We start from the raw sequence: 144179 nt of genomic DNA, 5'->3' as shown, positions 1-144179 counted from the left end.
TTATTTTGTCAGGATCTTTGGAGACACATTCAAGACTAATATTTAGTTAGCATAAATACCAAATGCCCAATAATAAAACACTTTATCCATTTATTTTAGTCACAAGCCTCTTTAATCTAAATGATTATTACATTATGTTTCATACATCTTCTGTAAAGATCAAACTGAGCCAATGTCTCTAAAGAGGAAAATAAAATTTTAGCACTATAAAAAAAATCTTTAAGGTCAGGTTTATATTCCTATTATGAATTTAAAAATATTTCTTTGCTTTAAGCAATGTTGCCTCCTTGAAATCATTATTGTCTTCAAAAAAAGTAAAATAATTTTCTATTTTCTAGTTTGTAGAAGAGAAAAGTTAATATTTTCAGAGAATTGTTTAACAAAAAGATACTAAACTGTACTAATTTAACAAATCATTCTCCATTAGACTGGAACTACACAGGAGATTGCAATTAGAAAATGTCTTCATAGCCATTTGTCCACATTAGCCTTAGCTCAGCCTATGGTCAGATTTTATCCTTCTCGTATGTTAAACTGACGATCAACCATCGTTGAAGGTAAAATGAATAGTAATGGGCACCTTCTGACCACAGGACACCTAGACATGCTGTTTCTTCCACAGGGAATACCTTCCCTTTTTTTTTTTTTTTTTTTTTTTAGCGCAATCTATAGTCCTTAGCTTGCTTTTCACTTCCTCCTGGAAGGCTTCTCTGACCACCCTGACTAGGTCAGTAACTCACTTCCCCATTAGATGCTCTCATAGCATCTATTTTGCATCCTATATCAAAATAAAGTTTAAATTGTAATATTAGTGAAAGCCTGAAGGGAACTATCTATTTACAAAATATGTGATTTTTTATTTTTCCCAATTTAAAGTTCCTCATCTGTAACATGGGCACTTTTTTCTCTACAGCATGCTGAGTGCCATTTTATTTTAGCTGAAGCTGCAGTCAAGTTGGAGGAAAATATGATCGTAAGAGTAGACAGCCCAAAGCTATAGGCCTGGGAAATTATGGGAAGAGAATGAAAAAGGCAGGGAGCCCCAGTTCTCCTCTATAAGCTTTAGCTGGAAGTGTGGTAGATGAATTAAGGGGCAGACGCTCGTCCAAGTCATGTTTGGAGCATGAAAGAGGCAATTATCTCTCCGTTTGCCCCTTACCAACAGGGAGGTTTGCTAATCTATTGTTCTACTGTGTAGCCTCATTAGACAGAGGGAGGGCAGAGATTAACTTTCCCAATTCTCTATTAGTTCCCAGGCGGCAGGACCCCTTGATTCCTGTATAACACAGGGGACCCTGTGAAGGAGGCTGTGTTGAGAACAGGCAGCCCTAGAGGGTGTTGGCATGGGGAGGAAAGAAGCCACCCTGCTTCAGAGGCTGTGCAGTAGACCTCTTAGATCAAGGTTTGGATGAGGCATGTGGCAGAGATTCAGAAGGTCCACAGCACTGGCAAGAGCCCAGGTGAGGCTGCAGCAGAGGCAATGCCAGGCCCTGACACAACTAGAAGATCTGGACCAGTGGATCACAAACTGAGCTCCACTAGCCCCAGGCATCAGCCACTCATGCCAGAAGGGCAGGATGTGGCCAGCACTCAAGAGACACCACTGAGGACACTAGAGGACACTCTGGAGGTCAGTGAAATCACTTCCTGGATTCAGTGATTTCCTCCTTCTGCTAAGGCAGCTGGTCCCACACCCAGACGTAATTTTAGAGGTCACAGGAAAGAAACAAAATGCTCCGGAAGACTAAGCATTTACCTAAAGAAGATGGCATACATGCATGCACGCGCACACACACACAGACTATATAAACAGCTCTGATGGTCTGTCTACTTATACTATTTAAAAGAAACTGAAATATCTTTCTTTTCTTTTTTTTTTTTTTTTTTGAGGTTGAGTCTCACTCTGTCACCCAGGCTGGAGTGCAGTGGTGTGATCTCAGCTCACTGCAGCCTCTACCTCTCGGGTTCAGGCAATTCTTGTGCCTCAGCCTCCCAAGTAGCTGGGACTACAGGCATGTGCCACCATGCCCAGCTAATTTTTGTATTTTTAGTAGAGATGGGGTTTCACCATGTTGGCCAGGCTGATCTTGAACTCCTGGCCTCAAGCGATCCACCCTCCTCGGCCTCCTAAAATGCTGAAATTACAGGCATGAGCCACCATGCCCAGCAACATCTCTCAATTGGCACATCTAAGTTATCCTCATATCCTAGATAAGGTATTTCCCAAGAGAATGAAGGGGTTCATGAGGAAGGCCAGAGCAGAACAGTTTCAGAAAATACAGCAATTCTGCACATTTAAATCCAGTGACAGGCACTAGGTGAGTGCTGGGGATACAATGGTAAGTAAATGTAGAAAAGTCCCAACTCCCATGGGCTTGCCAACTAGAATATGTTAGACTGGCATAAGATCAATAAGCCGAGAAACAATTAATGAGTTGTGATTGTGCTCAAGGCCGTGTGCTCAGGGGAAAGTATCAGGATTAACAGAGAGTGAAACAGGGGAACTCCATTCATTCATTCATGTTATCTATCTAGAGCAGTCTCTACTCAAAAGTCTTCTTGCCTAACTCCTGCTGGTTAAAATTGGGTCCCAATCTTAACATGACTTACTTTTGCCCATCTAGATACTGGAAATTCACTTTTCCTCTCTAAAGATTTGCAACAAGATCTGAAAAATTAAAATTAAAGATTTGCTAAAAGCAAAAATAACAATCCTGATCCTCCACCACTTAAATTATTACAGATTTATGTCCACTAAGAAGCCCCCGTGACTACAGGAATACCAACTGCATCAAGCACAGGTGGGGCCCAGTTTTAGAGGCATTTTCAGACTGTCAGGGTAGTCTCAAGGGCTAGATAGGGGATGTGGTAGAATCGGCAACCCCTTCTTTTTTGAAATCCACTGAACAATCATTGCAGGTCTAGTCTAGCCTTACAGACCCAGGAGCTGAACCAAGCAAGGGAACTCAGGAACCCCTGTATCTGGGCTGAGCAGATCATCACCTCACAGAGTCCCTTAGCCAGGCTCGTCCTGTTGTCAGTTCCTTTGTTTAAGTCAGTGCTACCTTTCACAGAACTGGAAGGAGGCTGCTCAATATGCCACTGTGCTAAGCTCATCGGTCAGTCTCAGCATGTAACATTCTAGCAGGTAAGGTGAGTGGAGATATAGTAGTTATTGGCTAAACTTCTAGCAGCTGGACAAGTCAGTGACTGGCTGCCCTCTTTGTACCATTGCCCAAGAGGTAATAGTAAATTAGATGATCAAAAACTGAAGTATAAGGTAAAAATACATTTCAATCCTTTGTCTTTATAAAATAGTTTCCAAAAATTACTTTGGATTGACCATGTAACAGAAAGTACATGAAGAGTGTTATAATCTTTGCATTTAAAATGGAAAGTTAAAAGGTCACTATTGTGTTTGCATGCATGTGGGTGTGTGTGTATGTTCACATGTGTGTGCCACCTTGACTGCACAAGTCACTTCAGGGAACATCTTTGCCTTGTGATTCTGAAATGTACCAGTCATGAGACATTCCCCTCCTTTACCCTGCCACAAGAGTGGATGCTCCGAGCTAGGCTTATCATAAGCTCTGGAGAATTTGAATCTTGAGTGGGGACATAAGCATTGAAGACTGTTGGACCTGAGTCATCCAATGGGAATACTTAGACATCTGCAGAGTTAAGTGGGGCTTCCCCAATTCTGGTCCTTCCTGAAATCGAGTAGTGCTTTGACTCAGTATTCTTTCAGCAAATACCCTGTTCAGTTTAAATGAGCCAAAGCTGATTTCTATTGCTTGCAGCCAAGGAACTCTGACTAATTCAGCTACTGATATCAAAGAGTTAGTGGGAGGCAATAGTGCCCCTGGGAAACATGGTGTTTTTAAAAGGAGTGATTGTATTAAATGATATTTTTTAAAAAATATCATTCCTTTTCTTCAGGTTAAGAAAGAAATTCCCAGATTTTCAGAGGACAGTCATGTTGGATTGGATCTATAATAAGCATCCCTGCCACTCACCCTCTCACTACTATCACAACAGAGTTCAGAAGCCTCTGCCTTTTCTCTTGCCATGATAATTAGATTGGTGTGATAGGAGCATTGGAATCACTAAAATGTGCCTCACTGGCTGTCCTTAATAACTTGGAAAAGCTGGTGGAAGAAGCTGCAATGAGACAAAAAGCAGTGAAACTTATGTGCAGATTCCAGGATGTGAAGGTGACAACCCATGGCAGGTAGTGATGAGATGGCTCGTCTCTGAGGGTTTGTGTCCCATGCAAATCTCTGGTGTATGTGGGCAGGAGAATTGTTCTTGAAGGTAGTAGCTAATAAAGTAAAAGAAAGACACTCTCAAATCTTAAAATTCTTCCCCAAAAGCAAAGCACAATACTCAGAGCCTTTCCAATGATTGCTAGAGCCTGAGGTTGCTGAAAACCAAACCCAGACATTAATTATTGGGCTACCTTATTACAATGTTGATTGAATTCAAAACTTCACTATATCTCATGGGTAAATTAGGACAGTCATCAAGAAATATTAGGATCCTGACAATTAGAAGAGCAACATTGGGCACACTCAGAGCCCTGAAAATCTTCTGAAATACTCACCACGACTTGCCTTTGCTATGAATGCTCACCTCCCTTGCAGAAGAAAGCTAAGAATCATGCCCTAAGTCTTATTGTGGCTTGGCTAGTAACCAGAATTCAAAACAAAGAAAGTACAGAACAGAGTAGAAAAAAAAATAATAATAAGAGTTCCATTCACAAGGAGTTGCAGGCATTTACTAATCTGTGCCACTAAAAATCTTCAGAATATTAATAAAATTAGATTTTGAAGGTTCTTGGTTTGGAAGGGAATTTTTCAGATAGCTTATGTTTTGATGCAGGTGTTGCCATTCATTGAGCTGGCTCAGGCAATCAACTGTGATTCTAAAAGTGTGCTGGCTGAACCAGCAAATACAAGTCTGCAATGAATGGCTCATTAAGTGACATTACAAGGCAGCAAATTCCTTTTCATGAGGTTGAGGAAGAAATTTGAAGATTTCAGAGAACATCCATGTTGAACTGAATATGATGAGTGTCTCTCCAATTCACCTTCACCACTCTGCAGCCCTGAAGACTCTCCTTTCACTCTTGCCATGATAATGAGATTGGTGAGGAATGCATTCGAATCACTAAAACATGCTTTATTGTCTGTCCTTAGTAAGCTGGAAGGGCTTGAGGGAAAAGCTGAATAAAAATGGGCTCTCTGAACTCAGGGGAATAAAGAGGATCCCCCAGAAGAGTGCCCTAAAGAATGTGGTTCTGCTAATTTGCAAAGGCAGCAGAATGGGTTTGTTAATTAGATCCAAAGAAGGAGATAATATGCAGAGATTTATTGTGGCTAATTAATGGGGTCTACAGGAATAAAACTGATAAGCAACCTACGAAAGTCCTTGATTTATACAATCACAGAACTCCAAGTAAAGTGAAGGCTAACAGAAATCTGCTCTTAACCTCCACGTTAGAAAGTCCCAGTCCATGCAATCCTAGACCTGAGTCAGTTTCCATGCCTAGAATGTTTTGAATAAAAAGATGTCGGATATTCTTGAGAAAGGCCCTTTCCGCGATCATACTGCTAGCCTTCCCCCAAGGGATTTTTCACCCTTTACCTCAAAACCCATGCACTGGAGAAATAATTTTAATTGTGAAGATTATTATTTACTGACTAACACCAATTCTTGGAACCCCAAAGATCAATACGATTCATCAATCAGAGCACAAGTTCACAGTGGCTGTGGTGCCATAGAAAAATATTTGGTCTTTGTCCCTGGTTCCTGATGCAGAGTTCCTAAAACCCTTGGAATTTCCTGAGTGACAGGGGAGATACTGGTATCTTTTGTTCTAGTGAAGTAACTCTTGGTGGGCCCCTACATAGCTTCAAGATTGGCAATGGTCACCAGAAAGATTAAGTCTTAATTAGAAGCTTGGAACTTTCAACCCACCCTCAAATCTCCTGAGAGGGCAGAGAGGCTAGAGTTATCCCCAGTGACCAAAATGTTAATCCCCAGTGACCAAAGATGTAATCCACCACTCCTACATAATGAAAACACCAAATGAGAAAGTTCAGGAAGCTTTCATGTAGGTGAACATCTCAAGGTAGTGGGAGGGCAGTATGCCAGGAGGTTTGTGTGCCCAGAGAGGGATTCCGCTCTGTATCCCCTTCCCTTCTTTGCCCTATGCATCTCTTACATTTGGTTGCTCCTGAGTTTCATCCTTTATAATAAACCAGTAATGGTAAGTAAAGTACCTTTCTTAGTAATATGAGCTATTCTAGTCAAATCTGAGCAGGGAGTTGTGGGAATCTCTGATTTATAGATGGTCAATCTGAAGTACAAGTGGCCCAGAACTTGTGTTGGTGTCTGATGTGGGGGTAGTCTTGTGAGACCGAGCTCTTTAACCTGTGGGAACTGACTATAACTCCGGGTAGATAGCATCAGAATTGAATGGAATTATTGGACACCCAGCTGATGTCAGCGAACTGGAGGAGTAGTGCACCTCTCTAAGTTAGTCTTCACATGGCAGCCAGAATGCTCTTTTGACAATAGGAGTTAGGTTATTGCATGGTTAACACTCTTCCATGGTTCTGCACTGCCCTAGGAAAACGCCCAAATTTTCTACACGTGACCTTTCAGAACTAGTTGTCAAAGTAATTTTGTGATCTATTCACTGATAACATTTTATTCTCATCTCTATTTCTTTTATCCTGATGCTTTTAGCAAGATTTTGCTCAAATATTTCAAAAAAAATTTTTATTTTCAAAATATTTTATAAAATATTTTAAATATATATTTATAAGCTATTTATAAATATATTAATATATTTAATTAATGTTTAATAATAATAGGTTGTTGAATATATTTTTAAATATTTGGCTATAAAATATACATTAAATGTATATTTAATAATTACACATATTAAGATATTTTATGTTATTTATAAAATATTTTAAATATTTTCAGTATTTATTTTTAAAATATTTTATATTTTCAAAGAATAAAGTAGCTGTGCTACTATAAATGTCAGCTGAAAAAGGAACAATCCATTATTAGTTCTTGGGCAGAAATATTAGAATGGGAGCAGCACCCCCTAGTGGCCGGCATGGTGTCGGTGGGGTAGGAGGGAGAGCTGAAAGGGAGCCAATGAACATGAAAGCTCACAGAGTGGTTTCAGGTTCACTGGCCATTTACAAGAGAAACTTCTTCCTCTGTTGCTCCCTACATTTTGGAGAATGGTTTTCTTAAGGAGAGTGGCATGTTTGCAGCTGTCTTCAACTTCCATGTTAGATGTGGATTTAAAGTCTTGCCCCATAATATTATGCTTATAATCTGATCTTTACAATGTTGAAGAATTTCTGCAGGAAGGTGAGCAACATGGTCCAACTACAGAGGTTTCTGAGGAGCTGACAATCTAGTAGACTAGATTCCTGGCTTCCAGAGATTTCGTGTTTTCAGTTTCAGCCATTGATAAGTGGCTTTTGAGGACTAGTGGCTTCTGACAATCTGTTCTTTTCTTGAGACACAAATATGATTTGTGTGACTGGCCAACATCAGGGTTTCCTTGTGGTTTTGCTTTCTATTCAATACACTATCAAGTAGGCAATCACTCTTAGTAAGGCTCTGAAAATGTCACATTAATTTTTAAGTCTCAAATGCATTGCCCACTGTAGAAAATTATATCCTGTAGAAATACTCATAGATTTGGGAATTCACAAAGGTCTGAAAATGTGTCCTTTGTGTATATCTTTGTGACCATCTCTTCAAATGGATTAAGGAACTGTGAAAAATAATGCATTGACATGTCTATTTGGCTTTCTCTTAAATATCAGGGACATCAGACAAGTCTTGCCTATGGAATAATCTGTGGGAGCTGGGCAAAAATATGGGTATCTTCCACTTTCTGAATTTTCATCATCTGAAGATTGCAAACAATTTCTCTGCAAATTCACTCTGAATCAAAGCCTGCTATAATGAATCTGCCATGCATCTGTCAGTCAAAACATGTACATTATTTTTGATATCTAGAGGAGAGGATGCAGACTACACTGCAGACCTAGTTCCAACCTTTTCCCGAGTGGATGAGTCCCTGCTTTCATTATTTAAAAGGGTTGTATGTTATAGATATCATCTTCTCCACATTATTAAATAAAAATATCTTCTTGAAAATCCATTCTGCAATCAGTTGCTAACTAACAATGTTTTGGAGGCAGTGATAATTTCAAAATAAAAAATCACAGAAGTTGCCAAGGTTTATATTGTGTGTGTGTGTGCGTGTCTATAGTTAAGGAAAATGTTGAAATTTGTTCAACTGAATAATCACTGTAAGTCAGCAGAAGAGGAAGAAAAAGAAAAGCAACCCTGAATATTCAATGACTAATGTTTAATAGATATTTTAGAGCATGCACGGGAAAGAATTGATGTCATAAATGGCAATGATTATGACATGAGCAGAAGTACCACACTTTGCTCCAAATATATATTTACAGGTACAATCTTATTATTAGGAACTTTATAACTGCAAGCTAAGGGAATTCTGTCCATCTTGAAGGATTGCATATTCAACAATAGGCAATTGGGGTTTATACTTTCGCTGCAGGCCATGCTTCTTAGTCATTGACTGTTGAGTGCCAAGGTGAGAAGACTGTTTTATCTGCTCCTCAGATTTAGACCTGGACAAACTTCTGGCATGTACTGCATGACTTAACTCGTTCATTTGCTCATTCTTTCTTCACCCATCACCAAACTGCTACCAAGATCACAACCCCCTTTCTCTCTTCCCACTACCAAATCTCACCTGGGCAATTGGAAAGTAACCCTTCCTTTCTTTACTTCTTTCCTTTCCTTCCTTCCCTTTTCTTTCCCTCCTTCCTTCCTTCCTCTTTTCTTTCCTTCCTTCCCTCCTTCCTTCCCTTCCTTCTTTCCTTTTCTTCCTTCCTTCCTTTTTTTTTTTTGAGACAAGGTCTCACTCTGTCCCTCAGGCTTGAGTGCGGTGGTGCAATCTCAGCTCTCTGCTGCAACCCCCATCTCCTAGGCTCAAGTGATCCTCCCCGCTTAGCCTTCTGAGTAGCTGGGGCTACAGGCATGTGCCACCACGTCTGGCTAATTTTTGTGTTTTTTGAAGAGAGGGGCTTTCACCATGTTGCCCAGGCTGGTCCCAAACAAGTATTTCTTAATTGCCTGGTTTTATCAAGTTATTTTGGTATGATGTATCTTTAACATAGTGTGTCCTTGTTTATTTACACTACAGTGCATGTTCTTTGCAGTGTAGAAGGAAAAGATAATTTATATCTGATACTGTAGAGTATCCTTGAGTGCTGCATATGAACATACCGTTAATTAGTTCATTAAGTGTTGAAAAAATTGGGTAATTCATGCTTTAAATGCTTATACTGTCATGCATTGCTTAATGATGGACACATTTTTAAAAACGTGTTTGTAGATTTCAAGTTGTGTGAACATCATATGCTTACACAAACTCAGATGGTATAGCCTACTATGCACCTAGGCTACATGGTATACCCTATTGCTCCTAAACTACCAACTTGTATAGCATGTGACTGCATTGAATACTGCAGGCAGCTGTAACACAATAAAAAGTATTTGTGTATTTAAGCATAGAAAAGGTACAATAAAAATATAGTAGTATTTGTTTATTGTATGAGCAGTCGCTCATACCTGTAATCCTAGCACTTTGGGAAGCCAAGGCAGGTGGATCATGAGGTCAGGAGTTCAAGACCAGCCTGGCCAAAATGATGAAACCCCATCTCTACTAAAAAGACAAAAATTAGCCAGTGTGGTGGCACGTGCCTGTAATCCCAGCTACTCGGGAGACTGAGTCAGAGAATTGCTTGAACCTGGGAGGTGGAGGTTGCAGTGAGCCGAGATCGTGCCACTGCACTCCAGCCTGGGGGACAGAGTGAGACTCCATATATATATAGTATTATAATCATAGAAAACTGCTTGTGATTGTGGATGACTTTGTTCTTTGCTTCTTGTGTTTTCAGTTTCCTATAACACACACATTAACTTTTAAAAAATAAAGGTTATTTTAGAAACCTGAAAAAAATAATCTTAAGGAATGAATCACTGTCATATATTCAGTCTGTTGTTGACTGAAGTGTAGTTATGCAGCACATGACTATATAATGAAGATACACTTGATGAGTTGTTAGATAAATTGAACAGTATTGTTGGTGATATTTAGGACAATTGCTTCAATTTTTTTGATGAATATGGAAGAGATGATTTTTCCTATTTAAACAATAGGAAATAGAATACAGGCTAACTCTTCCCAAAATTGTTATCCAAAATGTTTTCAGGAATAGCTCAGATTCAGATAATTATGAATGTAGGCGCTAGATGTAACAGTGAAGATGCTGACATTTCTAGTCTTCACTCCCTTATGTCAGGAGCTGCCTAAAAGTGGCAAATGCTTTATCTCAGAGTTTCACTTATGTGTATCTGATGCTGACACCAAGGAGGTCACGACCATGTTCCTTTCCTCCACCTAAACCTTGTCCTTTGAAACTTCTCTAATCTTATATTTATGTTAGTTATATTATTTAACCTAACTTAATATTCTAACATACAGAAATAAGAGGAGACTCCGTATCTATAGGAATAAAATGATAGTTTTTGTTTCAATAATGGCCTTTTGTGGAATAATTATATAGAGTCCTGTTGTATTTCAAGCACTGCTGTGTGCTGTACAGACATTTTCTCATTATCTCATTCAATCCTCTCAGCCACCTACAATTATTCCTGTTCTATATATGAAGAATCTGTATTAGAAAGGTTAGGTAATTTGCCCAAGCCTATATATTAGTAGGGAGCGTGAGACTATCATAGTCTCAAAGATTACATTTGGGTCAAAATTCCCATTGCTGTGTTTTCACTGTAAACCAACCAAATTATGAGGTTTTTTTTCTTGTAATACTTTGTGGTCCTTAGTAAAAGTGTGTACCTGACATAAAGATTATATTAGTTTGTGTATTTTATAAAGGTTTCTCACATATATGTTCTTTCCGATCCTTAAAATAATCCGGGGAAGTAAAGGAAAAAAACTAAAAATCTGGACCAAAATTAAATTCATATTCTCTAGATTATGAACCCTCCAAGGGCAAGAATCTTGTTTAGTTCATTTTCTGTCTTTATCTGGGGGAGTGAATTAAGTGCAAAAATGAACAAAATTCTTCCCTGGCCCCACACCCACTTTTGCAAAGTATCCGTGGTAGATTTGTATTGTATTAAATTAGCTAATTTGGAGCTACTGTTTCCTAGAATTCTATTTCTTGCGTAGATAAAGGTCAGTGTATCTGAAGTGAGGAAGCAGCAGCGATATTCTTTTTTATGCCTGAATTCTTCTGACCCCCAGGCCAGGTACGTGTTTAGTTCCATGAAGAAGAAAGACAGCTTTTCCTGCAGTTTACCTGTCATTGAAGGTGGGGGCTCGGAGTCAGTGAGAAACGGCTGTACATGTGGCCCTCCAGTTTCTCTTTATTTTTCCACTTCACCTTCATCTTTCCTTCTTGACTATGGTCATCTCTTCAGACTTCAGGCTCTAGCACCGGACACAGAAGCAACAGCCTCCCATACACTGTTTAATCAGCTAGATAATATATGTATATACAAAGATATCTATGTACTTGTTTATTTATTTATTTAACCTTCCAGTGATTCTGCCTCTCTAGTGAAACCCTGACAAACAAAAGTCTTCCTTATCCCTGGAATCTGGGCTGACCTTGTGACTTTTGGTTAATAGAATGAGGCAGAAGTGACAGGGCCCAGTACTGAGCCTAGGCCTCAAGAGGTCTTTCACATTCTCTCTCCCAATATTCTGGGATCATCATATGAATAATCCCAGGCTAGCCCATTAGAGGATGAGAGATTCCTACATGGAGAAGAGTTCAGTTGTCTCAGCCAATATCATCCTAGACCAGCCTATAGCCAGTTGTCCTGTCAAAATATGAATGAACCCAGTGAAGATCAGCAAAGCTGTTTGTCCAGTCCCCAGTGGACCACCAAGGATAAGTGAGCCCAGGTGAGACTAGACCCACCCAGCTGACCTGGGCTCTAATGTGCAGGAAACTCTAAATGCAGATTGTTTTAAGCTACAAGTGTTGATGTGTTTTTCTCACAATACTAACTACTGATGCATCCAGTACATTAAATTTTCCTTCTTTTGCTATGAAATATAACATAAGCGCTGAAAAGTACATAAACCATTATGTAAGCTTAACAAGTAAATATAAAGTGACCATACACGTAACCACCACCAATGTCAAGAAAAAGAGCATCACCAGCACTGAAGAAGCCCCCGACTTTCCCCACCCTGTGTTGCCTGTCACTTATTACTCCATCCTTCCCTGCTCTCCTATTGAGATCATCAATCGTTCTCTTGCTTTTTTGCATAGCTTCACCACATATAAGGAAAATGGGATTGTTCAGTTTTGCTTGTTGTCAGCCTTTCTGTGCTAAGATTTTTTTTCTGCCTACCTTCTTTTGCATCACGTGTGACATGGCAAAAACCTCATAAAACTGCATACCTCAACCATACCTCGGCTTTCTGTTGAAACTGCTCTCTGTAACCCTGATGTGACAGGCAGGTAGTCCAAACCCACGCCATCTTGGCCCCTGCGACTTGTAATAAGTATCTAAGGTCTGTAATTTCTACCCTACCCAGGCAGTGTGTAAACTAACACTTATCTTGACTTCTGTGAACCACTTAAGTAACAATCGGAATGTCCAAAGTCCCCTGGCCCTTGGAATGTCCAAAGCCCCTCACGCTCACCCCTGCCCAGGAGGTGGTTTACAGAATGTCCAAAGTCCACTGGCCCTCAGAATGCCAAAGCCCCTCACTCCTACCCCTGCCCAGGAGGTGGTTTACGGGCATAAAAGGTCTTGACAGCCTCCTTTCGGGGCTATGGGTTGGAGAGACCCGAGTCCTCCATGGCTGCCAGCATTAAAGACCCTGCAATTTGGCATACTTTTTTCTTGGTGTTGACTTTCTATGCTCGCTCTGGTACAACACATGTTTGTAAGATTCTCCAATGTTGTGCTGTGTAGCTATAATACGTTCATTCTCATTGCAATGCTGTGTTCCATTTTATGAATATACCTACATATACCTACATTTATAGATATCTGGGGTATTTCCAGTTGGGACTGTTACTAGGCTTTGGCTTTTAGTATTCTTGTATATGTGTTCTGGTATACCTGTGCATGAGTTTCTTGAAAGGAGTGATTCTCACACTTTTAGCCTCAGAATCTTTTTTAAAAAAATGTTTTAAAGACAGGATCTGGTTTTGTCACCCATGCTGAAGTGTAGTGGTGTGATCATATCTCACTATAGCCTCAAACTCCTAGGTTCAGGCGATCCTCCTGCCTTAGCCTTGCAAGTAGCTGGGACTACAGGTATGTGCTACCATGGCCAGCTAATTTTTAAAAACTTATTATAGAGACAAGGTATCACTATGTGTCCCAGGCTGGTCTTGAATGCCTGGGCTCAAGGGATCTTCCCATCTCAGCCTCCTAAAATGCTAAGATTATAGGCGTGAGCCACCATGCTCAGCTGGGCCTCAGAATCATAAAAATTGAAGATTAAATAAAAGTTTTAAAGTTAAAAAATTTCCAGTAAAGGTTATTGAGATCTGAGACATTTTAAAATATTTGATAATTCATTTAAAGTAAACAATAATCCTATTACACATTGCATTAGTTTCCTGAGGATCCTGTTACAAATTAGCACAAATGTGATGGCTTGAAACAACAGAAATTTTTTTCTCTTAGAGCTGTAGAGCCCAGAAGTCTGCAAGTAAGGTATTGCCAAGGTTGATTCCTTCTGGAAGCTCTGAAGGAGAAGCTGTTCCAAGCAATTCTCCTAGTTTCCCATAGCTATGGGCAATCTTTGGTGTTCCTTGAAGATGTGAACATATCATTCCAATCTGTGTCTTTGTCTTCAATATGCCATTCCCCTCCCCCCCACCTTGCCCCCTGTATCTCTGTGTCTGTGCATCTCAGATCTGCCCTCCTTTCTCTTATAAGGTGTATTAGTCCATGTTCATATTGCTATGAAGAAATACTCAAGACTGGGTAATATATAAAGAAAAATAAGTTAAATGAGTTCACAGTTCCATGTGTCTGGGGAGGCCTCACAATCATGGTGGAAGGTGAAGTAGGAGCAAAAGCACATCTTACATGGCAGCAGGCAAGAGAGCATGTTCAGGGGAACTGCCCTTTATAAAACCATCAGATCTTCTGTAGCTAACAGGTAGTCTTTCTTATAGTGCATTATATACATTTTCTCATGCATTATAAACACTAATAATGTTTTATGGGAAACACAAATAAATGGGAAAAACCTGCCCCCATGATTCAATGATCTCGCACCTGGTCCCTCTCATGATACATGGGATTATGGGAACTACAATAAAAGCATCAGATCTCATAAGACTTATTTACTACCATGAGAACAGCATGGGAAAAACCTGCCCCAAGGATTCAATTACCTCCCACCAGGTCCTGCCCATGACACATGGGAATAAGAACTACAAGATGAGATTCAGGTGGAGACACAGCCAAATCATACCATAAGGATACCAGTCTTTAGATTTGGGACCCACCCTAAATCCCAGGAAGCCCTCATCTTGAGGTCCTTAACTTAATTATATCTGCAAAAGCTCTATTTCCAAATAAAATCATATTCACAGAGGTGGAGGGATTGAGACTTGGACATATATTTTTTAGGGGGACACAATTCAACTCACTGCACACATTTACATAAATACATCTTTTAATAAAAATATTTTCCAAATAAAAATTTAGCGAGAATTTTTTAAATAAATCTTTCATATCTAGATTTACAGAAGAAGCTGAGTGCTCATTTCCTTTGATACTCAATCTGTTATGTTGTTTGGTTGAAATACACAATGAAAATCCAGCTTCACACAGACCATTACATTCCCTCTGAAAGGGTTTCAAGAGGTCTCTCAGGGTCTTCAGAGCAACAGTTGAGAACCACTGCTCTAAACATATACTCTGTAAGTATATGTAAAGTGGAGTTTGCAGGTTATGGCTATATTCCAGGCTATATATATATATATATATACACACACACACACACACACACACACAGTATACAGTATATACATGTGTGTGTTCTGTGTGTGTACATATATTCTACTTTTATTAGATAATGGCACATTGTTTTCCAACTTGATTGGTCAATTTACACTAGCAGTGTATAAGAGGTTTTGTTGCTCTATAATTTGACCAATATCTGTTATTGTTACTCTTAAAATTTTTGCCTGTCTAGTGGTAAGTAATGTATTGCATTGTAATTTTATTCATTCATTTTTTTGGTTTGTACAGCCATTTTATGTATGAAGAAACTGAGGCTTATTTAAAAGACCAATGTTACTTGTCCCAGGTCACAGAATTAGTAAATAGAACCCGTGTTTCTATTTTCGAATTCAGCCTTCTTTCCACTCACTAACAAAAATAATGCTTCTGTTTCTGACCCAATTCTCAGGAAGGCTCAACCTCCCCCAGATCCCCTCCCAATAACTAAGGAATTTGACTACAAATCTTCTCCCTTTATTTCTCCACTGTGGAGGCTTTGGGCACTACAGGCGGCTGGAGGACTGCACAGCAGCCCTGCATCTCCCTCCCTTCATACCCCACTACTCATCCACCCCACTCTCACCCTCTTCACTCCTCTGCCTGCTTCCTATCTGCCTCTATTTCCTTTTCATAAAACCCTCTACTGACTAAAGCCTCATCCAATCATTTATTGAAAAAAGAATATCTAATTAGTGTTTATAATGCATGAGAAAATGTATAATGCACCAGAAGAATCACCACCTGATTACCTATTAATACGATTATTTCTTAAGCACTTCACTACAAACCAGTGGTGTGATTATAGGCAGTTACTCAATGTTTTTGATCCTCAATTTTCTCATCAGTGAAATAAGCATAACAATATCTACCTTATGAGGTTGTTTGAAGCATGGAATGACATAATATATGTAATGTGCTTAGCACAATGCTTGGTGATAAGGCGTACTCTAAGATGTTTAATTTATTTAACAAAAGTTCATGTAGTGCTTGCTATATACCAACCACTTCTAGGTATTTGCAAATATTGGAACTTTGTAATAATTCTCTGTAGTAGGTGTTATTATTATCTCCATTCTAGAAATACAGACTGCGGCAGAGAGTTTAAGCAAGCGGCCAGAAGTCACACAACCAGTACGTGGCAAAGCAGGGATTAAGCACTCCTGCAGTCTGCTCTTAGAATTCGCGCTCCTTGCCCAGTTGCATCCCCCAAATACTTATTATTACTTATGAGAAAACTCTGCAAATTGGAAAACGCTCTACCACCAAAGATTAGCACCCTAGGGCAAAATGAGCCCTTTACCTCTCCCTCGATGTTCCCCAAGAGCTAAGTTCCCAGTGGACGTTGCCGTGAGCCCAGATCGCGCCACTGCACTCCAGCCTGGGTGGCAGGATGAGACTCTGTCTCAAACAAACAAAAACAAAAAAGTCAGTAAGTGGAGCGTAGTTGGCCCCGCCAACCGCCAGTACCCACCGCGGCCGCCACACCCCCCTCTTCGCGTCGCCTCTCTCCGCCCATGACTCTGACCCCACCCCTCGTCCCAGGAGGCCGCAGAGGCCGAGCCAACGCCTCGCGGGCTTCCACGTACGCACTCCAACGCCTCGCCACGAAGGAGAACACATCCGGGTCACTAGAGCCGGTGTCTCAGGCTCCGCCTCTTCCCCCCCTCACAAGGGCTAATCCCCACTTCCGACGATCTCGGGCCTTTTCCGCTTCTCTTTCCCCTCCTCAGGAGCGCCCCTCTGAGCCCCTCGCAGGAACCCGGCGGCTCGCTCTAATCCCGAATCTCCCCGAGGCGCGGACCTGCTCTGCGGTGTATCTTTGCGGGGTGTCCTGCGCTGAGGCCTGCCGCGCGCGGTGAGTCCGCGCAGACCTGACCTCGCGTCTCGCAGCTCGGTTGAGGCCGCCGCCGCCTTCTCGGGATGCCGCGGCCGGGGTCGCTGCCGCGCTGGGCTACCGCTGCAGGTCGTTGGTGCTGCAGGCTGCTTGCGCTGCTGCTGCTGGTGCCGGGACCCGGCGGCGCTTCTGAGATCACCTTCGAGCTTCCTGACAATGCCAAGCAGTGCTTCTACGAGGACATCGCTCAGGGCACCAAGTGCACCCTGGAGTTCCAGGTATCAGGGGCCTAGCAGTCCCTGGGCCCCAACTCGCGGCTCCAGGGTTGAGGCTGTAACTTGAAGGGATGGCCCTTTCCTGTCCGTGTTTCCCAGTTCTGGGGCTGATTGAAAAATCGCTTCTAGGTAGCTGATGCCCAGAATTTGACTTTCCTCTTTTAAACCTTGAGCGAGAGATGTTAAGTCCAGATGTTAAAATATATGAATTTCAGAAATGCTGCTTCTAGCCTTTCTTTGCATTCTCATTTTTAAGGCCTGTTGAAATTTCTCCCTTAAAAGATTCCCTTAAAGAAAATTATTTCTACTCTACAGTTCCCAGTGTCAATCCCCTACTCTGTAATCCGCACTTGAATTTAATTGGATTTGAAGTGCTGCCAGTGTCTAACTTCATTGCTTTTCAGTTTTACCAATATTAGGACTATCGGGTTAATGCGGTCCCTGTCGTTGGAAGAGCTCCATTACAGGTTGAACGGCCATTTGCCAAGGGTGTTGTAGAAAGAATTTCTGTGATGAGTGAGATGCCCCTTCTGATCTCTGGGATTATATAAAAAAGAAACTTTATTTAACAGAATGTGGTTTCTTCAGTTGGTTAGAACAGTCTTTACTGAGTTCCAATTTTGGTTGGTTGGCACATTTAACATTTGAGTAGCTATTGAATACTAGGTGCTAGTAATACAGAAGTGGTCGAAACAGACAGGGTCACTGCCATCATTCATGATTCCCCCCACATCCTACTCTTTTAACTGGTACCTGCTCATTCATCAGAACTGTGCCTTAAGAGCAGTAGATAGGATCCACGAAGGCTTCCTTTGGAAAATTATTTTAAGTTGAACTTTAAAGGATGGGCTGTAAATACCTTGTTAAGGGAGGAGGGGGAATAGCCTGTGGTAGTAGTGAACACTGATAATTTGAGGGCCATAGAGAAAGGTCCAGTGTGGTTGGGAATAAGGAGCCAGAGCAAGGGGTCAGCAGGGGCAGGCCAGATAGTGTTTTGCTGACCATGTTAAGGATTTGTTTTTCGTGAAAGCATGGGAAGCCATCAGAGGGTTATAAGCAGTTCAGCCATCAGAGGGTTATAAGCAGTTCAGTGATATGACCAGAGTATTCTTGGTAGCTACATTGATAATAACTTGTGCAGGTAGAGAAGTGGTGGTAAGATGTTGCAGAGTGGATGTGGAAGGCTGATTAGGAGGCTATTGTGGTGGTCCAGACAAGAAATGATAGTGGCTTAGAGTAGGGTGATAGCAATGGGGTAAGTGAAAAGTGAAAGGATTGGAGAGAATGTAGTAGGTAGAATCAACAGGACTTGGTGATTATATGGCTGTAGTGTGTCAGGGAGAGGAGGCTAAGGATGACCCTTAGGCGTAGTTACTTTCATGGATTAGCACCAGGGAACAGAAAAGAAGATCGCAGGAATTGTGATAAAAAGTATAAGCCAACGTTTTCTTTGTTTGAAGTTAATAAGCATTTCCTGGATGTTTATGTGTGCAGACTCAGTGATTAGTGATAAGGATGCTACTACAACGGCTAACAAATTAGCATCTGTTATGTGTAGACAGTATGCTAAGCATTTCAGGTGTATTCTCAGGGAAGCTCGATATGAGATTGATAAAGTTCTTACTCCTTTTTTACTGATGAAACTGAGGTTTAGATAGGCTAACCTTGGATAGATCCAAGGGCACAAAACTTAGAAGTAGCTGAATCAGTAATGCAGTCCCAAGTTAAATTCTTAACTTTATTATACTACCTCCCAGAGACTGACTTTGGCCTCAGAGAGCTTACATAAACGTATATAGTCATATAATGTTAAATGCAACAATAAAGGTATACACTAGGTATAGTGCTGGCAGAAGACAGAAGGATCTTCAGGGGAAATTCAGCTGAGGAGCTGATGTTAGAGCTGAGTCTGAAAGATAAATAGGAGTTTCTCTATAAGGCAGCAGTGGAGAGAAGAAAGGGCCCTAGGCAGTCATGTTCATGACAATTCCAGCAGACCTGAAATTAGCCTGAGTTCTATTGCTAACGTTTGTGCATGGCATTGAAATACACTGAATAATAATAGTTTTGTGACTATAGTTATATATATTAATAGTCACAAAACTATTATTACTAGCTTTAATATAAAGCTGTTATAATAGCCTTGTGACTGTGAGTTCAAGGGCTTTGGGGGCAGTTTGTCAACATTATTTATTGATAACAGTGAGATTGATGATTTGCTCCTGGTCTTAGTGAGACTACACTCCCAACCTAGAGTTCTGCTGTTGAGACTGGCCACATAGCAGGAATATGTCTATGTGACCAACAACATATTTAAAAATGCAGTCCAGACTCCATTTTGGGTTCCCTGGTTCCAAGGTGATTTCTTTCCACACCTGGGTTGTTCCAGATCTGAGAGGGTATGTGTCTGGCCACAGACCTAACAGAGGGGAACAAAGGAGCCCATACCTGACCTTTTCAGACTTCTTGCTGTGAGACAGCCTTTGGCTGTGATGTTTTATGTTATTTTCTTGTAATAAACTGTAGATTTGCAAACACTGTCATTTTGAGTCCTGTGATTGTTTAGCAAACTCACTGAATTGCCACTGTCAGTGCAGATGTAAAGCAAAGACTTGTTCAGAGAATTTCTGATAATCTGGTATTTTAGGAACATAGAACGAGTAACAGTGTGAATAAAAGAGGTTCTGAAGCCACCTGGGAGGAAGAACAGGTGAATAGTGTGTCATTGTTAACAGGCTTAGATTTTTCTGCAGGCCACAGGTAATTATCAAAACGTTTTAAGTGATTCCTCAATGGGAAATGAGGAAAGATGAGGAGATTGGCACCCCTCCTTCCCAGGAGACATTTGGCATCATGTTGGGAGAAGGGTAGCTACCTGCATTTAATGGGTAAATACCAGATGTGCTGCTAAAAATGTGCCCCAGTGCACAGGATAGTACAGGCTCCTACAATACAGAATTAGTCTGCTAAAAATGAGAATAATGCTAAGGTTGAGAAACCCTGAGTTAGAGGCAGAAGAGATTGGGTAGTGGGAAGACCTTTTAGGAAGTTGTGGCAGTAGTCCTGTCTGGATTGTGGTTTAGGAATGCAGTGAATTTGAGAGGGGCAAAAAGATTGAGAGATTTGTGTGATCATATGGATAGACAGGAATACTTAGTTTGGGATGATCCTCAGTTTCAATAGTAGGTGACTAGACAGGTTTAATGGGATACTATTAAGTGAGATTACTTGTTTTAATGTTTGATGGAAGAGAAGTAGGGTAATGATAAGTTCTGGTCTCATTCAGTTTGTATATATGTGTTTGATGATTCAGAATACAATGGTCAAGTATGAATAATTGAGTACAGCAAAATGAAGTTATTATTTTCACCTGGATAAAAAGTGAATCCCCATCCTTTTTGGTGAGGATGGGGATTGGTAAATGCCCAATTGATAAGACAGTTATATCAAAACATTTTATCTTTATATTAACATTTACATATTTTTACAGTTTCCTAAGTGCATAATTATTTTCATTTGATTATCAAAATGATCTGCAACATAGTTCAGTTAGTCATCTTCTCTCTGAAGTGGGAAAAGGTCACACAGGTCACAGATCCTTCTTTTAAGTCTCTGTTCTACAGACCTAGAATGTCAGTATGCTAACCAAGAGGGTTCAAGGTTGAAAATAATCTTGTGCTACCCAATCACATGGTGGTTTGGGAACCCTTCAACCCAATGTCTCTTCCTAATCATGTCTTTCACAAGTGGATACTCTCACTATACTCTCACTCTGTTTCTTCACCTCTCTCCACTCCCTCTTTCTTCCTACTCAGTTCTTTCTCATGTAAGGAAGCCTTTCTCTTTAATCCTTTCCCCCTTTTGTCTCTTACAATATTGTCCAGTGACCACAGGAAAAATCTCTCCCTCCTCTGTTTGTACAACCCAAATGGCTGGAATTGTAACTGATTAAACATAAGCCCTTGAACAATAGTTCTACAGTTCTGTTCAGACTCATGTCACCTACCTCCAGCCTTCCTTTCAGTATGTTTCCCCTTAATACAGGCTTTCCAGATAAACAGACTTGTTTGCCTCTATGTTTTTTTGTTTTTGCTTTAATCACAAGTGTTTCAACAATATTTTGTTTAATCAGTTTTGTGTCTCCTGAAAACAAGGTTGTAAATGATTATATACTTTTAGAATAGCCCACTCCATTACTCATCTCATAGTGTAGTTCAAAACAAAATATGTATCAAAGTCCATATATTTGACTATAAAAGAACTTAAGAAACACAACCTATATGTAATTTGGCAGTAAAATGAGCCTAAGTTCTATGATAGAAGTATGCATGGAGTGTAATCCTAAAGATTGACCTACCTTATTACTTCACTGTCTGTGTGTGCTTGGATGATGCTAATAGGAAAGTGAGTGAGAAAATTTTCAGAAGGAAAATATTGCAGGCAGTAAACTTAAAGGTTAAGAATATGACTTTGGAGTTCAAGTTCTGCCTGTGCCTCTTACTAGATAAATAGTCTCGAATAGGTCACTTATTTAACATCAATTTTTCAATCTGTCAAATGGAAGGAAGAAAAGTCTCTTGTAGGGTTGCTGGGAGAATTAAGTGATACAATAGATCTACATTCATTAGCACAGTTGTCTGGCTAGTTCAAAGTGAATAAAAGTTGGAGGAAACTTGTTTGGATTCTGTAAAGTTTAGTTGAAGTAAAATCTCCTCCCAAGTTCCATCCACTGGTGAAAATCAAAAAATGTAAAATTGTCTGTGATAGTAAGTCCTTTGCTCATTACTTTATTGCCATTTTCATAGAAAATCTGATTAAATCTGATTAATTTTTCAGACTTTTTGCAGTGACTTTTTTTTTTTTTAATTTCTTACAGGTGATTACTGGTGGTCACTATGATGTAGACTGTCGATTAGAAGATCCTGATGGTAAAGTGTTATACAAAGAGATGAAGAAACAGTATGATAGTTTTACCTTCACAGCCTCCAAAAATGGGACATACAAATTTTGCTTCAGCAATGAATTTTCTACTTTCACACATAAAACTGTATATTTTGATTTTCAAGTTGGAGAAGACCCACCTTTGTTTCCTAGTGAGAATCGAGTCAGTGCTCTTACCCAGGTAAATAAAAAATCAATATAATGTTGGTATGTTTAAAAGGAGGAAAAAAGCATAATTTAATATCATGCACTAACTGATGAGCACGGAATTTTGAGACAATCTTTAAAATATATCTTATTTGTTACATAGTAGGCATTTCACAGAGAACTATTATAGTGAAAAATAATGTGAAAGCTTTTATGAACTTTTTAAGTATAAAGGGAGAAAGAAGCATTAAAATACGAGGAAGTCACTAAGGTAGAAACATCAATAGTAAAAGAAGTTTGGGAAGGCTGAGCAATGTTCCAGTCTTCTGAAGCATTTTTTTTAATCCCTGAAGGAATGTAGCTATCATCCTCATTAGGCTGGTGTAACTGGAAGCAAAATAATGCCTAAATTAGTAGATAAATAGTACCACATGATAGCCTTTATACCATTACTTAGTGTTACTCAAGCTGCTGTTAACAGTAATTTGTGCTGTAACTTTAGGTAAAATAGTGAAGATTAATGGCAAGTCATTTCACAAAAATAGTTATAAAAGCTAAATTCAGTTTTGTTTTGGAGAAATAGACAAAGATAGTGTAAAAAAAATTAAACCCAATGAACAGCTATTGCTTAGGTGATGAGGACTATTTTATTTCTAGTTCAAATACAGCAAAATCCAAAATGCTTCAAAATGCAAAACTTTTTTTTTTAGGCTCCAACCTGACGCCACAAGTGGAAAATTGTACATCTGACCTCATGACACATTGTTGAGAATATCATATATAGTTGCCTTAAGACTCTATGTATAAGGTGTATATGAAACATAATTGTAGACCTGGGTCCCATCACAAAGATATCTCATTGTGTATATGTAGACATTCCAAAATCAGAAAAAATCTGAAATTCAAAACATTTCTGGTCCCAAACATTTTGGATAAGGGATACTTAACCTGTGTGGGCTTAGATCATATCTAAAAGTTCTCAATTAGGCATGAAAAGGAATTATTTACCACCTATTTGTTAAAACCTTAAACTGGTATTTTAGTGTTCCCAGGTTCTATTTAGTCTCTTGGCCAAAGTCATGGTGAAAGAGGCAGTTTTAAGAATGTGTAAAAGCCTTAATTCATAAACCTGTAAGAATCAGTAAGATGTATTCAAATACTCTTAATTTTAGAAATGTTCTCTTTATTTTAAAGTCCCGTGTGAAAGACATTTTGCTTTGTAAAATGATGTTTCTCTGGGGTCAGTACCTTAACCTGTATCCATTCCTTCATGAATTTTAACTTATATAAGGCGGCTTATTCTAAAAACCTAAGTGGGTAAATATAAGAAATGAATGGTAATAAAGCATTTAGTAACACACTCTTCTTTATCCATACTACGTTTTTTATTTTTTTAGTCTCATTTTTCTACTTTCAAAAAGCTAATGTCTCGTATAATAGGGATATTTATAAAGCAACTTTTCCTACTTTAAAATTGAAAATTACCAGCTAGTAAGTCAGAATAAAATTACTGGCTAGTAATGCGGAATAAATGATAAGAGTTTTACTCTCACCATTTTTTACCCATTGATAAAATGATGGATTTAGAGTAGGCAATGATCACCAGTCACTACTAAAACCATTAAGTAAAAGGCTGGTGGGGAACTTTTTAGTGAGTGGATCAGACTGAATGATCATTCACAAATGGAGAGATAACTAGACATTACATGTCTTGTGATAATATGCAGTAAGAAGTACACAACACTGACTACTAGGCGTTCCCACCCAGAACATTGCACCTGAATTCCATCAAGTCTCTACCTCCAAATGCCAATTTACAAGACATACAAAGGATAAAGGAACAGCACGGGAATGCAGTCAGCAAAATCCAGAAAGTGAGAAATGCCACAGGATAGGGGTCCTCTTTCCCCCAACTTTCTTCAGTAAATAGGTGGCAAGGAAAAAAGAAAAAAACAAGGAAAAAAGCCTAAAGATTAACGAAGACTTAACCAGATGATTGTGTTAACCTTACTTGGATTCTAATTTGAAAATAAATTCTGAGACAATAGGGGAAATTTGAACAGTATTTCCTGACTTTAAGGAACTGTTTTAAATTATTTTATGTGTTATAATACTATTGGGGTTATGTTTTTAAAAAGTGTTATCTTTTAGAAATAAAGTATAAAAGTATTTGTAACTGCAGTAATAAAAAATCTGGGATTTGCTTTAAAAATAATTGGGGAAAATACATGGGGAATGTAGATGATTAGCCATGTGCTAATTGTTATTGACATGGTAGGAGTTCATTGTACTTTCTCATTACTTTTGGATATGTATGGAAGTTTTCACTATAAAAGTTTCTTTAAAAAATCACATCTCAAAAGTTGTATGGATGCATGTAGTTTAATTTCTGTGATTTTCTCTAATCCAGTAGTTCTTAACCCATACCCCACGGACAGGCTTGAAGGAGTTCCTAAACATTCTGCATTTGCATCAACTCCTTGCTTTTATGTTTACTTTGCAGGTGAAGAATCCCTGGGCAACATGTCATTTTGAGAATACAGAGAAAGCAAAGAAATGCTAGAAGCACATCTCTCTGTAGTTCCTTATCACAAATTAGAAATCATTTTAGCACAGTTTTGCAAATTTTTCATTCCTAGGGACCAAACAAAGCAAGGACAACAAAAACATTTGACTCTTCTAATAGGTTAATGCAGTTTGTTTGCCTCCTAATTTCTTACATTTTTAAAAAGCAGTTTTAATAGAGTATTTTAATAATTATTCCTTTCATACTTTGGCAGAACTTTATTAAATGTTATTTTCTAATGTCTGTTTTCCTTAACTAAAATTAAGACAACCTTAGATTTGATGTAAAAATTTAATACATGGTTTGCTGCATAAAATAATAATAAAACATGTATTTTACAAGTAGGATTAAGTTTGCAGCAATAGAAAAATATTAAACATGGTATACAAAAAAATTAGTCACTTAACCTTTCTAAAAACAGATGGTATAATAAATGTATAAAAAGGCAAGCTGTTATTAGCTAAAGGTTCACGAACTGATTACACAGTGAAACTGAAACTTGCATCCTGTTGGGAGCATACATATTGGTTTAGTTGACGGCTTGAGGGAAAAGGCTGATTAAACAAATAGATAAATATTAAAAAAAATTTATTCCTCTTCTGATTATATCCTTTTCAGATTTAAAAGTTACCTAACGATTTTGATGTTGTGGCTGTTTTAAACATAGTTCAAAGAACTTTGACTAATTCAGCCTTTTATTTTTGTACCAAGTTTTGTTTATTTTTATAGGTATTTGGGCTTTGACTTATATTCTCATTATTGGTGAACTTACTGCCATTCTCTTCCTTCTAATTCTTCTTTAAAGAACTTGGGGTGGAAATTCTGTAGTCACCAACCTTAGCTGATAAGTATTTCTGCTATTGTTAGCTTAGTGTTCCATCTGCCACCTTACTGATGCCATGGCTGTGACATCTCAGTTGGGGAAAACAGCTGCTTCATGAGATCTCTAGCCTTAACAGTTGTCCTAGTGAAAATGAGTAGGAGGGTTTCACCGCAAGGACAACTGGCATAAATGTATGAATGAATGCCAGATTAGTAGCATGTTAATCAAAAGAGGAATTGAGATCAAATTGAAAAAAAAGCTGAATATGACAGATGAAGTCTACACAAAGTATCGCACATACTGACTGAAAATATTTCTCTTTAGATGGAATCTGCCTGTGTTTCAATTCACGAAGCTCTGAAGTCTGTCATTGATTATCAGACTCATTTCCGTTTAAGAGAAGCTCAAGGCCGAAGCCGAGCAGAGGATCTAAATACCAGAGTGGCCTATTGGTCAGTAGGAGAAGCCCTCATTCTTCTGGTGGTTAGCATAGGGCAGGTATTTCTTTTGAAAAGCTTTTTCTCAGATAAAAGAACCACCACAACTCGTGTTGGATCATAACTACGTTTTGAGATTTGATGCACCATTGCCACTGTAATTGCTGTCCTCTAATTTAGGTACTGAAGAACTTAATATTGACAACATTTTTAAAACCTTACTCGTACACTTGTTGGGAGGGATGTACAATGCATATCCCCAAACTGTGGAAAGGACACCTTTTTTTATTTGTAAAGGTGGAAAAACTTTGGAACTCATTTTGGGCTATTCATGTTAAATAATCAATACCAATGATCTACTCTGTTCTTGGTTGTTTATATCTACTCTTGGCACACTAAACTTTGGTATTTTGATTCCTTTTAACCATTTAAAACTACTTTTCTTATAGGTAGATGATATTTTAAAAACCTTGGATTTAATGTCTACATGTTATGGAGGAACAAAATTGCCTTTTGTTTATAAGAAAACCAAATGTGATGAACTGTAGCCCAAGCCCTGTTCTGCACTGTTCAATTTTATGGAGGGAAAAAAAAAATCTACCATAGGAATGCTAGTTAATATTGATACATCATGGTATAATTTATTTCTCACTAGCTTAGAAAATGTCAAACTTTTGCTTTTTGGGTTTATTCTATGATTTATAACCAGCTATGCTATTTTTTCATAAAGGCATTTGTAGCACACAGAAAACAGTGTGTTTGAGTATCATAATAGAGTTTATACAGGCCTTAAAAATCAGACTGTTTATAACAGGTAGAAATATTACAGAATAATTTAAGACACTACAATGGGGGCAAATGAAATAGGAAAATTTTTGTTGAGTTACCTGTACTCATTACATTTGCAGTGCTTTCACAAAGAAAAAAGGAGATATGTTTAATTTTAACATTTTAATTGGGTGGCTCTTGCCCTTATATGACTTTAATGTCTGTGAGTCATTCCCAGCTTAAATGAACAATTGTTAATATTGGTATCACATAAGTGCCATACATTCTATCCTCATAGGTGTGATGCACTGAAAAGTTAGTTGCTTTCCTTTTTTTCTTTTTTTTTTTTTGTCTTGCATATTTTATTTCTGTAGTTTCTGGTTAGCTACCCTAAAGTGATTTAAAAATTCAGAATGCTATGTGTTTTCTATTCGGTAATCTTCATTGACTGTTCTTTATTTAATTAGTATTAAATAGTGCATATTCTGTACACTGTAGAGTTTACATTGTGTTTGCATCTTATAACTTGCATAGATTGAGCTGACTGAAATAAGATTTTGTTCTGAGTATTATCTGATAGAATACAAGATGATTCAAAATTGTATAGCTATTTAAAGCTTTTCTGCTGTTTTTTTTTTTAATTGCAACTGCTTTTCTGCCATGCCTCTCTTCTCTACCCAAAGGTGATGAGTTCTGAACAAGACTGTCATATTGTAGAGACTTTGATATGTGATACCATAGAATACAGATTGGATAACCATCCTACTCACTTACCGTTACTGACTAAAGTTTAACTCTTAATTCTAAGTATCTTAAAATGCATATATACACTTCTTGCATGTAAGAGCAAAACAAATTCAAGTTGTCATGCTTGGTAATTTCAGATGCCACAGTATAGCAGAGTGAACATGTTTTCAACCCTTTAATTTTTTAAGATTTTTGAAGACCAAATAACTACTCTTTAAATAATATTTATCAATGGATTAAGAAGTAAAGTTTAAGATTTTTCAGATTTATCAATTTTGGTTATTGTATTGAAGTTGTCCTGCAGCTTTATAAGTGTCCCTGTCTATTTAAATTTGAGAGTTGTAAGCACTAATGTTAATGTGATTGATCAGCATGGGCATATGTAAAATGTCCTTTTCTGGTTGCGCCTCTATGCTATTGTGTTCAGATACTCACACCATAATTAAACAGTAAGGTATAGATCTTGCTGAGTTTGGCATAGATAGTGCACTCATTTAATCTGTACCTCTCAAAATTTCATAATACTAGAATATTACCGCAAATAATTTTTGGTGAAACTATTGAGATATATTAAAATTTTTGAAATCACTACTGTTAACCTGTTATAGAAAATAATGTGGGCTGAGTCTAGTTTCTATGTAACTGGTTAAATTTTGATGGTTGTTTATGCTCAACTGGATATGTATATGTAAATGAGAAAATACATACCTATCCAGACATAAATGCTAAGTAATGTTTTTTTCTTCCTCCAACTACATAATTTGTAACTCATCATTTTTCCTTAATCCTTTCCTAATGTGTTGCAGCAGTTTGAATTTCCCAAATATTTATGTTTGGACATAATGGCTCAGAATACATATTTGAACATCATAGTTGTATATATTTTTAAAGTAGAATAAATAATGGAAAGCAACTTGATATATAAGTTTATACTAAAATTTCAACTGTGTGAAGATACATTTTAAGGTATTACTTTGCTAATAATCTACACTTTTTTTTTTTTCTATTAAACAAATGGTTTGTGGTTCACAACTTTCATCCAAGCTTGGTAATAACTTTGAAAATACAGTGGACTGAAAGCAAATTTATTCTTTTAAATTTCATTTAAATCTCTGTACTATGCATTTTTGTTTTAGTTTGTAAATGTGTAACATTTATAGTTAAATAGGACAAAGCAGGCCCTATGACTATTGTTTTCAAAAATTAAATTAATATATAAATAATTCAGAGGGGTTTTTCATTTACTTTTGAAAACAAGAAATTTCTTTAACAGGATTGCACCTACCAATTTCCTGTAGAATAAAAAAAAAAATTTTCAACAAACTGACTTCACTTGTTTCTGTCAGGATTTAAATCTTTCTAAAGCTCCTTATAAACTTAAATCCTGGAGTACAGTTCTATAATGAGAGTGATTATTTATTTGGTATTTTATTAAAATATCTAAGGGACTGTCCAAAAAAGAAGAAATATCACGTCTATACTGCCTAATTTTTAACCTCCTCTTTGCATTCCTTACCGAAAGTTTGTGTAGTTCAAAAGCATTTAAATCATCATTTGCTCCAAAGAGGTCTTAATTTTTAAGTAAATTTATTTTAGGTTGTATAATACCCAGTTGTATCAGTGTTTTTCTTAATACTGTGGTCAGAGGGGACAGTCTGGTTCCTGGGCACAATTCTCCATAAACAACAGGGAAATAACTGTAAATATAGGTTAACATTTATTGAATGCTTACCTTGTGCTAGATGCTTGCTGAGTATTTCTATTGACATATTTAATATTTGCAATGATTCCATGCAATAAAGATATTACTCCCATTTTATAGATGAGGAAACTGAGGCATAGAGGGGTTAAGAAATCTCATCTCACACAGTAATTAGCAGAGTTTGAATATGAACCATAGCAGTCTGGCTCCAGAGCCCTCTTTCTCAAGCACTATGTAATACCGCCTTACAAAAAAACAATTAAGGATAGATCTCTGAAGGCTTAGCTATCTTGATTTCACTATAGCTCAGCAGTGGTTCAGTGCTTTGGCTTTGGAGTCACAGCCCAATTCAAGTCATGGTTGTGTGACTTTGGATTTTATTAACTATATATTTCTGTTTTCCATCTGCTGCTAAGGTGTTGCCATCTGATGTAAGGAGAATGAAATGTTTATGAAACACTGAGGATCAGTGCCTAGCATATACAAGCACTTAGTAATTCTATTTTTATCATTAGTCTAATTCTGGTCTCTTGATCTTTTTTTAGTTCCTAAAGTCCTTACTATGACTTCTATTCATGTGGCTCCTATATGAATAATACATGACACAACTATGAAAGTGTTTGAATGTCTGTCATGCACATAATGGTCTGCTAGAAGTTTCAAAAATTAATAAGACAGGCTGGGCACGGTGGCTCATGCCTGTAATCCAAGCACTGTGGGAGGCCGAGATAGACAGATCACCTGAGGTCAGGCATTTGAGACTGGCCTGGCCAACATGGTGAAACCCTGTCTCTACTAAAAATACAAAAATTAGCGGGGCATGGTGGCACCTGCCTGTAATTCCAGCTACTCGGGAGGCTGAGGCAGGAGAATCACATGAACCCAGGGGGTGGAGGTTGCAGTGAGCCAAGATTGCACCACTGCAGTCCAGCCTGGGCTACAGAGCAGGACTTGGTCTCAAAAAAAAAATGAGTAAGACAGTCTGACTGCCAGGAACATAACCTAGTTGGTGTACATAGGATAGCTGTATGAGCAACTAATGTTACACAGGTAATGAAGCAGAATGGACTCTAAGGGTCTACCATATTTACAGAGTCCTAAAGGAATAAGAGAATATGAAGGTCAAAAGACTTATTCCTTAGGGAGTTTTACATCATCTCCCCACAGCGGAAGCCCTGGTTATGTGACTATGCCAGTAATTGAGTGGTTTATCTTCAGTTTATGGATATGGGTATTAACCAGTCCCTCTTGCTACAGATTGAAAAACATGTTCTTTAATTTTGTTAACAATAAAAGTGATATTTGATCTCCTGACTAACTTCTCCATCTCAGGAGTTTCCAAATTCTGGAGGAAAATACAAGGATGTTATCCTATTTTTATCATTAGGAAGCAGCTTCCTTGCTGAAATTTAGATACAAAAGTGACACTGGTCTGGCATACTCTGTTTTTAGTGCTGGAGGATTCCTAATGATCACTACTATCTCGAAAAGGCAACAGCGTAAGAATTTGATAAGTAATTGTTCAAATAACAAAGTCTACCCATAATTCCATCATTCTTTTTGGTGTATTTCAGTTTTTATAGATATTTGTGTATTTTTAAAAGAAATTGGTATTGTACTGTCTATAACAAATTTTTACACTTTTACATTGAAATTATATAGAAGAGCACATTCAGGATGTACAATTTAATGAGAAGAAAAGTTATAAAACAGATACTCATATATCCAATGCTCAGGTAAAGAAATATAACATTGTGACTACCTTAGAAAGCTCCTATGTATCCTTTCCTGGTCAGTTTCCTGAATCACCTCGAGAGATAACCAATGTTCTGCTTGTAATGCAAATAATCTTTTCTTCGTATTTTTACCAGTTAAATATACTAGTTCTCACATTTTTTTAAAAAAATTTCTACATCATCGTAAACTGATATTTTTGTAAATATACAATCATGTACTTGAATGTACTGGCACTGTCAGATTACTGTCAGCATTTCTAAAGTTTATGCATGTTTACTCACTTTATGTGCTTCTCTCTCCATCAACCAATGACAGGTGATCAATATGGGATCAGTATGGGACCACATTTAGAGTAGTACTGATGCCTGCATTCCTTAAAAGTAGTCTAAACAATCAGACAGAAGTAAACATTAATAAAATTTAGTAAAGTATTAAATTATATTTAATAAATAGAAATGTCACTTTTTTGTGACTTGCTGAATGTTTAGCATCATCCATGGTGATGCATATGGCAATAGTTTTTGTTACTATGTTTTAACATTAATATACCACCGTTATGTATCTCTTCCGTGAAGGCAGTTGGATCATTCCGCCTTTTTTGCTATTTTGAACAAAGCCACTATGAACATCCCTGTATATATGTCAGGTTGTACATGTGTATGATCTCTTGAGAATACATCTAGCAATGGAATTGGTGAGTCATATGTGTATCTTCAAATTTACTAGGTAATACCTAACTTTTCCAAAGTAATTAATCAGTGCTTTCACCAGCAGCATTAGAAGGTTCCACATTTATAAAACTTTGGAAAATCTGGGCTTGTAATGGTACCTCATTGTTGCTTAATTTGCATTTCCATGAGGTTAATTATTTTTTTGTACAATTTACTATTTGGATTTCCCTTTTTGCTAAGTTGCTATTTAAATTATTTGTCCATTTTTTTAAATTTGACTTTTTTAAGTTAATAAAATTCCTTCATGTACCAAGAATACTTAATCATTTGGTTATAACTGTTATAAATGTCTTCTCACAGTTCTCTATCTTTCTGCTCCTAGTGAAATGTAACCATGTTTTTCTCTATTTCTGGTGTGTTTGTGTCTTGTTTAAAAAATACTTCCCTTAGGTCATGAATATCTTCTATACTGTGTTCTAAAATATGTGTAGTTTTGTTTTCTACTTAAATTGAATTTCGTTTTGTGGGTGAGGTAAGTATCCAGTTTCTTTTTTTCTCCTCTCGTTTCTTGAAAAGTCATCTTTCTCAATTGGTTGGACATGCCATTTCTGTCATCTATGAAATGCTCATATTTACATGAGTCTATTTCTGGGCTCTTTTATTCCATTGATCAGTTTGCCCATATATCAGTAACACACTGTCACAGCTTCTAAAAGTCTTGATATTTGGTAAAATAAGTCTTTTTATACCCTGTTCTTCAAGATTTTGGCTGCAATCAGTTTTTTGCATTTTTATACAAATTTTGGAATTTCAACAAAACAAAATTGTTAGGATTTTGATTTGGATTGTATTTTACCTGTGAACAAATTCTTTATAATAGGGCATTTTTTGGTGAGTTAATGTCTTTCCATTGTATCTGAATAAAATCATAATTGTCTTCATAGAAATACTGTATACATATACTTCCTTAATTTTACTTTCTTGTATCTTTATGTTTTTGATGCTATCATTATAAATGATATCTTTTAAGATTTTAATTTTTTGTTGGTATGTGGAAAAACTTTTTAAATTAATTTTTCTATTCATCAAACCTGCAAAAATCTTTTTTTAAATCTAGTAATTTATACATTCTTTTGTACTTTCTATAAGTAATGATACATTTGTCTGTCTTTCTATTCTCCCTTTCTTTACTTTTTCTTGCCTAATTACATTTGCAGGGACCTCCACTATAATGTTGAATAGGTTATGTGTAGGCATTCTTGTTTTGTTTCTGTTTTCTGGGAATGCTTTCAAAGTATCCTGTAAGCATTTTATGGTATTTTTATTAAATTTAGAAATTTCCCACCTATCTTTAGTTTACTAAGAGTTTTTTATAATCATAGATGATATAAAATTTTGAATTTTATCAAAAAGCTCTATTGAGAAAATCATGATTTTTCTGCCTTTATTCTCTGAATGTGGTCAGTTACATGAACTGGATTCCTGTTGTTAAGCCAGCCTTTTCTTCCTAGGGTAAAAACAACCTGGCATGATGTGGTTTATTTTTAATAGCTGGATTTGTTTTAAGATTTTTGCTTAATATTAAGCCTGGTTTAGCCTTATAAAGTGAGTTGGAAAGTGGCTTTCTTTTCCTGTTTTCTGGGAAAGCTTGTATATAATCTTTACGTTACTTCTTCCTTGACTGTTTATTAGAAATTGTACGTAAAGTGTGTTTGGGGTCTGGTGTCTTCTTTATAGGATGCTGATTCAATTTCTTTTTATTAATAAGATTCAGCTTTTCTGTCTTTTATGTAATATTGGTAAATTGCATATTCCTATGAATCTTTCCATTTCATCTACACTTTCAAATTTATTAGTACTGTGTTTTTCTTGTATACTTAACATATGCCAGATCTGTAAGGATGGTATTTGTATTCCTTATATTGTATCTGGGATTGTTTGTATCTTTTTTCCTTGACTAGTCTTGACAGAGGTTTATCACACTTATTATAAATTTTTTAAAGCCAGTATTTTTGTTTTTCTTCTTTGTTATATTCTTTTCTGTTTTATTGATTTCAGCTTTTTCTTTCCATGTTAATTTGCCATATTGTAGTGGATGGTTAGCTCCTCAAATTTTCGACTTTCTATTCTCATTTACATATTTAAAGCTATAGTTTCCATCCAAGTGCTATTTTATCTCTTGTGTTAGTTTTCTATGCCAGGTAACAAATTACCATCGATTTACTGGTTTATAACAGCATAATTTTATTTTCTTACAATTTCTTGGGGTTAAGAGTCTCGGCATGGCTTGACTGGGTCTTCTGCATAGGGTCTCACAAGACTGCAGTGAAGTCAGCTGAACTGCATTGTCATCTGGAGCTCACAGTTCTCTTCTAACTTAATCAGGTTGTTGATAAAATTTAGTTCCTAGAAGCTGTAGAACTGAGGTCTTCAGCTACTTAGGGCTACTCTTCTATATAAGCAGTGCACAGCATGACTATTTGCCTTTCTAAAGTCAGCAGAACTGACTGGAATCTGTTTCAGAGAAGGCCAGAAAGAGTTCACTTGGTTACGTCAGAATCACCTGGGATAATCTCCCTTTTGATTAAGTCAGAGTCAACTGAATAGTCACTGCCATGGGCCCATTAACCAAGCCCTGGGTTGGCTGGAGAAAAAGACTGACATCCACCAGGCAATTTATCTCGTTCCCCTTATTGCAAATCTCCACCTGATGCATCCTGTTAGGCACTTATGTGGGACATGAATATCTTAACATAATCTCACTACTCCAAGAGGCTTATCTTTAAGTCTCACCAACAGATCTTTTACAAATTTTCCATTTCATTTTTCCAAGAACCTAAAAGCTGGATGATCTATTAGACACTGCCTGTAAGTCAGTATATTTATCAGTTTGTCAGGTCATCCCCTCCTTTCTTGAATGGGAATAACCAGGTTTATAGCTAGACATTGCCCACCAGGAAGATTCCCTGTCCCCATATCAATGCATGGATCAGAAATTGTCTCACTTCTAAATGTAGAAGGATTGATGGAGCTAAAAAATTACCACCTGCCAATCATCACAGTACTAGCTGATTCAGGCAAGAATCACTGATGGATGTAAAACTTAGTGGGTGAAAGTGTGCTGAACAGAATTCTTTTTTTTTTTCCCGAGACGGAGTTTCGCTCTTGTTACCCAGGCTGGAGTGCAATGGCGCGATCTCGGCTCACCGCAACCTCCGCCTCCTGGGTTCAGGCAATTCTCCTGCCTCAGCCTCCTGAGTAGCTGGGATTACAGGCACGTGCCACCATGCCCAGCTAATTTTTTGTATTTTCAGTAGAGACGGGGTTTCACCATGTTGACCAAGATGGTCTCGATCTCTTGACCTCGTGATCCACCCGCCTCGGCCTCCCAAAGTGCTGGGATTACAGGCTTGAGCCACCGCGCCCGGCCGAACAGAATTCTTACATGGTCTCACAGTATCTCCCCATAAATTGCTTATAAATAACACAGAAAAATAGTAACTTTACATTGAAGAAACCTGGCCGCCAACCCCTTGATCAAATGATCAATGTTCACCTCACCAGTAAAAGGACAAATCAATATCATGTACTTCGTGACATGATATGCTGAGAACGAAGCATCCCTTCTATGCTATTCTAATGCATAACCTAAATCTGATCAAGGGAAAACATCAGAGAAACTCAGATTGAGTAACATTCTCCCAAATAAATGTCCCGTACTTTTAAAAAATGCCAAGGTCGTGAGTGGCAAAGAAAGATTAGAAGAACTGCTTCAGACTGAAGAAGGGTAAAGGGACATGAAAATCAACACTACGTGTGTCCCTGAACTGGATAGTAGACTAAAATTTAGAAAAAGTAAAAAAAAAAAAAAAAAAAAAAGAAAGAAAAGAAAAAAAGAAATTATCTCACTTCTTTACGTATCCGTCTCCCAGATGAGACTATAAAATCTCCATGAGAACTAGGACTGTGTCTGCTGTTCACACAATATCCCTAATGCCTAGCACATAGAATGTAATCTAAATATATGTGGCATAAGTGACTGATGCATTTTCTTGAACATTTGGAGAGAAAATGTTAAGCAATTAAACTTGTAACCAATTTAAGATATTTTTTAGTACATGTGACTATATTATGAAGAACAATGCAAAATTTCGAGCAATTTAAAAGATGGAACACTTCAAGTAAATTTGCCCTTGACACTAGTGACTTCAGGTTCTTTTATGCATGTGACCTATGGTGAATAGGGAAGTACATGTTTATGGAATCTGTCATGGGTGGTATTTCAGTGGGAAAGCTTGAAAAGCATTGATTTTGCAGGGTTGCCAGAGAAAGAGGAACAGGCAGAGGAAACTGAAAGAATGTTAACAAGCAGGATGAGCATAAAGGCAAAGTGGGGTTGTCAACATCAAGGAAACAAGAGTGTTGGAAGACAATGGTCAACTTTGTCAATCACCAAAGAGAGACTCCCAGGGAAAATGAGGGCAACAAAAGTATCAATTGGATTTAGGAGGCCACTGTTTACCCAAAGAGTTTAGGTAGAATTGTTGGGAGGTGGAGCAGTTGGAGAATCAACTGTGTGGATAATGAATTGTGTTGACATGGTACATAATACGGCATTTCTGACTACATTGCAGCACACCAAGTAATTATTACCTGAAGTGCCTACCTTCAATAAGCCATCCTGTTGTTGGATGGGGAAAGGGAGGAAATAGTTATTAGCTTTACCTGTACCGTGTTTCTGAGACTCAGGTATGGACCTTCACTCCCAATTTATTATCTATGGTCTCATCTGAGACTCAGTAACTGGGTCTCCTTTGGCAGGGAGTAGAGATTGCCTGAGATTTAAAAGGGGAGGGAGATTTCTGAACTGGGGCTCTTAGATTATGACTAGGATTAGGTGCCTGAGACAGCAATGGTAAGATCAATTTGGGGCTTTATAAGGCTTCTTACGCTTTATTTACCTAATTGCTTTTTTGTTCTCTCTTGATATTCAGTGGAGTTCCAATCTGTTCGGTGGTGGAGAACGAACCTGAAAAAAGGGATCTTTGCCAGGGTAGTTTTTGGGGGCAGGGGCTGATGTGCTGCACACCCTAGTCAGGGGTATGGTTGGCTGCGGTAGTCAAGTGAGAGAGACTGTCTTAGGGAACCAGGAGAGTCTCTGTACCTCCGAAGGGTCTAGGGGTTTGTCTGGTCTGTAAGGGGCAAACACGGTGGAATTCCTTTCCAGACTTTTCTGGCCCTTGACGTCCGGCTTTGGGGTACATGCCAAAGAAAAAAAAAGCAGGGAGAGTCCACTAGCCTTGGTGACAGTTCCCCATTGCGGTTTCCCCTCCTCCACCCTTCTTTGCGAGCTCCTTCCTTCTGCCGAGTGTTCCCGCCACGTTAACCCCTGACTCGCAGCTGTACTGCCCCGGCCCTCAGCGCCACGTCCCGGGTGGGGCCTGCCTTGGCAATGCAGCCGCCCGCCCTCGAGCGACCCCTCGGGAGGGGCGGGGCAGGTGCCGACCGCAGTCAGGCCCGGTGAGCGAAGACCTCCAAGAGCTGAGGCAGCGCGTCTGCAAAGGCGTGGGGCCGCCGACTCACGAGCAAACTGCTCCGCGAGCGTGAAGGAGTGCAGGCTGCGGTGGTAGCGGGGACGGAATTGCTGCCCGCCGCGTAAGAGGCGTCCCCAGCCTCTCAACGCCCGGGGCAAGACGCCCACCGCCTGGTCGGGCTCCGCCGGAAGGGAAGACGGAAGAACCGCGCGCTCACCAGCAGGCAAGTGCCGGGCTCTCCGGTCAGGGCGCAGGGTGGGCTGGGGCCAGGCCGCTCGCACTACCTCCCATCGGAGCCGAAGGCGAGGGTGTAGGCGCTGCTGTCCCCGGGGGACCGGCCCGGCCTTTCCATCACTTGGCTTACTCTGAAGGGAAAATCCACACAGCTGGCTGCTTTTTTGTTTCATTTTGACCAGAAAACCCATTTTTGAAAAGACACCTCAGAACCATAAATAAATAGCCTAGAGTCTTAAATGCTCTAAAGAGTCCGCGTGAGCCCCTGTCAGGCATGCTGAGCCAGTGCTGGAGGCTTCTGCATAGGATTTCCTACTTGGTTTTTTGTCCAAAGCTAATTAAATAAAAATAATTTGGACTGGCACTTGTGAGCTAGTTTTCAGTATATTAGTTAGGACATCTCCAGTTTTCCACAGTAGTAATTTTTTTTTTAAAGAAAGTATTTTAAAATATTCTTACATTTACTATTTTTTTAATTATCCTTTTAATTTTGGGAAGCAAGGGTGAGAAAGGCTACATGATCTGGAGGTAAAAATACACTATTTATATAGATTTGAATTGTCATCCCCTGAACCCATATTGCACGTCTACAAAGTAGGAGAACTTGTCTTTCTCCAAGTGTTTAGTATTCCTTAGATTAGTAAGGAATACTAAAAACAAGCCTGATGGTAAGACACATTTGGGACTTTTGTTTGAAATGCATACCCCCTACCTCTGAAAGTTTTAATTTGGTAAGCTCGATTTCCAGAATCTCTATTTCTTTCATTATTATTATTTGATTTGATTTGATTTGATGTTCTGGGATACATATGCAGGACATGCAGTTTTGTTACGTAGATAAATGTATGCCATGGTGGTTTGCTGCACCTATCAGCCCATCAGTCCTCACATTTTAGTATTTTAAAGTGGTTGGTTACAAATCGAGTTAAGCAACTCCATTTTATATCTCGTTCAAATCAGAAAATAGATAAGCAAGTATAGGATATCGACACACAGTTGAAGCAAAGTGAATGTGACATGTACGTCTTACAGTATGGGACTTGAAGTATAACCATGTTTACACTGTTGAATCATGTCCACCTATCTGTTGAGTCATTTGTTCCTTATGGTATTCTTAAAACATATTCATTTAACAAATATCTGCTGTTAAATCTCGTCTTTAATCCTCCCTAGACCACACATCCGCTTCTCTTTATAACAAACAAAAAATCCTCGTTGAAAGATTTGCCTCTACGTCTCTATTTTCATTTCCTCTGTTTCTTCCTACCTGCTCTCATCTGAGGCTTTTTGTCCCCCTTAACCCCTGCATGGTCCTGACGTTGCCAATGACTGCGAAATCCAATGTCTGTGCACAGTTCTCATTTTTCCTGACCCCTCAGTAGCATTTGATCACTCCCTCCTCCTTAATATTCTTTCTTCTTCACTAATGTTCTTCACTAATATTCTTTCTCCTTCAATTGGCTTCCAGGTTACCACATTCTCCTGCATTTCATTTTGCTTCATTGTGTTGCCAGGCTTCCCCACCACTAAATGTCAGTGTGCCACAGAGTTCAGTTCTTGGCCATACTGCGTCCCAAGGCAATTTCTATCCCAAGCCGTATTCTTTGGCTATAAATAACATCTATAAGTTGATGACTTCCAAAATTTTATTTCTAACTTTACTTCTCTTCTGAGATCCAGATGTGTATATCCATCTGTTTACTGAGCATCTCCACTTGGAAATCTGATAAGCATTTAAATTTAGTATGGACAGACAGAACTCCTGATGCCACACCCATCAAGTCCTCCCTCTGTTTCCCCTCAATATCTCAATAAACTGCCTCAGTTACTGCCATTCAAGTAGGCTGGAATTCTAGGAAATTACTCTTGACTTCTCTTTTTAGGTCAGACCCTGCATCCAAGCATCCAACAAATTCTGTTGACTCTACCTTAAACAGAAGATCCCAAATCTGCCCACCTCTCCCTTCCTCTCTAAGCTAAGCCACAGTCCTCTCCTACCCACATGATTGAGAAGTCTCTGCTTCTACCCTTGCTCCTGTACAGTATTTTCCAAATAGCAGTGATTTTTGTTATACATACTCATTTCATTTCCTTCAAAACCTTCTAGTGACTTCTCATCAGAATCACACACACACACACACACACACACACACACACAAGACTTACAATGGCTTTAAAGCCCTGTGTGATCTAGCCTGTGACTACTTCTCTGAAGTCATCTGACTTCCCTCTCGCCCACTCCACTGTAGTAACACTGATTGTGCTGCTGTTGCCTTTGCCTGCAGCAGGTCTCTGCTAGACCATTGCTCACTGTACTCCCTCTCTATTTAAATGGAAATCATGTTAACATAATTGATATTTAAAAATATAAAGCCTAGAAAATGAATATTTACTAAAAACCTATTTTTTCAGATTTTATGATCATTGTTCAAAAAGGTGAACATGTATGTGTATATATGTGTACATGTGAAGAACATATATGAGTTCTTCACGTATATATGAAAGAATATACATATATACACATTTATATATTTTTATGCATATACCATTCACAGAGTGTCAGTGTTAACTTTTTAGTATTTACTTGGCCCTTGAACAACGCGGGTTTATGTTATGTGGGTCCCCTCATATGTGGACTTTCTCCAACCAAACGTGGATTGAAAATGCAGTATTCCAGGATGCAAAACCACATATGGAGGGGTGACTTTTTGTATAGGCAGGCTCTGCAGGCTGACTGTGGGACTTGAGTGTGCTTGGATTTTGGTATATGCAGGGGTCTTGGAACCTCTGGAATCAGTCTTCCCTATCCCTAAGTATAACGAGAGATGACTGTACTTCTTTCCAATCTATTTTCTCTGGATTTTGTTTAACAAAGCTGAGATCATATTCTATATACTATTTTATAGCCAGTATTTTTAACTTTAATTACATTTCATTTTATTTTTGTGTCATAAGAAGTGTTTTCTCATGTCATTAAAATACAAGATTCATAAACATTTTTAATGGTTTAATAGGATTCAGTCATATAATGTGACATAATATTGTCATTCACCAGTTTTGGGATATTTTGATTTTTACCTCCAATGGAATTTTGACTGGCTTATGATACTACATACAAGATCTCTTATGGTAATAAAATATAGTCATATAACTCATACTTCAAATTTACAAAAAAAAGTCTCCATAGATTGCATGATAAGAGAAAGCTAAGCAGTTTGAGAAACTGACAAAAAGGCCTGTCCACCTAGACAACAGACAGAGAGAGTGGGGCTCTTTAAAAGAAAGTAACATTTATTCAGAAATGGGCATTGAAGTGAAAATATGTGTGCCATAGTAAATTGTGTGTACTCAGGAAAGTAAAGGCAGACAAAGATTTTAAAAGTAAAGATGAGGACGTCTACATAATTGTTTTGAGATAATTATTTTTGGCTACATGGATAAATAACAAGGGTGGCACCAGTCTGAAGTTGGACAGGAAGTTGCTGGTCAGATGTTCTTGCAGAAGTATTTTTTCTATAGGACTATGATGGCATTTGTGCAAGGTTCTGGTTTTTGTGGAGACTTTTTTGATAGTTCTGGTTACTAGGCATTTGTGTATAAGAACCTTTGCTTCATGGCCTTCCCTGGCTCTCTGATTATCCAGTTTTTTAACACTAGTGACTCCATTTTGATTCTGACAACTCTCACAGACCCATGAAGACCCATGTGCAGGGAGCTGGAGGAACAAACTGTAAAAAAGCATAAGATGAGGTTGAAGCTGAAGGAGTCAGGCTATGCAGGGTGTTATTTGCCATATCAAGCAATTTTTATACCAAGCACAGTAGGAAGCCAATGCAGGGTTATAAATGGAAGTAACTCAGACAGATGTTTTGAAAGATCATCCTGGCTGTTGAGAGGAGAATGGGTTAGACTGACTGAAAGTAGGTGACCAATTAGGAGGCAGTGCAGAAGACCAGGGTAGAGACATTGATCTAGAATGAAAATGTGCTAGAGAGGAAATGAAACAATTTGAGATTGTCTTTTAGGGTTAGATACACAGGATTTGGTCATCACTTGGAAGTGCAGGAATAGGAGAGTAAGAGGAAGGTGTCATGGATACCCCAGGTTTTGGGTCGTGACAGGACAAATGATAATGCCATTTACCATGATGGAGAAGTCTGGGAAAATGAGGTGGAAGCTACCTTCCAGGCCAGCAAGTAAGACAAATTAAGAGTGCTGTGCAATACATGTTATAAGAGATGTGAACCAGATATTATGTGTATACAGAGGATGAGTACTTAATTCAACTTGGAGATAAAAGGAAATGCAATCCTTGAGTAGTGTCTTGAATCATAAAAAGGAGCTATTCGTGTAGATGGTTGAGGAAGGGTATATTCTAAGATGGAACATGGAGGCAAGACATGACATTTGGAAAAACTGTAAGTAAGTGGATATTGGAACTCTGAAGAGTAATATAGTAGGAGCAAACGTTATAGATAAAAGGAGAGATTATATCCTAGAGGGCCTAGAATGTTATTCTAATAAGAGAGAGTTTTTCTTGAAGGCATTAGGGTATTATCAAAGGGGTCTTTAAGCAAGAGAAAAACAGGATCAGTTTTCCATTGCAGAAAGATCTTTCTAGAAATGATGTAAAGGGGAAGAGACTGGAGACAATGAAACCAGTTGGATATTATGGGAATTTGTAATCCTCGAAGGAGGAATAATATAGGTCTTGAACTAAAGCGTACACAGGGAATGGAGAGAATGGGAAAAGAGACAGATATATTTAGGAGACAGTGTTATTAGTAGGACTTAAAGTTTAGTGAGTGGAGTTGTGGGGTTTGTTTGAATGGATGGAAGAATATGAGAATGATTTCTAGGTTTCTGTCTTGATAGGTAGAGAGGATATTAGTATCATTGACTGAGGCAGAGAAGATTGAGGAGGAAAGATTGATTGGCTGATTGATTGATCCATCTGTCTGTCCATTTGCCCTACACTTATTTAGTACCTATTACGGCCCAGTTACTGTTAGATTGACCCAGTAAGCAAACTTTGGTCAACAGAGGGAATGACTGTACCAAAGCCCAGTTTGATATCTGTCACTCATATTAGTTCTTGTGGCCCAGCCTCTATTGGAATCATGTCAAAGTAGTGTGCAGAGTCAGGGGTGCTACAAACCTAGAGAAAGGAGTGCTGTTTGGAAACAAGTCACAGACTGAACTGAGTCTGTATCCATCATCTCAGATGGGGATGAGCTTGTCTCTAAAAAAAATCTCCTAAAGTCTTGATATGCCTTTAGCCATCATTTATTTCAGTTCATCCAATTGTTAGTCAGTCCTCCTTTCAGGCTGCAAGGGTATTTATGGTACCTTCTTAATGCCAAAGGATTTTCACCAATTTCTAATTGCCTGCTATTTGTATTCTCTTTTTCTTTGATCATTTCCTGAAGGTACTTTTAGCCAAAACATCCATCATATATTTTTTTCCAACAGATCTAGCCACTATCACTTTTATGTAGTCGTTATGTGTGAAAACTGTTCGCAAGCAAATGACATTTTGGCACACAATATAAGCACCTTGTCAAGCTGCCATTCAGACTAAGGAAAACTTAGTAAGTTGAATAATTTTGTGTTTTCTGGCTGAGAGCCAGTGATAGAACTTAGTCTCCTAAACTGACTGATGTACTAGCAAAAAATATGTAACTCCACTATTTGGTATTTAAACGGACATACTCACATACATTTATTTATTTAAAATTATAAAAAGACATCTAAGACCAAACAGTGCTCCCATGAATTGCTATTGCATAGAAAGGCACACAACCATATGTGTGTTTGGGTGTATGTGAATCGGTATGTATACATACATATACTTTTAAGCAACCATATGCAAAGATGCACAAATTCAGTGTAATTTTAACACAGAATTGGGGTCATACTGTAAGTATTTTAATATATTTTGATTTGAGCATTTTAAAAAATAAGTAGACAATGTTATAAAGGTCATTTCAGTCAGAGGAAACACATTTCAGGCATGTGTGAAGTTACTGAGCTGAAAAGCCTGGGCATCCTGGCAGAAGAGAAAAGACCAAGCACGATACTCACATTTTTGAAAAACGTTTTTATGTAGTAATAACATAAAACACAACAGTGCATAGAGCAACGTATGTAGTTGAATAAATAAAAAACCAATCACCCATGTAACCATTTTCTGGTGCGCAGTCATTTTTCCCAAAGATTGTGTTTTCCCCACTACTCTGCAGTACCTCTTTTGTTGTACATCAGGTGTCCATAAATGTGTGGATCTGTTTCAGAGCACCTTATGCCATTCTATTAGCAATTTGTCTAACATTTTGCCATATCACATTGTCTTCATTGTTGTAACTTTATAGTAAGTGTTGATGCCCAATAAAGCAAGTCCTCCCATCTTATTCTTCCAAGTGTAAGACTGTTCTTACCCTTTATATTTCCATAGAAATACTGGAATTGAACCTGTAAAACCCAACTAACAAAGTCTTGAGATTTTGATTGGTATGGCATTGAATATATAGATCAATTTAGAGAGAATTGACATCTTTACTATATTGAATATTTCAAATAATAAACATGATATATATGTGCATTTATTTAGTATTTTCCTTTCAAATTTTATCTCACTAATATTTTATAGTTTTCTGTGTGGAAATTTTGCCCCCTTTTTTGGTTAGATGTATGCCCAACTATTTGACATGTTTTGATCTATTGAAAAATGACATTTTTTTGTAATTTTATTTTTTATCTTTATTACTGTATTCAAAAAAAACAAATTATTTGTGTTGATCTTACAACATCCAGTGTTCTTGCTAAACTTTCTTATATTTTAGTAGTTTTGGTAATTTATGAATTTTCAGATGATAGAAGTCCCTTTTATTTCCAGTTTGCTAAGAGTTTTTATAATGAATGGATATTGAATTTTATGAAAAGATTTTTATACTTTATTGTCAGTGTGATTACTTAGATTGGTTGATTTTTTTTTTTTTTTTTTTTTTTTTTTGCGACAGAATCTCACTCTGTCACCCAGGCTTGAGTGCAGTGTTGGGATCTCAGCTCACTGCAACCTCCGCCTCCTGGATTCAAGCGATTCTCCTACCTCAGCCACCTGAGTAGCTGGGATTACAAGCATGCACTACCACACCTGGCTAATTTTTGTATTTTTAGTAGAGATGGGGTTTCGCAATGTTGGCCAGCCTGGTCTTGAACTCCTGACCTCAAATTGATCTGCCTACCTTGGCCTCCCAAAGTGCTGGGATTACAGGCATGAGCCATGACACATAGCCACATTGATTGATTTTTATTTGTTAGATCAACCTTATATTTCTAAAATAAACCCAACTTGGTTGTGATGTATTACCCTTTTTATAAAAAGAATCCATTTTGTCATATTTTGTTTGTGATTTTTGAAGTAATAATCATGATGAGTTAGATTGATCTGTAATTTTCCTTTTTGTAATGTTCACATCAGTTCTTGGTGTCATGGTTATGCTGGCTTCATAAACATGGGTTGGGGAGTGTTTCTTCTTTTTTAATCATCTTGTTTTATTATTTTTTTCTTTACATATTTGATAGACTTCCCTCGCTACCATTTAAACCTGGAGTTTTCTTTGTGGGGAAATTTCCAATTATGAATTTATGTCTTTAATAATAATTGAGAGAGAAAATTAGGAAGAATAGCTAATGGATACTGGACTTGATACCTAGGTGATGGGATGATCTGTGCAGCGAAGCATCTTGGCACACATTTACCTTTGTAATAATCCTGCATATTTTGTAAATGTACCTCTGAAGGTAAAAGTTGAAAAAAAATAATTGAATTCAGGTTATTTCTTCTGTTTCTGTTTTGAAAACTTGTCTGTTTCTAGGAATGTGTTTATTTCATCTCAGTTTTCACTTTTTATATATGGTTGCTCATAATCTTTTATTACATTTTAATGTCTGCAAGATCATCACTGAGGTCCCATTTTCATTTCTGACATTGGTTATTTGTGCTTTCTTTCACTGTGTATATGACTGTAGATTAGCAGCTATTTTCTTTCAGCACTTTAAAACTATCATTATTTCTCTTGAGAAACATTCTTATTGTTGCATCTTTGAAGGTAATCTATTTTCACTTGCCTTTTTTAAGATTTTTTTCTTTGTTGTTGGCTCTTAGAAGTTTTACTGTGTTGAAGCTAGATGTGCTTTTCTTTTTATTTATTTTCTTTGAGGCACATAGGACATAAAAAAATGTGTGATTTGATGTCTTTCTTCAATATTGCAAAGTCTTCACATTATCTCTTAAATTACTGCTTTGGTTTAATTATCTCGCTTTTCATTTGGGACTCCAATTTACACACATTTTTTATACCTTCTAATTATATGTTGTCATGTATAGCTTTTACCTGCTTTCTTGTATTTTCCATTCTTTTTTTTCCTCTGCTATATTCTGAAGGGTTTTTTCTAGCTTGTTTTCTAGTTCATGAGTTCCTTCTTCTGCTGATCTAATTTAATGATAAATCCACCCATTAGTTCTTAATTTCAATTATTATGTTTTTCAATTTTAGATTTCTTTTTTTTCTTAAGTTTGCAGTTATTTGACAAAATTCTCCATCTTTCCTTCCCTTGTGCAATCACAGTTATTAATAAAAGTTTGAAATCCACATAGATTTATTTCTATTGTTAGCTGCTTTGCTGGTTTTCTTGTTTTCTTCCAGAGAGTATTTAATTTTTGCTTCTGCCAGGTTCCTAGTAGCAGTAACAGTCTGTGATCACTTTAATCAGATTTCAGCAATGGGGATTATTAAAAAGAAGGGTTACATTCTTGGGGGGATCAATCTGTTTTTAGATCACCCTTACACCTAGGGTATAGCTTTCAGGGTCCCAACCCAAAGCACATGACTGGATCACACCTTTGTCTCACTAACCATGAGGGGCTGTCAAAAAGCACAGCACTAGCTTTCCTCTTCTGGAATTGGAAAACACTCTAGGAGGAGAGTCATCTCTGGGTTTCTGTCTTCTGGATTTGGGTTCCATAATTCTTGACTATGTCATTAGTTCTATGTGCTTCAAGCCTTTTATATATATATTTTTTGTCCAGCTTTTCTAGTTGCCCTTAGCAGTAGCATTGATCCAACTTACCTAGTCCACCAGTACTAGAAGTGGAAGCTGCAAATAGCCACATTTTGATATTTAAAAAACAGGCCAAGAAAGAGCATTTAGTAAAGGAGACTGAGAAGGAGGAGATGAGAGAGAGAGAGACAGAGACATGATGCTGTAGTTAAATGGATCTTGGGAAACGCCTTTAGTGACTTTAAAGCCATAATAGAGAATTAAAGAACTTTTCATAGGGGTTATTTCCTCTTTCCATTGTAGCCTATATCTTTGGAGGAGAAAGAAAGTAAGATGATAGTTCTAAAGGGAAAGATATTAAATAGGTACAACATGCAAGTAAAAGCAGGAGAGCAAAAGTAGAAACAGAAGAGCCTGATAAATCTTAAAGAAAACTGTCAGCAGCTCAGACATCTGTATACATCTGTATGCTAATAGATAGGATATGGATGGGTAATAAAGTAAACTTGAGTTTTTAATGCAATGTATCCCTGAAAGGATTTTCCTTGTTAAAAAAAGAAAAGAAAAACCAAAGCAATATAGAAAATGTACGTTAGTATTGCTTTCTTTCTTTTTTTTTTTTTATTGCATTTTAGGTTTTGGGGTACATGTGAAAAACATGCAAGGTTGTTGCATAGGTGCATACGTGGCAGTGTGATTTGCTGCCTTCCTCCCCTTCACCCATATCTGGCATTTCTCCCCATGCTATCCCTCCCCAACTCCCCACCCCCCCGCTGTCCCCCCCCACTCCCCCACAATAGACCCCCGTGTATAGTGCTCCCCTCACTGTGTCCATGTGTTCTCCTTGTTCAACACCCGCCTATGAGTGAGAACATGTGGTGTTTGATTTTGTGTTCTTGTGTCAGTTTGCTGAGAATGATGGTTTCCAGGTTCATCCATGTCCCTACAAAGGACGCGAACTCCTTGTTTTTAATGGCTGCATAATATTCCATGGTGTATATGTGCCACATTTTTCCTGTCCAGTCTATCATCGATGGGCATTTGGGTTGGTTCCAGGTCTTTGCTATTGTAAACTGTGCTGCAATGAACATTCGTGTGCATGTGTCCTTATAGTAGAACGATTTATAATCCTTTGGATATATGCCCAGTAATGGGATTGCTGGGTCAAATGGAATTTCTATTTCTAGGTCCTTGAGGAATCGCCACACTGTTTTCCATAATGGTTGGACTAATTTACACTCCCACCAACAGTGTAAAAGTGTTCCTATTTCTCCACATCCTCTCCAGCATCTGTTGTCTCCAGATTTTTTAATGATTGCCATTCTAACTGGTGTGAGATGGTATCTCAATGTAGTTTTGATTTGCATTTCTCTAATGGCCAGTGATGATGAGCATTTTTTCATATGCTTGTTGACCTCATGTATGTCTTCTTTTGTAAAGTATCTGTTCATATCCTTCGCCCACTTTTGAATGGGCTTGTTTGTTTTTTTCTTGTAAATCTTTTTTAGCTCATTGTAAATTCTGGATATCAGCCCTTTGTCAGATGGGTAGGCTGCAAAAATTTTTTCCCATTCTGTTGGTTGCCGATTCACTCTAGTGACTGTTTCTTTTGCTGTGCAGAAGCTGTGGAGTTTGATTAGGTCCCATTTGTCTATTTTGGCTTTTGTTGCCAATGCTTTTGGTGTTTTGGTCATGAAGTCCTTGCCTACGCCTATGTCCTGAATGGTTTTGCCTAGGTTTCCTTCTAGTGATTTTATAGTGTTAGGTCTTATGTTTAAGTCTTTAATCCATCTGGAGTCAATTTTAGTGTAAGGTATCAGGAAGGGGTCGAGTTTCTGCTTTCTGCCTATGGCTAGCCAGTTTTCCCAACACCACTTATTGAACAGGGAATCCTTTCCCCATTGCTTGTTTTTATCAGGTTTGTCAAAGATCGGCTGGTTGTAGATATGTTGTGTTGCCTCCGATGCCTCTGTTCTGTTCCATTGGTCTATATCTCTGTTTTGGTACCAGTACCATGCTGTTTTGATTACTGTAGCCTTGTAGTAGAGTTTGATGTCTGGTAGTGTGATGCCTCCCGCTTTGTTCTTTTTGCTTAGAATTGACTTGGCCATGCGGGCTCTCTTCTGGTTCCATATGAAGTTTAAGGTGGTTTTTTCCAGTTCTGTGAAGAAGGTCATTGGTAGCTTGATGGGGATAGCATTGAATCTGTATATTACTTTGGGCAGTATGGCCATTTTCACGATATTGATTCTTCCTAACCATGAACATGGAATGTTTCTCCATCTGTTTGTGTCCTCTCTTATTTCGTTGAGTAGTGGTTTGTAGTTCTCCTTGAAGAGGTCCTTTACATTCCTTGTTAGTTGTATTCCTAGGTATTTTATTCTCTTTGTAGCAATTGTGAATGGCAGTTCGTTCTTGATTTGGCTCTCTTTAAGTCTGTTATTGGTGTATAGGAATGCTTGTGACTTTTGCACGTTGATTTTGTATCCTGAGACTTTGCTGAAGTTGCTTATCAGTTTTAGGAGATTTTGGGCTGAGATGATGGGGTCTTCTAGATATACAATCATGTCGTCTGCAAATAGAGACAATTTGACTTCCTCCTTTCCTAATTGAATACCCTTTATTTCTTTTTCTTGCCTGATTGCTCTGGCTAGAACTTCCAGTACTATATTGAATAGGAGTGGTGAGAGAGGGCATCCTTGTCTAGTGCCAGATTTCAAAGGGAATGCTTCCAGTTTTTGCCCATTCAGTATGATATTGGCTGTCGGTTTGTTGTAAATAGCTTTTATTATTTTGAGATACGTTCCGTCGATACCTAGTTTATTGAGGGTTTTTAGCATAAAGGGCTGTTGAATTTTGTCGAAGGCCTTCTCTGCATCGATTGAGATAATCATGTGGTTTTTGTCTTTGGTTCTGTTTATGTGGTGAATTACATTTATAGACTTGCGTATATTGAGCCAGCCTTGCATCCCCGGGATGAATCCTACTTGATCATGGTGGATAAGCTTTTTGATGTGTTGTTGTAATCGGCTTGCCAGTATTTTATTGAAGATTTTTGCATCTATGTTCATCATGGATATTGGCCTGTAGTTTTCTTTTCTTGTTGAGTCTCTGCCAGGTTTTGGTATTAGGATGATGTTGGTCTCATAAAATGATTTGGGAAGGATTCCCTCTTTTTGGATTATTTGGAATAGTTTCAGTAGGAATGGTATCAGTTCCTCTTTGTATGTCTGGTAGAATTCTGCTGTGAACCCATCTGGACCTGGGCTTTTTTTGGGTGGTAGGCTCTTAATTGCTGCCTCGACTTCAGACCTTGTTATTGGTCTATTCAGGGTTTCGACTTCTTCCTGGTTTAGGCTTGGGAGGAGGCAGCTGTCCAGGAATTTATCCATTTCCTCCAGGTTTTCTAGTTTATGTGCATAGAGTTGTTTGTAATAATCTCTGATGGTGGTTTGAATTTCTGTGGGATCTGTGGTGATATCCCCTTTATCATTTTTTATTGCATCTATTTGGTTATTCTCTCTTTTCTTTTTTATTAGTCTGGCTAGTGGTCTGTCTATTTTGTTGATCTTTTCAAAAAACCAGCTCCTGGATTTATTGATTTTTTGTAGGGTTTTTTGTGTCTCTATCTCCTTCAATTCTGCTTTGATCTTAGTTATTTCTTGTCTTCTGCTAGGTTTTTAGTTTTTTTGATCTTGCTCCTCTAGCTCTTTCAATTTTGACGATAGGGTGTCAATTTTAGATCTCTCCTTTCTTCTCATGTGGGCACTTATTGCTATATATTTTCCTCTAGAGACTGCTTTAAATGTGTCCCAGAGATTCTGGTATGTGGTGTCTTCATTCTTGTTGGTTTCGAAGAACGTCTTTATTTCTGCCTTCATTTCATTGTTTATCCAGTCAACATTCAGGAGAAAGTTGTTCATTTTCCATGAGGCTGTGCGGTTCTGGTTTGGTTTCTGAATTCTGAGTTCTAACTTGATTGCACTGTGGTCTGAGAGACTGTTTGTTATGGTTTCCGTTCTTTTGCATTTGCTGAGGAGTGATTTACTTCCAATTATGTGGTCAATTTTAGAGTAGGTGTGATGTGGTGCTGAGAAGAATGTATATTCTGTGGATTTGGGGTGGAGAGTTCTGTAAATGTCTATTAGGTTTGCTTGTTCCAGGTCTGAGTTCAAGTCCTGGATATCCTTATTAATTTTCTGTCTCGTTGATCTGTCTAATATTGACAATGGTGTGTTGAAGTCTCCCACTATTATTGTGTGGGAGTCTAAGTCTCTTTGTAAGTCTTTAAGAACTTGCCTTATGTATCTGGGTGCTCCTGTATTAGGTGCATATATATTTAGGATCGTTAGCTCTTCTTGCTGCATTGATCCTTTTACCATTATGTAATGTCCTTCTTTGTCTCTTTTGATCTTTGTTGCTTTAAAGTCTATTTTATCAGAGATGAGAATTGCAACTCCTGCTTTTTTTTGCTCTCCATTTGCTTGGTAAATCTTCCTCCATCCCTTTATTTTGAGCCTTTGTGTATCCTTGCATGCGAGATGGGTTTCCTGGAGACAGCACACTGATGGGTTTTTGCTTTTTATCCAATTTGCCAGTCTGTGTCTTTTGATTGGGGCATTTAGTCCGTTTACATTTAGGGTTAATATTGTTATGTGTGAATTCGATCCTGTCATTTTGGTGCTAGGTGGCTGTTTTGCCCTTTGGTTGATGCAGATTCTTCATTGTGTTGATGCTCTTTACCTTTTCGTGTGTTTTTGGAGTGGCTGGTACTGGTTGTTCTTTTCTATGTGTAGTGTCTCCTTCCGGAGCTCTTGTAGAGCTGGTCTGGTGGTGATGAACTCTCTGAGTTCTTGCTTGTTCACAAAGGATTTTATTTTTCCTTCACTTATGAAGCTTAGTTTGGCTGGATACAAAATTCTGGGTTGAAAGTTCTTTTCCTTAAGGATGTTGAATATCGGCCCCCACTCTCTTCTGGCCTGTAGGGTTTCTGCTGAGAGATCTGCAGTGAGTCTGATGGGCTTCCTTTTGTGGGTAACCCGACCTTTCTCTCTGGCTGCCCTTAGTATTTTCTCCTTCATTTCAACCCTGGTGAATCTGATGATTATGTGTCTTGGGGTTGCTCTTCTAGAGGAATATCTTTGTGGTGTTCTCTGTATTTCCTGGACTTGCATCTTGGCCTGCCTTGTTAGGTTGGGGAAGTTTTCCTGGATAATATCCTGAAGAGTATTTTCCAGCTTGGATTCATTCTCTTCGTCACATTCAGGTACACCTATCAAACGTAGATTAGGTCTTTTCACATAGTCCCATATTTCTTGTTGACTTTGTTCATTCCTTTTTACCCTGTTTTCTCTAATCTTGCCTTCTTATTTTATTTCATTGAGTTGATCTTCGACCTCTGATATCCTTTCTTCTGCTTGGTCAATTCGGCTGTTGAAACTTGTGCATGCTTCACGAAGTTCTCGTGTTGTGTTTTTCAGCTCCATCAATTCGCTCATATTCCTCTCTATGTTGTCCATTCTTGTTAGCATTTCGTCAAGTCTTTTTTCAAGGTTCTTAGTTTCTTTGCATTGGGTTAGAACATGTTCTTTTAGCTCACGGAAGTTTCTTATTATCCACTTTCTGAAAGCTGATTCTGTCATTTCATCACACTCATTCTCCATCCAGTCTTGTTCCCTTGCTGGTGAGGAGTTGTGATCCCTTGTAGGAGGAGAAGTGTTCTGGTTTTGGGTGTTTTCATCCTTTTTGCGCTGGTTTCTTCCCATCTTTGTGGATTTATCCACCTGTTGACTTTCTGTTAGTATTGCTTTCTATCAACAAGACAACCAACTTGTACAGAAATTTCTGAATCCAGGTATGGGAAGCACTATGGAAAGGTTTCATGTTTCATTTATTGATAGTTAGAAAATGGTCCTTTTGTCTACTTTGTAATCCTTTCTGTTTTTCATATTACATGTAATGCATATGTCATGTTTATATTCACATAATTTTTTCTTTTTTGAAATAGTGCCTTTCTCTGTTACCTAGACTGGAGTGCAGTGGTGCAGTCATGGCTCACTGAAACCCCAAAATCCTGTACTCAAGTGATCCTCATGCTTTTTAAATTTATTTATTAAATGTTCTTTGTAGTCATCGGGTTTTGCTGTGTTGCCCAGGCTGGTCTCAAACTCCTGGCCATAAGTGATCCTCCCAGCTTAGCCTCTCAAGGTACTGCGATTACAGGCATGAACAACTAAGCCAGGCCCTATATTCACATAATTTTAAAAAATACAGCATAATTGCTCATTTTAAAAATCCAACAAAATATATTTGGATTAATTACCTTCCTTCTATTCTGATAGAGTCAATGATTTATGTAATAGGGATGATAAAAAGCTATCTGTTTGGCTATCTTTCTAAAGCTACAGAATTCTGTCAGTCATATATTTGGCACTGTCTAATTTATCCATTCAAAAGGTATTTCTTGAATGCTAACTATATGCTAGGCTCTGGGGGATACAGCGATGAATAAGACAATTTGATCCTTGTCCTGATCAAGTTTCCAGTCTAGAGGGAAAGATGAGAAACCAAGCAGATAACCATGCACATAATTAATTAATTGTAGTTGTAATTAGTGCCATGAAGGAAAAATACAGAGTGCTAGGCTTTGATAGATCCCATAACTCTAACCTTTCTAATGCAAGCTCTAACAGCTAGAATGAAAAGTATAAATACTGGCTTACTCTAACTGTAAATAAGTGCCAATAGGTAATATTTGATAATCCTTTTATTTAGATTGGGCCTTTGCCATCCTTATTGATTCTCTGCAATCCCCTAAAGAAAGATAACAAATGATAGCTGATTCTCAAGAATGTTATTTCAATCTAAGATCAAGATGGACTTAAATTCTACTCATCTTACTCCTGAAAATACTTATTACCCTTCTTGGGATTTTTAAATATTCCCAGTGTCTAAGATGTCTAAGAATAGTCTACATGTTTCTCATCTGGCTGGCATAGATCTGTTCTGCTGTGTCCTGACAGCTTGGCAGAGCTTGGCACTCCTATGCTGTAGTTGAGGGATCAGCAATCTTTTTCTGTAAAGAGCCAGTGAGTAAATATTGTAGGCTTTATGGGCTACATGGTTTCTGTTGCAACTACTCAATTCTGCCTTTGTAGTATGAAATAAGCCAGAGACAAAAATGTCAGTGAAGGGACATATCTGCCTTCCAATAAAAAATTATTTAGAGCAACAGGTAGTAGAGTGTGTTTTGGATGTTATATCAATCATGGTTTGGTTGTGAACAGAACTTTGTTAAGCCGAAAGGTACATATTAAGAGGTATTACAAGATGGACAGTATCATTGGAAAGCTGAAGAGCTGCACTCTAGGTTGGGTTTCTAGACACACCTCTCAAAGCCACTTAACAGACTTATCTACTGGCCTTGGGCTTTTGGCACACTCAGAAGCCTCCTGGCAAATCAGGAAGCAGCCAGCTCCTTAATTACACCAACTCTACCAGAATTTTAGCCAGCAAAAGAGTTGCCTCATGTTCTACCTCCTTGCATATTAAACTCAGACATGTAAATACATCTGATTGGTTAACTTAAATTACATTTAGGAAACCTGGCATTGAGGGAGTCTGGGAGATAAAAGTTTTTAGTACTTGTAGTATAGGAAGAACAGGAAGATACAGTAAAAAGAGACTGGAATAAGTTTTGGCTGAAGAAATCTTCAGTAGATACTGCAGCAGATCTACAGAACACCCTTTTAGCTAATTAACATCATCACCCTTCTTTTCAAACCTAAACTTCTAGACAACAGCAATAGCTATGATGGTATGCTATCTCCCAATATAATGCAGCTCTCCTTCGTACAAACAGAAGTGCACTCACCTTCTCTCTAAAAGGTACAGCCTGAAGTCCAGTAGGTCACTGTATCATCTGTAATGTTCATCACAGACATTATCCTGTTACCCAGCACACTCAGGAGTTAAGTGGCCTATTCCTATTCACAAAAGAAGCAGTGGTAGAAAGAGCAGTGCCCAAGAGGATAAGAACTTAATTCTAAGAAGCTTCCACACATATATTTCACCCTCTTTCTTTTTACTAACACATTCCCTTCAGTTCATAAGCATTCCAAGTATCTCTTCTCTTAATGAAAGCCTCTCCTGACCCTGCATTTAGTTGTGACTATTGGCCTCTCCTTTCCCTCTCAGCCAAGCTTTTCCTCTGAATGTCAAGATGTTAAATGCAGTGGATGCTGACTTCTTGGCAGCCATGGGTGCTGACCACTGCCGAAGCACTGTCCTCCCTCGGCTTTCAGATCTCATTCTGTGTCTGATTTTCTTGCTGCTTCCAGGCCACTCCTTCTGTTCCATTATGGGTCCCTCACCCTGCATATGCACTTCAGTCATTGGTTCTGTCTTTAGCTCTCTCTCCTCTCTTTTCGCTACCTATTCTCAGTTGCTCACATGATTTAAGCAAGAACCTAATTTGTATCCCCAATCCAAAATGCTCTTTTATGCTCCAGATCTACATGTTCAAGTGTCTATGGGACAACTCTTGGAGGCCATGGGCACCCAAGCTCCATAGGTCCCAGACTGGATTACTTGGTCACCCCCACCCCACCTCATCCTGATTATATTACCTTTCTCAGCGAATGGCACCATCACCCACCAAGTTGCACGAGGCACAAGCTTGGGAGGCATCCCTGACTCTTCTCTCTCTGCCACCCCCATTACCTACTATGTGTCTTTGTCATTACTATCACTTCATTGTTTTGGGGCTCTGCTTTCTCACCTAGAAATATTGTAGCAGCCTCTTAACTAATTGTTTTCCCAGTCTAGGATCTTCCAGTTCTGTAGCCTAGTTTCTTTACAAACCTAAACTTCCAGACAACAGCAATAGCTGTAACAGTATGCTGTCTTCCAATAGAATACACATCTTTTTCACATAAACAAAAGTGCACTCACCTTCTCTCTAAAAGGTACAACCCATAGTCCCTTAGGTCACCATATCATCTGTAATATTCATCACCAACAATTTTAAGACTATTTTAACCTGCATGAAGTCAGATCAGATCACTCCCATTTAATACCTGCCAGGGGCTGTCTGTCTGCCAACATGTTGAAAGCCAAAGTCCTGAGCAAAATGCCTTAGGTTCCTTATACTCATTTAATCTAGTTTACCTTTCCATTGCTCTCACCACTACCTGCTTCCCCTTTTACCTCCTCCTCTGTGGACTTGAGCCATAAATGTATTGTGCAAAATGATCCTAGCATACAGCACCTTGCTCTCTGGTACTTCAGTATTTTTTCAAGTGCCGCCCCCACTGCCTAGAAAATGTCCACCTGTCTTTGTCTTGCTAGTATGAAGTGTCCCCTGCTGCAGACGGCCCTCCTGAGTGTTTTCATGGCACCTGATATTCTGTATGAAGCACCTGTGCAGTGAGTCCTAATTGTCTTGTCTAATTATCCTGGATTCACATCTCTAAAGCCTAGCATATTTTGTTGCACAGTGAGTTTCCAGCAAAATATTTGTTAATAACAGAAACATTTACAAAACTTATTAATTGAACACAGGAATTTTGATTTTACAAATATTTGCCACAAGATGGTGCTGTTCAGATATGAAAGAAAAAGGCTCTCCAAGGCTGAAGGATTCAGTATTATGTGAAATTATTTTAAATATGTTAAGATTTTAGTATTGCTACATTCATCGGTCACCGTACTTGAGCAGTCATAAGCATTTGAAGTCAGTTAAACAGTTTTCCTCTTGAATTGTTTTCTTTCCTTAGCGGCTAGGGTTTTCTCTACTGGTTTTCTATCAACCTTCCTGACTAGTTCTTTCTGCCTCCTTTGCTGGCTCTTTCTGTTCTTTTTTTTTTTCCAAACACTCTACTTTTATTAATATTTTTTATTAATGGTTTATGAATTGCATGTTGTCATTAGCAGTAATAAGTAAAAGTGACTAACAAATTGCCATAAATCTAACCTGAAGACAGATCATCAACTATCAAAAAATCATTTGTAACATAGTATAAATAAATCACTGCAGGAATAGTTAATAATAATGACAACAATAACTCTACCTTCATAATGTTGTAATACCATAGGGCTTAGCCTTTCTTTTTCTATCTATACTCACCTCCTTAATATCCTGCGTAGTCTTTAATGATCTCATATTGTCTTTTTCAAATACAATCTATACGAAGATAAAGGCCAAATATGCGTCTCCCCACTGGATCTTTCCCCTATACTCCAGACTCTATATTCAATGCCTAGTCAACATCATCAGCAAATCTTCTCAGTTCTACTTTCAGAATATGCCCCAAATTTATCCACTTCTCACTACTTTTACTGCTACCATCCTGGTTCAAGCCATCATCATTTTTCCATTGGGTTTCTGCAACAGGCTCCTAACTAGTGTTCCTGCTTCCACCCTTGCCTTCCTGCCTTCTATTCTCAATGCAGCAACCAAAGCGATCCTATGAACACTAGTCAGATCATGTCATCCCTCTGCTCAAAATCCTCCCCTGGCTTCTCCTCTAGGTTATCTCTTTCTAGGCTACCCTTGGCTCCCTCCAGCCCCACTGCACCCCTTTCCTGTTCCTATTTTTTCCTAATAGTGTTTGGATCCTTGATTTGTCTACAGCCTTCCTTTTTATCTGATTCTGTTAATTTATCTCATCTTTGATATTTTTGTTTCACTGATTACATATTCTTTTTAATACCTTCTAGAGCAAGGTTACTCAAAGTGCTTGTTCACGATATTCTAAGAAACATGCCCCAGAATGTAAACCATGCTGCTTCCTGCACCGAGTGTATCTTGCTAACAAAAAAATGTCAGCTGAACTAAACAGCATACTTACTGCTGTAATTGATTTGCATCCTGGCATAATCTGCTTATCTTCTCATTAGTAACAAACAGTTCAGAGACTGGCAACTTGTTCATGGACTACACTTTGAGTAGCACCATCCTAAAATATAAACATTTGTTGTATAAATTTTTAGCTTCTTTGTTATGTATTTCATAACAATAATAGTTGCTAACATTTATTGAGTACTTCCTATGTGCCTGCACTATTCTAAGCCATTTTGATCTTCATAAAACCCCTAAGGATAGGCACTATAATTATTTTACAGATAATGAAATCAAAGCATAAATGTATTGATTAAGTTGTACAAAATTAGTTATTTTATAGCAGGAAGGGGATTTACACTCAGGCAGTCTGATTCCAGAGTGCCTAGTCTTCATGAAATGGAATTTTAAATCTGTTTTTTGTATGCTATGATTCTTGTTTATATTCTTTTATATTTCCTGTAATATTTTGCATATTTGCCATAGCGTATTTGCCATGTTGGTTTTTTTTTATTCCTCTCCTGTTTAATATAGAGAATTCTACTGAGGTCCTCTTTTGCATAAAGTAGATACATTCTGGACATTCCTTCCTGCTTATCTCAGACCTATTGATCTTCCCTTCAGAACTTTAGTTTAAGGACACCATTCGGATTGATTATGTTTCTTCACATTTCTGTTGCCCGAGGGGATGGATATGATTCGCTCTGTCAGACTTTGGTCAATATTAATTGATAGTTTTTGTCTTATGTCTTTTCTGAGGCAAGGGATAGAGTTGGGGTGTCATTCTATCAAGTTATAAGTTTAAAAACAAATGACTCAGCCCTACAGAGATCCATTTAACCAAATGAATCACTGTTACACGTGGAAATCCCATTGGGGGAATTGTTCTATAGATAAACTTGCACACATATGAAATGCTTTTTGTACAGAATTATCCATTACAGCATAGTTTGTCCTAGTAGTAGAATGGAAGCAACTCACATACCTAAGAACAGGGAGTGATTATGGGATAGCCACATGCTGCAAGATTATGTAGTTGTAAATAAGAGGAAGTTATCTATGTGCTGTTACGGAAAGCTCCAAAGATATGAAGGGAAAAAGCAATGTATACTAATGTTTATCCACTGCTGTTTGGCATTTATATGTCTTATGTACATATGAATAATGATACTGTTTTTGAAAAGGAAAGAAAAACAAGAATATTCTTTCAAAATATTCTTATTTTGAATCTTGGGAAATTTTTGAAAAAAGGGAAAGAAAAATAAGAATATATATTCATAGAGAAACGGTGGAAAGATGCAGGAGGAACTGATAAAAGTGGTGACCAGCAGGAGACCCTGGGGATAAGTAACAGGATGGATGGAGACACGTCACCACCTTTTTTTAAAAAAAGTAAATGAAAATGTATGTACATACACATTTTAATTTTTATGAACAGTGGTTTCATGTGCATGTCTCCCAAGTGGCACCCTCACTCTCCTCCCATTTAACTGAGACAAGGAGGTGAAACCTAAATTTTTTAAGCCTGGTGTTCACTGTCCTGGTAGAGGAGGAGGACTTTAAAGGAAGCTTTCCAGGATTCTTTTGGCCAACCTTCCCCAGATTTTCTTCGGCATGCTATGCCTTTCCTTTGTTCTAATAGAGCCCTTTTTATTGATGGAGTTAATTGGCCCACAGTGAAGCACAGTCATGTCCTCTTACTTCCTCCCAGTCCTGAGAACCAAAGTGCACTGATGAATCCTGAATATCTCTCCATGTCTGAGTCACAGTGGTGGTGGGAACAGCACAACTTTCCACATCTTGTTCTCTTGGCAGTCTCCTTACTCCCTCCCTCCAGATTAGAAGGTTATAGTGAAGTTTTATAAACGTTGCCACCGGCTTTTTTCTCTCCGTCTGATTTGGTGGGTAACACTGCTTGGAAGTTGGAGCAACACATCATAGATTTCTGAAGTCTTTTGCTCTTTTTTGCTAATTGGTATTTAAGAAAAATAGGTAGAAGTTGTAATTCTTTGTTTTTATTTTAAAAGATTTTGCGATCTGCCTTGACACACTATCTTACCCTAGAAGTTTTCATATTGTTTATAAAGAGCTGTTATATTCCTTCAAATGCACTTATCTGTACTAGCTAGTGACTAAGATAATGGTGTTGAATTCAATGATAAGTGTAAATCATCTTAATTGACAGAAAATAGATGCCTCTGGATGGTTTAACAATTGTTTTCTTATTCAGGGGAAACTTCTTTCCACAACTTTGCATAGCAAAGCCCTTTTTTTAAATAATGCAGTAACAAAAGTTAGCAGTGAATCCCATTCAATGAAGAGAGTCCAAATTAATTTGGTTTTATTATTTTGGATGTATGCATGTCACATTTTAGAGTTATTAAGCCTTAGAATACCTCTTGGTAATTAGCACAATATACTACAGCGCCAGAACCTAAAGTACAGAGAGTGAATGTCAGCAATTTCCTCACTAGTCAGATGCAGCTGCAAACATTTACTCATATACATTAGAATGAAATTCTCTATGTTGTTTTCCCTTGGTTTTTGTTCCCATGACAGTTTTCACCACTTTTGTTGAACAGTTTCTTCTAAACTTCAATTATTTAGCATATGTAGCCATGTTACTTATGTTGTTATGAATGTTATTATAATTTCTTCTTGAGATCTGGCCTTTGCCCATAAAGAGTAAGTAAAAATGCTCTGGAATATAGCTTGTGGCTCACATTTGACAATATGAAACCTATATTTATATATTCTAAATGTTCTGTCTTTTGATAAAAAGAAAACTGCCATTTGTGGTGGGGGGTTATTAGGAATATCGCCAACAATTTCTGAAGTTATTTAAATTAGATTCACATAGTGTACTTTTCTTTCACAGTTGATCTAGCTCTTCTACTCTGAATTTAGAATTTTTTTTTTTTTTTAAAGAAAGAAAGAAAGAAAATGAAGAAGAGGAAGAAAAAGGAAGAGAGAGAGAGAGAGAATGGGAGTATTGCTTTCTTGCCCAGGCTAGAATGCAGTTTAGTAATGGGTATTGAAAACCTCTTTTATACCAATAATTATACTTGATGTAGACAGGAAGGAATAAGGGAAGAAAATAACAAACAAGCAGCCAACCAATATTTCATTTAAACCTATGAAATGCTATGCGATTACTGAGGAGTGATTTACTTAAAATTATGTAGTCACTTTTGGAATAGGTGTGAGGTGGTAATGTATGTTTTATGTATTTGAAGTGGAGAGTTCTGTAAATGTTTATTAAGTTTACTTGTTCCGGGTCTGAGTTCAAGTCCTGAATGTCCTTGTTAATTTTCTCTCATTGATCTATAAAATCGTTAGCTCTTCTTGTTACATTGATCCTATTGCCATTATATAATGTCTTTCTTTGCCTGTTTTGCTCTTTGTTGCTTTAAAATCTACTTTATCAGAGGCGAGAATTGCACCTCCTGCTTTTTGTTTATTTGTTTATTTTTACTCTCTGATTGGTTGATAAATCTTCCTCCTTCTCTTTGTTTTGAGTCTTTATGTATCATTGCATGTGAGATGGGTCTGGATGCAGCATACCGATGGGTTTTGGCTTTTTATCCAATTAGAATATATATATAGGTTTAATACTGGCATTTGATGCTAGCTGGCTGTTTTGCCCATTAGTTAGTGTAAATTTTTCATTGTGTTAATGCTCTTTGCTTATTGATATATTTTTGGAAAGGCTGATATTGGTTGTTCCTTTATATGTATAGTGCTTCTTTCAAAAGCTCTTGTAAAGCAGGCCTGGTGGTGGTGAAGTCTCTAAGTACTTGTTTGTTCGCAAACGATTTAATTTTTCCTTCGCTCATAAAGCTTAGTTTGGCTGGATAGGAAATTCTGGGTTGAAAGTTCTTTTCTTTAAGGATGTTAAATATTGGTCCCCATTCTTTTCTGGCTTGTAGGGTTTCTGCTGAGAGATCTGCTGTAAGTCTGATAGGTTTCCCTTTATGGGTAACCTGACCTTTCTCTCTGGCTGCCCTTAGTATTTTCTCCTTCATTTCAACCCTAATAAATCTGGCAATTATGTGCCTTGGGGTTGGTCTTCTTGAAGAATATCTTTGTGGTGTTCTCTGTATTACCTGGAGTTGAATATTACCCTGCCTTGCCAGGTTGGGAAAGTTTTCCTGAATGATATCCTGAAGAGTATTTTCCAACTTGGATTCATTCTCTTCGTCACATTCAGGTACACCTATCAAATGTAAATTAGGTCTTTTCACATAGTCCCATATTTCCTGGAGACTTTGCTCATTCCTTTTCATCCTTTTTTCTCCATTCTTGTCTTGTCGTTTCATTTCACTGAGCTGGTCCTCGACTTCTGATATCCTTTCTTCTGCTTGATCAATTCGACTGTTTAAACTTGTGCATGCTTCGCGAAGTTCTCATGTTGTGTTTTTCAGCTCCATCAATTCACTTATATTCTTCTCTAAATTGTCCATTCTCGTTAACATTTCGTCAAACCTTTTTTCAAGGTTCTTAGTTTCTTTGCATTGGGTTAGAACAAGTTCTTTTAATTCATAGAAGTTTCTTATCACCCACATGTTTTGAAACCTGCTTCTGTTATCGGAACACACTCGTAATCTATTAAGCCTTGTTCCGTTACTGATGAGGAATTGCGATCCCCTGTAGAGGGAGAGGCATTCTGATTTTGAGTATTCTCTGCCTTTTTACGCTGGTTTCTTCCCTTCATTATATATTTATCCGTCTGTCGTCTTTGTAATTACCGACTTTCTAACTAGGTCTCTGAGCTGACGTCCAACTTGTTGATTCCCAGCGCCGAAATCTGAGCAATCCACTGCGCTGGCCAAAATAGCGGTTAAGATTGATGGTGCTTTTCTGCCTGGGAATCTCCGGACTCTGCACCAAGAACTGGTGCGCTAAGGCGCCAGCAAAACCGCCACGCCGGCCACAAGAGTCGCCATGGCGACCCGTGGGGCTCCTCTGCTGGGAATCTCTTGGTCCGTGAGCAACAAATATTCGTCTGAAAGTGTGGCGTCCTCTCGTTCTCTGCACTTTCACTGGGAATTACGAGCCCGAGCTGCTAGTGATCAGCCATCTTGGATCTCTCTCTCTATAATTTTTTTAAATAAAAGAATGAGTCTAGGCCAGGCATGGTAGCTCATACCTGTAATCCCATAACTTTGAGAAGGTGAGGCAGGAGGATTGCTTGAGCCCAGGAGTTCAAGACCAGCATGGGTAACATGGTGAAACCCCATCTCAACCAAAAAAAAAAAATTACAAAAATTAGCTGGGTGTGGTGGCATGCACCTGTAGTCCCAGCTGCCCCAGAACCTGAGGTGGGAGTATGGCTTGAGCCTGAGAGGCAGAGGTTGCAGTGAGCTGAGATCATACCACTGTACTCCATCCTGGGCAACAGAGCCAGACCTTCTGAAAAATAATAATAATAATAATAAATAACAACAACAAAATAATAACAAGAATAAATTTAGACTATAATCATTCTTTGTTGATTTCACTGGAGAAAGTCTCAAGTCTTTGTTTCTAGAATTCACTTCCAAACCAAGATGTTAATTTTTCCCTAGGTGAATAAATATATTTTTTTCAGTAGTTCCAGGATTCGTTGGAAAAAGATATTTCTTACTTTTCACACACTCTTATTATAATGGATTCTCCATTAGTTCACCATCAACACAATGCCTGACTCTGGACAAACAAAAAAAAGTCTCTGAACCTTTCAGATCTTCCGTTTATGCTAAGTCAGTAGAGATGCTGCCATCATTGTTAGGATATTTGTGTTCTATTTTGTTTGTGCTTAATACAAAAATATATTTACACTTAATATTTAAATTTTCAGTTTCCTTAGCTTTTTGTTTCTAGTCTACATGGTAATTTGATAATGGAGAAATTAGATTTAAACTGCATAAAAAGTTAGAATGATATGTTACCTATCACGAAAATGCCAATGTAATTTATTTTAATCTGGAGGTTTGTAGTGCTAATATAATACCATTTACATTTTCTGAATGTCTCCTATTATATTAAACTGGACCCTTTAGTTAACATACCCTTCACTGCCTGTGATAGTCCTTGTGAGGCTCACAAAAGACTAGTAGTTTAGCTTCCCAATTATCTGTTTGTCATTTATTTATTTGGATCTGTATATTATACTCTTTTTGAGCTTTTCAGGTTGAATGAAAGTTTCCATTTTTAATTGTTTTGATTAAATTTATAATATTCTTCTGCTTTGTTACTTCCTTTAGATTGAAAAGAAATGCTGAGAAATACATAAAGTTTTCCTCTTCTGCCTTGGATATTTATAATGGGTATCGGGAAGTCTAAAATAGATTCCTGCCCTCTTTCTCTCTCTTGGGGTAAAAGGCACAGTGTGGATACAAGTCCAGGATACCGTGAGTCAGATTCCAAGAAGTCTGAAGATCTGTCCTTGTGTGATGTTGCTGAGCACAGCAATTCAACAGAGGGGCCAACAGGAAAGCAGGAGGGACCTCAGAGCGTGGAAGAGATGCTTGAAGAAGCTGAAGAAGAGGTGTTCCTCAAATTTGTGATATTGCATGCAGAAGATGACACGGATGAAGCCCTCAGAGTCCAGAATCTGCTACAAGATGACTTTGGTATCAAACCTGGAATAATCTTCGCTGAGATGCCATGTGGCAGACAGCATTTACAGAATTTAGATGATGCCGTAAATGGATCTGCATGGACAATCTTATTACTGACTGAAAACTTTTTAAGAGATACCTGGTGTAATTTCCAGTTCTATACGTCCCTAATGAACTCTGTTAACAGGCAGCACAAATACAACTCTGTTATACCCATGCGGCCTCTGAACAACCCCCTCCCCCGAGAAAGGACTCCCTTTGCTCTCCAAACCATCAATGCCTTAGAGGAAGAAAGTCGTGGCTTTCCTACACAAGTAGAAAGAATTTTCCAGGAGTCTGTGTATAAGACACAACAAACTATATGGAAAGAGACAAGAAATATGGTACAAAGACAATTTATTGCCCGAGGTGAAACATAAAACATGTGGCTGGCTCCTGTTTTGTAAACTAAATGATTAATCTTCACTTGAGAAAGCAGTTTCTAGGAAATGTTTAAATAAAAGAGAGTCTTATCCTTACAGAAACCTATAGAGCACAAGAAAGATAAATTTCTGCAGGACAATCTATAAAATTGTGGTACTTTTTGATAATTCAGTAAACATGACATTGTCAGAGTTTCAAGAACTTTTCTTTCACAATTTCCTAGTTCTTGGATATGAAAAAGGAATTCTCAATCCATATTCCTCATATTGAACCTTGAACAAAAACTTGTATGACAGACATTTTAAAACATGGTAACACTTTTATTCTCTGAATTTTGATCTCAAAGGACACAGAAAAAAAATGGCCCCAGGAGATCTGACCATACTTCCTCTTGAGGCACCTCTCATGGATGTTGCAATAAGCATTCGGGTACTATCGCCTAGAAATATGAATTGCCAGAATAGAACATTTAGCATGTTGAGTGTTGATGCATATAAAATCAGAAACAGATGTGAGAATGGTGGAACTTTTTTAAAAAAACCCAGTCAAATGTATTTTCTGCTGAAATCTGCGTATTCGGAGACATTTCCCACCACCAATTCACAGCTCATTTGATAGTGTGGTAGTTAGGGACTTCGTGGAGTGGTGTTCAGATGTCCCCTGGGGCTTGAAGCTCTTCATATTAGTCATCATCTGTAACTAGGGCTTTATTTGCAGAGCTTCTAAAAGGTGTATGACTGTGTGAGTGGCCAGATATTCACTTTTAAAATCAATAACGACTGTTATGGAAGTTTTAAACAAGTTTCCCTCACACAATTCTCCACTCAGGAAGTATTTCTCATTTAGATCTTCAGAGTAGCCTGACTGTGTGCATGTGTGTATGTAATGGGTTATTTGTAAAAACTTGGCATAGAAGGAGATGTATTTTATTACCTCCTGCTCTAGAGCCCCATGCTCCTAACAAGCCAGAGGCCCCAAACAGGCTTGTTTCTTTCCTTCACAGCCCTTCTGCCCATCTGAGATTGAGGGAGCATAGTCCACTTCAGATCAGGAATGGGGTGGAGAACAGGTCATGTCATGTAATGAGAAAAGCACTCTTTGGGTTCATGAGACCTGGTTCTAGTCCAGTCTCTGCCACTGAGGATGAATGTGACTGTGGGCAAACTATTTACCCTTCTTTATCTGTGAAATGAAAGGACTGAATTGATGGATCTCTAAAGGCCTTTGTCCTCTGTGAGGATGTGAAAAACTACAGACCACAAAACGGAACAAGCAAAAAAGTTAGGATTTGATAGTGTGATATATAATAGTTGCAGAAGCCTTTACGTATGCTTATAATGAAAAGATCTTTGAATATTGACAGCATAATTGATTTTTAATGCTGTCATTACACTTTTAAAGTCACAGGAAAAAATATACATGCTTACTCAGGTTTTCTTAAAAATACCTTTTTATAGAGATTCTTGAGTAAAGACATTTTGCTTAATTTTTTTCTTCTTATCCCCACTTCTGTATCCCCTACAGTACTGGGATCTGCACATATCATTTTGCAGTTCACCTCTTCATAGCCATGAACGAAAATGTTCTATGAGGAGCATGCAAGTAAGTCAAAGCTCCTATTCCATTAGTACTTATTAGAGGAGGAGATTGTTTTCATTGCATAGTGACATTTTCTTAGCCTTAACATTCTGATACTTATTACTCCCTTTTTCCGTTTTCATAGTAAGTATTCATTTTTTTGCAATAATGCTTCCTGTAAATCCAATTTTATATACTAATAAAACATGAAGTGTCCAACCTTCTTGCCTGCTAAATTTGGGGCAATTGATGCTAAATGGTGTTTTTAAAATAAATGTTTTTATTCTTTACTGTTGACTAAACTTGTTTATTTTCAATTCCAATGAAGATTGTGGAAAAGTGTTTTGAAATGAAGCATTGATTTATACTTCATAGAGCACCAGATACAATGTCTCACCCAATTTGGAGTTCCATATTTTTTTTATGGTGAAGAAAAATGTTAAGTGCTGAATTCCTGTATACGTTGAAATTATCAATGGTAACAAAATAGCTAAACTGAGGATGAAAACAGGTAAAGGTGTGGGCTTCGTCATGTGTTTGTATGTATGTGTAGATATGTGCATGCGCACACACACATACCCACACATATCTAGGTACATACACATATCAGGAAATCTGGGAAATTCTGCACCATGCTGTGGAGCTTTCATTTTGAGTACTCTGTAGGCCTTATTGCCCACCCTGGAGCTTCACAGGGGAGAACCTGAGTTGAGCCTTATGTATCAGTTAGGAAAACCCCATGCCACATGGCCTAAACCATAAGATAAAATTATTATCTGACTTAATAAGAGGTCTGCCAAGGTATAGGGGCTCAAAGATGTCATTAAAAATCCAGTCATATACTGAAATACTTTTCAGTTCTACAAAGGAATGAAATTTTGATACATGCTACAACATGGGTGAACCTTGAAAACATGATAAGTAAAATCAGCCAGACACAAAAGGACAAATATTATATGATTCCACTTATATGAGGTAAATTCACAGAGACAGAAGAAAGAAGAGAGTTTACCAGGGGCTGCAGGGAGGGAGGAATAGGGAGCTTTTGTTTAATGGGTACAGAGTTTCTGTTTGGGGTGATGAAAACGTTCTGGAAATGGGTAATGGTGATGATGCACAACCTTGTGAATGTACTTAATACCGCTGAATTGTACACTTAAACATGGCTAAAATGATAGATTTTATGTTATATATATTTTACCACAATGCAGGTTGAGTATCCCTTATCCAAAATGCTTGGGACCAGAAGTGTTTTGAATTTTGGATTTTCTAATTAGAGGTGCTCAACTTGTAAAAAGAAAAGGTAAAAAAACAAACCAGGTTCTTTCTATCTTTTGCTCTGCCATTCTCTGTGTTTCAGTTGAGCTCCCTTCCAAGTTGTAGCCTGGTTGCTCCAGTGTCAGACACCATATACAGACATGACAGTGTCCAGCCTAATAAGATAATAGAAGTGATTCACCCAAATGGAAAAAAAAATTCACCACTGCATTATCGAAAATTGTTGATACCCAGTGATAATAAAGAGCCATCTGACTCCCAGCTGGTTCTATTATTTAAAAATTCTCCCTACATCTACCCTGAGTGGACACCTCCTAGCCTCCCTACTTCCCAACATCTTCCAACTCCCAACATCTCATTTCTGAGAGTCAGACTACCTGGATTTGAATTCCACCTCTGTCCTCTATAAATTATATTCTTAAGCAAGACATCTAACTTTTTTGAGTTTTAGTGTCCTCATCTAAAAAGTAAGATCATAAATACCTCCCTGAAAGGTTATTTTCCACCTCTGTCCTCTATAAATTATATTCTTAAGCAAGACATCTAACATTTTTGAGTCTTAGTGTCCTCATCTAAAAATAAAGATCATAAATACCTCCCTGAACGGTTATTTTGAGGATTAAATGAGCTAGTGCCTCACATATAGCTACCATAACTATGCTACTAGAACTATTTTTGTTGCCTACACACATTCAATCTGCAGCATGGGTTGGCGGGGAGGACACATATGCATTTTTACATGCCCACAATCCTATTTTTGGAAACCTCGCAACTTGAATAGATTTTAGACAAAGACAAAGGAAGATTCCAGGCCTTGTTTTCACATGTAGTACAGTGCCTAGTCAGGCACTGAAAAGCAGAAGAGCCCCCTTGATCAGCAAACGATGTGTGAGCTGTTAATGATGAGTATGAGTGTGGAGGAAGCTGGTGGCATGGAGGATGCAAGACCATGGTGCCGTGATTCTAACAAGTTGGGAAAGTTGGGCCATAAACTAGAAAAGCAGGAAAATGGAGTCTCGGAGAGCCAGCTTTGAAGCCAGTTAGGAGGAAGAATAGCTCAGACCTGGATGCCTTCAGCAGAGTTTTGTTGCTTCTTACACTCAAAAATGGTGGATCAACTTTGTATTCATTTGATTTTGGAGGGCAGGGGGTGTAACCCATTTAATTTAGCTCTTTTCTGGAGCTTAGCAACTCCTAAATAATTTTGCCTCATTTGGGAATAGGCTGGATGAGTTTAGTTATACTGTTCCCCTTGGGTTGGGTGGAGAAGGGAGTAAGAGTATCACTAATCTGCTCTTTCTTGTGGAAAAAAAGAAAGACAGTTGCTCTCTCTTCTCCTTTGCCAATGAACCTGCTCTCACAACTGTTAACTCCAACATCTATACTCCTTCACAGCTCCCTTCCTTTCTTGTGTGATCAAGAATTGTTCTGGGGAAATCATTTATTTAGCTAGTATAACACTCCTCTCTTTCTCTTCACATAGAGTGAGTTCTGAGTCATTTTACTCTGAGGTGAATAAATAGGAATGCTATTATTAGCAAATAACAGGTACCTGCATTTAAGCAATTTCAAAGCCTAATTAGAAATGTTCCTTCAAGCTACCTACTCAAACAACGGGTTTAAAACAAGAAAATTCATTTTCTCTATTATTTGTAGGGGAGCTCTACAAATTAGCTCCTCCCAGAATTTTCCCATGTATATATTGGACAGGACACATAATGAGCTTTACAGATTTCTATATATTTTATGTGTATTTATAAATAATGCTATCACATTAAAATGTTCTAACAGATTCTAGTGCTGGTTGCACAACTCTGCACATATACTAAAAACTATTGAGTTGTACACTTGGAATGGTTAATTTTATGATATATAAAATATATCTCAATAAAAACCTAAAAAATACTCTCAAGCAGAGACTACAATAAAATGCTACAGTGATTTGAAAACACAATTTAACAATGACTAGTAATGTTGAAGATGGGCATATCTTATGAATCTAGCAATTCTACCTCCGGATTTGTATCCCAAAGAAACTCTCTCACAGGTACCTAAAGAAGCAAGAGTGAGAAGGATGCCCATGCGGCATTATTTGTAATAGGTGAATAGCAGGAAACAATCTAAATGGCCATCAGTAGCAGAATGCAGGAATACATTATGGTAGGTTCATGCAATCAGTATTGTAGGGCATTGAAAATAACTAAGAAAGCTACATATATGAAGATGGGTAAATTTCTAAAATGTAATGCTGGAGAGAAGCAAATTATAGAATAATATGGAAAGTTTGATAATATTTATATAAAGTTTTAAAACATACAAGACAGCTCCATATTTTTAACGGATACTTGTACTGGTGATAGTATATTATTTTTCCATGCTCTTCTGTATGTTTGAAAAAGTTCATAATCATTTTTTAAATTAGCATATACTTATAGTCATTAAGTACTGTAGAAGTTTCTTACACATGCAATGATTTGGGGAATTAAAAAATGAAGACTGTCAATAGATTGAGAAATATATGCATTAATAATATGTTTCATTTTTTATCATCTACTATGTTTGGCACTTAACTTACATTATATCTAGTGTTCCCAAGATTCCCATGGGGTTAGTCTTACAGTGTCCAATATTAGGCCAAGAAACAGATGCTAGAGATATAATACATCCAACATCACAGGCTGGTAGATGATGGAGTCATTAAAATATCCAGTGGCCTGGCTCCAAAGCCTGGTAGGTCTTAGGCTTCATAATGCTGCTTCTCAATGTACCTGTCTGCTCTTCTCATGGTGGAGAAATTAGGAGAGGTCAGTAGTACAAAGAGAAAACCATAGCAATTTCTAAGTGAGAAAGAAAGAGCATGGCGAGGTTACCATAATTCTAGCCTTCTTTGCCTAGTAAGAACAACTCATAACAGAGAGTCAGGAATTATGTGTCCTAATTCCACTGTGCTGCTGTGGAGCTAACTTTTCTAATCTTCACTTTCCTCCAGAAGACTCAAAGTATTGCAGTAGCTGATTTCTGACGTTTTTCTAGTTGTATGAATTTTTTTCCGAGCTCTAACAACTAAGGTCTCTGCCAATTCTAAAATGCTTTCCCTCTTTTGTTGTACTTTCTTCACTTCAGCTTTTGAACAAGCATCACTCAGCACTTTTCTGTCACAAACTCTCTGACCTTTGGAAATGGAAATGATGCTCTCTTAGTACATCCTATCTATGTCTAGGGTGAGAAGAGGATGGCAGTGTCATTTAGCTCTGAACAAGAAGTCCACTATGTTTGGATGGTAATTTACAGGGTCATCAAGTACTCTTGTTTTGTTTTGCTTTTCGTACTTTATTTGCTCATACTAGATGACGCATATGTGAAATGAAACACTGCTTTGATTTAGAGGGAGGAAGAAACATGGGGGACATTATTTCAGGAAAAATGTGTTGCTTAGCTCCTGGATGCATATAATCATGTGTTTTCCTGTATTTCAGAACAAAGATGGTGTTCAGCAATATAGGAAACATTGACCAAAGGAAACAAATGTAGACACTTATATACACCGTGATTTGTGAGTTTCAGGGTGGGATAAATCTAGCAAAAATTATGTTTCACACTTAGATTTTATGTAAAACTACTACGATATTGAAAGCCATGTGTTTTGATGAGAATGCAGCCTGTGCAGCCCCATTATCTGGGTTAATTTTAGTTGTACCATTTATTTGTTTGGTAACTGGTCAAATTTAGTTAACCTTTCTATGCTTTCAATTTGTAAAGTGGAAATCATAGGAATGACTACCTCACGGTTGTTCTGAAAAGTGAGTTAATAAAGTACTTAGGACAGGGGAAGTAAGGCATTCTTAGAAGTCACTTTCATCCTGCCCTTCCCTATTATTCAAGGCTGACTGCTAAGAGACTAACTAGTTAAGCAACTAGATCCAGATCTTGACAGTTTATTTTTTCCCTTCAAGGTCATATGTGTTACTACCCTCTAATAAGTTTGCCTAAAGCCGAAGAACAAGCCATCTACCACTTAAGAATAAATTTATTGCTTTTAACTTAAAAAAAATAAAAGATCTCTGTAAGGATGTGCTCCGTCTTATGGTGGGCTTCATCTCTACTGCCTCCTCGCTGCAGTGGCTGATGCAGTCAAGCATCCAGTCACTGGTGCACAGCTGAGAGAAAACTCAGGGCTGGTGTTCTAAAGGGAGTGACATAAGGATCTGTAATCACTGACCCAGCGACTCTAATACTGTCTTTGTTTTCCTGAGTTTTATGTTTGCCCAGAACTGGAAGGCTCCCAGCTATTCATTCACCGTCCAGTTCTATGTGTGTGCTGTAGTAGCTTCTCTGTTGCTAGCAACAAGAGGGAGCTGAGGACAGCTCTAGGCCTGATTTTAGCCGCCAAGGAAATTCTGGCACTGGTTAGTACCCTGCTGCATGGTTGGCATGAACAGTAGAGAATCTGGACTATCTAACAATTGAGGACTTAGGGGAACAATAGGTCCTGGTTAGTTTATTAGCCTTTTGCTGAGTTATTTCTTTTAGTCTTCTTTGGACTGCCTCATTAGGACCCAAGCTATTTCTTGTGGTTATAAGGGCCTACTCAATTTAAAACATGTAATTTAGTTCTATTTAATTAAAAAAATAGTGAATATGTTCAAATGCTTTGAATTCAAAGAGTACAATGCAGCAACCTTGTTTCCATTCTCAAAGCCGTTTACTATTACCAGCTCCTTATGAGTTCTGCCAAGATGCCTTATGCATATAGTCAATAACATATGTACATATAGTATATACAAATCTACCCGTGCCCATCTGTTTCAGAGGTCATCCCATACCAATCCATGAAGAGCTTTTTCATTTTATTCTTCTTATTGACTGCCTAGTACTCAGTTGTTTCCATGTATTATAATTCCTTTTAATGAGTCCCCATTGATGGATGGCCCTTTGTTTCCAGTCTTTTGATATTACAGCACCCCTGTAACAAGCAACCTTGTATATGTAAAATTTTGCATATGTATAAATGCAAAATTTCTTTTATCTTATATCAGTAAGATAAAAGCCTAGAAGTGAACTTGCTGGGTTAAGAGCATGTGGATATGAAATTTTTATAGATACTCCACAAAAGTTGCATCAGTTTACATTCCCACCAGCAATAAATCCCACCAGCAATAAATGAGAGTGCCTCTTTTAGAAGAGTGGTCACCAAACTTTGCCAATCTAAAGGTAAAAAATTGTATTTTATCAAAGTTTTAATTGGCATTTTTTTAAGACATGAGGTTGAACATCTTTTTATATGTTCAAGAACCACTGGTATTCCCTTTTCTTTGAAATATCTGAATATACCCTTTGCCCAAGTTTCTACTGGATTATTGGTCTTTGTGTAACTATTATATGAGTAGGAGCTTCTAAGAGTAGGATCTCTTTATATGTTGGATAAATTAACCTTTGTGATTTAAGTTGCAAATATTTTTCTCAGTGCAGGTTTAGATTTTGCTTATGGTAGTTTTTTCCCCATGGAGATATTTTTTATTTGTAAGTAGCAGAATTTATCAGTTTTTCTTTTATCTGAGGTTTTTTTTCTAAGTTTTATGATATGCTTTAATATCTGAGAAAGCTTGTTCACCCTTATTTCTTCATTTTCAAAATTTTCTATTTCTATACTTGCTTATTTACTTTCATATAAATGTGAAATATTAATTTTAGTATATTAATATGCTTACATTGCTATAAAAATTCTTTTATTAGGGCTGCATTCCATTTATAGCTTAGCTTAAAGATATTTAATATCTTTATGATGCTGTGTCTTCCCATCTAGGGACATCTTATGCCAAAGGGCAACACAGATGTGCCATCTCTGGGTGCTTTTACAAAAATGCAAAGCTTTTGTATATGTTATGTGTGCCAAATGTTTAAAGCAAGCCTTGTACTAGTTTATCAATAGATTTTACTTTAGGACTTGAGCAAAACATTTTGACACTGTATTGCAGCTGTGTCTCTGAAGTTAACAGTAAACATTTTTAATTTAAAAATATTAAGAACCTTAAAAATATATATTATAGTAATTCTTTTCCAAAGCAAGAAAATTAGAGATATGAAGAAAGCATTGTATACAAGTGCTTATATTATTTTTAACACAATAACAAAAGTTATAAATGATGTAAATGCCAGTAGGTGAAGATTTGGTTAAATTATAGTAATCCTTATCTTGAAATGCTTTTCAGTGATTCAAAATTTTTTTCCATAAATATTTATTGACATAAAAATTCTAGCTATAATGTTAAGTAAAAGTACAAGAAACCAAAAATATATTTAGTATGGCTTGAATTTGTTTTAAAAAGTTGAATGTGTATATATTATGTATGCTTTGAAAAAAGACAAGAAGGCAGTAAACCAAAATGTTAGTTTTAGCCATCTACAAGGGTTGGATTGTGGACAATTATGTTTTTTTCCTTCTGTTTTGTTGTACTTTCCAACTTTTCTACAAGAAACAGTATTATTTGATATATACATAATGAAATTCTAAAACATTAGCTTACATAACAAGGTTGTGTTTGAATAACAGGCATAAGAGGTGTATTGGTAGTTTAAAAATACAGTATATTCCCAAATTAGAGCAACCTACAAATGCTGGATGTTTTCTTCATTTTATTTATGCCACAGCTGCCCTTCCTAGAGAAACACTTAGTAAAATCATAGATTCATTAATGAACGGCTGATATGTAAAAATATAACTTTAAAAATAGTGGCTTGTAGAATTTTTTTAAAGAATTTTTTTAAATGTGCATAATTGGAAAGAAATTATTAGACAGTTTTATTATTTGCTAGTAGCATAACTATACAGTTCTTGTAAAACAAAATTAACAAAAAAGAGAAATCATCCATTGTAATTTTACTGTCAAAGAAATCTTTAGCCATCTATAAATTAGCAAGAGGTTAATTCTATGATTGTGATATGGATCATGAGCAGATGAGGACATCAATATGTCTGCCCTGTTTTGACTGCCGCTGAAATATCTATTTTACCTAGAGCAGCATCTGCTTCCCACAATGTGTTTATTTGCTCTCAGGGTGAGTGTTATAAACTGGCTGCTATTAATCCTGTGCTGAGGAGTTATGTTTCCTATCCCCAGACACAAGGAAACTCGAGAACTTGAAATCAAATATAAGAAATGCACATTTAAATTTGGTTTTATTTGAAATGTTTCTAGAAGACATTGTCCTCTTATTCCAAGAAGTATTTTATTGCTGAATTTTAAAATGTTATTCCCGAATTTTTAAAGTATTTCGGTTTTTAATACACATGGATTTTTCTGGAGACTTGGGCAATGAAATGCTTGAAGCTGAAAATTTGTTGACATCTTACTATAAATTTTAATGAATGAAAGTACACTAAGTTCGAAATGAAAGAGGTTTATGTAATAGTAGCCCTTCATTTTGGAGTTTGGGGAGAATAAAAAAACTTTTTTTTTGACAATATATAGCTGTTTAAATGCTAAGCCTGTCATTATAGACCTTCCTGTATAATGTATTTGTAATCAAATGTTTTTCTGGAACATGATGATTTCTCTAATATTGAGAATAGAATTTATGGCTCCCAATTGTTGCACTATAGTGCTATTCCTTCCCTTACCTACAGCTTCATGCAAAATATTTTATTGAGCACACACTATGCATCATTCATTGTGCAAGAGGCTGAAGATAGAAAAATAAATAAGACATCATCCCTGCGTTCAAGGTTCTATATAAGTGAAAGACAAAATCCAAGTAAGAGTATGGCCATAGTAACGAAGTGAATTCCATATACCAGGTGTTATAAAAGATGGGAAAAGAACAACTGGACTCTGAACAATGACCTAGAAGTTTCATCCAGTGGGTGACATTCTCAGTGCAGTGGGGTAATAATGTTGCTCCTGCTGATTGATGATGATGACAGCAGTAATAACATATATCTATATATACATCATGAATATATGTCATGAATTTAATCATCACCATACTCCAATGAAATAGATAGTACAATAATTTCTTTTTACAAATAAAAAATTAAGGTCACTAATGAAAAGAGGCAGAGTCGAGATATAAACCTGGGTCCATCTGACTTGGAGTCTAAGCCCTTAAAGAGTTTGGCCATTGGAATTCTACAGGGCTGGATTTGGATTCTAGTACCACATGTTCTAGCTGAGTAATTGTTGGTAAGTTACATAACTCTCTAAGCTTCAGTTTTCTCCTTTGTAAAATGAGGATAATAGTAGCACCTGTGCATGATGCTGTTCGCTTCCTACCTAATAGTTACCCTTCCTGCTCTCTTTACTCCTTGCCAATAAACTCACCTCCAATTACTGTGGCTAAAAATTGTAGATCCTCATGATCCCAGCTGCTAGGGCCTGAATACAACATGACATAGTCCTCGCCAATGGAATCCAAAGGGGGAAATCAGCAGAAGAAACATTTTCTCTCTAATAAAAAGAGATGTTAGAAATCTGCTTTAATTACATATGGTCATGTTAAACCTGATACTACTCTAGCTAACTTTCACATTAAAATGGAAATATCATGAACACACTGGATAAAAATGGTAAGAATAAACTGCATAAAAATGGTAAGTAAAGGAGTCCTTTTTGACATCACTGAGCCAATAACATCATGGAATTATGTAAAACAGTAAATTTTCTTCAGTATTTATACCACTTTTAATGGAACATTCTGTTACTCATAGGTGAACCTATGTAGTGAGTTTTAGATGAGCTAAATTGCATAAAGCACTAAGGATAATACTGGCATATAGTCTAACTGCTTAATAATAGAGGCTATTATAATATTCTTGGTCAAGGTCATCTAAGCATGGTGTTTATTTTGTAGTTTTTGATCATTATTAGTAAGGCATTCTTGCATTGCAATAAGGAAATACCTGAGACTGGGTAATTTATCAAAAAAGAGGTTTAATTGGCTAATAGTTCTTCAGGTTGTACAAGCGTGGCTCCAGCATCTGCTCAACTTCTGGGGAGGCCTCAGGGAGCTTACTCACGGCAGAAGGTAAAGCAGAAGCAGCAGGAAAGATGCCACTTACTTACCCAGATTTCATGACTACTCACTAACTATTGGAAAGATAGCACCAAGCCCAAAGGGATCTGCCCCCATGACCCAAATATCTCCCATTAGGCTCCACTTTCAAGATTAGGGATTACAACTCAACATGAGATTTGACAGGAACATATATTCAAACTGTGTCATTCCACTCCTGGCCCTCAAAATCATGTGTCCTTCTCATATTGCAAAATACAATCATGCCTTCCCAGTACCCCAAAGACTTAACTCATTCTAGCATTAACTCAACAGTCTAAAGTCTCATCTGAGTCAAGGCAAGTTCCTTCTGCCTATAAGCCTGTAAAATCAAAACCAAGTCATTTATTTCCAAGATACAATGAGAGTACAGGCATTGAGTAAGCATTCCCCATTTCAAAAGGGAAAAAGAGGCCAAAAGAAAGGGGCTTCAGGCACCATGCAAATCTGAAACCCAGCAGGGTAGTCATTAAATCTTAAAGCTCCAAAATAATATCCTTTGATTTCATGTCCCACATACAGGGTACACTGGTGTAAGAAATGGGCTCCTAAGGCCTTGGGCAGCCCTGCCCCTGTAGCTTTGCAGGGTTCAGCCCCCAGAGCTGGTCTCACAGGTTGTTGAGTGCCTACTTTTCTAGGTGCAGGGTGCAAACTGTCAGTGGCTCTATCATTCTGGGATCTGGGAGATAGTGGCTCCCTTCCCATGGCTCCAATAGGCAGTGCCCCAGTGAGGACTCTGTGTGGGGGCTCCAACCCCACCTTTTACCTCTGTACTGTCCTGGTAGAGGTTGTCCATGAGGGCTCTGCCCCTACAGCAGGCTTCTGCCTAGACACCCAGGCTTTTCCATACATCCTCTGGAATCTAGGCAGAGGCTGCCAAGCCTTCACTCTTGCATTCTGTGCACCCACAGGCTTAACACCACATGAAAGCTGCCAAGGCTTACATCTTGCACCCTCTGAAGGAGCAGCACAAACTATACCTGGGATGCTTTGAGCCAAGGCTGGAGCCAGAGTGGCAAGTATGTGAGGAGCAGTGTCCTGAGGCTGTGCAAGATAGCGGGGCCCTGGCCCTGACCCTGGTCCAGGAAACTAGTCAGTCTTCCTAGACCTCAGGGCCTGTAAAGGGAGGGGCTGCCTCTGCAATCTATGAAATGCTCTCAAGGCCTTTTCCTCATTATTTCAGATACTAGCACTTGGCTCCTTTTTAATCATGCAAATCTCTCTAACAAGTGGTTGCTCCATAGTGTGCTTGAATTCTCCTGAAAAAGCATTTTTTTTCTCTGCCACATGGCTAGGCTGCAAATTTTCCAAACTTTTATACTCTGCCTCTCCTTTAAATATAACTTTGAACTTTAAGTTATTTCTTTCCTTCTGCATCTGAGCATAGGTTGTTAGAAGCAGCCATGAACATCCTGAATGCTTTCCTGCTTAGTAATGTCTTCTGCCAGATACCCTAGGTTATTGCTCTCAAGTTCAAACTTCCACATATTCCTAGGACATAGACATAATATAGCCAAGTTCTTCGCTAAGCCATAAGAGTAACTTTTGCTCCAGTTCCCAATAAGTTCCTCATTTCCATCTGAGACCTCATAAGCCTGTATTTCACTGTTCATATCACTATTAGCATTTTGGTCACCACCACTTAACCAGTCGCTAACAAGTTCCAAACTTCCATCATCTTCCTGTCTTAGCTTCTAAGTCCTCCAAACTCTTCCAACCTCTGCCTGTTACCCAGTTCCAAAGTCACTTCCACATTTTCAGGTATCCTTATAGTAATGCCCCACTTCTGGTACCAACGTTCTGTGTTATGCCATTCTTGCATTGCTATAAAGAAATACCTAAGACTGAGTAATTTATAAAGGAAAGAGGTTTAATTGGCTTATGGTTCTGCAGGCTATACAAGGATGGTACCAGCATCTGCTTGGCTTCTAGGGAGGCATCAGGGATCTTTTTTTTTTTTTTTTTTTTTTGAGACAGAGCCTCTCTCTGTTGCCCATGCCGGAGTGCAGTAGCATGATCTCAGCTCACTGCAACCTCCACCTCCTGGGTTCAAGTGAGTCTCCTGCCTCAGCCTCCTGAGTAGCTGGGATTACAGACACGCTCTGCCACGCCCTGCTAATTTTTCTATTTTTAGTAGAGACCGGGTTTCACCATGTTAGTCAGGCTGGTCTCAAACTCCTGACCTTGTGATCTGCCCACCTTGGCCTCCCAAAGTGCTGGGATTACAGGTGTGAGCCACTGCACCTGGTCAGGGAGCTTTTACTCATGGCAGAAGATGAAGCAGGAGTAGGCACATCACATGGCGAAAGCAGTAGGTAGGGGCTGGGGAAAGGTGCCACACACTTAACAGCCAGATCTCACAAGTACTCACTCACTGTTGCAAGGATAGCACCAAGCCACAAAGGATTTGCCCCCATGACTCAAACACCTCCAATTAGGTCCCACCTCCAACACTGGGGATTACAATTCAACATGAGATTTTGTGGGGACAAATACTCAAACTATACCAATTACCATTTCTAAATTTACCAAATCTAAGCATATAATATATAAATCAAATAGTTGATGCTGTTTGACTTCTCAGGAGATTAAACATAATGCCAAGTAATAACTAGGTGAGTTAGCACAGAGCACTGAACTACTAGGTGAGCTGCTGGATCAATCATTAATTAGCTTTGCAGATACATTCAAGTTATTCAAGTTTCATAATGTATATTAAAGGACTGTAGGCATCTACATGAAAGAAACTTTCATTAAAAAAAATTAAAATAGCATACAATTGACCACTGAAAGCACACACGTAACTGAACAAGGTGGGTTTATTACCTGTTGCAGAGAGGGAGACTATGGAACACCTCAGTAAATGGGTATGAGAAGAAACCCATTAGAGAGTTGGACTTTGGCAAGGTAATTTGGGGAATTTTCTAAGTTGGTGAGGGTTTGTTCTAGATTAGAGACTGTAAGAAAGCAGGGGTAACTGTATATTGGGTATATCAATAAATCTTATCTATACGCAGAGGAGGTTAGAATGAGCATAAAGTTGCAATTGGTTAATAAGTAGTAGTCAATTATTTTGGCCGAGAGAGGAGACATTTTATATTTTGCGGATTGTATTTTGTATTTCTTTTTCGGTGCATAGACAAAATTATGAAGAGTCCTTATTTTGTCTGGTTTCGTCATGGTCTTAGAGTAATCTTGTCTGTAGTTAGTATAATATGTGATGATTTATGCCTAATAGGAGAATAATATGGCCTAGTGTAGGGTGAGCTTCTGAATGTCAAGGACTGTAATTTTTGTTTTCCTTTCATTGCAAAGTGCAACAATATAAAATGCACATCTGTTTTTCTATAGGTATTGCCATATTTCAAAATTCAGATTTTAAAACAATAAGGTGATGGTATTTTAATATTAAGGAAATAAAATACTGTTATTTTTATTAATGGTCCTCACTGGGGAAGTTCTATAGTTCTCTTTGGATGATTTAAGGAATTTAGACTGAGAATACCACAAAATAGCAGAAACATGTTTCCTCAAAAGGTATAGTCTTAGACTGGCTGTATCCTTCATTGTGGTACAAATAAAAGATAATTTCTACCTTATGTTTTAGTCATTCCACGATTAACTTTTGGCAATCAAATCCCAGTTATATTTACTTTTTTAAAAAGTCTTTTTTTAAAAAATATGATTGTTCATGAGAAAAAAATGTAAATTAAATTTAAAAAATATTTGACCATCCTTGGTTTCTCTTAGTATCTATTCATATTTATATATTTTTAAAAAGATCAAGGCAATAGCATCTAAATGTACAGGTAATAAGTTATAAATGAACTTCAGTTGTGTTTCAGTTCTAGAAATATTTGAATGCCATGTGGCCAGTTGAAAAATAATAATAAACCATGTAGACATAGATGTAGGGTTAATAAGAGCTGCAGTGTTTCTGAATTGCTAGCTGAAATATAAACTACATAGGAAAAAGTCAAGGAGACACAATAAAAGTATTTTTGTAAATGCCATTTCTGAAAAAGAAATTTTAAGATAATACTTAGATGATAAATGGAACTACTGACCCAAGATAGGCACAAAACTCTCTCTGCTTTATGATATACCCATGATGAAAAGCAAGATGAGCAACATTTGGAAACTGTTGCTCTTCTCCAATGTCCTGATAGACAGGCTGTTGTGTGAAAACAGAGGGAGCTGTATCTAGGCTAATGACTTGTTTCTGTGGATCTCAAGATGCTTATCAGTAAAAGGTAAAGGTGAAAACGCTTGCTGCGGTTCTCAAACTTTATTGCATATCAAAATGACCCAGAGGGTGTGCTAAGACACAGCTTGCTGAGCCCCACCCCTAAGAGTTTCTGATTTCTCAAGTCTCAGCTAGGGCTCAAGAATTTGTATTTCCTAGTTTTGAGGTGATGCTGATACCACTGGTATAGGAACCATACTTTAGAAAACATTACTCTATTGGAAAAGGAATTATTTAAAGCACTACCTGTTGAACTCCCTGCAAGGTGGGTTATATGCTCTTCCTTTTAGGACTAATCTTTCAACATGCTGAGATCAATTTGAGATGGCCTGGTGGATAGGGTTTGGCTGTGTCCCCACCCAAATCTCTTAATTGTAGCTCCCATAACTCCCATGTGTTGTCGAAGGGAACTGGTGGGAGATAATGTTATCATGGGGGTGGTTTCCCCCATACTGTTCTCATGGTAATGAATAAGTCTTAAGGGATCTGATGGTTTTATAAAGGGAAATTCCTTTCATTTCATTCCCTTTCTCTCATCTGCCACCATGTAAGATGTGCCTTTTGCCTTCTGCCATGATTGTGAGGCCTCTCTAGCCACATGGAACTGTGAATCCATTAAACTTCTTTTTCTTTATAAATTACCCAGCCTCAGCTGTATCTTTATCAGCAACATGAAAACAGACTAATACGCCTGGCTTCAAGTCCCTTCTTGTTGCTGGTGCCCTAAGTCTGTTTCCTGGACCTCTTATCTAGAGCCTGAGACCTAGATGCTAGTCTTCTTAGGCTGCATCTTCTCTTGGGCTTACCTACAGCCTTACTGCCCTACCCACATGACTTTCAGTGCTTGCCAAGCCCCCTTCTATATGCACCAACCATTCTTGGCCTGTCTTGTTCTATTATCATCTAAGTTCCTCATGAAACTTATTGTCTATAAAGCTCTGATTTGTTTCAGTTGCATTGCTGTGATTAATATAATGAAGTAGAATCTCTGTTGGGGGTTCAAGGAAAATAAAAGTGATTTGATTGAGTTTTAAAGCTGGAATATGTGAATTATTAGTGGTTAAATTGTAATAACTAATAGGACAATGAGCAACTGATGATTTGAATAGTAATTGACTTCCACTTATATGGTACATACATTGAAATAGTCAATAAATATTTAGGAATTATATTTCCTTGCTTTATAATAAATTATTACAAACTTGGTGGCTTCAAATGACAGCCATTTATTAGCTCACATTTCTGCCAACGTCTGGCATAGCAGTGCTGGGATCCCTGCTCAGAGTCTCAGAGGGCTAAAACTGAAGTGTTAGTGGGTTACATTCTGCACTCTTGGCTCAGCTAAGGGACAGTCAATCAGTCTGCTTCCAAGCTCATTCAAGTTGTTGGCAGAATTCAATTTCTTGTAATTATAGGACTGAGGTCCCTGTTTTCTTGCTGTCAGCTGGGGATTACTCTCCATGCCTGGAGGCCATTCCTTCTCATAGACCTTCTCATAACATGACAGTAACAGAAGCCTCTGAGTTCATTAGGAGAATTTCCCTTGAGTGTGAATCCCTCTAATTTTATTTACCCCTCTGCTGCCATGGGCCAGAGAAAACTCTTTGCTTTTAAAGGGCTTATGCAATTAATTTTGGTGAGTCTAGTTGGATAATTCCAATTTTGACCTATAACATAACATACTCATGGGGTTGATATTTCATATTTACAGGTTCCTGCCACATTCAAAAGCAAGACAATTGTACAAGGTTGAGAGTCACTGGGACAGAATTCTGCTTGCTACTGTCCATTCCCTTACCTCCAATGATCTACATCTGTTACACATGCAAAACACATCCCCCTCAAAGTTCCCAAGGGTCTTTTCTCTATATATCATCAGTTCAAAGTCCAAAAATCTTATCTAAACATGATCAGCTCAAACGTTCAAAATATCATCATCTAAACAAGGTGTTGATGAGGCTCTTAGTTCTAATTAATTCTGGGCACAATTCCTCACTATTTATAGACCTGTGAAACTAAGGAGACAAGTTACCAGTCCCACACCATCAACATACAATAGTGGGACAGGCATAAGATGACAGTTATGGGCATTTCATTTCAAAAAAGAAGGTACAAATAACTTATCAGTTCAAAGAAGTTTTGCCATCTAGCTGTACCAACTCCATTGCATTTCAAAGCTTGAGAATAAATGTCCCTGACTCTCTGCTTCATTCTCTAGGCTCTTGGCTTTCCCCACCCAAGCTTTTGGTTCTGCCTTTTGGATGAGGGTCACTGGGGGTCATTCTTAGAATTCTGCCTACCATAGCAATGATTCTATTTTTTGTGTAGCGCACGTATCATATGTCTTAAAGAATTCATGGCAGATACATAGAAACATGATATAGTGACAAGTATGCTATAACTCAAATGTTTATAAAGCTAGTGAAATGACACTGCAATTTTTAAGCATGATGATATTAACTACCATATGCCAGATTATGACTAAGTCTTTTGGTTATTCTCTAGCAGTGATCTCATACTCATAAGTGATGACTTCTAAAACTAAGGCACCTCCATTGGTAATGGTGATCTCATAGATGATTATCTCAATAATTAAGCATGAGGCAATCAAAGAACTGAGAAAAAAGTTGACAATAAATTTCTTAAAGTATATTAGGAATTTTTTAAGCTAAGGTTTCTCTAAGAATAGTTAAGTGTCAACAACAAGAAAAAGCCAACCAGATATCACTTGCATTTGGGTAGTCAATTTCTTAATATAAAATGGATCTTAATACAAAAGGGATCCCTAACACTTAATCTAGGTAAAATGTCCAGTACATGGAAGACTCTTCGGGGGAATTTTGGGAGTGGCATTTAAATCATGCAACCTTGGATACCACTTCAGTGTAAGGCTATTTTGGACAAAGTCATGAGAAGGCTGACATGACCAAAGAGAGAGAAAAGACTGCAGTTAATAGTAATTTATTGCATGTATCAAAATAGCTAGAAGAAAAGAACCATAATGTTCTCAATACAAAAAAGTGATAAATGTTGTGGTGAAGAATATCCCAATTACCCTGATTTAATCATTACACATTTTATAGATATATCTTAACATCGTATGTACCCCCAAATTAGGTACAACTATTTATATATCAACTAAAAGAAAGAGAAAAAATCTTTAATGAATTATAGCAGACAGTGGGCAAAGATAAAGACTACCTAATACTTGAAGCCTAGAATATAGTTATGTGTCTGATTTTGATTCAGAGGGAATCTTTGATTTCTGAATAGAGGGATTAATATTGCTGAAACAGCCAGCCAGAGATAAGGTTGGCAATAGAATAAAAAATGGACTAGTGAATAGAAGTGAGAAGATGGTAGAAGAAGTTACAGTGATAATGTGGACATTTTGTTCTTTGTATATTAAAACAATGGCCCTGGCATGCTGTCAGCACAGAATGTTCTCGAAAGCATTTTACAAGTAGTACTCATGAATTCGTGCTAACACAGTCATCATTTCTTCTCCAGTCTCTCCTTTGAACAAGGGCAAGGATGATAATGCGTTGTTGTTACAATTACTACAGTGCACAGGGTTATGTGAAAATTCAGTTTGTGGTGAGAGAATCACACAAATTTAGCCAGCACAAATAGAATACGAACTCCAGATTCTGACCTGATTAGATAATCTAATGGATACCATTTATCAAGTGTCTCCTGTGTGTAAAACACTGTGTTGTTTGTTTTACAAATGTTATCTCATTCAGTTTGCAAAAAAAATCCTTTGGTGGTACGAACTTCTGGCCCTATTTGAAAGCTGAGGAAACTGGGGCTCTGAGAGAGGTAATTATTTGCCCAAGGACACACAATTAGGAAGTGGTGGTTGCTCTGTAGCATTCTGCATACTTTTCTTACAGTTTACCCGGTAAATTGAAATTGCTTGTTTATGTGTCAACAGACTATGAGGTCCACACCAGACTATGAGGTCATGAGGGGAGGGACGCTGTCTTATTCTGATCCTGCTGCAGGCAACACATGTGTGTTGAACTGAATAATCTACTTATAAAGCCTGTGATCTTATCATCTGGCACGATGTGCATGATGTGCTGACTACCTAAACTCAGTAGCCTTAAGAACATGACAAAAACATGGCAGGGACACAATTAGGTCCTGGAGGCAAGGAAAACACAGCTTTTTAACATTGAAAGGTCCAGAAATGACCTATGTCCTTCTCTTCAGAAGAATTCATTCTCAAAATTATTTGTTCATGCAAATACTTCCTGATGATAAAAGAAACTGGTCTCCACGAACAGTACATACAAACTGTTGTAAATCTTTCTTCCTTTAACTTCTTCTCACTGCTTCCCCACCCACCCCACAGAGCATACAAAATAACAAAAGAAATGTGACAGATATTGCTAGGTTCCTACGTTCTTGACACTACTACTGCCCGGCCCTAGAAGATAGGAAAGGACCCACGGAGCTCACAGATTCACAGATAGTGAATGAGGCCTGACAACAGTGAAGATACCAAGGACTATAAGAATAAATTAGGGGGACCCAACTTAGTCCTCGGGGTTAGGGCAAGCATGAGGAGCATTTAAGTGGAGGCCTGGTGGCAGCATCATAAGGTAGGCACCGGCCAGGGAAAGAGTGTGTGTGGGGCCTAAAGCCGAGGGACCAGCAAGAGGCTGACACGCAGGCAGAAAGCAACACCAATACGGCAGCAAGGAGCTGTCGGGGAGGAGAGAGGTACAAATCAAGGATGTGGGGCAGGTGCAGGCCAGAGCCTGGAGGGCTTTGGAAACCTCATGAATATTTGTAAACTTTTCCCTAAGAGCAGGAAGAAGTTGCTGGATCTAAAGGAGCCTCATGACACAGGAGCCTTTCTCTCTGGGTAGCTGAGGGGAAATTTGGTTAAGGAGGCAAGAACAGTTGTAGCAAAACCTGTTAGGAGGCTAATGCCTCCGTCTGGAAGGGTTGATGGGACCGTCTGAAATCTCCCACCGCCTGGCACCACTACCACTCCTACATTCACCACCAAGTTATTTCTCTGCCAGGTAAAAAACACTTTGCATTCATCACTAGTCTGGATACTCCACGATTACAGAGTTCTGCGGACTGCATGGTCTGGTTCCTGCCTGCCTCTAGCCTGGAGGTGCCCACCTCTCTCCCTCTTATTCACAATACTCCACACATGTTGGCTTTCTTTTTACTTCCACAAGTGCATTGAGTTTTCTCACTTCAAGACGGGTCCTTAGTAAACAGTATTTAGTGTCACCTGGACTCCTCCTCCCTGCTCTACTCTCTTCCTAATTAACTGCTCCTCCTCTAGCTTTCACTTCAAGTAACACTTTCTCAAAGCAGCCCATGTTGACCCCTTAAAATAGGTCAGGGCTTCCACTGCACACCCTCAAAAGCATCTGTGTTTCTTCTTCCTAGTGCTGAACTCGCTTTGTATATATTGTTTTTTTACTGTTGTCAGAAATTTTTTGATAGCAATGAATGAAATCCAACTAAAATCAGCCTAAACAAAAAACAAAAAGTGTTGGGGAAGGGATGTGTTTGCTCATATAACTGAGAGGCTAGGACAGGGTTAGCATGTTGCCTAACTCCAGGGTGCACCATTCAGTGATTCTGGAGACAATCAACACAGTGGCACTAGCCAGAGGATATCTGACTTCTGACATGGCAGGACCCAGGAGTTCAGACCATGCCATTGTTCCATCTATCCTTCATTTATATCAATTTTGGCATGGACATCCTCATGGAGCCTATCATAGGGGCAGGGTTCAGAGGATGGGATTTTTCAGATGAAGTGTTTGCTCAAAAACACTGGAAACAGCAAAACAAAAGGGTAAGTGCAAACCATAATCAACATGAGCTATTCACAAATAACCCAGTGCGATCTGGTCACATGTCAGATCTGAAGGGCAAATAAGTCTACAAATGGGCAGTAAATCTAGGGATTAGGAGTCCAGGAGTCAGGAATGGAAGAAGAAAGCAGGTTGGAAGCAAGTTAGGGGAAACTGCTCAGGATATAAAACAAGACCAAGGTGGAGGGGCCGATTCTTGCTGGTGTTTCCCCAGTGATGGGGATGTGGTCCTGCAAGCTATAAGCTGCAGGGTAGGTCCCAAATAGGTGGGAGTCTTTCAAGGAGACAACTATATACAGCAACTCAGCCCCAGGACCTAGGGACTGAGAGGGTATAAGAATGGCAAATTGGAGACAGAAGACTCATTACTGAGGAAATACACTGGTGAGGCAAGGTAGTACCTACATTCTGGCGTCAGACTGTCTAGAATCAGACAAATTCCACCCTGCCACTTACTAGCCATGTGAATTTGTTCAAGTTACTCAACTTCTCTAACTCAGTTTTTCCATCTGTATAGAAGTACTTACAATGTCTGTTATAAAAATTAACATAGCAATACTAAAGCTTTTTTGTACAGCCTCTTGCACACAGAAACACTAAATAAATGCTCACTGCTATTAGCCACAGCAAACTATAATACTAATTAGCAACAAAGGAAACTAAGAAACAATTTGGAAACCCATGGTCAGCACAAGAGCTGTCATTGCTAGCTCTGAATTGCCATGCCCCTTTCTTCTTTAGGACTTTGCATAAGGTATTCCTCATTCCTGGAACCTTTTTGCTCTTGTCTACATCTGGCTAAAACTTCCATAGCTCCTTCAGATCTCAGCTCATACATTACTTCCTTGAGGTTGGAGGTTCCTGCTGTTCTAGAGGTGCTGGCCTGATGAGTTCACTAATGTATACTTCTAACAACTGGATAACAAATTATTTTGCAAGTCAGATGATTTCCAAATAATAGCTTTGAACAAAGTATGACCTAAATATCACTGATATTAATTAGAAGGAGTTCAAAGAATTAAGTGATATTGATTTTAATCTGTCTCCCTGTATCTAGTTTGTCCTGGAAACAAGGGGAAAGGCTGAGTTTTCCTATTCAAAGTCCAGCTTGTACCTGACACAGAGGTGGACTGAGTCAACACATCACTCATTCATTTTCATTATGCAAATATTCACTGAGGACATCCTGTTTGCCATACATACTGCTGAATTATGGTGACTCAGAATTAAACATCCAAACACGGTCCCTGCCCTCCTGGGCCTTCCAGTTGTATAAAGGAAATAATAGTTAACAGCATCACGAGCATCCTGAAAGAGGAAGTAAAGGGCACAACGGCAGCTATGGGCAGTGGAGGAAGTAGGCAGGGCAATACGTGGCATCCAGTTATAACCAGGGAGATACAGAGGCTGGGAATTGGCAGGGCCCACCTCCACCTTCAGTCTGCATGCAGACATTTTTCTTCGAAATGGGACAACGTTTTCCTGTTTTTGGCTGTCATCTTCGCCCACTTGCCCGAATGGGTAATTCAGAGGCTATCTCTGGTTGCTTTTCCCCTTTTCCAGTCTTTGGCTCCCACCTACAGACCCTTTAAAAATGAGTCTTCTTGTTATTCCCCAAAGCATTCTGTGGGTTTCAGAAAGACAGTAATTGCTGATTAAACCAAAGGTCAAAGTCTTAATAACCAAACCAATCCAAAGTGAACCACTAAACCAAACAAAAAAATTGGCCTTCCCATTGATGGAAGGTAGAAAAAAGGTGGACATTTAGAAACACAACGTAAAGTCTATATAAAAGGAAATTTAGTCGATTTTCTATCTAAGAAAAAAAATGTTAACGATTAGAAGAACAAATGTTTCCACAATCTTTAGAAATGGAAACTACCTCCAATAGGGAATTGTGAATAAGTCTCCAAAAATTTCAATTAAGTCTTAAAACATTTCAATTAAGTCTTCAAACATTTTTACTCATGCACATGAGATGGTATCCACTCTCCTACAAAATTTTCAGTTGTCACCTAAAATTTTTCATCGTAAGTTTAAGTATTTGCAAAGGAAGCAATTTTCCACATAACATAAAAATTTACATTTTCAAATAAAACAGTCATACTTTTAAATGAAGACAATGAAATCTAAATATCATAACAGTTGTGCCTACCATCAACCATTTAAAAAATATGTGAACAAATTATTCTTTACCTGTAGGATATTTTACTTTTACATAATTTATTTTCTCTTCACATTTATAATTAAATTCCACATCCCACCCCTCAGGAATATATCTTAATTAATGTAGTTTTATGTTTGACTATGTTTTTTGTTTTTGTTTTTGTTTTTGAGACAGTGTCTCACTCTGTTGCCCAGGCTAGCGAAGTGATGCGATCACAGTTCACTGAAGCCTCAACCTCTCAGGCTCAAGCGATCCTCCCACCTCAGTCTCCAAAGTAGCTGAGACTGCGGGCATGTAACTCCACGATTGGCAAATTTTTAATTTTTTTGTAAAGACAGGGTCTCACTCTGTTGCCCAGCCTGGTCTCAAACTTCTGAGCTCAAGTAATACTCCTGCCTAGGTCTCCCAAAATGCTGGGATTGCAAGCCTGAGCCACCATGACTAGCTTAATGTGTTTTATGAATCACTCTATTATATTTCACTGCAACGAAAATACATATGAAGGCTGGGTGCGGTGGCTCACAACTGTTATCCCAGCACTCTGGGAGGCCAAGGTGGGCAGATCACCTGAGGTCAGGAGTTCAAGACCAGCCTGGCTAACATGGTAAAACCCTATCTCTACTAAAAAAATACAAAAATTAGCTGGGTGTGGTGGCAGGCACCTGTAATCCCAGCTACTCTAAAGGCTGAGGCAGGGAGAATAGCTTGAACCTGGGAGGCAAAGGTTGCAGTGAGCCATGATTGCGCCATTGCAGTCCAGCCTGGATGACAAGAGGGAAAACTCCATCTCAAAAAAAAAAAAATATATATATATATATATACACATATATATATAAAATACATATAAGTTGAAATTTTAAGTTTCTTATGACTAGTGACTGTAAGTTATTTTCTTCTAGATTAAGGCATTGTTGTATTTATTAGCAATTCTCAAGTGTTCAAAACAATACAAAATATAATTTTTTATTATTAAACATGATTTTACAGTTTAAGTGCACACATTTATTGTTGTATTTATTGTATTTTTACAGTTAAGTGCACACATTTATTGTTAAATATTACTTCTTATTAGAATGAGACAGAGTTCAGATTCAATGTTTTCTCAATTTTTCATTTTTTTATAAATTCTGAGAAAATATTTTCACATTAATAAGTAGATGGAGGCTCAGTTTGATGGCACACACCTGTAGTCCCAGCACTTTGGGAGGTGGATCACTTGAGCTCAGAAGTTCAACACGAGTCTAGACAACATGGTGAAATGCTGTCTTTACAAAAAAAAATTGCCAGGTGTGGTGGCGCATGCCTATTGTCCCAGCTACTTGGGAGGCTGAGATGGGAGGATCACTTGAACCCAGGAAGTTGAGGCTATAGTGAGCTGTGATTGTGTCACTGTACTCAAACCTGGGCAACAGAAGAGACCCTATCTCAAAAAAAAAAAGTAGTTGGGTCTATAAGGAGTTTTGTCATTACATCAATGTCACTTAATTCTTTGAACTCCTTCTAATTGATATCAGTGATCTTTAGGTCATACTTTGTTCAAAGAGTTTATTTGGAAATCATCTGACTTGCAAAATAATTTGTTACCCAGTCATTAGAAGTATACATTCTCTAAACAGCCCAGTGTTTTAAATTTATAAAGAACTCGCAAAGATAGCTGAGGTTTTTACGACCCAGAGCAATGCCTGTAAGATTCTCAAATGTCTTTCCTTTTACAAATGGGAAATATACAGCTATTATGAAAGAGTTTGGAAAGGAGACACCTTGACCATACTCCTTTACCGGCAGATCAATTCTAGGAAAGGTCATAGGTGTAAATCGAAGATTGGGAAACTGATAGCCGTTTTTTTGAAAGAGTTTCTTTCTGTGGCCCAGGCTGGAGCGCTGTGGTGTGATCATGGCTCATAGCCTTGACCTCCCCACCTCAGCTCAGGTGATTCTGCCACCTCAGCCTCCTGCATGGCATGCCTAATTTTGTGTGTGTGTGTGTGTGTGTGTGTGTGTGTGTGTGTGTGTCTGCATGTGTGTGTATGAATGTGTAGAGTTGGGGTTTTACTATGTTGTCCAGGCTGATCTCAAACTCTCAGGTTCCACAATCTGCCGGCCTCAGCCTTCCAAAGTTCTGGGATTATTGGCGTGAGCCACAGCAAGAACTCGTAGCCTTTAAGCTGTGTCCATTTACCCCTTAACAATCCCATGGGGGATACAGAGCTCAGTTTGAAGACGGCTGATGTGAATGTTTACATCTTATTGAATTATATGAGAGAGACAAGTCAGTTCAGGTTAGGCCTTGGTTGGAACATTGTATACTGGTATCTGTACCCTGGAAGAGTATAGAACTGTGACTTATATGCTAGTGATAAAATAGCCAGTCCCCTTGGTTGGTTAATTTTCGTGGATGGTCAGTCTTATGCTTTATACTTTATTCTTTTATATTTTCTTCTCAGTGGCAATTACTTCAGTTTTGGGAATCTGATGTTGAGTGTAGTCTGATACTGACCACCTAAAGAAATACTATGCTATACTTAAAAATGATTGACTGTAAAAACATAAGAAATGTTTAGAGTATAAAAGCAAAATATATAGTTAGTTGTATGAAAATTATTTCAATTATGCAAAACTACATAAACTTCTGGACAATACTATAACATATGAAAATGAAGTTATAATTTTTTTAATGTTTTTAGTGTTACATGGCTTCTAACATAACGTTATTGATTACATTTATGATGCTGAGGGTCAGACTGTCTACTGTAATATTCTCTTGCTCCTAGTGGTACTAAGGAATTATGTGAGCTTAAGTTCCCTCAAACAAAGTGACTGAATGTCCACTTCAAGAGGTTGAAGGTCCATTTTCAAAAATTCTATTTTCTCATCAGGCTTCATTATGGGTATTATTCCCCAAACACATTTAAACATTTTCCTAGTTTAATACAACCTAGATCTCAGCATCACAAATTCCAGAGGTTTATCAGCTGCTGTATGAAGTAGTAATTCTTTTCATTCATATATATAACCTTTTTAGCTTTCTTTTATTTCCCAATTTTATTATTCAGAGCTGAAGAACTTGACTTTATATTGCTCTTAGGGGTTACCATTCCTCATAGCCTTTATAGATTTAGAGACCACTTTACAAAGAGAGTCACGTTTGGCAGACTCCAAAACTAATCTCATTTTTTGAAATTTCCGTCTCCTTTGTGTGTTCTGAGGTCTAATTACAAGCTTGGTAATTTCCAGGGCTTACCAAAGGAAGGACAGAAGACTAATCTGAGGGCCTTCACGTGTGTGAGGATAATACTGGTCCCCACCCAAATTTGAATTTTAGCTCCTATGATTCCCACGTGTTGTGGGAGGGACCTATTGGGAGATAATTCAATCAAGAAGGCGGTTCCCCCATGCTGCTCTCATGGTAGTGAATAACACTCATGAGATCTGATTGTTTTATAAAGGGTTTCCCTTTTCGCTAGGCTCTGATTTTTTTCTTGCCTGCTGCCATGTAAGACGTGGTGCCTTTCCCCCTCTGGCATGATTGTGAGACCTCCCCTCTCCAGCCTCGTGGAACTCTGAGTCTGTTAAAGCTTTTTTTCTTTATAAATTACCCAGTCTCGGGTATGTCTTTATCTGCAGCGTGAAAACGCACTAATACACTACCCTTCTGGGGTCTCTGAGATGGAACCGAAAGACTAAAAGAGCACCCCGAAAACTGGAGAGGAGAGGAGCCAGCGAGATCTCAGAACTCGATCTGCCTCGAGAGATTTTAATAGGCACAGATCCGCCCCCTCGCAGCGCCCCGCCCCCTGGCACGCTGCACGCAGGCACGTCCTTCCAGCAGCTCGCGGCCCCGCCCCCCATCGCCCCGCCCCGGCCATGACGCCCCGCCCCGCCCCTAGGGGTTGCTGGCAGCGGCTCCCGCCCTCTCACTGCCCAATAGCGCGGCTGCAGTCTGTGATGTGAAGCTCTGCCCAGGCTTGTCCCGCCCCCGGCTCGCAGCCCATTACACCATCCGTCGCAGCCGCCGCTGCAGCCCGAAGCCGCCTTAGAGGGCGGGAGGCAGCTCGGGTGGCGGGGCGGGGCGAATAGCGCGGCCGGATTCATTCCTGTGGGGCGCGGGGCATGGAGGAGCTGTGCGGCTGCAGGCGGAGCAGGGCGGTCCGAGCGGCGGCGGGGACAACGGTTTCCCTTTGAAGGGGACGGCGTGAGCCCGAGTGACCATCGGCGGCGGGGAGCACTAGCCCTCGGGCAGGTAGTGGCGGCGGCGGAGGCTGCCAGGGCTCGAGTCGGAGCCCTGAGGTGCCCGCGGAAGGCCTGGGCGGGAAGGAGGGCGCCGGGGAAGCCGAAGGCGGGCAGCGGGCTGGAGGCCACAGGCTTGGCCCTTCGGGAGCGGGTTGTAGTCGATGGAGGAGACTGGGGAGGGGGCTGCCGTTGTCTGGAATAGGGAGAGGGGAATGTTGTGTTGTGTTGGGCGACTGCGGTTTGAGGAACCTGCGATCATCTCTTGGCCGGGTGGGGGGTTGGGGTGATCAAAATGGGGCGGGCGAAGTTAATGGCTAAAAGGCAGGCGGATTTCCTGAGAGCCGTGAGTAGTTTTAAAGGAAAGAGAATTTTGCGAGGTGGAGTTTTGGCCTTAGCCGAGGTTTGGTGTGTCCCACCTTTTTGTTCCTTCTCGAAACTCGGCCTCAGTGAGGCCTTCTAGCCTGGCGCCCTTGGCCAGCTCGCCTGCAGATGCAAGAAAGAGAAACATTTCTGAACCCGAGTCTCCTGCCTCTTTCGTTTGTACTCTCCCTGGGCGTGTGCAAAGCCAAACTAGAACAAAGCTTGGCTGATAAGAGCTGGAGGCGAGAAAACGGGCTGCCTGTAGTGTTTAAATTTTCCGCACATGGAGGAGACTGCCTGCCACCAAAACATTTGGGTCTCTGTGTAGCCTTCTGTATTTTTCTTTACCACCTTTTCTTTGGGGGTAGGGGGCCGTGGGACGGAGTAGTGCCTGAAGTTTAGCTTTTATTCCTTTTTTCCCACAGAAGTGGAATTAAGAAGTGTTTTGCCTTTACCTATAGAAAATTAAAAGCTGCTATTTTTTTTTCTTTCTCTAGTTTGGTGCCGTTTGTCAGATGTTGGAGGGCAGTAGGACGGAACATACTCTTCGTGGTTGTATATCCGCTCTAGGGTGCAGCAGTTAATATTGAACTTTGGTTCCTGTGACTCTTGCCTGTGTCGATAGAGTTAAGCTGGAGCTCTGCTTTGAAAGATAAATAAAGCACAGCGTCTCAATTGGACATAAATGGATCTAAAGACAGCAGTATTTAACGCAGCTCGGGATGGCAAACTCCGGCTTCTCACCAAATTGTTGGCAAGCAAATCCAAAGAGGAGGTTTCCTCCTTGATATCTGAAAAAACAAATGGAGCCACGCCACTCTTGATGGCCGCCAGGTATGGGCACCTTGACATGGTGGAATTCCTCCTAGAGCAGTGCAGTGCCTCCATAGAAGTTGGGGGATCCGTCAATTTTGATGGCGAAACCATTGAGGGGGCTCCCCCTTTATGGGCCGCTTCTGCAGCAGGACATCTGAAAGTGGTCCAGTCTTTGTTAAATCATGGAGCATCTGTCAACAACACGACTTTAACCAATTCAACTCCTCTTCGAGCTGCGTGTTTCGATGGCCATTTGGAAATAGTGAAGTACCTTGTAGAACACAAAGCTGATTTGGAAGTGTCAAACCGACATGGGCATACGTGCTTGATGATTTCGTGTTACAAAGGACATAAAGAGATTGCTCAGTATTTACTTGAAAAGGGGGCAGATGTTAATAGAAAAAGTGTTAAAGGTGAGTTCAGCTTCTTTGTTTTTCTAAGTGCCTACCACTTATTTTCAGGAAGTTTGATACATAATTATAAGCATTGGTGTTGAGTAAACCAACATTTGACAGACCTTGTTTTGATTAGGTAAGTCTTCCAGTCTGACTTTGTTGAGTGTTTCTCTGATGTTTGGTAATACATTGAAAAAGTGTGATGAAAGACTTCTGTTACTCTGTTAAGCAGTATTTTGTCTCTTATTTGGAGTAACTTAAAATTCTTGGAAAATGGGTTCCCCAGAGTTACAGAGCATGTTAATGGTAGTTGAGCTGAGCCTTTAGGCTTTTACTTAATCTACATTAATCTACATGGGAATATGGTTAAGTGTAATACATTTTTCTTAGTTTTTTTTTTTTTTTTTTTAAAACAACCTTGGAGTAGAAACTACTATATTTATTGAGTCATGGTCTTGTTTGTTCTAGGTAGTTTCACTTATTCTGTCAGAAAAGGCTAGTTCAAACTGACCTGGAAGGATTAATATCAGTGGAATAGGAAAAAATCTGTTCCCTTATTCCATATTTGTTGTCAATAGATAATCCTTTTATAAGACCATGCATTAAATATAGCAAGAGAGAAAACACATTTTTAAAACTGCTTCAGTACTCAGAGTGCAAAACAAGAACTAGATTAAACAGATGTGGATTCGTTGGCTAGCAACAGTGTAAACACCTTTGTCCAGAAAAAGGGCTCCAGTTTACAATTGTGTATAATTTTCGTTGATTGTAATAATCCAAAAGTAGCAAAAGATAGTTTAGAATTTTTCTTAACCCTTAAAAGCAACTGTCTTCATAGCATAATTTTTATACTTGAAAACCTTAACTTTCCTTAAACAAATCTATTTATACAATAGCAAAAAAAATCACTACCTAATTTTTAAAAGCTATTAAAATTTAAAAGTAGCATATAGACATGTTAAAAAAAAAAACTGTAAATTGGTTTACAATAAAAAGTCTTATTCCTGATTTCTAGATCTCTAATGTGCTGACAATCACCATTTACAATTTTTATGTGTCCTTTTAGAGCTGATCTATGCAAATACAAGCAATCTTGTCTATGTACAAGCATACTTATTTGCATAGCCCTCCGTCTAGTGGTTGATTACATACTGTTCTGTCTTTATTTATTTTTCTAACCTTGGATGTCATTCAACTTCAACACATATAGCAACCTCATTCTGTTTCATGGTGATACAATATTTCATTGTATGAATGTACATAATTTATCTAGTCTCTCCTGGTCAACACTTAGGTCACATCCAGTACTTTGCTAATATAAACAATGCTACTGTGAACATTCTTGAACAAAAATGTGTCTTTGCACACTTATATGAGAATAACTGTAGTATAAATACCTGTGTTTAGAATTGCTAAATCAAAGTGAGTATACATTTGCAATTGTGATAGTGTCTGCCTTTCAGAAAGGTTAAACCACACAATTATGGGGCACTATGTAGTTACTGAGGATATTTACTGTATATAGTATGATCTTTTTAAAAAAGATTTGTTATAAAAATGATACAAAATCATTGTGAATTTTCTGAATTTTTTTTCCAGAGGAAGTGTAAAAATCCCACAAAATTCCAGTACTCAGGGATAATAATACTTCCAAAGATATTTCTGAATTTTGCCTACAGATATATGTATGCAGTTTTATATGCTGTTCTATAACCTGTTTTTTAGCTTAATAAATATTATCTTTAATATTACTAATTATAGCTCTTTAATTTCAATAGCTGCATACTCTTCTACTAATGGAGTTTTATGTTGCTTCCAGTTTTTCAGTATGATTATCTTTAGGTGGCTTGGTAGATCAAATGACGACATTTTTTTTTCTCCAAACGATTATCATTCTTTTGAAGAATGCTTGTTTTAAGAGAACAAATTACTGCTGAATTAACCATGTTAATATTGGGAATGGTTTGAAATTATGACTGCTTGTTTAGGTTTGTTGAATTTTTTTGTTTCTTTGTTTTGGACTTTTTATTCATCAGCTTGATGTAGAGATTATTGATAAATTCTTATTTAAGTCAAATTGGGGTATGTTTTAAACTCTTATGTCATTGGAGAGATGAGAACTGGTATTACTTCCCTTATATTTTTCAAAGCTTCTTTATATACTTCTGGAGATATATGAGAGAACTCTAATATAAATAGCTCATATTTTTTTAACATTTTCTCCCGAGAAGCCGCAAACAGTATTTAACTTGATTACTTTGAGCTCTTTCAGACAAACGTTCCCTTTATCACCACTGTCATCTTATAGTCTTGTATGTGAGAGTATGTATGTTCTCTCTTTTGGTCAAACTAATTCTAAGTCATTTTTTTCCCCAGTATCAATATCTAATATGTATATCTTTAAAAAACTACATGTAACATGAGAAAACAATTTCATTCCAAAAATTGTTTTCTATTAACTTCAACTTTATACACATACATGTACATATTGTCACTTTATGTGCAGAATTTTTACGTTTTCATGGTACCTTTTAATTTCCATAGTGATTCTTCATGAATGTTGGGGGCAGATTAAAGTACTTGTGCATCCTCCTCCACTCTGATCCCAAAGCTTCAATACTTATTCTCTCATTGGTTCTGGATTTTTTTCTATGGGTTAATGGTAATAAAAGCAGGAACCAGTTGAAACCGAGTCAGGGACACTAAAGAAGGATGTGATATAGCAGCAAGAGAGGATTTTTCCCCACATTATTAGCCCCATCCAAAAAGTAAAAAAAACTAATAAGACTAGAGATAAAATAGAATAATTTCTTAGGATGTTTTGTGCGTCATTCATTGGAAATGGTTCTCATGAAAGAAAATGCCAATACATTGTGCTTGGTCTGCTTAAAGATAAAATGCATGTGACTTCTACATTCCATTACTTTTAAACAGACAGTTGATACTTTAACATATCATTTAACCTGTTTTCATTACTTTTTAACAGGCTACTGGCATTTTGAACATGTTTTAACCTAAGGTAGAATTTACTAAATGAGAGAGCAATTGTTGCGTCCCTCAGTGTGCCAGGCTGTTAGGATGTACAAAGAGGAATAAGACAAGATATCCAATCCTTGATTCCCTGCTCTTGAGGAGCTCATGGTTTGATTGGAGAGACAGGTTCATAAGCAGATACTTAAACCACAGTATGGTAAGTGCAACAGTAGTGCTTTCTTTTATTAGATATTTGGAAATACTTTATCCTCAACAATTTTTAACCTGAGGGGACAATGAGTTTCTTCTTTTCCAATGGCATTCCAAAAGGGAAAATATCTTTGAGATATTTAAGAATACTTCTTCAGTTTAACAGTCACAACAATTGATTTTTGAGACAGGAGTTGGTTCTTATTTAGGACTGTAGACTGCAAATCAGAAGTGATTAGGTGAGTTCTTCTCAGAGCTATCACAGTGATCTCAGTGCTTTGTGGTTATAGTCATCTTTGGCTTCCTTTGGTTCTTCTGTTTGTGTTTTGGGGTTGTTTTGTTTTTGTTTGGAGTTAGAATAGAACTTTGCAGATCCAAAGTGAAGTCCTCTTGAATTCCACTTTTACACCCTAATTCTAATGGAAATTGGGCAGCTAAAGGTTCTTGATTCAGTACTACAGACCAGTAGAAAACTCTGTAGGCTCAAGATTTGGAGACTGGCTTTAGAAGACATTCTGTCCTCATTTGTGGGTCAGTCAGTCAGTTTAGATACTCAAAGTAATTAAGTAAATTGGTAATAAGGTAATTAACATGCATGTTCTGTAGGTAAAGCATTGTTTTGGACATTTTGGAGATTAGATGATACAAGGTGTCACATTTTTATCTTGTGAAGGAGTAGTATAAACAATCTATGTTACAGAATTTTGAGCAAGTGTACTGACTTGAATTGCTTCATGGAGAAAGAAGTTAAAGAGGGCCTTTAATTTTGGTGTTTAGATCTACAGACAGGTTGGGGTTTAGATCTGAAGAAAGTTTGTTGGGGTATAGATCTGCAGAAGGGTTTTGGTAGTTTTGCAGGTTTAGAAAATGGTGTAAGGAAAGGCACATTGAAGAATATGCTTGGAGGGTCCAGGAATTGGAAAGTAGGCACATTTGGACTAAAAGGCACTCAGGGCTGGATTTTAAAGGACATTGAATCTCGATAAAGGAGTTGGATTTTATTCTTCGTGCCAGTGATTCAACAGAGGACTAACTGGAGTGGCTTGTTTGTTTGCTTATTTGTTTTCAGAGAAACTTACCTAACTGCATTTTACTACATCACAGTGACATCTGACTGCATTCTGCTACATAGTCTTTGAGGCTAAAGACCTGGTGTTTTCATCCCATATACTAGGAAGAGTATCTGGCGCTAAATGAGCTTGTTGAGTGGACATGTTGGATTTAAGAGAGGAAAGATTATAAGCTCCTTGTTGGCAAGCACTGTTTTATAGGCCTTTCTATATGGAAATAAATACATGCATGAAGACTTGAAATAAAGACAGTAGTTGACAAAAGTGACTGGCACAGGTAGAACTCTATAGGGGTTCAGAAAAGGGGAAAAATCCATGTAGGCATGTAGCAAGGATAGCTAGCATGAAAAGGGTTTGAGAGAGCTAGTTCAGTTTGCCTTTTCATTAAGGAAACTTTCTAAATTTCATACACAGAGAAAATACATTGAACCGCTAAGTATCTATCATTTTACTTCAACAATTATCCATTTGCTAAAGTTAAAAAAAATGTTTCTACTTTCCTTTTGTTTTCTGTAGAAGTTTAAAGCAAATCCAGGGCTTTATATTATTTCTCTCTCATAATATAGGCATTTAGAGTATAGATGTATTTTAGTCAGGGAAATGCTAAAGAAAAATCTTATTTAATTCCCCACTGTAAATGTACAAGAATCTCAAATGAGAAAATCTCCTTTGTAACTAAAAACCATTGGTATTCAAATAGATTAAGATAATGATTGCTGTCATGGTAGATAGGTTATTTTAGTATACTTTAATACTATCTGAGTGTTGGAAGCTGAAGTTCTCATTTCCTTCTTGATTCTTCTCAGCTGTTAGTTACCTCAGCATACCTACTTTCAGAGAAAAATACAAGGGGGAAGGGAAGGACTTAAAATTGTATCTGCTGCATAATATATCTGTATTTATTTTGATTGAATAATAATGTTTAAATAACTTACTAGTTGAATTCGTTAACATTTTAATCCCAAATTACGAAGTTACTCCTAAAAGTTGTTCCATGTTCATTCTTTTCCTTCTTATATCCCCAGCATACTTTTCTGTGTCCTTTGGAAGACTTGGTATCCTAGTTGGATAAACTAAGCCGTAGATGGTATGCAAATTGAGTTTAGTAGGGAAATATCTGTGTGGTTCTTTGTCTCTGGAGATTGGATTTTGAACTGTAAATCCTCACAGAATTGAACAGTTTGGTGAGGAGGAGTAGTTCCTGAGCACTGTTGCTGTTCATATTGTTGGTGGCAGTAACATGAACTTAAGATAGAACTTAGTTTCACTTATTGGCCTTCGGGTACAATGTGGCTCCTTCACTGGGTTCATTTTTTTATCAGATTTTCATAGATTGATTGATACAATATGTTTGTTTGAAATAAAACTCAGGAAACCCTGGGCATTCCAGAGATTTATGCTGTTGAGGCATCAGGAATATATATGATGGAAGATAGAAGTGGAAGAGATAGGGAGAGACCCAGATGAAAAAGTCACATGGATGCAAATCTGATCAAAACATCTCTTCCTTCTTTTTTTCCTTCCTTTGGGAAGAGCTGTGATTGAATAGGGAATCTGTGAACTAGAACAGGATAGGGAATTATAATGTCGAAGAAGTTTTCTATCATTAGAGTTTTTTACACATAATTAGTTGTTTTTAGTCCTCATCCCTTAGCTCCACTGCTCTTAGCCTTGAAAATTCTACTTAATATCAAGACTCATTTCAAAAGCAATTCCTCATCTCCCTCAGGTTATAAGAATGCATCTTATCTCTGTGGAAGCAGATTTTTTTTTTTAGTGTTTAACTTTGTCGTAAGCTCAAGAACCTTTATTGTTAAATTTCTGTATGTTCTTTGCTCAGTGCCTTATACAAATAATTAACGAAGGGAGGGCACATAGTAGTCTTGGCATAATTTATCTTTGCTTCTTTTTTTTAAATTCCTTTTTGTTTATGAAATATTCTTGAGAATCTCTCATGATAGACTCTACATGGGGAAGGGAAACATTCTAAGCAGAGAAGCTTTCTTCTAGTGCTCTTTTGATACCCTAAGTTGTTTTGTTCCCTCTATCCTTTCTTATCTCCTCTATTAACCCACACCTATTAGTTATTCAGGGAATAAAATACTTGGAATCAGCATTATTGTGTAGTTGAACCACATACCTTTTCCTCATCTTAAAAGTGTACCACCTCTATACTCAGCCCAACCCCAGCTACAAAGTTGTGGAAGGAATGGGTTGGTGCCAAGCATAGTAAGCTGAAGAAAGATGAGGATTGTTTTTGTGTCTTTCTAGATAAATCTATTATAATAAAAGACCTTCTAATTGCTGCTTCTATCAGCAAAACTTTTACCAAAAATACAGTATTTTGATTTTAATTGGATTTTTTAAACAACTTTATTGAGATAAAATTCACAAACCCACTTAAAGTGTATACAATTCAATGGCTTTTTAGTATGTTCATGGGGTTATACAACCATCACAGCTATCAGGTTTTCATCACCTCTCAAAAAATCTAATATCCATTAACAGTCGCTCCCTCCTATCCCTCCCCATTCACCGGAAACTGCACTAGTCTTAGGCACCACTAATCTCCTTTCTGTTTCTGTCAGTTTGCCTGTTCTGGATCTATTATTTAAATGGATTCACATAATATGTAGTCTTGTGACTTATCTCGTTTGCTTAGTGTAATGTTTTCAAGCTTCATCCATTTTGTAGCATGTATCAGTGCTTTTCTTTTTATTGCAGAATAATATTCCATTGAAACATATATCACTTTTATTCATTCTGCAGTTGGTGGGCATTTGTTTATACTCTTCAGCTATTCATGTACAAGTTCTTCTGTGGATGTATGTTTTCATTTCTCTCAGGCCTATACCTAGGAGTGGCATTGTTGGGTTGTATGGTAACTCTTTTCTTTAACAGGAACCATTAAACTGTTTTCTAAAGCAGTTGTACCAGTTTACATTCCTATCAGCAATATAAGAAGAGTTCCAGTTTCTCCACACCCTCTCCAATACTTGTTCTTACTCTTCTTTTTTAATATAGCCATTTTAGGATGTGTGAAGTGATATCTCATTGTGATTTTGATTTATATTTCTCTAGTGGCTAATGATGTTGAATATTTTTTCAAGTGCTTAATTCATGTGATTATTGGCTCTCTCTGTCTCTATTTTCTTTGAAGAAGTTTCTTCATTATCCTTTGCATGTTTTTTAACTGGGTTATCTTTGTATTACTGAACTGTAAGAGTTTATATATTCTTATATATGTCTTATCAGATATATTATTTGCAAATGTTTTTTCCCATTCTGTGGATGTTTTTTTCTTTTACTTTTTTGATGGTATTTATAGCAATTTGGATATTTCTTTTACAAACTGATTTTTAAAGAAATTTGACTGTGGGCTGGGCGCGATGGCTCACGCCTGTAATCCCAGCACTTTGGGAGGCCAAGGTGGTCAGATCATGAGGTCAGGAGTTTGAGACCAGCCTGACCAACATGGTGAAACCCCATCTCTACTAAAAATACAAAAATTAGCCGAGCGTGGTGGCACACGCCTGTAGTTCCAGCTACTCAGGAGGCTGAGGCAGGATAATTGCTTGAACCTGGGAGGTAGAGTTTGCAGTGAGCTGAGATTGCACCACTGCATTCCAGTGTGGGCGACAGAGTGAGACACTGTCTCAAAAAGAAAAAAAGGAAAAAGGAAAAAAAAAGAAATTTGACTGTGTTTCACTTATATAATGTCTTAAGCAAGAAAATTGTTAGGAGTAGACTGCGGGATTTACTGATACTATGCCATTTACTACACAGGAACTTTTCCATGGATGAAACTTTGTAATCTAATTGTAAAACTTAGCCCTATTCCTGCTTTGGCATATGTTTAAATTTAAAATAAAAAGGAATGATAAAATTTTATTTCTGTGTGGTGTAAAAGAGGGCTGTGACCTAGCCCTCCTTTTAAATTCATGTTCATTATGACTTGATATTGCTATTAGATATATTAGCTATGTGGCAAGTATCTATATAGTATCCGTATGTGGCAAGAAAATAATATTCCTTCTCTATTTTCTTGCTACTCAAGGACCAGCAGCATAGGTATCACTTGGACTCAACCGAGATGAACTGAATCAAAATCTGCATTTTACTATGACTCTCTAGTGATTTTATACATGAAAGTTTGAGAAGCATAGCTTTATTCGACTTACACTAAACACACACACAAAGCTTGAACTGCATGAGGAACTTAGAAACAGCAGAATCTACTGAGTTGTTACTACTAGAAAAAGCAATTTAAAGACATTTTGTGTTTGTTAAATATTTTGCAGTTCTTAGGAGGACATTTTTGTTTTATTTAAAAGATCAGTAAATTCTGTCTAGTCCATGAGGGTGGCTTAGAAACTGACTTGATCCTGGTGAATCTTGGTAATTTTATCCAAATTGAGATATTTATGTTATGTCGAAGCTCTTTTATTATTTAGGTGGTTGGTTGGTAATAATACTTGCCCTTATCAAACCTAAAACATTTGGTTTGGACCCAGAGAATTCTTGGGCCTCTAACTAGTTCTTCCTCAAAATACAGATATGTTTTTGAGTTACCTAATATGAAAAAAAAAAATTGATTCTGTTCCTAGACACCTAAGCTTCACAATTGAACATGAATTTTTAATGCCTTACTCACCTGCAATCAAAAGATTACAGATGTCTGTAAAATTAACAGCAGTGAAGATTGGCATTTCAGATGCTTCTTGAGGAATACTACCATCCTTTAATGCATGAGCACTTCCCATAGTTTCCTGACCTTAATGTTTATCTCAGAAGCATCCCAATGAAAATGGCGCTTTTCATTCTTCTAGATTTTCTTAGTATTGTTTATATTTGTATCATACTATTTTAGCTTTCTAGAGAAATTCTTTAACAGAATTAATACTTAATATTGTGCCAGTAACCTGATTTCTAAGAAATGTCCATTTAACAAACATGTCTTTTGAGAAATCATGAATTTTTTGTTTTATGAATTCAGTGCCAGAAATTTTTTTTTCTCCAAATGAACTTTTTCTTAATCAGGCATTGAGAATTGTTTAATATAATACGTTTTTCTTTTTCTTTTCATTTTTTTCTTTAGCTAAAGGTAAATGCATTAAATTTCAGAGGTACATATCCTTAATTTCATTTCAGATACCTAGTAGTATTTATTTTTGAACTTTGTGTTGCTTTATTTTTCATTGTCTTTCTCACTCTAAGAGTGTAAAAAGAAGACATCATGTGGAGATGCAAAATCTTTGGGAAGTATGATCACTGTATTATAGGAATGTTTTAACCCAGGGAAAATTCTTGAGCTGCATCTATAGTACTTGGCATATATTGTTATGCACCAGAAGTTTAAATCAATTATGTTGCCTAGCAAAAAAAGAAAATATGATTTTAATGATTTTTGGCATGTAACAGCACATGCTAGTCACAAGACCTTGGTAACTCACTTTTTTTATTTGGCATGTTATAATACTTTTTCACAAAAAAATTACACTTAATACAGCATATCTAACACTGGAAACAACTGACATAGCAAAATATTTACAAGAAATTTAAAAAGCAACTGGTTATCATTTTATAAAGTGCTTACACATAGAAAGCCAGATTAATCCCAGAAACTAAAACATAGACATGTCATAAAAGGAATTAAAGTTTATAAACAGATATGAGAAAATATTCTATTTACGAAGGAATAGAGGTAATATAAATTAAAAAGTTAATTTTGTTAGTAGAAAGAATACTATAAGGGGGAACTTTAAACAGTTTTTATAATCCCATTGGTAGTGAATTGATGTGTATTAACACATTTTTGATTCTATTTTAAGCTAGGCATTAATTTTTTTGGTCATTTGTTTATTGACATATAATTTACATGCAATAAAATTCATACTGTTTAGTATATAGTACTATAATTTTTGACAAACATACACTACTTGTTTATTAAAAGTTAGAACAAAAACTTCCTTCATACTTCTTTGCATTTAACCCCTCTCCCAGTCCCCAGCCCTGGGCAGTCACCTGTCTTTATAGTTTTTTAAACATTAATTTTAATAGTAAAAATTCTGAAGCAGTGCAGATGTCCATCAACAGGGAAATGTTTATGTAAAATATGACATGCTTCCTTACTTGAACTTTCAGCAAAAAACCATTAAGGATTATGTAGAATCTGTGTAGTTACAGAAGCTATGCAGACATGTAATAACACATGACAGAATGCCCAAGATGTAGGTGAAAAGCAGGGAATAGTTACATATATATATACACATACATACATATATATATGTATGTACTGATTATAACTTTGTCAAAACATACTATATAAAAAGACTTGGAGAAATGACAGAAAAGTTATAATTGCTTTAAGATCATGCTTTTTTTTTTTTGTCTCTGTTTTCTAATCTGTAAGTAGTGCTCTAGGCTATAATTCAAAAACTTACCTTTAAGACCTTCCAGGACAGAAAAGTATAGTTTTTATACACTTAACATGCTAGAGTAATTAAAAGATCTCCTTGTAGGATACTACTTTTTGAACTTATTTTGTCTGCAAAAGCTAATTACTTTTTGTGATAAATATTAAAAATTTAGAATCTACCTTAGCTTTAGCAGTGCTAGTTGCTTCTGAGATATAAAAGAAATACAATATAGGATCTGTATACTTTAAGAATAGACAGTTTAGGTAAGAACTTACTTGTGAAGCACGAGCATTATACTGTTGTCAGATATTATAATAGGTGTTATATGAGTAATTACTAGGATGATCCATATATTCACCATTCATTCTCACAGTAATAAAATTAATATGATATAACCAAGAAAACATCTTTAAGCAGTTGAAATTTCTAGTGAAATGTGAAGGACAAGTTAAAGTGGTAAAGACGAAAGTGCATTATAGGAAGAAAATCAAGAACTGAGGCGTAGAGGTAGAAGTTAACAGGGCTGTTTGTTCCTGGTGCTGGGCGAAGTACTTAGGATGGAATAATATGAAGCATAAGCAGATTTTCTGCCTTGTGTGTGGGAGATGTAGACAATGTCTTCTGGTTAGAGCAGGTTTGGCAAACTATGTATGGCCCAGGGTTCAAATCCAGCCCACCCTGTTTTAGTACTGCCTGAGAGCTAAGAAAGGTTTTTACATTTTTGTAATGGTTGAGAAAGTAATCAAATGAAAAATATTTTATGACACATGAAAATCAAATTTTAGGGTACATAAGTAAAAGTTTTGTTGGAAAACAGCCATGTCCATTAATTTAATATACTGCCATAGCATATTTCATGGTACTTGGCAGAATTTAGTGGTTATAACAGAGACCTTAGAGCCTGGAAACCTAAAATACTATCTGGCCCTTTATTGGAAAAGTTTGCCAGTCCCTGAATTAGATGCACAGTGAATCATCCATTCCAGAGATAATAAGAAATGAAGCTAAACAGGTAAGGTAGGGAAATATTTGTTAGTCTTTTAAAATCCATGTCCTTGCATGTCCAAGATTAAACTTCACATAATGTTTTCTGAAACTATAGATTTCTTCCTCATTGCTCTTTCCACACAGATAGTGCTTTGAGAATCAATGATGTAGAATTTTGAAGGCCATCTCAAAGATTTTCTGCTTTTCTTTAGAGGAAGTGTGAAAGATTTTGGAAGAGTTGGAAAGTTGGAGGAAGAGTTAGAAAATGATGTGATTGGTTGAAGTTCTATTATGAGGTTTGGTTTTATATTAGATATAATTTATTCATTGAGGTTTAATATGACTAGTGTTTAAAATACGACCTTAGAAATGAGCAGTACACTAAAATGGCAGTTGGAGTTTATGTTTTCCCACTAAATTCTCTTTCCTATTTGTATGTAGAATGAGTTTGTCATCTCTACCTTGCAAAGTTATTGATATAAGATTAAAAGGAGGCAACAGTTAAATAAAATGTAGGAATATAAAAAATGCTGTATTAGCATACTTATCTCTTTTTCTTTTTTTTTTAACTGTTTACCTCTACTTTCTCTAATTTAATTTACTGTTTTTCCTTTTAACTTCTTCAGATGGAAACTTAGCTATTTTTTAAGCCTTTCTTTTTATTTATGCCAGTTAAATCAAGTTTGTAAGGTTCAAATCTTTATCCTTACTGGTTTTGATCTTCCAAACTGAGAAAGATATGTTTAGATGTGCTAATGTTTGCAGATTTGTTTGCTTTCCTTGTAGTTCTGTCGATTTTTGCTTTATGTAACTTAATTTTATGTTATTAGGTGAAAACAAGTTTAGAATTATTATATCTGTATATTTTGAATTTTATATCATTATAAAATATTTCCTTTTATTGCTAATCATGTATTTTGCATTAACATCTACTTTCATATTTTATTATCAGATAGCTTCTTAATATTTAGTTTTTGCAGAGAGTATTTTTTTCCCAAACTTTCACTTCTAAAGATCATTTTCTACCCATATATTTAAGGTGTGTCTCTTGTAAGCAGTGTGTCTTGAGTTTTCTTTGTATCTTCAGTCTGACAGTTTTTGTCTTTTAATGGGACCATTTACTTTACTTGGATTTAATGTAATTACTGATATTTTTGGATTTTTATCTCCTGGGTATTTTTCTGATTTTTATTTGTCCTGCCTGTTTTGTGTTCCTTGGTCTTTTTTACCACCTTTTGGATTATTATTTCATTTTTTTCTCTATGTCAGAGAAAATGTAGTTATGTGCATACTCTCTATTATTTTAGTAGTCATTCTAGACAGCACTGCTTTGACTTATCAAAGGCTAGCATAAATTTCCAGTTTTATATCTTTCCAACAAAGAGATCTTAGAACATGTTAACACCAATTACCCTCCTTACTTCCATGTTATTGCTGTCAAGTGTTTTATTTCTATGTATGTATTTCAAGCCTTACAAGATACTGTTATTTTTTAAATCAGTATTTATTTTTTCTACTTTCTGTTGATGTTTTTGCCTATATCTCCAGACTTCCACGTGGCTAATCTTCCTTCTGCCTGAAGGATTCTCCAAGTCTTCACATCTAAAATATTAGTATTTAGAGTTGCTGGTAATAAATATCTTAATTTTTTTCCTTTTCATTTCCTTCTCTCCTGAAAGGGTTCTTTATTTGACATTTATTCTTGATGTGGGTATAGAATTCTAAGTTGGCAGTTAGTGTTCTTTCGTGCTTTTTAAATATTATTCCATGTCTCCTAGCTTCTGTTGTTCCTGATGAAAACTTTACTGTCGGTTTGATTGTTGTTCTTTTATAGGTAATTTCCATTCATTCTCTTGTTTTAAGATTTTTCTCTTTGTCCTTAGTTTTCAGCAGTTTTGCTGTGTTGTACGTCAATGTGTTTTTCTTTTTATTTATCCTTCTTGGAGTTTGTAAAACCTACTGAATTTCCAGTTTAAATTTTAATCAGCTTCTGAAAATTCTTGGACTTTATCTTCTTAAATATTGCTTTGGGTCCCATTTTCTTCCTCTAGAATTCTGGTTTTGAGTATGTTAACAACAGTCTTCTGATATTGTTCCCTCTTTATCTTATAGTCTCCATCTTTTCTGTTCTTGTACCACTCCCTGCTTCTTTCTGTATATTTTCATCTGACTTATTTTCTAGTTACTAATTCTCTATTCAGCTGTGTGTAAATCCACTTTTAAAGCCACCCACTGAGTGTTTCAATTCTAGAATGTTTACTTGAATTTTTAGTTTCTAGTTTTCTGTTGAATTCTCAATTTAAAAAAATCTCCTTGAATATGCTAAGCATAGTTATTGTTTTAAAATCTGTGTTGCTAAACTACATTATCTGGGTCTCCTTTTGGGCTTTTCTGTCAGCTGTTTATTTTCTTTGTTTTTTGTGTTATGGTTCCTTATTTCCTTTTCATTATTTTTGATTGGATACCAAGCATTACATATGAAAAATATAAATAATTTGAACCCTAGTATGATAATATCTTCCTCTAAATAGTATTTATATTTGCTTCTGGCTTTTAATTATGTATACTAGCAATCCTGGATTATTTTAATTCAATAATGAGATGATTCTAAATTAGATTTCAGTTTTTGTGAAAGCTAGTCTATTTGCAGTTAACTCAGTTAACTTTAACTCCCTAGGATTAAAAGTTGGAGCTCTAACCCAAAGTATGGGGAATTTTCTAAGTTCCTTTCTTAGTAGGCTGTAGGCTCTGCTTTCCCACTCTATCCCTGCAAGGCTGTCAGAAGTTCTGCTCAGGTTTTCAGCTCTCTCTTCCGGAATTGGTGGAGGCCACTATGGGAAAGCTGCCTCTAATTCTGAACTTGACTTTAGTTTTCTTTCTTCTCCTTCATATTGTCCCATTGTTATCTCTTAAATCCTGTCAAGCAGATTTTTAAAAATACATTTTTCAGCTTTTTTAGTTGTTAGTGGGAGGGTGATCACATTAGAGGTATCTTTGCCATTACTGGATGTAAAAGTCTTCCTTATCCTTCGTTTTTTTAAAGCTACTTCTTTTCTCCTGGTATGTGTGTGTATTCAAAATAAATATATTCTGTATTTTTTCAATAAATACAGAAATGTAGTTCATTAAATTGACTTTTGCTACATTTTATTCTTGATTTTGTGCTACTCTGAATAGAGAAGAGTGCTAAGCCATTTCTTTATATTCAAATTTCTCTTATATTGCCTATTTCTTAGTAAAACACGGGGAATAGTAGGGGTTCTCACTACAAGAGTGTTTAAAATATACTTGGTATAGTAGTCATGTTTAATTGAAATTATTTTAAATAAATGAACATCAATAGTCAGAAGTTCTGGGCTCTTTCAGTGATTGGTTAGCTTACACATTGTTAAAACATTTTATCAAACACTATTTCATTGTAGACCATTGAAATCTTGGGTCAGAATAATTATATAATCCTTGTAGATATCATAGAAGACTAAACAGGATAATCTTGTGGAAAAACTCAATTATGATAACTTGTTTTTTTCTAACTTTAGTTAAAAAGTCGATTTACTCAAAGTATTCAAGTTTAAAATACTTTCTGGTAAACATGCTGTGTTGGCCATCCCCAAAGCCACCCCCATATTTGGAGGTAACTCACTATACAACTGTACTCCTAAGTAACATTTATTACTGTAATGTAAGAAGAACATGCAGCTAAATCATGAGGGGTAAAGGCACAGGTGAGGTGTAGATAAATCTTTGCGTAGGTGTTATTATGCTCTATTCCTCTCATGAGGGATCACATAGAGCACACTCTTCTTCTGTAATGTAAATACATATGTATTATGTTCTTCCAAGGGAAGCCCATGACAGAGTCAGTGCTCAAGATTTTTATTGGGGGCTGGTCACGTAGGTACCTTTTACCTAGCTCATATCTAAAATTTTAGACTCCCAGAAGGAAACCAGTCATTCAGTATAAACTGCCTTGTTGGTACAAACAGTTTAGGTACAGTAAGCCACCCTTATCATTTAGGGAGAGTTTTATATCAGTATAAAAAACTGTTTACCAGCCAAGTTCCCAGCTACCAGCCAAAGGTCCAACCTTGCAAGAAGGTCTTTCTAAGGACTCAGTCTCAGCCTGCTGTGCTGCCTCTTTTCTACAGACATGCCTGAAATGACTGAGTGTTGAAATTCTATGTAAATGTTGTATGTAAATACCAGAGGTTGGCGTGATCATTTCTATTTTGACGATTAGTAAAATGTTTGTCATTAAATTTAGCTAAAATACCTCGTGTTTCTGATGTCTTAATATGTTTCATACGGGCTTTTACTAATGTGCCAGTGCCTGTTGTCAGTTTTAATCTGTGTGTGGGAAAAAAAGGACAGTGTTAGAACATTAGTACAGCTATAAAGAATTATAATTTATAATAAAAAATTTATATAAAAAGTTAAATTATAATAGGAAATAATCCATTATGAAAGGACACTTCAGATATCTCCTTTTAAGGTTGATATTGAACCACCTACATATTTTTCAAATTCCATGGATTTGTTATTCTTATGAGAGCTTTTTGGGGACAATCCTTTGTTACCAAGAATATTGGCTAAGACAGTTGAAATTCACTTGGCAATCAAAAATAAACATTGAAAAAATAATTTCTGACTACTATTAGAATAAAACTGAAGAATCTTAGGTATATTAAAGGCCAGTCTGGCCAGGCACGCTGGCTCACACCTGCAATCCCAGCACTTTGGGAGACCGAGGCAAGAGCATTGCTTGAGCCCAAGGAGTTCAAAACCAGCCTGGGCAACATAGCAAGACCTGGTCTCTAAAGATAAAAAAAGACCAATTCCTTGTTTATAAATGTGGAAACTGACCTGGAAGTTCAGTGACTTGAATAGCTGGTTATTTGTATTCTATCCATTTTTAAGTCATAGAATATGTACTTGAAAACATTAATGGAAAATACCAAGAGACTATGGATTAGTTTGAGTTTTTTCTGGTGACTTTGGATGTCTTTTTATACCTAATTTGATCATGTCATTTATTCAACAAGTTTAATATCAGACACTAGTTTTAGGTGCTGGGGGAATTTTTTTCTCATTTGTAAACCAAGTATGTCCTACTTAGGGGCTTAGAACTGCCTGCTTTTCTTCAGGTTCTAAAGTACATATACATATTACGTTATATCCTGGTCCCTCAGTGTATGTTATTTCTTTTATTTTTTTCTTTCTCTCTCTTTAAGGTAATACTGCATTGCATGATTGTGCAGAATCTGGAAGTTTGGACATCATGAAGATGCTTCTTATGTATTGTGCCAAGATGGAAAAGGATGGTTATGGAATGACTCCCCTTCTCTCAGCAAGTGTGACTGGTCACACAAATATTGTGGATTTTCTGACACACCATGCACAGACCAGCAAGACAGAACGTATTAACGCTCTAGAGCTTCTGGGAGCTACATTTGTAGACAAAAAAAGAGATCTCCTTGGGGCTTTGAAATACTGGAAAAAGGCAATGAACATGAGGTACAGTGATAGGACTAATATTATTAGTAAACCAGTGCCACAGACACTCATAATGGCTTATGATTATGCCAAGGAGGTGAACAGTGCAGAAGAGCTAGAAGGTCTTATTGCTGATCCTGATGAGATGAGAATGCAGGCACTATTAATCAGAGAACGTATTCTTGGTCCTTCTCATCCTGATACCTCTTACTATATTAGATATAGAGGTGCTGTTTATGCAGACTCTGGAAATTTCAAACGATGCATCAACCTATGGAAGTATGCTTTGGATATGCAGCAGAGCAATTTGGATCCTTTAAGCCCAATGACCGCCAGCAGCTTATTATCTTTTGCAGAACTATTTTCCTTTATGCTACAGGATAGGGCTAAAGGCCTGCTGGGTACTACTGTTACATTTGATGATCTTATGGGCATACTTTGCAAAAGCGTCCTTGAAATAGAGCGAGCTATCAAACAAACTCAGTGTCCTGCTGACCCGTTACAGTTAAATAAGGCTCTTTCTATTATTTTGCACTTAATTTGCTTGTTAGAGAAAGTTCCTTGTACTCTAGAACAGGACCATTTCAAAAAGCAGACTATATACAGGTTTCTTAAGCTGCATCCAAGGGGAAAGAATAACTTCAGCCCTCTTCATCTGGCTGTGGACAAGAATACTACATGTGTAGGGCGGTACCCTGTTTGTAAATTTCCATCTCTACAAGTTACTGCGATACTGATAGAATGTGGTGCTGATGTGAACGTCAGAGACTCGGATGACAACAGTCCCCTACATATCGCTGCTCTTAACAACCATCCAGACATCATGAATCTCCTTATTAAATCAGGTGCACATTTTGATGCCACAAACTTGCACAAACAAACTGCTAGTGACTTGCTGGATGAGAAAGAAATAGCTAAAAATTTGATCCAGCCTATAAATCATACCACATTGCAGTGTCTTGCTGCTCGTGTCATAGTGAATCATAGAATATATTATAAAGGGCACATCCCAGAAAAGCTAGAGACCTTTGTTTCACTTCATAGATGATAATTTGACTGTATTTTAGCACTGTTAAAGCACGAATTGGTAACAGTTGTTTCATAAATGAGCACTGTTGTGATAACACCAGCATTCATTTAGCTTGATTGATATCGTGCTCCCATTGGCTAAACCATTATAAGCATCAAATTTACAAGATTGGTTTCCCAGTATTTAATATAAATATACCATATAATATATTGTTTGTGAATTACTGAGAAATGTAACATCATATTCAAATTTCTAAAATTGTCTGCCAAAGGCTTATTCATTCTGGTTTTGTTTGCTGTTGGGTGTTTGGGGCAGAGTTAACCATTTTTCCGTGGTGTCTTTATACTTTACTGGTTTGTGAATTTTATACAATTGAAAGTTTTTTTCCTGCTTCTTCCTTCTCTTCTCAAGTTTCCTTCCTGTTTCTACTTTATTTTTTGTCCTAACCATTTCTACTACAGTTTTTTCCTTATGGACCCATGCTAGGTTGTACAAACTTAAAGGACTTGTTACCATTTGCAGTTACCATAAGTGCTTTATCTTCTCTATGCACAGGCTTAAACTTGACTGTTGTATGTTAGCATATTTTCTATGCAGCAGTTGGTCAACTTCAACTCAAAACACTGTTTTCTTATGTTTGTTACAAAGTTAGTTTTTTTTTTAAAGTACTCTGTAGCATGACAGTTTTTAGAGCTGCAGGTTAGCTATTTTAGCTCAAGCTTTTTTGTTTGTTTTTTTTTCTTCATTTTCTTCACATCCAAGGTTTCTTTCTCTAATCCACTGAAATTATTGTGTGCTAAATTTGGGAAACAGATCTATTCTAACTCATTAACCCAGTTGAAATGTAGGTCTGTCATCTTAATATATCATGTAGTAAAAGGAAGAATCTTTTTAAAGTGACCCACCTTTCATGCTGCTCCAGCATTGTCCTGCTTGTGCTGATGGTGTGACTAGATGTAGAGAATTTGCTTAAATTTAACCTCAAAGTTTATCACACAGCTTAATGAGTCACATTCAAATATTCAGTAATTGAACTGCAAATCACTTTTAGTTACAAAAAGAGCTAAAGCATGTCAGTGGCATGATGCTTGCCAAGCCAGATCTAGGCATCTAGGATAATTAAGGTATTTTCGTATGCAATTTACTGCCACAATATCAAAGGTCAGTAACAGTGTTCTTTCTTTCTTCAAGCTTACGTATACCTTTACAGATAACTTGCATGAATTACTTTGATTACTTTGGTCTCAATTATTTGTCACCCTAGTTAAACATGAAAGGTTGCAGTGCTTCCTGTTCCCTTACTGGAAGTTAGCTTTTCTTTTCTCTTCCTTTTTTCCTTTTTCTCTCTCTCACTGTCTTTTCTCTCTTTCTATCTCTTTCTCTCACAGATTTGCTAATGCCACAGAAAGGGCTCTTTTAACTTAAGATAAGTGAAAAGTACTAAAAAAGATTCAGGTAATTATCATTAAGCACTTTATTGTATTTCAGAATAAAATTTATGATGGCATATTTGCCCTGCAAATGTCTTAATGAAGTTGTTCTGAATAAAAAGCTCCTTACTGATTTGAGAAAAACTCAGTTTACCTGTGAGTTTAATGAGCTGGATTACTCACTTGGATTTTCGCGTTGACATTTTATTCTGAGGGTTAGTGTCACTCTATTTAAGTCATCAATGCAAACAGTCACATTAGGTTTGTCATCATCTTTAGCCAGTAAAAACCTTGTCATGAAGAGTAGTAAATAAACAAGAGAACATTATTTGACTTTTTGGTTAAATAATTGAGGTTTAATTTTTAAAAGATATTCTTACACGTTTCACTAGGTTGCAAATTTGATTTCACCATTAAGAAACGGTAAATTGGGATATGAATGAATGCTCTCCAACCTTTTGATGAAGAAGTTTTACTATCTCTTACTAGTAAATTTGATGAAATATTTGAATTGTCACATATATTAAGAATACTTTGTGATTTAGACCAATATTCTAGAAATATCAAATATCAGTATTTTCAAATCATCTGCCTCTAACTTTGTGGTATAATAATTATATATGTATAAGCTATTATTTTTATAAAGGAAAACTTTGCCATTATAGTAAATTATATCGGTAGATCTCAATAATTTGGGGTAAAAGATGACAATTGGATTTTTAAGTGATTTAGTATTTCCTCCTCCTCTTCGGGGGCTGGGTAGGAGGGCTTACATGCTCTTAGAGTAAGGCACGCATATCTTACTGTTTTACAGCTGAACTTGAATTGTATAACTCCAGTGTAAAATAAGGATTTCTTTAGCATTTTTGTAGCACTAAAAATAGATAACTTAGAACTCAGTCTTGATAACTGAAATGACTTATTTCACTTAGAATGTATTTCCCCTTCTCTACCATCTCCACAGATGCCATTGGGAGGTTTTGAAAAATCAGTTTAATAGCTCAAAATTGTCCCTGATTTTATTTTATTTTAGAGGAAATTGTTTCATAAATGTGAACTTAGACACTAATAAAACCTTTGTCAGAAAGTATTCTCAAAATTATGAGATGGATTATAATAAAATACTTAAATTTGTGTTATTTTAAGTAAATTTTAATAATGGACCTGTTACACTCATGTAAGTCAAACTAAACTGTACACTGTAGCATGGTGGTATTGACTGGAGTTAATGTGTAAGTTCTTATTACATTTCTATGAAAATAACCGTTTGGGGCCTGCTGAATTTTAGATGTTCCACTGTTTTGATCATTTCTGTAAAAGAAATGGTAATTTTACTCAGATTAGATGCCAGTCTACATTATAAAGACAAATGGATTATGGACTTAAAAATAGTCATTTTTCTTATTCATAAATCTGACAGGCATAAACCCAAATCAAAGATAACTTGGCGCCCCTATGAATTTGAAGTTAAGTTATAGCTCACTTGTGAAGTGACTACCTTAATGTGTATAGAGACCCCAGTCTACCATGATTTGGGAAAATTGTTTAGGTTATATGGGAAAAGTAGCTCTTTAAAAATCATATTGCCCAAACAGAAACCTTAGGCTGAATTTACAGATATGATAATTTTTATAATTATTCTTAGAATTATGCAGACTGGATGAGATAACGTATTCTTGTACACTGTAACAACAGCGTTATTGCCTAGAACTTTAATCATTTTAGAGGTAGATACTAAGGAAACAAACTAACTGGTCATCATTTTCTTTTCTTTTTTTTTTTTTGCCCTCATGTATCACTAAACAACTAGTTTCTCTCCCTTTTGTCAGTTCCCATTGTGTATTTTTCCAAAAGAAGTACTGTATTCGGATGCCAGCTAATAAATTGTCACACAATGGAAAAATCATATGCCACAATATTCATTGTAAGGTTTAATAAAATTAAATTTACACCAAATTTAAGTGTATTCTTATTAACTCTTAATACTTGATTGGTATTATCTTAATGCAAATGATAGTAGACTTCTGTTTCAGAAACACCTATTAATCATTTGTGGCCAGTTAGAACTTAAAAGATAGCATTTATTGTTAATACTTCTATGTAAATATGATTTATGTACAGTTATTCTAAATTTTTTTCTAGTAGAGATTACAGAAACTAAAGATGTAGGGAGACTTGTCAACTGCATAAGAGAAGGGATACCTTTAATTCTTGTTTTTTAATTGTTTTGCTATTATCAGAAGTATATCATAAATCTGTTTTATAAAGGTAAGTTTTATACATTTGTTTTCCATCACTTTTCCATTGTAAAATCAAAGTAGTCCTTGTCTTTTTTTTAATGTTTAACTTGCCTAATACAAAAAGCTCTAGTTAAGTCAGAAAATGTATTAGCTGTAATTTCTAAACTCCAAGCATAAATTGAAATATCTCGTTTTATAGGTTTTTCCCTTTTGAATTGTTAATATCCCTTACTCATGACAAGTGTAGGTTTTATCTTTCTTTGACCGAACCCTTTTAAACAGTCTTCTTTACCCTTGGTAATGTGGTACTATGGTTGTCTGCACTACCACCTCCAATATTTAAGAGGACTCTTACCAAATTTATAAGTAAAATAATATTGTATTTTAAGTCTTTAAGAAAAAGTCTTACCATGTCCTCAAGATACTCTGTTTCTTCAAGATACTTTATTTCATCTTTTTTATCTCTGTACTAGTGGATAGAACATTGTTGAGAAGTTTGGGGTTGTGGGAGTTAAGTGAAGTCATTGATTCCTGTGTCCCATGTTAATTTATTACATGTTATTTTGTAAAGGTGCTTTTAAATAAGATTTTATCTCATAAAATTACAGCTTTATGTAATTGTCAATTTAATTGATTTTCCTAATATGTCTATGTCTGATTTCAAAAGTGAAATAATACAGTTTCCTACCTTGAAAAAATTGAAAATCCTAGGATTAGTATCTATTTTTAATATCTTTTTATCATTATAACTGTCGATTATACAACTGTAAAAGATACTTGTAGTAGTACATAGTTGTTCTAAAACCTATCTTGGTTATGTTTTCCTGTTTTCTTTTTCCCATGTTAAATCTTAAGCTTTTTCAAGACAAAAATTCTTAAAGTAGTAGTAGCTAAAATTTGGTAAATTATGAAAATGAAATTAGGTCAAGAATGAATTTAAATAAGTGTGATCAGTATATACTGGAATGTTGAGGAAAATTAGGCATATTCCTCATGCTCTTTCAGAGTAATCTTTCACCAAAAAAAAAAAAATCAATAAGCCTGCATTTTATGCCACTAGGCAACAATATCTTTCTACTTCTTCAGTAGCTAATAGTAGAATAGCTTCTATTCATCTAAATGTAACTTTTAAAGAAATGGTGAAAGCTCTAGTTATACAGAGCTTGTAAAATGCATTTAAATTTTTCTGATGATCATCTTAAGAATAAACTAGTGTTTCGTACTATTTTGCATCACTTAATGCCTGGGATAATGCACTGAGATGTGTCCTTTAGATGATTTTGTCATCGTGAGACTATCATAGAATGTACTTAAACCTAGATAATCTAGACTACTACACTCCTAGGCTACATCGTATAGCCTATTGCTGCAACTCTACCAACCTGGATAGCAAGTGACTGAATACTTTAGGCAATTGGAACACAATGGTAAATATTTGTGTATCTAAACATAGAAAAGGTACAGTAAAAATACTGTTTAAAAGAGAAAAAAAAATGGGGGACTTAACATGAGCAGAGCTCGCAGGACTGGAAGTTGCTCTGGGTCAGTTGGTGAGGAAGTGAGTGAATGTGAAGGCCTAGAATGTTATGCATTATCGTAGACTTTATAACAATGTACACTTAGACTACACAGCTATACTAGATTTATAATAAATTCTTTGATAAATTAGCTGATTATAACTTTTTTACTTTATGAACTTTGTTTTAACATTTTGACTTTTGTAATTTCAGTTAAGACACATGGTACAGCTGTATGAAAATATATCTTTATAAGCTATTTTTAATTTTTTTGTTTGTTAAACTTTGTCAAAGACAGATACAAACACACACACTAGCCTAGGCTTACACAAGGTCAGGATCATCAATGTCACTGTCTTCCACTTCCACATCTTGTCCCACTGGAAGGTCTTCAGGGACAATAACACAGGGAGCTGTCATTTATTAGGTTAACAATTCTTCTGAAATACATCCTGATGGACCTGCCTGAGGAAGTTTTTGCAGTTAACTTTTTTAAAAAAATGAGTATTATACTCTAAAATAATCATAAAAAGTGTAGTGTAGTAAATACTAGGTGATAGAAATTTTTCAGCTCCATTATCTTACAGGACCACTACTGTATGTGCAGTCTATTGTTGACTGAAATGTTATGTGATACATGGCTATATTCAGTTTTCTTCCTATATCACTGACTTTGAACATGTCGATATATTTGAATTATGAATTTTTTTTTTACAGGTAGAATACAAAAATTAGTAAGAGCTGTAGAATGTTTGGATTCTTTACTCCAACACTTTAAAAAACCTTGGAGTAATTTTAGACTTACAGAAAAGTTGCAAAGTTAATACAGAGAATTCCCACATATACCATTCAAATTCCCCTAATGTTAATACTTAATATAAACATGGAACATTTGTCAGAACTAAGATGTTAACATTGGTACAATACTATTAACTACAGACTTCATTTGGATTTCACCAGTTTTTCTATTAATACCCCTTTTCTGGTTTTGGACCCAGTCTAAGACACTACATTGTATTTAATTTTTATGCCTCCTTACTCAACAGTTTTTCAGCCTTTCCTTGTTTTTACAGATCTTGACATTTTTAAAGAGTACTGGTTAGATATCTAGTAGAACATCTCTTAATTTGGGTTTGTCTGATATTTTCCCATGAGTATACTAGGATTATAGTTTTCCATGGAAGAATACCACAAAAGTGAGGTAACTTTCTCATATCAATATGTACCTGATAGCAATATGACTTACCACTGCTAAGTTTAACCTTAATCACTTGGTTTAAATGGTGTGTGCCAGGTTTCTCCATTATGAAGTTACTGTTTTCTCATTTAATATTTTATTCTGTGGAAGCAAGTCATTAAGTCCAACATTGCTCACAGGAAGAGGAGTTAAGCTTCACTTCCTTGGGAGGGGTATCTACGTACATTATTTGGAATTCTAATGTAAGGGAGATCAATTTAGTCATTTTTTAGTGTTTACTTTTAGGTATGTATTTTATTTTTTTGGTGGTACTTTCCAGTAATTATTTGTTTTGTTGCTCACATTGTTCTAGCTTTGGCCATTGGGAGCCATGTCTTTTTGGCATGCTCTCATTTTTTTTCTTTTTAGCTTTTACTTTCTAGCACTATCACGATGCCCCAGGCTCATCTTGTGTTTTCTCTGCCCAGCCCTAGAATCAGTCATTTCTCCAAAGAGCCCGAGCCCTGTTCCTTTTATTAGAAGATGGTATTTACAATCCAAGATTTGAGTGCTGAACGTGCTTGTTGTTACTGGGATGTCATGGCTTCTAGACCTCAGTGAACAGAGCTAGGAAATACATGAATGTGGACTAACATAGGTATACACACATATCTATAATGATTTCTGTATCTTTCTGTATATATTTAAAATAAAAAGGAGTTGACATGGATATCTACAACTCCTAATCCAGCACCATGGGGTTCATTCTAGCTTTTCCCTTTGTTTATTTGTAACGTCTTTCTCTGCCAGTTTGAAACCTAACTTTCATTATAATTTGTTCCCTATTTTTTTCAGCCCTAGAACACATGTAAAGTGGTTTCAGAATTGCTAACCTAGCATATTTATGTTACGTTTACCTACTGGAGTACACTTCATCTTTAACCTTACAGTACACAGTCAAAACATATTTCAAAGTTACTTTAGGGAGCACCTTTTCTCTTCCAACAAAACTTTTCCTAAGTGACTCAATAGGTAGCAAAGAAAGTGACATAAGATTCTGATTACCAGCTATAGCTCACCTTCACCAAAACAAGGAAATGTGTAAGAGACAGTTAAAATAGAAGTCTGTTATCACTTAAAATTATTCTCTTTTTCCTGCTCATTTGATTGCTCAACAAATCTAATTCTAGTATCTTTTCACTGCTTTTACTTGACTTTCTAGCTCACTTTATAATTTTTCTTCTTTCTTTTTTTTTTTTTTTTTTTGAGTTGCAATCTCGTTCTGTCACCCAGGCTGGAGTGCAATGTCATCTTGGCTCACTGCAGCCTTGAACTCCAGAGCTGAAGTCCTAAGTAGCTGGGACTACAGGGATGTGCCACCATGCCTGCTTAAATTTTTTTTTTTTTTTTTTAAATGGAGTCTTGCTGTGTTGCCCAGGCTATTCTCAAACTCTTGGCCTCAAGTGATCCTCCTGCCTCAGCTTCCATAGTCACTGTGCCCAGCTCTAACTCATTTTTAAATGTAGCAGTGATTACTAAAATAAAATAAAAAGTTTTCAACTTGTGAAATTTGTCTCCTGCCATTTTGAATAAGGCCTTACAAATAAAGTGATGTCTTTTATTTAAAATTATCTTTTAAATTTTATTTAATAAAAGGGAATAATTTATTAAAAGAAAATTATTCTTCATGTTTAAACAACGAAATATCTTAATTTGTTCTAAAAACCAAAATAAGAGTTAGAATTGCTGGTCATCTTCATAATACCTCATAGTGTTGTTGATTGATTGAACGTATTGACTTTTCTTTAGGCCTCAACTACTTTATTTATACATAAAATGACATCAGAGAATAATGTTGGGTCAGATTGTCAGAACATAAACTCTTCTGGCCTGCTCATGTTGTGAAAGTATAGGAGAAAGAGTCTTTATGACCTAAGAGAAATGTTTTGGGGGAATTTATTGTGTAAATTCACATATTCAACAAACTTATTGGCCATCAAGCACTATGCAGTGAGTCAGGTATATAAAGATGAATAATAGAATCCTGGCCAGGTGCAATGGCTCACACCTGTAGTCCCTGCACTTTGGGAGTCCAAGGTGGGCGGATCACCTGAGGTCAGGAGATCGAGACCAGCCTGACCAACATGGAGAACCACCCCCAACGTTTCTACTAAAAATAAAAAATTAACTGGGCATGGTGGCATATGCCTGTAATCCCAGCTACTCAGGAGGCTGAGGCCGGAAAATCACTTGAACCCGGAAGGTGGAGGTTACAGTGAGCCAAGATCATGCCATTGCACCCAAGCCTGGGTAACAAAAGTGAAACTCCATCTCAAAAAAAAAAAAAAAAGTAGAATCCTGCCATTGAAGTGTGAGCAATATTTTGGGGGAGGCAAACAAAGCTATTTTTCAACAATATTCTGAAGGGCAGAGAATTTGTCTGACTTTTAAGTTTAATAAGAATTAGATTAGATCTTGAATTAAAGTTGCTTCTATATTCACTGTCCACTTTAAAAAACAAACATAGTTCACACTGTTTAGGGCTAGATGGCTATTGCATCTTTTCATCAAGATGGGGCTTAGGGGAAAAGTCCATTTAGTCCATTGACTAAATTTTCTTCATCTTTTAGACATCATTATTGTGCTCAAAATTTGTGTTTTGTATCTTATTTTGAAACTCGTATTTTTTCTTAGATAAAATTGTAGGAGCTACCGTTTGGATGTGCATGTATGTATGTCTGCAAATGACTTTTTAAAAGAAATTCTGAACTCATTAAAACTGACCCATGTCGTGCATTCAGAAGTCGTGCTCACTATGATTGACAATCAGTCGTAGTCTACAGGTTTGGTAACGATTTTTTTTAGTCAGGGATTTCAAAGAATTTTTTTTTTTTTTAATTAAGACACGAAATTGGTGGAAGAATAACGATGAGTGGGGGATGAAAAATAAATCTTATGGCTTCAAACTTTTACTAATGTTGTAAGTCATCTAAAAGTACTCCAAAGATAAAAAATTTTAAAGCTGATCCAGAAAAATTAACTCATTGGCTATCACCCGAAAAGGAGAAATTTGGTTTGAAAGAGATTTTTTTTTCTTTTTTCTATTCCATAACCTCTGTTTACAGGCTGAGCTTAATGTCACAGGTGAAAATGGTTTGAGGACGCAAATCAAATGAAAATATACTTCTCTCTTGCTAAGCTAAGGCACTGAAGAAGGTATTAAAGAGAATGAAACACACGTCTGTGAATATTTAAGAGATTCAATAGTATGTGTGGGTCTTGTTTTGCTTTTAATCTAATCTGAATTTGTCTTTTAACAATTGCATTTTAACTTGATTGCATGTAAAATCATTTCTAATTTATTTGGACTTTGGTTTATGATTCACTATGCTTTTATTCTTTCCTGCCTTCGAGAGATTTCTATTTCTCTCTGAATGTATACATTCTACTTTTTAGAAAAACCATTTTTGTAGCTACTTTTACATTTTTAACATGAATACTGGGTTGACTTGTTGTCCTCAAAAAATATGTCCACTCAGAACTTTAGAATACAACCTTATTTGGAGTAAGGGTCTTTGCAGATATAATTAATGTAAGGATCTCAAGATTAGGTCATCCTGGATCAGAGTGGTCCCTAAATCCAATGAATGTCTTTGTAAGAGACAGAAGAGAGAAGGCACGTGAAGGCAATCTCACAAAGGGGCAAGCCACGTGAAGACAGGCAAAGATTGGAGTCCTAGCTACAAGTTAAGGAACGCCAAGGATTGCCGGCAGCCACCAGAAGCCAGGGAGACATGAAACAGATTCTTCCTCAGAGCCTCCAGAAGGAATTTACTCTGTCAACACGTTGATTTTGGACTTCTGACCTTCACAACTGTGAGAGAATGCATTTATTGTTTTACTTAAGCCACCAAGTTTGTGATAATTGGTTGTGACAGCCCTAGGACAGGCTTAATAGAACAAAATCCTAATTTTTCAGGTTGTTATATAGATCACAGTTGTTTGTTTCACCTTGCTTTTCACCCTCCTCCCATCCTCATTTTGTTGTTATTGTTTTAGTTTGTGCTCAGTCGTACTTACTTACCAGTTTTGTTGCTAGCATTATTCATTACTTGCATCCCATTCCTTCCTTTTGGGAAAAGTCTCCTTCATAAACTACTTCCTTTAATCTTCTTTTGAGGGCAGGAGAGAGTGGATACTGTGTATGTTAAACTAGGTTTGTCTCACTCGGACAGCTTTTCCCTCAGAAATTTTGTTATTGTCTAAAGAGATTCCTTTAATGAATACCAAAACATGTTGAGATAGTACCCCTACAATTACACAGCTTTGAACAAATGAAACTATGGTTACCGAAGAGCTCTTTTTATTACAGCATCTACAGTGTCTGAAAAAAAAAGTAATAATAAATAACTATAGATACCTCACAAGACATGCATTTATTTAATCACAGTAGTGGATCTTACTACACAGTATTCTCAGTGTCTTCATTCTTCAGATTCTCCAGGCTCATGAATGTTGTCGAGCTTCAAAATCATTCTATTTGTGTTGCAAGAGATGTCTGTTGCTTTTTGCCAATCAAGGTTTCTAGAACCTGGTGTTGCTTCACATCCTTTGTCCTCTTGTGCAAACAGTCGATGCCAAGAGCAGGATTCATCTTCTTCACTTGTCTGGCTCAGACTTCGGTCATAGCCTGGATGGGATTCATGCCACTGTTTTCAGAAAAGGCCATGGGGCAACCCCAGCATGTTAGCAAACACTCTCATGGTGTACTGTTCTAAGGTGAGGCACTTACCCACCTCTTGGCTAGCTGCCAGAGCACAGGATATCTCAGCAGCTCTTCCTCTGTAGGCCACACGTTTATAGAGGATGAAGTTGCGGATGACACACAAAGCATCGTGAAGGGATTGTTTTGCCACCTCAATGGTCATCTTATTTCCTCTTCTAATGAAAGTGGTTACAGCTCTGAGGTTCTTACACTGCTCAAGGACCAGCATTTTATCCTTAGTTGTCCCAAATGAGATCTCCTGTACAAGACCGGTAAAGCCTAGCATCTCAGCGTTGAGCTCTGAGAACTTGGGGACGTTCCACCCTCCTGTTGCAATGGCAATCAGCTCAATTTCAGGTCCTCCTACCCAGCGAACCACAGGCAAGTTGTTCTGAAGAAATAAGTGATTTGCTTCATCATCAAAGCCCCATTGACAAATTGCTAGGTTAGCACCAGTCTCTTCAATTTGTTGAATCATCTCTTCAAATTTCTCCTTTTCACATTTCTGAAGAACTTTATAATTAATGGTCACATCCAGCTTATGCTTTGCTTTTGGCTTGGGTGTTCAAATGGAAATGTGAGAATTGCAATCTTAACCATCTTCTACTTTTTTCGGCATCTGTGGGTGACTGAAATCCTTGTCCACAATCACTCCCTGAATCAGTTTTGTGTCCGCCAGCCTCCCGCCCACTTTGACACCTAGTTTGATGAGCTCAAAGTCAACATCTCTCCACTCCATATCTGCTGCAGTGAGGATGGCATTTACAGAAATCTCAGCCATTTGTTGGTGCCAACTGTTGACAACTTTAAAGCCCAGCATGGTTTTTGCAGTCTGAATCAGGGGTTTGGTGCCCTTTATGTCAACAAGAACACTATCAATGATCTTGTCCAGATGTTCAATAGCAATGCCGGCAACCTGCTCAAAACCATCAGCTATTCTGATTGGGCGAATGCCTCCATCTAGCAACTGCTCAGCTTCTAACAAGGCACCAGCTGGGACAACCACTCTGTGGGTCCAACTCCAATTTCATCATCCTGAGACTTGGACAGTTCCATCATCAGCTCAGCAATCTGACAATCCACATCCCTCATGCTTAATTAAGATGGTGTGGCCCCATCATTAGTTACAGTCACATTGCCATCCTTATCCGCCATCATCTTACAAAGCCCATTTGGTCCAAGTGATGTTGTTTTTGCTGCAGCCTTTGCTGCCATTATATGAGACTTGAAGGCCTCAAGTCCCATAAGACAGGACTTGTGGTCCTGATCCTTGATAATGAGGAAAGGGTGTTCATATTCATCGAAGGCAAGGGTCCCCATGGATGCCATGGTGCAGCCCCAGGAGTTACTCTTCCTTCAGAATTTTGAAGATGCTTGTCTATTGTCTTTTGGCCTCTAATGCTGCTGAGTTCAGGCATTCTTTGTTCCATTGTGAGTAATCTTTTCTTTTTTTCTCATTTTCTTTTTGGTATTTTCTATCTTTGGCATTTTGCAGTTTATGATGAAACTTATTTTGTATTTATGTATTTATTCTGCTTGTTACCACAGTATGATTCTTTAATCTGTGGACTCATGTCTTTTTTTAGTTCTGGAAAATTATATCTTTGTATGGACTCTCATTCTCTTTATTCTTTTTTTCTGAAACTTCTATTAGGCATATTGTTAGACTTTTCCAATCCATTCTTGTGTCTTAACTTTTTACCTATCTTCTATCTCTCTGTACTTGATTCAAATTTTCTTAAATCTTCTATTCAAAAATTATATTACTTCCTATCATATCTGCTAACATTTATTGTTTTTTTAAATTTCTATGCCCGTATCTCTATTTTAGAAGTTCTATTTCTTCTTTACAAGTTTACCAATTTTTTGTTTGTTTGTTTTCAGTTTCTACATACCATTTAAAACTTCTCCACTTTCTGGTCTCCTTTGGTTATGCTATCTCAAGTTCTTAAAGTGTTGATCCTCCTGTTGTAGTGCTGCCCACTGCATGATGGATACTTGTCTCATGTAGATTGTCATTGTATTTTTGTAGGTATGCTAAGCAGTTAGCATTTTTCGAAGTGAAAATCTGTAAGCCGAGGGCTTTGGGAGAATTCCATCACAGTAATCAGGGCCCCAGCAATTCCAGAATCAGTTTCTCATATTAAATTTCCAGCTTGGGCATTTTATATGAAGATAGTGGAGTTAATTTGGATTCTGTGTACCAAGTGCAGGGTTAAAGTTCCAGTTTTTCATGGGAGCATTTACTTTTTAACCCAATCCAGACTAATGGGCAGATAACAGAAGTTTCTTTCTGTGTCCTTGGACTTGAAAACTAACGTTTTCTTGGCCCCTTTCCTCAAGGAATAGTATTCTCAGTTATTCCTTGAAATTATGTGAAATTCAGTTTCAGCTTCTGTTTAACTGAGACTCAAGGAGATGCCTTCTGTAGGTGCTAAACCCTCAGTCCCTAGCCATTAGATGGTCCCACCCCCATTAAAGTTGGTATTTCCTCATGCACTTAATACTCTGACTTTGAATAACCCTCTTCATTTTTGAAATTTACAGATTTTCCTTTCAAGCTTAGCCGTTTACTTAAATAATTTTTGTGTGTGCATGTATTTATCTAGCCTTTCCATGTGTTTGGAATAGGAGAATAGTCTACACTAAGCTAGTCCACTGCTGTCATTTCAAACTATGCTGGGTCATAAGTACCAACGTTATAAGGGAGTTGCTGTTTTATAAATCAGAGTTGATTCAAGATCATTCTTATATTGACATTCTTCCTAAAGTTTAATTACACTTTGTTAATAGATCAGAAAGTATAGAATTATAATTGTGCTGAGAATCGTATGTGACCTTGGGTATGCCCATGGAATTCAGTTCTGAATGTGAACTGTGTCATTCCTCTGCCACAATAGAAAACAAAGTTGCTTAGAGCAACCTGTAATGAGGCCAAGATTTGGGACTGAGAACCTTTTGAGCCATTGAGCCTCTCTTCATTTTGTAGTCACAGACTGTAGTCCCAGCTCAAATAAACCTTCCTGCAAGGTTGAGGGTACAAGGAGAGTAAGAATTGTATAGTGCATTTCCTTTAATTTACTAGAAAAATTCACTCGTGTATTTTAGTGTATAAAGTACAACTTCTATTTATGTTCTTTTTTACTTGTATATGAATCATTTAATGTTTAATGGCCATTTTAAATAATGTCATATGCGTCTAGCAATGGACTACTACCTGAAGGTAGCTAAAAGGAAGAAATGTGTATTCAATACATTCTTTCATCATAAGCACTCTTTTCAATATATATTTTTGTCCTTAAGATACTTCATTTAATATATACATATATGTAAATATATAAATACCTATATATCTACATACTCATATATTTGTATATGTATGGAAAGAGAGAGAGATTTCTCCCAAGACACTACTTAATATAAAGCTAAATGATAATGCACTTTGTTGGATTGTGCCAACAGCATAACAGATAGTGCATTTGCTGGAGTGCTCATGTTGAAGTTAAGGAGTGGTTTATTAAATTATAATGGCAAGACTGTTTTTAGTCATAGAACATCCAAGCCATCAAATGTCAGGTGTCTAAGAAAAAATTAGATTCATCGGAGATGACAACACACTTTAAATAATTGTGACCAAATTTGTTTTGCTTGCTAGTCACCTAGTTACCCACAGAACATGACAAAATTGCAAATACAGGGAAGATGGGGTAAATCACCCTAATTATCAAACAGGTGAAAAATAGTTTGGTGATGAGAAACTTATCTGAAATAACTCAGAGCTCATTGGTGCTTTTTTACTACGTTGAACTTATTCAACACACCTTCTTTGCAACGTACAATTATAGTATAAAAGAATTAAATGTTAATTCTGGATCTTTGCAACATATAATTGCAGTGTAAAAGGATTAAATATTAATTCTGGATATATTCAAGTTTCCTTGGGAAAGTATTGAATATCAATCACCTTTTCTAGAAATGTGAAGTTACATGTGGTTTTATTTATTCATTCAATTAGATTCAACAAACTAGGTCAAAGATAGCGATAAGCAGAGCACAAAATAAAGACAAAAAGGAAACAAATATTGGAGAGTAAAGATTAATATATTACTTACACACGAGTCTCTACTAGCTGGCTAACCTTGACCTAGTTAAGTGACTATTCTAAATCTCAGTTCCATGGTTAATGAGAATTAATACTTATCTTACAATGTTTTTATGAAGAACAAATAAAGCATTTAAAAGGCTGAGTACCTGGCACATAATTTCTAAATAAATGTAATAGTATTTTTATTTTATGGAAAAGTAAGTCATTAATATATCATAAATACTAGACTTATTTGGATTTTAACCTTCAAACAAACTTTATGTCTATAATGAGCTTATTTTGTACTTGATTACAAATGTAGGCTGGGCACAGTGGCTCATTCCTGTAATCTGAACACTTTAGGAGACCGAGGCAGGAGGATCCCTTTAGCCAAGGGGTTCAAGACCAGCCTGGATAACATAGCAAGACTCCATCTCTACAAAAAAAATGTAAAAATTAGCTGGGTATGGTGGCATACACCTGTCATCCCACCTACACGGGAAACTGATGTGGGAGGATTGCCTGAGCCTGGGAGATAAAGGCGGTAGTGAGCTGTGATCATGACACTGCATTCCAGCTTGGGTGACAGAGTGAGACCCCCATCTCAAAATAAATAAAATTTTATTTTTTGAAATCTGGAATACAAAACTGAAGAGTGCAGCTGATAGTCAAAATGAGTATGTTGATATACTTTCTCAAAAGATGAATTTGAGAGGTAGTATGAGGAAAGAGCTTAGAATTAGAAATGCCCTATTCTTAATTTTGAATTATGACCTAATACATTAAAATTCTGTAACATCATTAAAAGTAAGCCCTCAAATTGCAGACCCTAGAATAAGAAATTTGTTAAACTTTTCAAAAGCTGTATTTTGAAGGGTCTCAGTTGTATTATCTTTCAAACATGGAGAGCTGATTTCTAATTCTGCATATAAGGGGAAATTCACCACATTTTCAGTATTACAAGCAGATTTCTAATGCTCAAAGGAATTATGTTCTGTCTTTTATTGCCTGTGGGAGGAGTGTTGCTAAGAAACAGAATTCCTGATACATTCTGAGGAAAGCAGCTTGTCATTTTAGTGATGCACTGAGAATAAAATGCAGTGAAGGCAATGTATTTTCAAGATCTGAGGTTGTTTCTAGCCAAAGAAGACTGCATCTCTGGCTGGTTAGATGTAATACACTTGGTTATGTGAAGCTCAGAAAACAAATCTTTAAAGCCTGTATATTGATGCTCTAGAAGCCTATATGGCCTGCCAAATCATTATTTTGTGTTTGCCAGATGAAAAGCAAAGAGCTAGTGTGTGAAGGATGGAAGGAAATGAATATGCCCCGAGCACTTCCATATAAGCAGGTAAGCATCAGGCTGGGCTCCCTCACAGCCACATCTCCTGGACTCTCCGTGATAACTTGTGAAGGAGGTTCATTATTTCCACAAGGTTACTAAGTATCATAATGTCAAACCTGTACTCTCTAACTCCAAGTGTAGAGTTCTTGCCACTACACTTATGTATCTGTTTCCATTTTCAGAGACTAAGTAGGGCCAGAGTTAGACCACAACTGCAGAGGAGATTGGGCAAATTCTTTAAAGTCAAAACACAAGCCTAGACTTTGAAGAAGGCCTAGATTTCTGGTTTCCTTTGCGTGCTACAGAATGGGCACTTTCTCGTCATTTTTTTGTCCTCTAAGGTACTACAGCCTCAGGTGAATATGCTTTCTTGCCAAAGATCTGTAAGGTACACAGAGTAGGGAATTACTGACAGTCTCATTAATAATACCATCTGGTACAACATAGGTTATCTGAAATGCTAGGGAACTCCAGCGTCTCTTCTCATTTCTCTGTTGTACCACCATGTTTTTAGACGTTCACCCTTACCTTTGTAGCACTAATATCAGTCTTCTCTGTTATGATAACTGGGATCATAAATAGCTCATGGGAATAGACATTGTATTCAGAAGTAGGAAAATTCATTCAGCAAGTATTAATTAAGAGTATATTATGTGATAGGTGACATTACAAGACTGGAGAATCAGGAGCAATTAAGATGAAGTTCTTGTTCTCATGAAGCTTGTCTTTCCATGAAAAAGAGACAGGCAAAAAATAATGTCAGATTATATGTGCTGCAGAAAACCCTAATGTAGAGTAAGGGAGAGTGAGTGGGAATGGGACTGGGTGGCAATAGAGAGGTGACTGATTACTGAGGTCTCTCCAAGGATCTGTTGTTTGAACTGAGACTAAGATGTAGAGAGGAGCAAGCTGTGCAGCCTTCTGGAGATAAGAGTGTGGAAGGCAGAGAGAACAGCAAGCATAAGGCTCTGAGATGGACTCTCGCTTGCTCTTTCAAGGAATGGCAAGGACATAGCCCAGGCATGGGAGAGGTTGACAAGTGCATTATATCAGGTCTTGTTGGCCATGTGGAGGAGCTAGGGTTTTATTCTGGGTGTGATGGAAAACTGAGAGATGGTTCTGACTTGGAACTGACATACTCCATGGTTTTAAAAGATAGCTGGCTGCTGCCTGGAGAATCAGTTGTAAGTGGAAGCTTAGAAACCTTTAGAGGGCTCTTGCTGTCGGCAAGATGAAGGAGACTGGGACTAAGATAATAGCTGTGGAAATACATAGGTTAACACTTGGAAGTAGTTCCTAAAGGATTGCTAACAGATTAAATGAGACATGTGAGGGGAAGAAGAGGAATCAGGGGCTCTAGTCAAATGCTTGGCAACTTATCACTTTAATAGTTGTAAAACAACACCTGTCTTTCTTATAATAATCCAGTCATTTTCATCCCTCTATGAACCACAGCAGGAGTCACTGGCAGTATATATTTATACATGAATGCTAATGGAATTTTTATAGTTAAATATTTACAATTTTTAAAGATTGATTTAATTTTGTTACTGAAAGGAAAGAGCAAATATTCCCTTAGCTGTTAGAATCTTAAAAATTAAAGAAAATCCAAAGACATAAATAAATGAACTCTGTATATGATTATTGGTTCACATGTTATATAGTTTGGGTGTTTCATTTCCAGCCCTTCCCTCCAAATCTCATGGTGAAATGTAGTTCCCAAAATTGGAGGTGGGGCTTGGTGAGAGATATGGGTCATGGGGCAGATCCCTCATGGATGTTTTGGTGCTGTCCTCTTGAAAGTGAATTCTCATGAGATCTGGTTGTTTAAAGTATGTGACACCTCTCTCCTGCTCCTGCTTCTGCCATGTGATATGCCTCCTTCCCCTTCACCTTCTGCCATGACTGTAAGGTTCCTGAAGCCCTTGCCAGAAGCAGATGCTGGAGCCATGAGGTATACAACCTGTAGAACTGTGAGCCCACTGAACCTCTTTTTCTTTAGAAATTACCCAGCTTCAGATATTTTTGTATAGCAATGCAAAAATGGCCTAATGCAACATGAAACATAAAAATAAAATCTACATGAAAAGAAAATGTTTAAAAATTATTGGCCATTTAGAGATTCATAGGAAGAAATATTAAGACAATTTATCTATGGTTGGAGTACATGTGTCTCCCCAAAATAATATTAATAGCTCAAAAGTGAAAAAAAGTAAGACTATTTAGCTTATGGGTCTTCAAGGAGTGCAGGATTTAGATACACCTGAGTATTAAAAAAAGAGAACATGAATATATGGCATACACACTGAGAAATATATGCCAAAATAAATATATGGCATGCACACTTTTTTGCTGCCCTCTAAAAAGAAAGGCAGACGGTATCTTCATTGGAACACAGGATATTCCTTCTGGTACAAATTCATGACAATCACCATGCAAAGAAGCCATCCTGGATTGCTAGGTCAATATTGTGTTTGATTAACATAACATATAATGTTAGATGCTGTCATCAAATTAATACTCAAAAGTACATGACAGAGATGAAAATCCTTTTATCAGTGAGTCACCTGGTAGTCTAGAGTAGATATTTATTCTCCTTCCCACCACCACTAGCATTATCTGTTCTTGTCTTCTGGAAACAGCCTCATGATTTTGTTTGAGACTAATTCCTCCCCAGTGGTTACAGCCTTAGTGGCACTGTTCCGCTAACACTGATTAAGGTGGGGCAATCAGATGCACTATCTCTCGATTAGAATCTCGATGTAATACAAACATTTAAAAATGGCTGGCTCTCATTAAACTCAGCAGTGGCATCTTGAAGAAATCCCCCCTATTGGTTTCAACTACCTGGATTCCCAGAGCAGCCTGGGTCCTGTGCCTGTTGAGACCTGGTTCTTCAGCTTTCCCTCAGCAAGTATCTGCTACCATATGCTGTTAATAAATCCTATTATTTGCTAAGTCAGTTGAGGTTAGTTTCTAACGCTTGCAATTGAAGAATGCTAACTGAAACACGGTTAAATTATATCTTTTTAGTAATAAATGCTTGCTTCTATAAAAACTGTTACACTGTTTTGCAAAAGAATGCTCAAAGAGACCTTTGTGCCCTTTAAATACCTAGTTATAGCTAAGACTTTAGAAGGTAATGGTGTTAAGAATCTGTGTATTTAAAAATGATTTTAGATGCCACATTGATGTCCATGGCTTTCTCAGGGAGACACAGTGTGATATGAGTGTTCATTCAAACATATGCTACAATTATTCCTGCAAGTTTTCTTTTTATATGGTTTAAAACAACTGTGTCCTTTATAGTTTTTGAAGGTCCATATTCAGTTTAAGTTGCCTTTTTTTGTCTTTGGAAGTGTTCAAAATTTATTAAAATTTGCCAAAATGCCACTTTTCCTCTGTAATTTTCTGTCAAGAGAAGCAATAAAAGGCACGCATGGTGGGGATCAGCTAAGACACACACAGGGGATCAGCCAAGCAGAGATGTGAGCCTGGGCAGGGCCTGGCCTCGTGAATTCACGTGTGGAATACTAGGTTAGCCCTGCCCAGGCTCACATCTCTCGATGGCTGATCCATGCAGAGATGGATGAGGGTTCATTTTGGAAGATAAAGGAAGGAAAGGGTGTTCAACTTTTCTTTTATCTAGTATTTTTTAACATGTATCATTCTGCACAATAATCCTGTTGCTTTCATGTTGCATCCTTGGTTGAAATGGAGAACCTACAAGTTAAACAAGATATTCACAAAGACACAGAAGGAGAATAAAGCCACTGAAGAGAAAAGCAACCTAAGTTGTAAATGACATGAAAGTCAGGAGGAGTAGGAAGATAATTAACTTATGTAACCAAGTTCATGCAGAAGGGTGTTGGACTAGGGGTGGGGCAACGTGTGCCTTTATTTGTCATAAGCAAGGTTCCAGTAGAGTGTGAGCAGTGTTCTATATAAAAGAATAAGATGTTGGATGTCATCGCTGATGCTGCATTTTCTTCCAGCATTGAGTTATGGTTGGAGGAGGTCTTTGAGAGATACACTCGTCAACTTAAAGTGATTCCTTTTCAGCCAATCACTTCCAGCAGTATTTTTTACTACCCTAAATTGTGAGAGGGCTCTCCGTTCCCCAGGCCTCATCTTTCCGCAAAGGTTCTTCTGTTACCAGCCCTTCTCTCCATTCCTTACTGTAAAGGAGAAGTAATTACCGGATTGTGAATCTTGTTGACTTAGACCTGTCAGGTGTCTCTCTGGCCACCCTGCTCTCAAGATAGCTGCATTCTCCATTCACTCCTGCCCCCCTGCAGTAAGCACACCAGGGTCAGGCCCAGAACCTACCTTCTGCAGGCACTTCTGGGTATCTGTCTCTCCGTCTTTGCTATCTGGGCTAAACAGATACAAGGTAGCAATTTCCTTTGTAGCAGAATAGGTAAGCTTGGCATGGTCTGGAGGATTAGCCTCTTCTGCAGATGAATCTTGGTCAGTGGTATGAAGAAATCAAACCAGTGTAAGGGACGTAAGGTAGGGGAGAAGAGGGGATAGGCAGTGTATTCAGGGAAAGCCCCTTTGAGGAGGTGACATTTAAGCAGAGGCATGAATGCTATAAAGGTGAAAGCCATCGTGAAGATTTGGGGACAGACTGCTTCAGGCAGAGGATAGAGCAAATGCGAAGGCCTTGAGGTGAGAACTAGCCTGTTCTTGGATTTTCAGGAATAGCAGAAAGGCCAGGGTGGGAGAATGGTAGGATATAAGATCAGACAGAGAAGTAAGGGCATGAGTAGAGATTGGAAAGGAGACAGAGTTAACAAGGAGACTGAGAAAGCAGTTGTATTCTGTTGGTTCTCCAAAGAAAGAGATCAAATTAGATAGATAGATAGATAGATGTAGATGTAGATCTTACATGTGAGATATGTACATAATTATATATATAATTTATGATAAGGAATTGGCTCACAGGATTGTGGAGGCTGGGAAGTCTAAACCTACAGTGTGGGTCAGCAGACTCAAGACCCTGGGGAGTCAATGGTACAGATGAAATTCAAGGGCAGTCTACAGGAAAATTCTCTCCCGCTCAGGGGCAAGTTGGTCTTTTTGTTCTATTCAAGCCTTCAACTGACCCAATGAGGCCCACCCATATTATGGAGAGCAATTTTCTTTACTCCAGCAATTCAAATCACTCTGATGTTGAAATCTACCAGTTTAAATGTTTGTCTCTTCCCCAAACACCCCAACTTAGAACAGAAACACCCACAATAATGTTTAACCAAATATGTGGGTACTCCATGGCCCAGCCAAGTTGACACATAAAATTAACCATTATAGCAAGCAAGTGAAGTAGGAAAGTTGGCTTCTTTGTATGGTTGTAACACTTTCTCATATGCATGTGAGCCAACAAAGGCAGCAGAAAATAAACAAAAAAGTCACATTTAAGCCCACTTTTTAAGCTAGAAGCATAGCCCCCTGGAAGGGACCTTAAGACTGGCTAGGCCAACTTTCCATTCAATGAAGATGTTTCAGTCTCTGCTTAAACACTTCCAGTGCTGGGGAGTTCACTATATTATAAGACAAAAGTTCTGTTAATATGAGTCTCTATCAAAAAAAATCATCTTTATATTGGAAAAAAAATCTTGCTCATGAAGCCTGAATATCTCTCAGCTTCCGTAGCATGTAGTAACGGCACAGCCCATTAACATTCACATCTGAATGTGTTAACTATGAAGCACCGCTCCTGCAGAGGACTTTGCTGGTTCTGGAGCATTGCAGAGTTTGGGGACAACTCTGTTAGTCCTGGACTACAAAGTTATTTTTTCCTAGGACACAAGCATGCCCCCAAGTAGTTGGGTCAGGATGGATTCAAATATTGTTTATCTGAAACTACTTGTCTCTGACATGCAAGTCTGGCTGCCAACTCTGCCAGGCTACCTCAAAGTGGTGAATTCACTCTTAGAGGCCTCTCCGATCCTATAAGCAGGCTTCCGTAAAAGTCCTAAAAGCTGTCAGCCTTGTCTGTATGTCTGGACACAACTGTGGACACATTTCTTTTTCCAGCCCACATCTAGATCAGTAGACATAAATAGATATGAGGAGAAAGGGGTGTGGTCCAACTCCAAACACATATGTAAATATTAGCTCCATTCTGGCTAAAAGCTTCAGTTGGAATGACCACACATTGGTTCCAGTTTGTCCCCTGGAGACACATCTCCTTTTTACCCTGTAGTCAGAACACAACTTTGTCCTAACACTAACTCGTTATGAAAGTGTGATTAAATTGCAACCTAGACATTGATGAGCAAGACTATTTCTTTGTAAATGAATCCCCTGAATATAAACCCACCTTAGAGGCTACCACCAGACCAGTGTTTCCAATGTTGGTGGAGAAGCAGGTTTCAGAACACTGTGTAGATGGCACTCTTTAAAAATCTCTGATTGGAAATTGGCCACAAGAGAATATTCAACTCAGTTCAAAGAAAGAGGATTACAGAATAGAAAATCCAGAAATAAATCCATGCGTCTACAGCCAAGAAAATATACTGATTCTCAATAAAGATGCCAAGAACACGCAATGGGGAAAGGACAGTCTCTTTAATAAATGGTGCTCAGAAAATTGGATATCCACATGCAGAAGAATGAATCTGGACCCTTGTCTTTCACCATGTGGAAGATTCAACTCAAAATGGATTAAAGACAAATGTAAGACCCAAAACTATAAAACTCCTGGAAGAAAACACATGGGAAATGCTTTATGACATTAAACTGCGCATGACTTTTTTTGGATAAGACCTCAAAAGCAAAAGCAACAGCAAAAAATTGGGCAAATGGAAATAAACTGCAAAATTTCTGTACAGCAAAGGAAACAATCAGCAGAGTGAAGAGACAACCTACAGAATAGGAGAAAATATATGCAAACTATACATCTGACAAGGGGTCAATAGTCAGGATATATAAGGAACTCAGTAGCAACAAACCCACCCTCCAAAGCCCCAAATAATCCCATTAAAAATGGGCAAAAGACGTGAATAGACATTTCTCAAAAGAAGACATGCAAATGGCCAATATGCATGTGAAAAAAAATGCTCAACATCCCTAATCATCAGGGAAAGGCAAATCAAAACCACAATGAGATACTATCTCACTCCAGTTAGAATGGCTGTTATCAAAAAGACAAAAGATACAAGTGTTGGCAAGGATCTGAAGGAAAAAAAACTCTCACACACGGTTGGTGGGAATGTAAATTAGTAGAGCCACTATGGAAAATAGTATGGAGGTTCCTCAAAAAATTAAAAATAGAACTACCATATGATCCAGCAATCCCACTGCTGGGTATATATCCAAAGGAAATAAAGTCAGTATGTCAAAGAGATATCTCACTCTCATGTTTATTGCAGCACTATTCACAATAGCCAAAATATGGAATCAACCTAAATGTCCAAAAAAGGATGAATGGATACAGAAAATGTTGTAGTGCTTACACACAACAAAATACTATTTGGCCATTAAAAGAAATGAAATCCTGGCATTTGTGACAACATGGGTAAACCTGGAGGACATAATGTTACATGAAATAAGTCAGACAAAGAAATATAAATGCTACATGTTCTTACTCATACTTTGGATCTTAAAAAGTTGATCTTATAGAAATAGTGAATAGAATAGGGGTTACCAGAGGCTGGGGAGGGGAAGGGTTGGAGAGAGGTTGCCCAGTAGGTACAAGGTTACAATTAGAATAAGTTAGATATCCTATTGCACAGTAGGGTGACTACAATAAACAATAAGGTATATCTTAAAATACTTAGAAGAGAGGATTTTGACGGTTCTCATCATAGAAATGATAAAGGTTTGAAGTGATAGATGTGCTACATGATGATTCAATCATTACACAATATATATACATGTTGAATATCGCATACCTTATAAATATAATTATTATGTGTTAATTAAAACAACAAAAAAAGATGAATACAGGGCATGTCCCAACCTGTTTACGGCTTTGCTTTCTACTTTAAGAAGTGAAAAATTTAATAACATAGTTTCGGAGGGGGCTGGCTCTAATGTTCAGAACATGGCTGGCCAATCTCAAATATTTTTAGCCTTCTATTGTGGATTAAATATGTCCCCCCCAAATTCATATATTGAAATCAAATTCCCAAATTTGGTGGTATTTGGAGGTGGGAACTTTGAGAGATGACTGGGTCATGAAGTGGAGCCCTCATGAATTGGATTAGTGTCCTTATAAAAAAGACCCTTGAGAGCTCCCTTACCCCTTCTGCCATGTGAGGACAGTGAGAAGACACATCTAAGAACAAGGAAGTGGGCCCTCACTAGATGCCAGATATACTGGCACCTTAGTCTTGGACTTCACAGCCTCTGGAACTCTGAGAAATATATTTCTTTTGTTTAAGCCCCCCAGTCTATGATGTTTTTATTATGACAGCCCTAATAGACTAAGACACATGCTGTTTGCACAGACTAGGACATAACATCTTTGGTCCTGATTTCTTTCATTAGAAAATTCAGCAGCTATAACTTCTAAAAATGTATTTTTAATCCTGTGGAGGACTGGTTACACAAATATGCACAAATGATATTTTTGGTCACTGGGCTCTACTAAGAAATTGAGGACACCACTGAACAGAGATTCTCAGCAGACATTAACCACTCTGTGCAAGTCTTTTTCTCCTCTGTAATGCAATGTTCTTTCATCTCTTTCCGAAGCCCCTCATCCCCTCACAGAATCATAAACTTTGTACCTCCAAGAAGTACATGTGTACACCAGCATTCACATTTTTCCCTCAAAAATGAATATTTATAAGAATACTTAGGCTTTTGTGTGATTTTTGATGATATCTTTTGTTACTAAATTTTGTTCATTCGATTGTGACCTTTTTGAGAAAGGGATAATATCTCAAATAACTTTTAGGCTTATATGTTTTAGATAACATCCTGCACTTAAAGAACTATAATTATTTGGTGAAGGGATAGAAACAATAAATGCATTGTATCTATACATTAACATATTGTTTGAAAGTAAATTGCTTTTTTAAAAAAATGATCATACACAGTATACACAGCTTTTTTTTCAGTATTTGGCAAAAATGAATGTCATAATTTCCCTATTCACATATAACCACTACTAAAATTTTGGCATGTTTAGTCTCTAACTACTGAAAAATCACATTAAACAGTTTTTGTCGTAAGTGGAATGTTCGTTGTATAATTGTATTGTTTCCAGCTCTTATCTCACTGCAATTATGTGTTAATAGATGCAAAGACGCTAATGTTATTTCTTATATTTATTTTATTTAAAGAGAATCCTCTCTGGATTCAGGGGCAAGTGGCTTCATTGACATTACTGTTCATATTTGAAAGGTGCCTGCAGAAGCTAAGGTTCATCACTCCGGGGAAGCAACACCAACCCTACCCTATTGAACTTCAGGGTTTGAGGATGTGCCTGCAAGTGAAAAAAACAAAAGCCACTAAAGCAATTATTTGAATGACTGAGAAGTTTTTGTTCGTGTGTTTGTTTCTTACTTTTTGTTTTAGTGATCAGGCCAAGTGGTTTTGAGATCTGAGTTATCTGGAAGCTCCTCACTTTTCTACTTTTGTACTAATGGGCTAAAAATGTTCCTGTTGTGCCAAGTCACTAGGCAACTTTTCCAGATGCTACATTTTCCTCCCAAAAATGTAGTTTAGCCATCATTGGGCTGAAACTCCCCTGCCCTGAAGGTAAAGAGCTCTGGGCTTCAGGATTCTCTTGGAAGATGCTACAAACGTGTTGCTCAGCACCCATTCCAGCCATATTTTAGCTTGGCTTCCAGTTCAAAGCAGATAGAGAGCTAAGCATTCATTTTTCCACCTCCCTCGAAGTGAGGGTTCTGCAGGCCACCTTGCTTCAGCTAAGGTGATGGTTCTGTGTGAGACTCGGAGGTGGACTTGAGTACAGTAAGGCATTGGCTGGGCATAGGAGTGGGATGGGAAACAGTTCTTTTGACAGGCATGGTGCTAGAGCCATCTGTTCTTTGGGGGCAGCTGAGGCAGCATTTCTGGCATCAGCCCTTATCAGTGTAGATGCAGTGCCACAGACAGCAGGAGTGTGTGTTCTGCCAAAACAACCACGTGGTGTGGGGTGGATTTCTCCTTGGGCTCAGTTCTCTGGTCCTCCCAGATTCTGTAAGCTTCTTAGATCTTTTTATTAACCCCTTTGTTTATCCTAGACAGAAAGGACTCACTTGATGGCAAATAAGAACTGGACTATAGAATAAGATGTATGGGCCAGAGCAATGGAAGTTGTCAGAAGTTTGAATTTGTTGGATAGTAAAATTTCAAAAAAATATTTTGGAACTTTGTTAAAGTTGCCAACATTTTGTTTTTCCAAGAAAGGATTTTAACAATACACAATCAATTTATTATCACCATAATTTAGCTAAAGAAATGTTTCGAAAACTAAAGAAGTAAAAAGAACATACACTCAGAAAAAAAGAATTTTCAAGTTGAAATAATCTTGCTTGATGAAAAATCTCACAGTAAATCCTTATGTCTTCTTTTTATTGTTCTTGGTAAAATTCATAGAAAATTGTTGGGAAACCATTGTCTAGGAGGGGTCAGCAAGCTTCACCACCACTAATTATTTTTGTAATAAAATTTCAAAATATAGAGACACAGTCTTGCTTGTTCATGTGCATAATGTCTATGGCTGCTGTAATGCTACAGTGACAGACTCGAGCAGTCAAGGCAGTGATCATATGGCCCACAAAGCTGAAAATATTTACTACCTTGTTCTTTAACAAAATAAGTTTGCCAACTCTGAATGGCCTATGGGGTTCCTTCCATCTAGATGATTCTAAAAATCCTTGAGTGTTACCTTTAAGCGTTCACTTACAGATCTACTGTTGGTACTCCCAAAGTTGTTAGGGAATTCATTCCTTCAGCAAACATCTATTGAATCTCTATTATGTACCAGGCTCTCTTCTGGGTAATGGGGATACAGGAATAAATTAGAAAAACAAGTTTTCCTAAGTTCATAGAATGCATGTTCTAGTGAGAGGAGACAGTAACAAGTAAATGAAAAATGATATTATTTTATGTAGTAATGACTGTTTCCATGAAAAACCAATAGGTGCTTTAATGAAGACTGATCCAAGGAGAGGTGCTCAGGGATAATTTTCAGCTCTCCATTTCTCTTTCTGTGGAATGGGCTCGACCACCAAAGAGTCTAGTTAGAAATCACATGTAAATACTTATGCCAGAGCCAATTCATGATAGTGGAGGGGGCAGGTGGGCAGGAAAAGGAGCATAAATATATAACCCAGAGTACATAGTCACAGGTTACAAAAATTTTAAATTCTCAATCTGGGAAACATAGATCAAATAACAGAGCTACACAACTAAATCCTAGCTGTATGTTTCAGACTTTTTTTCTACATCAGAACACAAAAATAAGTTGAAGGAAAAAAATAACTTACGCCACAGAACATTGTGATATAGTTTTGAAGAGTTGGGAGCAACACATGCTTTTGTGTGTTTTCTGTATACTTTATATCTTTTTATAAAGCCGTACTGTGGGCGGTGGGGACATACTCTCATTAGTATGGAAAACTCTTAAGGAGAAAATTAAAGATTTTTAAAAATTAAAAATCTTTAAAGAAAATTAAAGATGCTGTATTGGCAAACAGAGGTATTATAATAACCCTGTTCTCAGGAGAACAGTGATGACATACTATAAGCAATCTTATTTTTCTATTTTTCACTGTTTAAACATAAGGTATGATTTCCTTTAGTTTATTTTAGCATATTTATGACATGAAATAAACCAGCATAATGAGACTCATTTATCCCAATCTAAATCTCTGGTCAGCAAAGTTTTCAAAGCCAAAACCAAATGAAACCAAAAATACCCTCAGTCTGAACTTTAATACCAATATAATTTTAGGAAGAAGAAAATTTTCCTTTTTTTTGCTTATAATTTCTCATGATCAAATACCTCAAATCATGACCAATGCTAAAATACGGATAGTATTGACTGGAGCCCTACTGCAGCATTTGGGACTGATGTTAAAAAATGGATTAGAGATGTCTGATCTTTTGCTTGTTTTGAAACAATAAGCTCCATATTGTAAAAGTGGCAGAGTTCTTACGGTCCCTGGTTGAGCATAGCGAATTCCTGATCCGTGGGAGCATGTTTATATTGCAGTGATTCTAATTTACCCATAAATAAATTATTCTCCTTGGAGGCCCGTATAGTTTTAATTGCATGCCAACTGTTAGACCCTAAAATAGACAGCTTTGGTCCTCCTTTGCCAATGGGTGGAGGTGTTCTAGAATATCTGAGTTAAGATTTGCTGTGGCTCCAGAAGCACTCTGGGCGAGAAAAGAGGCAGAGATATTTTTGATGACTGTCTAAACAGATTTCAGTTGTAGAAACGTTATTTCTGGGTCAAACAGAAGCCACGTTCAAATGTTTTCCAACAAGCTGAAGGGTCGTGCCTGGCCCTGCTTTTTATCATCTCGCTTCTTTTGAATTCCCAGAGTCCATTTTCACAGATGAAGCCAAAGAGGATGAGTCAGAGACTGCCCTCCTGGCTTGTTCCAGTGTTCACTTTTCCTTAATTAGCAGAAACAGTACCCACTTAGAAAAGATGTTTGTGCCCCAGTGACGAAGTGCCTTCAAATTGAGTCACTCTCTAAAGAAAAATGTAGGACAATCTTACAAATTAATTTTAGCACAAGGGAATACAGGCCATGTGTGAAATTAGGTTGACCCCAATAGAAGTGAGGTTACGAGCAAGCAGGAAATTTTGAGCTCTCCCAAACCCCATCAGCACTCCTTTGCCACCTTCTCCTCAACATGGCAACTTACACACCCTCAAAGCTGAGTGGCTATGGGCAAGGGTTTCCCAATTGCTCGTTGGAAAAATAGGGAGAATAACAGTACCTGTCTCACTGAGTTGTTGAAAAGATTAAATCAGACAATGCTTATAAAGTGCCTGCACACACACGTGTCAGAAAGAGGTTTCTGCCCCCTCCTTCCCTTTCCTTCTCGGAGGCGTACTCTCTAGGAAGTTATCTCTAGCTCTGCTTTATGCTTGTTTCCCATTTTCTCTGTACCCACATTCTTTTTCTCTGTAATGATGAGGGCTGATGCACCAGGGTAGATTTCTTTTGAGAGAAAAGATACCCGTGTGCTAATACTGAACTCAAAAATCCCCTGGGTCTTGTTTAACATGGCAATTGCTAGAAATCAGTTAGCAAGCCATTCTGAAAGCTCGCTTTACTCCCTTAATATATTCTAGGGCTAAGCACCAAGTGTGCTTTAGTTCCTCAATTCACATTTTTAACAGATAAAAGCAAATCTTTTAAAACAATTATTCAAACAATATTGGAGGATTTCACTGTTTTTTTGTTTTTTTTTTTTTTTTTCAAACAGCAGATATCATCTTTCTTAACTTTTTACTAGTTAAAAAAATGTATTTACTTAGATACATTGAGAATGTCAACAAAATTCCTACAACTTTGTTTTTCAGTTACAAACTTGTATTTGGTCAATGGCACAATCATTTGAATTTGTTGTTTCTCTATGAATTTTCATTTCTCTTTCATAATGATCCTTGTTCACCTTTGCCATGCCTTCAAACTTCCTTTCTGTTTAGATCTGTTCTTCTACACTTATGAGCATGTTTTGGAAATTTCCAAAATGCTGACTAAAACATTTGGTGGTGCTTCTTGTGCTTCTCCTCACAACTTTGCACTAAAAACTTTATGGTGACATTTTGACTCTGGGCTTCGTAGGATCTCCTTTGCCCATGTTTAGTTATTTTCTCCAAAGGTTAGAAAATAATGTTGCTGATTCTGTGCTTCCATTACTTAAGAAATAAACAGGAAGCAAGAGAAACAGAGGAAACAAATTCCAGAAGCAAATTCCAGGCTTCAATTAAGTATAGATTTCCCAGTGATTTCTTTAAAAACGACCTCATCTGCTTAAGACTTTGCTCCTAGGAGGGGGGATTAAAAAACTTGTGTCCTCTGAGAGGTTTAGGTATAGCTGCTAACTGCTTTGTAGCTTACTTCCCTATTAGCTTAATTGCAAAATGTATTTCTCTATTTTTCCTTTAAAGATTTTGAATAGATAATACCTGTACATGTTCCATTCTTTTGTGGATCTGTGGAGCAACATCACAAACTAGTGCACCTCAACTTTTGTTTGCTCCCACAACGCTTCCTTCAGGAAAAACTGCACAAAGGAAATTGATGAAAAGTGTTCCTTCATTTTCAGTCCCCAACCACCAGTCCCTGCCATCACATCTGTCAGTTTGCTCATATGTCCCTTCCGAGATAGTTCAGACGCATGCAAGTGTGGGTGTATATATGATTCCTCCTTACTTTTACACAGTCAGCCCCATACCCATCACAATGTTCGGCAACTTTCTTTTTTCATTTAATAATATATTTTGGTCACTACAGTATTATAAGCCAGCACACATAACTTTCTGTGTTTCTAAAGGATGGATTTTTATCGCCACCTCTTGTATGTTCATATGTATGTAAAGATTTCACTCAATGATTTTGTATGTGTGTGCAGTTAACGCCTGGACCCCTCACGTTTAATAAATGGGAGAATAAACATAAAAATTTAAGATATCTGGCTGTTTAGTGAGTGTTATGGATTTAATGTTTATGTCCCCTCTGCAAATTCCTACTGTGATGTCTTAGCCCCTAGTGTGGTTATATTTGGAGATGGGGTTTCTAAGGAAGTAACTAATGTTAAATGAGGTCTTAAGGGGGTATCCTGATCCCATAGAATTAGTTTCCTAACAGAGAAATCAGAGAACTCACTTTCTCTCTCCCTTTCTGAGATAAGAGCCCTCATTAATGGAATCAGCTGGCACCTTGACCTTAGACTTTTAGTCCCCAGAACTGGGAGAAAATAAATGTCTGCTGTTTAAACCACCCATTCTGTGGTATTTTATTATGATAACCTGAGCAAA

At 37.4% G+C, this 144179-nt stretch overlaps 3 protein-coding genes and 1 pseudogene across 3 annotated transcripts; 3 read left to right on the top strand and 1 right to left on the bottom strand.

The window, feature by feature from the left end:
* Positions 1–16829: 16829 nt before the first annotated feature.
* On the top strand, positions 16830–33807 carry TMED7 (transmembrane p24 trafficking protein 7). The gene is made up of 3 exons (XM_012438672.2): positions 16830–17265; positions 22139–22384; positions 26064–33807. Exons 1-3 carry the CDS (start codon positions 17074–17076, stop codon positions 26298–26300), a joined length of 675 nt encoding a protein of 224 aa, XP_012294095.1. The 5' UTR covers positions 16830–17073; the 3' UTR covers positions 26301–33807.
* Positions 33808–37413: 3606 nt separating this feature from the next.
* TICAM2 (TIR domain containing adaptor molecule 2) lies at positions 37414–66370 on the top strand. Its single transcript, XM_064376227.1, has 2 exons — positions 37414–37558; positions 63718–66370. The coding sequence occupies exon 2, from the start codon at positions 63777–63779 to the stop codon at positions 64491–64493; it is 717 nt and encodes a 238-aa protein (XP_064232297.1). The 5' UTR covers positions 37414–37558; positions 63718–63776; the 3' UTR covers positions 64494–66370.
* A 26292-nt stretch (positions 66371–92662) lies between these two features.
* On the top strand, positions 92663–116038 carry FEM1C (fem-1 homolog C). The gene is made up of 3 exons (XM_012438718.2): positions 92663–92909; positions 93757–94488; positions 111361–116038. Exons 2-3 carry the CDS (start codon positions 93945–93947, stop codon positions 112668–112670), a joined length of 1854 nt encoding a protein of 617 aa, XP_012294141.1. The 5' UTR covers positions 92663–92909; positions 93757–93944; the 3' UTR covers positions 112671–116038.
* A 7462-nt stretch (positions 116039–123500) lies between these two features.
* Positions 123501–125110, bottom strand: LOC105707621 (T-complex protein 1 subunit epsilon-like; annotated as a pseudogene).
* Positions 125111–144179: the final 19069 nt, after the last annotated feature.

Source organism: Aotus nancymaae, unplaced genomic scaffold (genome assembly GCF_030222135.1).
Source record: "Aotus nancymaae isolate 86718 unplaced genomic scaffold, 86718_ANA_hifiasm-v0.15.2.pri h1tg000014l, whole genome shotgun sequence".
Lineage (NCBI taxonomy): Eukaryota > Metazoa > Chordata > Mammalia > Primates > Aotidae > Aotus > Aotus nancymaae.
This window is presented reverse-complemented; position numbering and strand designations above follow the sequence as displayed.

Bases quoted from the DNA above. Each gene is read 5' to 3' on its own strand.
- TMED7 (XM_012438672.2), top strand. From the start codon at position 17,074: ATGCCGCGGCCGGGGTCGCTGCCGCGCTGGGCTACCGCTGCAGGTCGT. The intron at 17,266-22,138 runs GTATCAGGGGCC...AATTTCTTACAG, and splicing joins AGTGCACCCTGGAGTTCCAG to GTGATTACTGGTGGTCACTA. The intron at 22,385-26,063 runs GTAAATAAAAAA...ATTTCTCTTTAG, and splicing joins GAGTCAGTGCTCTTACCCAG to ATGGAATCTGCCTGTGTTTC.
- TICAM2 (XM_064376227.1), top strand. From the start codon at position 63,777: ATGGGTATCGGGAAGTCTAAAATAGATTCCTGCCCTCTTTCTCTCTCT.
- FEM1C (XM_012438718.2), top strand. From the start codon at position 93,945: ATGGATCTAAAGACAGCAGTATTTAACGCAGCTCGGGATGGCAAACTC. The intron at 94,489-111,360 runs GTGAGTTCAGCT...TCTCTCTTTAAG, and splicing joins TAATAGAAAAAGTGTTAAAG to GTAATACTGCATTGCATGAT.